Raw genomic sequence first — 143747 nt, 5'->3', positions numbered from 1 at the left:
ACCATAAAACAGAACATACTGAAGTGGTATCTTCCCTCTTCAATGCTGATCTACAATTGAGGCCTTAATAATTGAAAAATGTATTCACACACAACAGAGCAAACTGATGAAAACTTTATGTTGGATGTACTGGCATATTTACCATAAAGCACCAAACGGAAATGTGAACTCTAAAATAATTAGAAATGTTAAAAATGCTTGAGTGTTGGAGATACATTTGTTGAGTTAGTGACCTTCATGACATTATATGCTGTACACTAAAAGCACTTTACAATCACGTGGGGGGGGGGGGGGGGCTGCGAATATGAAAAAAAAAAATCAGCAGAATGAAACAAAAAAAAGGAAAGAAACTCAGATTAAAAACCCTTTCTGTTCATATATTCATACAATTCTGTAAAAGTATCGATAAATTAAATGGAATAAAGTGCATATCTTTTCTCTGAAGCAAGGCTAAACATTTCAGTCATCACTCAAAAACACACATTGCATGTAACAATAAACAACTGACAGCATGACATATGACAGAAAATGAATGCACTGTGAATATGACTTACAATGAAATAAAAAAATAATATTTATAGATTAATCAATACATCAATAAACCACAGATGATTATTAAAGTGATTCAAAACAATAAAAAGTTGGGAATTGTAAAGTAAACCCACCCCTTCACTTTGTGTATGAAAAAATATATAATGTACAAAAATATTTATTTATATATTTTAATAAATGTGTGTGTGTGGTAGTGTGTGTGTGTGTGTGTGTGTGTGTATATATATATATATATATATACATAGTCTACAAGATTTAATTCTTCAGTATTTAGATTCTGATAAAATCACCAAAAATAGTTCAATGCTCAGAGGTAAATTCACAAGAGATTGTCTGTGGTTTTTCCTCAGAACCTGGGACTTCCTCACTAACATCAAATATATATATGGCAGCAGTCAAAGGATAGTTAAGCACTCTTTCTAAATGTTAAAGGATTTATTTAGGTATTTGGATTGGTATAGCCCCAGTAGAGTGTGTCTGTGTCAGATCAAAGGAAGTCTGCTGCATTCTTACAAGCCTTCAAAACCAGCCCGCAAGTGGAGAAATTGCAACATGCAAATGGTCTCTAGTTCTTTTTTGGGGTTGCGTTTTAACACATGCAAATTTATTCTCAGTGAATTGTTGCTTGAGTTTCTTTAAGCCATTTCTCTGAGCCTAAATAAATTAGAATATATATTTATATATTTATATATATATTTGCTGAAAATGTACTCACTCTCAGGCCACCCTCCTGCAAGTTTAAAACAGCTCTAAACAAATATGACAGTGAATCTGATGTGGAAAGACAACAAAGGATGGATTTTTTTCACTAGAGGACGCATCTATGAATTACAAACTCTTATTTTTCAAGATTTAAATGCCTTAATGATGGATTTAATGTCTTATAAGCACATAGCTTTTCACTTCAAAAGAAGTTAACTGATGGACTGGAGTTATGTGAATTATTTGTATATTGTGATATGTTTATCAGCTTTTTGAACTCTCATTCTGACTGCCCCCATTTACTGAAGTGGATCCATTGGTGTAATGTATATGCCAAATTTCTCCAAATTTGTTTGGATGAAGAAACAAACTCATTTACATATTGGATAGCCTGAAGATCAATACATCTTAATCTAATTTGTTATTTTCTTTTTTGAACTATTAATTCATAACTTTTGCTCAAATGCCATTCAAACCCTAAAACTAAGGATTGCACTTCGTGCTGACTGAATCACACAAATATACATACATTCAAAACAAGTGAATTTTCAAAGTAAGTTATAAAAATCCTGAAAAATATGTCCTTCTCACTGCAATTTTGGCCTTAGTTGTTTTTCTGAAAGAATCTCTTCTAAACATTCTGTAAGAACAGGATCCACTTTTGGATCGATTTTGTTAGCAAACCAGTGGCCGTAGTTTAGCAGCCATCTGAGCTCAGCTGCACCATAAATACATACAGAACGTATACTGACTCCAGTGCATGGTGGATAAAGAATCCTTTCTAGATATGACCACTTCACCAGGCGGGTTTTACTGATCAGTTCTGAGACCTCAGGATCAGATCTTGGTACTTCCCCTGGTACTCCAGGCACACGAATCAGAGTTGCCCAGAAATGTTCATCAGGTGAGTATGTATCCTCACACCAAGTCAAGAAATCCCTGGCTAGCAAACTCTGGTAAACAATAACCACAAATTCTCTTGAAAGTGTGAAGTATGCGCTGCCCACAAACATTTCTATGTTGTGAGGAGGTGGAGATTTCATCTCAGGGGTGCTTACAGGAGACTCATAATACTGTGAGTTATTATCTTTTAGTAAATAATGAACACTCCAGCGACCTGTCTTTCCGCCAGGCCTCTTGCTCTCCACCATGTTCCTGCCTTTCAGCTCTTTTAGATCTGTCACCAGCTCAGCATTTGTCCGCAGTGGAAAGTCCTGACCACAGAGGTTGATGACATACTTCCATTTGACCTCAGAATATAGGAGGTCAGACAAACAATTAAGATCCGCTTTGAGTCGTGAGATTCCTGCGTACTGCACCCTCTCCAATTTTGAGGCAATGAAGATGTTGGGGATGCAGCGGGCCAGACCTTTCATTGCTGAAATAAAGTCATCTGAGGACTTCAGATCATAATGTATGCAGTATATATTATGCGGCATATAAATGGCCCTTAGCAACCTCTCCACAAGAGCCGCATCCTGGTGAACAACCAAAGAAAAAGCAAGGGGAAATTCAAGCTCAAAGTCAGAGCCTTGAATCCTATCATAGCCCCGTGACATAACAAACCGATCACAGTCAGAGGTGGCATTCACAACAGCCTCATCGGTTGGCCCTACGTAACTTTTTTGCTTGCGAATTTCTAAAGTTTTGCCCAATTCCACTGGTTCCATTTCATATATTGCTGTGCAATTAATGTTATATCGTACTGTCAGCCGTGGCCTCTCAGACTGTCCTGTTTCCTGTTCTCCTTCATTTACTATTGAAATTGTGATTCTGAAACAACATATAAGAAGTGCCAGCATTAAAACGATAAATATCATATGTCTCAGTTTGAGGCGATTCCACAATCTTCTCATTCTGTAGGGAGAAATTAAAGTTCATATTAGTAATGTAATGACTGTAATGTCCACTTTAATATATTAATGAATGACTTTGACTCTGAGCACACCATTCAGGAAGTGCAACCATACCTTTGCAATGCTTTGAGGCCTTAAGATGAAACTTTTTCAGTAGCATTGGCACTATCCTCTGAACGACACCAGCATGCACTGTAAAAAATAAGTGTAATTTTAACTGTACGGAAAAAAACTGTAAATAGGTTAACGCTCCTGTTACCGTACTGTATACAGGGAAAAACTGTAAAATATCTAACCAGACATTTCATGTAATTTTACAGTAAAATGATGTTAATTTTTAGAAGTAAAGGAAAAAATCAGTGTATAATTTACAGTCGAAAACTGTAAACTTATTAGCAGTGTGCATTGAGGAATTTACTGGTTGACATTCAAATTTTCTTGTTTGTAAATTACAGCTTATACAGTAAAATTAACATTTTTTGACTGTTTACAGTTCTGTATTTTTTACAAAATTATTCTGGCAACCACTGCTGCTAAAATTATTTTGTAAAAACTACAGATATTTTTTTTTTTTTTACCGTGTGAGTTTGGTTAGCATTAGCATCACCTATTGTTATAAAAAAAGACAAAATGTTAAAACTTTGGTCTAAGCTGAAGCTTCAGAACGACTGAAGAATGTTATGAATATCCCAATTATATGGATTCACATATATGTTGTTCTAGACTGGCTTTTAGTCTGTGCAAAAACGTACTAACTGTATTTATTTTTCTTAGAACTTCCATTTTTTCGTGTGTGTCATCGGATTCCACACCAACATTGAAACCACTGGTTTATATAGTTTACTATATTGTTTTAATCATAAGGAAATGATTGCGTTAAGAACAAAAACAAGAGATTAACAATAGCAATTTGTTACTGTAAATATAATATGTTATAAATATGTTAGCCTACTATAAGCACAGATATCACATGTACATCTGCAAGATGTCTGTTAAAGTTCACTTCATCAGGAACACTTCTGCTTTGTACAAACATGTCTGTAAGATATCAGTTACATTCTAAATCATAAACATCATGGAGACATTTCTAAATGTCTATTTGACATATAATGGTAGGGGAAGTCGTGGCCTAATGGTTAGAGAGTCGGACTCCCAATCGAAAGTTTGTGAGTTCGAGTCCCGGGCCGGCAGGAATAAAGTTCACTTCATCAGGAACACTTCTGCTTTGTACAAACATGTCTGTAAGATATCAGTTACATTCTAAATCATAAACATCATGGAGACATTTCTAAATGTCTATTTGACATATAATGGTAGGGGAAGTCGTGGCCTAATGGTTAGAGAGTCGGACTCCCAATCGAAAGGTTGTGAGTTCGAGTCCCGGGCCGGCAGGAATTGTGGGTGGGGGGAGTGCATGTACAGTTCTCTCTCCACCTTCAATACCACGACTTAGGTGCCCTTGAGCAAGGCATCGAACCCCCAACTGCTCCCTGGGCGCCGCAGCATAAATGGCTGCCCACTGCTCCGGGTGTGTGCTCACAGTGTGTGTGTGTGTTCACTGCTCTGTGTGTGTGCATTTCGGATGGGTTAAATGCAGAGCACAAATTCTGAGTATGGGTCACCGTACTTGGCTGAATGTCACTTCACACTTTTCACTTTCACTAAACGTAGCTACTATAGACGTCTTGCAGATGTAAATACAGATGTCAAATAATAGAGGTCTCTGTGATGTAAGTGTGCTAACACGTAGGAAGAGCCCTAATTTATTTATAACAAGTTTTTCATGATTTAATGATAGCCTACTTTAAGTCGTTTTTAATGTAGGCCTACCACAAATTCTTTCATCATTGTGTCAGCCTGTGAGAATCCATGCATTTTGTCCAAGTCCGTTTTTGGAATTTGACAGTAAAATCCAGAGTGGGTTAGCTTGGTCACGTTGCATAGTCCAGAAATGAAACTTGTCATATCATCGTTTTTCAAACCCTGTTTGACTTTATTTCTTCCGTCGAACCAAAAGCAGATGTTTATTCAATCCGTCGTAATAAACAAGTTGAATGTCATTCCTCAAAATTCAGCCTTTTTTTGTTGAAGAAAGAAACTTGGAACGACCCGAGGGTTTGAACATGCTCCTTTCTGGGTTAATTCTCACCTAACAAGTGACTCGTTATGTCTCGTGTGTTTCATGTGGTGTAGTCACCTCGTGGACGCAATATCGATCAATGATCTACAATGACAACCCCAAACCCATTTGAAAATCAAAGCGCTTCAAAGAAACCGCTAACTTTTTGTAATCATGCGATCGAACTTGAGTAGCCTAACATTTAAAAATGCATTCGAAAGAATAGTAAGAAAACAATGGATATATAGCCTAACTAAACTAAACACTAAGTGAAACTTACCAAGTTGTGCAGTTACATCGACGTCATCCGCGCGAACAAAGGAAGCGAAATCGGGATATTTTATAAAACTGATTAAATGTTCATTCCGCTGCGAAAGATGACAAACTTAACAAAGGAAGGACATAAATCCAAGAAAGATACAGTACAGCCCAGGGAAAAGTTTCCAAACTCAAATGTGCAGTGCTGACATCTCATACGCTTACAAATCTATTTAAAACACAGCTTCTAAATGCAGAAACAAATTCTCCAACGATGACATACACTTCGTTCAGAATAGCTCTGCGATATGGAAATAGGCCAATTATTGCTGTAAGGCAACAGCAATTATTTGTTTTCCCCAAAGGTACACATTTAGAAGTTATACTATTTTCTTTTTATCTCTAAGAAGACAGAAGAAAATCTCTGGCCACAACTCACCTCTTTCGCAAAAGCTATAGCAAGAATGCAGACTATCAAATGACAACTAGTCTATTCAACATCTGTTTTGCTTATGATGGTGTAATAGCATGTAGAACAATAAGAGAAAGAAGAGTTCAAGCAGTTAGTTCATGCCATGTTACATTGTTTTAGGTCCCTCCTACTTACTTTACTTGATGAGCCACATATGGTGTCTGACGTTAATGCTGGGAAATACACCAGAATCTTACAACCCGAATTCCGGAAAAGTTGGGACGTTTTTAAAATTTTAATAAAATGAAAACTAAAAGACTTTCAAATCACATGAGCCAATATTTTATTCACAATAGAACATAGATAACATAGCAAATGTTTAAACTGAGAAAGTTTACAATTTTATGCACAAAATGAGCTAATTTCAATTTTGATTTCTGCTACAGGTCTCAAAATAGTTGGGACGGGGCATGTTTACCATGGTGTAGCATCTCCTTTTCTTTTCAAAACAGTTTGAAGACGTCTGGGCATTGAGGCTATGAGTTGCTGGAGTTTTGCTGTTGGAATTTGGTCCCATTCTTGCCTTATATAGATTTCCAGCTGCTGAAGAGTTCGTGGTCGTCTTTGACGTATTTTTCGTTTAATGATGCACCAAATGTTCTCTATAGGTGAAAGATCTGGACTGCAGGCAGGCCAGGTTAGCACCCGGACTCTTCTACGACGAAGCCATGCTGTTGTTTTAGCTGCAGTATGTGGTTTTGCATTGTCCTGCTGAAATAAACAAGGCCTTCCCTGAAATAGACGTTGTTTGGAGGGAAGCATATGTTGCTCTAAAACCTTTATATACCTTTCAGCATTCACAGAGCCTTCCAAAACATGCAAGCTGCCCATACCGTATGCACTTATGCACCCCCACACCATCAGAGATGCTGGCTTTTGAACTGAACGCTGATAACATGCTGGAAGGTCTCCCTCCTCTTTAGCCCGGAGGACACGGCGTCCGTGATTTCCAACAAGAATGTCAAATTTGGACTCGTCTGACCATAAAGCACTATTCCACTTTGAAATAGTCCATTTTAAATGAGCCTTGGCCCACAGGACACGACGGCGCTTCTGGACCATGTTCACATATGGCTTCCTTTTTGCATGATAGAGCTTTAGTTGGCATCTGCTGATGGCACGGTGGATTGTGTTTACCGACAGTGGTTTCTGAAAGTATTCCTGGGCCCATTTAGTAATGTCATTGACACAATCATGCCGATGAGTGATGCAGTGTCGTCTGAGAGCCCGAAGACCACGGGCATCCAATAAAGGTCTCCGGCCTTATCCCTTACGCACAGAGATTTCTCCAGTTTCTCTGAATCTTTTGATGATGTTATGCACTGTAGATGATGAGATTTGCAAAGCCTTTGCAATTTGACGTTGAGGAACATTGTTTTTAAAGTTTTCCACAATTTTTTTACGCAGTCTTTCACAGATTGGAGAGCTTCTGCCCATCTTTACTTCTGAGAGACTCTGCTTCTCTAAGACAAAGCTTTTATAGCTTATCATGTTACAGACCTGATATCAGTTAACTTAATTAATCACTAGATGTTCTCCCAGCTGAATCTTTTCAAAACTGCTTGCTTTTTTAGCCATTTGTTGCCCCCGTGCCAACTTTTTTGAGACCTGTAGCAGGCATTAAATTTTAAATGAGCTAATTAAGTGGATAAAAGTGTAAAATTTCTCAGTTTAAACATTTGCTACATATCTATGTTCTATTGTGAATAAAATATTGGCTCATGTGATTTGAAATTCCTTTAGTTTTCATTTTATTAAAATTTAAAAAACGTCCCAACTTTTCCGGAATTCGGGTTGTATCTATATATTTTTTTGATCGTTCTTGATTGTATTATTTTACATCTGATAGCTATGGGAAAATGTTTTTGGATTTGTTAAGGATGTATTCAACCATAACAAAATGTGTTGTGGCTCAAGAGGTGGAACTTATATATGAATAAACACACTGGGAATTAATAATAATAAATCAAATAAAAAAAATCTTTAAATGAATAATTCAACCAAAAATGAAAATGTGCTGAAAATGTACCTGCCCTCAGGCCAACCAAGACTTAGATTAGTTTGCTTCTTCATCAGAACAGATTTGTAGAAATTGTAGCATTCCAGCAAGTAGGCCTAATACATTTATTTAAACTTCAAACCATTACTTCAAGCTAAAATACGGGATCTGTTTTTATTTTATTTTTTATTTTTTGGCTGAGCTATTTCTGTAATTGTCCCATAGTGAAACCAAAATGCCTACAACACACGAGAAAACAGAAAAGTCATCTGTGTTATCATGGGCGTGGTAGTTGGGGGAAAAGTGGACCTGACTACCCAGGGCCCCGTCTAGGGAGAGGGCCCTTTGAAATCCCATCAATATTTTTTATTTTTTTTTTGTACATTTTTTTATTTTTTTTGTAGCCTAATTCGAATTAATTGGGCCCTCCAATTGATGTCATTATTCATTTCAAAATATATTGATAACACCAACTGAGAGAATGAACTCAGTGCCAGACCCCCCCCCCCCCCCCCCCCCCCCAAAAAAAAGGTTTAGTCCGGCAAGCGGCCTTGTCTTGAGCGGTCTTCCTGTCTTTCTTTCAAAAAAAAGAAAGACTTGAAGGAAAAAGAAAGGAGGCAGAATGAGGGGAAGCAGCTGATGACTGCTTTCTTTCCAAAAGGTGAACTGAGTTTGCTTGTTATGCACCTACATCCAATTAAAATTAACGTAGTCAACTCCAGACAGCTGCTGCTAATGTATGTATGCTAATGTTAAATCTTTAGCTTAGTTTGTCAACCAGGCTGCTTGTTGCTGTAAGTAAATTATGGGCCAGGCCTAACGTCAGGTTGCCAACATTAACCAGTTTCAGAAACAAACAGTGCTGTGCTTAAAAGCTATAGTCAATGCTCAATAAATTCATGATGTTATCAAAGCCAAAATTTCCATGGGATTTAACAGGAATATAAGGGAATTAATGGGATTTACAAAACTGAAAGGTTATTCCTTTATAGTTGACTTTTTTTTCATTATGGCAGGCTTAGCTTATTTGATTGGTTTCTGAGAGTACAGTTGTCTCGTGTTCTCCTGTTCAAAAATAAATGTTTCTAATTTAAAACTTGCATCAGTATAGGGATCAAAATGTTAGTACACAAACGAACCCGATGTAGCCTAAGGTTTAAAGGTATTTGAGCACAAGTAGACCAAATGCATCCATTCAGGTGGTGAATGAAAGAACCAGTGATTACTATAATCTGATTTGATTATAGATTTAAACACTATTTATACTTGTTTATATTCAAATAATTAAAAAAAAAATTTTCATTCAAAATTTAATTTTCATTTTGCTAACACGCATCATACAATGGCATGTGTAGGGGGCCCACTGACATTGAGAGTATACAGGGCCCAGAATTTGGTGCTACGCCTCTGTGTGTTATTGCAATGAATATTCTAGTTACCAGTATAGTGAACAAAATGCTCTTTCATTTTTCAAGGTCTGTGCTTGTAGTCAGCAGAAATGAAACTTGGGTGCTTGCCAACTTTAAAGTAAACTCCTTATTTCCTTTCCCATCCTGTCACATAAGAGTTAAATTTGTATTACAAAAATAATGATTGTGAGTGTTCAGTTATTTGATGAATAAGAAAATGTGCACATTTTGAATTTTGTGCATGTCTTTCTTCCGCATGATCTTTTTTCCTTTGGAATGTCTTCAGTTGCTGGAATCATTGACTGGAGAACTGCCTAAACAGACAAAAAATGCATGTAGGCCTACTCTTAATATGAAAAAATCGTTAGTTGTAGCCTTATACACGCAGTTGACAACAGATATTTTTTATGTTTAAATTGACAGTGTAATTTAGAAACAATTTTCTCCTTTTGTCTTTTGCAAAATCTGTGTACCTAGAGCTAATTAAAGAAGACACTGAACAATTAAAACAAAATACCAAAATAAAGCCTTTATTGTAGGAACTGCTGCAAATGCTTACATAGTGCTGGCAGTATAGACTAACTCAAAATGGCTATGAGAAGCGAACAAAAATACGGAACATATACAAAAAATGAAGAAATCAATAAAATATCACAGGATAACTTGGATGCAAATGCAGGCCTAATGTGTTTGCTGGAAATTATGGTTCTCTGGACATGGGCTGATGCGTCATCTCGGTGTCACTTTCTCTTTTGGAAATCCCGTATGAGGGCGTCCAGCTGTTAAAGCCATTAAGTTAGTCAAGTTTTTAGAGAAATATTCACAATATCCCCATCATGATTATTTACCTATGAGGCTATAAGCCAAAACACCTGTACCCACCAGTATTGTCTTCAGAATGTTTCTTCCCTGGGGTCTCAGGAAGCTGCATTTCCCTGCATTACAGAGTTTGATTTCTTCTGAAACCTGATTTGAATATAAAATAGAAAGCAACATGATGGCTTAGCACAACAAAATACACCTTTCAATAAACAAAAGACAGTCATTTTCTAACAGTATTGTTCTTTCTGCCAGAATTATATTTTTGAAATATTCACAAACCTCTGAAGGATCGTAAACGTCTATCTCTCTCTTTCCTCCAGGGTACCAGCCATGAGACCAATGCTGAGAGCTGGCAAACTGGGCACTTAGAAACATCAGCATCCCCATCACCACAAACAGCCTGCAGATGTGCACCATAACTGAGAAAGAGAACAGAGACTGATGAGACAAATGGAGAGTAAGTGAGGGGCCAGTAACTACACCTTCATGTCTAGGTTTAACCAGCATAACAATTTCAGGAAAAATGTTTGACAGAAAAGTATGATGGTGATGATGTTTAAGAGACAATAAAGCACAATGGAAACCATAATGTCTAAAGAATTCTCTCTGATTTACTGTCACTTAATAACAACAAAATCAAATTTTCAAAGACAATCTAAAAGCAAAACTAAACATTGTTATTACCTTGTATCTGAAGGGTCTTCTGTAGTAGTTCCTCGACTGTGAAGTCTTGGTAATCCTGATATGATCTTGTTTCCCTCAAGTGAACAGTTCAGCGAGCTTCTGAGCTCATTCTCTGGGATTTTCCTCCTCCTCTTCCTCAAAGTTTATATTTCACACCAGATCTCCCTCCCTGTCTAAATACACACACACACACACACACACACACACACTGACCTCCTCAGTCCTCAAACACTTTGCTTGGTCATTTCGGTTCCTTTGGGAGGAGAGCATGCGGAAGATGAGCTCAATTCCAATTATCATCTCCAAACATTGTTGACCCCCACGGGACAGTGTCCTCTTTCTCCAACAAAACACTCATGTAAATGTACACATCCCAAGTTGCACCCATACACATTTTTCAACTACGTCACAAACGCGTACATTTGATGCTATTCATATTTTCAGCTTCAAAACAATGGCCAAGAATGAGCCAAAGTGCAATTTAAAGCAAAGAGAAAAAAATGAATATAAGTGATTCTATTTATTTATTTAATCATTATATAATTGTATATCTAGAATTTTATTTAGACAGCAATTTAATTTAAAAGAAACTAATCAAAATATGTATATATATATATATATATATATATATATATATATATATATATATATATATACATATACACACACACACACACACACACACACACACATATTTCATTATTAAATTTAATCTTTTTCAATAGTAAACATTTAAAAACCAGGCAAAGAAAGAAAAGAGAATATACACTAACTCGACTGTTGAAAAGTTAGACTTTTGATTAAGACTTAAAAAAATAAAAGAAAAGAAAAGAAGTCTTTTATGCTCATCAATGCTGCATTTAGCTAATTAAAAATACAGTAAAAACTGTAATATTGTGAAATATTATTAAGATTCAAAATTCACAAAAAGTATTTTCTACATATTTGAATATATTTTAAAACGTAACTGATTTGTGTGACGGCAAAGCTGAATTATCACTAGCCATAACTGCAGTCTTTAGTATCTTATCAATCAATCAAATCAATCTAATATGCTGATTTCCTGCTTAAGATTAATTTAAAAAAAATGTTTTTATAAATTAATACTCAGTGTTTAAAAAATTGTGCTGCTGAATATTTTTGTGGAAATTATGATGTCATCTTTCAGGACGTTTTAATGAACAGAAACTTCATCAGCAGAAAGATCAGCATTATATTTATTTATTTATATATTAATGAACAGTTAAGTGTAGGCTTTTAAGAAATTCTACATTTTTCTACATTTATTGTGCCACCAGCCATCTAAACTGGAACATTGTCGATATTTATCGTACATATATAGAATATTCTCTCTCTCTTTTTTTTTCAAACTTGGCAACTCCAGTGACCCCAATATCTCACGTTCTTGATGAGCATGTCCTATTACGAAAGAAAATGTCTAGCTCATTTCCTCTAAGCTGTAAAAAGTGGCCAGTGTGACCTCACATCCATCAGTTGTGACCCCCGACCCGCATGAAACGCACGGTGGCCCAGAGAGAAAAACACTGTGCAAACACTCCAGCCTGACTTTGGTCTTAATTACACAGAAGTCTTCCCTCGGGGATCAGAGCAAAGAGTGTGACGGACGGTGTACGACTGACTCATCACAGAGTTTCAAGATCTGATTGAACTCTTGTCAAATGGCATTTAAACACGCAGCGGGGTCTCCAGTGATAATCCGTTCACATCTCAGGTCAGACACCAGGTTTAAAGGGCCAGGAAGGATGGGAGACAAGGTGACGTGACTCTCTCCTGGAATGTCCCCTCAGGGATCAAGCCTCACCGAGAAAACACTCACCAAAACTGCATTTGTTTAAAACACAGTCAAAACAGTAATATTGTCAAATATTATTTCAATAGTTTTTTTATTTTAACATTTTAAAATGTAATTTATTTCTGTGATGGCAGTTGAATTTTCAGCATCATTACTCCAGTCTTCAGTGTCACGTGCAGGGGCGTAGATTACGCGGTGGACGTGTCCCCCCCACTTTTAGTATCACGGAAATTCGTCCCCCGCACTTTTTCGGGCAAGTGTGTTCATATAGAGGTTTTCAAGAGCTGGTGTGAATAAATATAGATTTAAACTCAAAGAGACAGGATAGTCTGCGCATGACCTGATGTTTTTTCGGACCGAAAAGGCGAGATGAACATAACGGAGTGATAAACTCTCGTGCAGTGTGTGTTTCATTCATACTCGAAGCCGGAGGGCGCTCTCGCGCAGAAAGTCATAACAGGAAATTCCTAATATGGGCAAAAGCGTCTGTATGAAAACAGTTGATTTCGGATTTGTTTTTTTTTTTCAAGTCCAAAAAAATCTCCAGCAGGTGATAAATAAAGTGTAAGAGCAATGCAGTGCTAATTGACAATGCATATATTACAGTATAGAAACTATTTTATCTTATTGTGTGATAACAAGTGTTTGTAGTATATAAACAAATCATTATTATTTGTTATTGTCCAGCAGTTATAGATTTCTAAGCCAAAAAAAGAAAAGCTAGAAATGAGAGAAAATTTAGTTGCCTTTAGTATCCACTACCAGTCAAAAGTTTTTGAACAGTAAGCTTGTTAATGTTTTTTAATTCTCTTCTGTTCTCCAACCCTACATTTATTTGATCCAAGTACTGCAAATCAGTGAAATTTTGCAATATATTTACTAGCCTATTAAAAATAGCTGTTTTCTATTTGAATATATTTCAAAATGTAATTTATTGAGATTTCAAAGCTGAATTTTTTTTGCATCATTACTCCAGTCACACGATCCTTCAGAAATAATTCTGATATACTGATTTGCTGCTAAAAAAAAGAAAGAAAAAAAAACTCTTATTATGATAATGTTGAAAACAGCTGAGCAGAATTTTTTCAGGTTTCTTTGATGAACAGACAGTTCAGAAGAGCAGCATTTATCTGAAATAGAAATCTCTTGTGAAAAAATGTCTTTATCATCACTTTTGATCAATTTAAAGAATCCTTGCTAAATAAAAGTATTAATTTTTATAATTTATAAAAAAAATATATACTAAAATATACTAAGATAGAAAACTGTTATTTTAAATAATATATTTCGCTGTACTTTGGATCAAATAAAGGCAGACTTGGTGAGCAGAAGAGACTTCTTTCAAAACATTAAAAAATCTTACTGTTAAAAAAACTGTTGACTATTAGGTTATATAGATTATAGAAATGTTATATTGTAATGAAATCGCACATTTATATATATGTGTGTGTGTGTGATTTCTGTCCCCCTCAGTTGTGAAAAGATGGCTACGCCCCTGGTCACATAATCCTTCAGAAATCTTTATAATGTGCTGCTTTGATATTTTTAATGTTCAATGTATATTTAATGTAGGCTATATTTGTTTTACTGTCACTATAGATCAATTTAATACATCTTCACCAAATAAAAGTAAAAAAAAAAAACACTTTTGAATGGTATAGAGTAATTATTACATATGTATACATGTATTTCTAATGTTTTAGAGATTTTACACAAAGTAAAATGACTGCAGATAAAATCTCAAGCACTTTTATTAGGTTTGAACAGTATCTTGTTTAGAAAGGCCATTTGGCATTCTATAATTATATATAATTTGCATCATATATATAATTATATATACATATATATTCAAATTTGAATAACAAAACACTAGAAAAAAAACAGATGTAAATTAAAAAATTAAGATTTTAAGACAATAATACCGAATTTAAAATGGGGAAAAAATCTAATATGTTTCAAAATGGTCCCAGTACAGTTTAATATACAAGTATCTAAAAAAAATAACCTAGTAAAATAAAAAAATAAAACAAAACCAAGGCAACAGATAGGAATGTAATATAAATAACCTTACATTATGTACAGAAGGGTACATAAACGGGGACGTTTTTAGGATTTATGGAATGTAAAACAGGCTGTAAATTGAGATTTAGAAACGATCCGATCAAAGAGATAGAATTCAGACAAAATCCTCAATTTCCATGGGATTTTTGGAGAGCAGAATCCTTTATTTTTCCGTCTTGTTGTCATCTTTTGCTTATCCAAGCAGGCCATTTCAATGTCACATTCGACAGAAGAATGAAGTGAGCTACCAGACATGTGGCTTCCCTTCTTGACCAGAAGAACTAGATTGCTCTCCGCACATTAAGAGCTTAGATTTTGAGGAACTTGACCTAAAGTCTGGTGCTTCCTCCAGAATGGTTTTATATAGTATGTAAGCAAAGAAGAAGAAAAAAAAGCTTCAAAAACAGCAACCAACCAAGTAACTATTTGGGTTCCATTACAGATTATCATACGCCATACGGGCCACAATGTCCCAATGGATTGGGAGAACATGGGCTACAAACGAGCAGGCGGCAATAAGCTTGAAGAGGCACTTTCCCACCTCTGAAGAAGGTTCCTGCTGCTATTGGCACAGTGTCTCATGTGGAAAGGGTCGACTCACACAATATTCAAGCAAATCCATTAGAAATTCATGGAATATCTTAAGATGAAGCCCACGGAAAGCTGTAATAGAAATCCGTAATTCATAATTCAGAACATCATGGATCTGTAATAATATAAAAAAAAAAACAGTCTCCATTGAGAACCCTTTTAACATGGAATGTGACAGATGGGTGACTGTCAATACATTAACCTACAGGTTAATAGGGCTTAACCTACCGGTACATAAAAAGTCGCTTGAAAATAACTTGCTTTAGATGTTTTCACTAGTTAAAACGACAATACACATCCTCATTCATACCATCGACCTGCTCTTTTTGCTTGGAGAACCGCTGACGGCTGAAAGTATAATTTATCAATCTATCTGGCTCAGTGGAGCTGGAAAGGGCTCGTTGACTTCGGCACGACGGCTGAAGTCCTTTACATGGGCAGGAACAGATGATCAGGCCATCATGGGTCATATCTACTAGAACTTTCTGGATCAACTTTGCACCAGTACCTTGCAAGTAGGTGGGCCGATGGGATCATTTATCTTCAAATGAAGGAAAAGTAAATGCCTGTAACACCGAAACCTTATTGTCAAGCACAATTGTTAAGGCCAATTATCAGACATCTGGACATGTAAACATCACTTTCTTGGTTACATTTGCATATACAGGAAGTGATTTAGAGTGATCTTGACAAGAAAAGATGTTTGTGTAAAAAAAGCATGGAATGAAACTTGACGCAAACCCCCGTGAGATTCAAAAAGGGAACAGAACATCAAAAGAAAAAATGAATTTCTCTGGGTTTCCTCTTTTTTTGTCTTTTTAATCTTATCTTCCTCTACCATTGTCTAGTTTGGACCAAGGCAGAACAAGTCGGGTCTGGCACACTATCTAACAAAACTGACACTTCACATTTTCAAATCTAAGTGATGCTTAGTCACACCGCAAAAAACGGTCCCAGCAAAAAAAAAAAAAAAAAATGGACTCGGTGAGTGTGTCAAAACACTCAAAATGATATCTGTCACTACAGCAAACAATGGAAAAGCACAGTGAAGGGTTTTCTGCGAATGCACGCATTTACAATCGCTCAAGCACCACGATTGGTTGATTTTACCACGTTGTGTGCTATGTAGCTACAGGCAAGTGGGATTAAGCTGCCATTCAAATAGGTTTCAGTCACTCAACTGCAGAGATAGAAGGAAGTTCTTGTTGAAACACCCAGTGAAAAGCACCCTAATCTTGCTACCTCTCTTTCACGCCCGTCTCTATAGCGCTATTCATATATGCATTTATATACCAGTAAACTATATTAAGGTCACACTAAAAACGGCTTCTAAAACCAAACAAACGAAACGAAACAAAAATACAAGAGCATATTTACACTGAGAGAAATGGGTAAGGGCCTTATTAACAAGAGCAATATTACAAAATATTCAAGAAGGCATCTCTAATGGTGTTTTCTTTGCATCTTCAGCACCAACGTGTTCTCGTGCTTGCCAGCCAAAGGATTCTCATTCCCTTTTGCTTTGCGCTGGCAGTCTGTCTCATTTAGCGGAGTTTTTGTGAACGTGTGGACGTGAGTGCATGACTGGGAAAGTCTGTCCAATCTTCTGCAGGTGGGCGGGGCTTTACTTGAAGTTGGCGTAGTCAGAGAAAGCATCAATGTATTCCTGGACCACTTTGTAGCAGAACTCGTACTGCTCCTGTGGGGAAAAGCAAGATGTAATGAATCTGAATGACTGAAAAGAGAAGCTTTAAGGGTTTTATGTGGATTCTGCCACAAAAACAAAAGTTAGTAAATATAGCCATAAAAATGTATATTGTAATTTAACAAATGTACTATGAAATTATCATCATAGATAGTTGTCTGTTTTTATTTTACAGTGAATGTTACAACTGTAATAGTAAATTACAATATTAATACTTCTTATTTTGTTTAATTACTAGTAGTAATAATAATGATGATTTATTATTATTATTATAGTCAACACTCATATTGATATATAACAACAACATTTTGGCCAAATTGTGCAGTAATATAAACAAGAAAAGCAAACCTGAAACTTTTTTATTTTTTCACTCACATTTTTTAATCACAATTTTCTTTAGTTTTAAGTCTCTGGCAAAAACAACAGTTGTTCAAAAACAATTAAACTGCACTTTGTTAAATTCAGTAGATCAACAGTGCAGGGGTGAATGACGTGTTTGCTCACCAGTGTCTGCACCATGTGCGGTCTCTGTAGTCTTAGACTCTTCACCGTCTGAAAAACGTCCAGGATGCCCTCTGCCTTCACCCGCTCCAGGACCGTGCTCAGAGCACAGAATGTCCCCGTGCGCCCTGCTCCGGCACTGTTAACACACAAACATCAATTACCCACCACTCTGTGGATTTCAATGAGTCTGTTTCTACCTTCCTTGACTGGCTGACCCCGAAATCCCACTGGACACAGCAACTCTATCCGTTTCATCATTACCGAGTGCTTTGGAGATGTATTTATGGACAGGTTTTGTTTAATTCATACCAAGCACTCACAGATGCCTTCCAGAATTACAAAACCACTAAACCTTACTTAAGCTGCCAAACCAGTAAGACCTATTAAAGTTGCCATTCCTGTCTAACCAAAATATCCTGTATCCAGACTAGAAGGTTGGTGGTAAGGTTGAATAACTCTTTATGTAATAATCAGAGTAGTACACTGCTGTAACAACCATAAAATAAATAAATAACATTTAATTTCTAGATTTGTTTTATGGGATTCCTTTTGAGCACAAAGAGACAAGCCAAAGCCTTTTCAAGCTAAAAAATACATTACTCTTCAAAAGGGTCAGTAAGATTTAAGAAATTATCATAATAAATCAATACTTTTCACTATTCAACAAGGGCACATTGAATTGATCGAAGTGCAAGTAGAGACATTTGTGTTTCCATTTCGAATGAATGCCATTCTACCGAACTTTTTCCAAAATATTTCACATTATTACTGTTTTTACTGTATTCATGATCAAATAAAAGCAGCCTTGGTGAGCATAATAGACTTATTTCGAAAACATTTAAAATGTGTACCAACCCCGAACTTTCAAATTGCAATTAATTTAATTTTGGATAGCAATTTAGCATTATGAAATAAAATAATAAAAAAAAATTTTTTTAAAAAATTTGTCATAAGAACAAAAATACATCACTATATATATATATATATATATATATATATATATATATATATATATATATATATATATATTTATATTTATATATAGTACAGACCAAAAGTTTGGACACACCTTCTCATTCAAAGAGTTTTCTTTATTTTCATGACTATAAAAATTGTAGATTCACACTGAAGGCATCACAACTATGAATTAACACATGTGGAATTATATATGGAATTATATACATGACAAAAAAGTGTGAAAAAACAGAAAATATGTCATATTCTAGGTTCTTCAAAGTAGCCACTTTTTGCTTTGATTACTGCTTTGCACACTCTTGGCATTCTCTTGATGAGCTTCAAGAGGTAGTCACCTGAAATGGTTATATTAATACAAATTATGCTAAATGAAGGGCTCCTGATTGGCTAGAGGAGCAGGTGTGGCTTACCTGCAGTGCACAGTGATTGGGTGGTTTCCAGACTGCTGCTGCTGTTTCTGAACTGCAGCTATGATGTTGATCATACCCTTCCCGTCAGACGGGATGCCCACCTCTGGCCAGCCGTGGAAATGAAACTGCCTCACAGCGCGGGACTTATTTTCCTGCAGAGAGAAAGTGAAATGAGAATGGGAATTACAGCAATGGCAAACATTAAAATACAGGTATAAAAGACGCATAAATCTCTTTCAGTAGATCCTCTGACGTGGACTCACTCTGTTATTGGTGACGAGGAGGTCCCTAACAGTGTAGCTTTCACTTTCCTCCTCCCTCTTCAACTCAATAGAGATGTCCCCGCAAACCATCACACCATCACTAGACCAATACTGCGCACACTTCTCCTGCAGATAGTGGGGAACAGACAGATTTTAATTTATTTTTTTCAGGTCACAACAGGTGAGATGACATTTTTCTGTTACTGTCCCAGATCTTGAACTATAAGTGAGTGAGTGAAGTGACGTCACTTCCCCACACCTGAGACTCAAACCCGCAACCTTTGGGTTATAAGTCTGACTCTCTAGCCATTTGGTCACAACTGCTCCACATGAAGGGTACACAACAAACTGACAACTCTAAAAATAGAGTTAGCATGATCATATATGCTACAAAAGAGAGAAAGCATGTGAACTTGCCTGTCCTCTCTCCTCCAGCTCGGTCAGCATAACAATAGAGCAGCTTCTCCACTCCCAGATCATTCTCCAGAAGTCCTCAATAGTGTGCTGTAACGGCCCCTGACATGCCATGTAGGAGTCCTTTTGCCTATAACCCTGCACACACACACAAAGAATGTCTACTTTATACCTTTGAATAAAATGGGCAGCAGTAATTGTGGATATACACTACCATTCAAAAGTTTAGGGTCAGAAAAGATTATAATGTTTTTGAAATAAAGTCTTATTCTCAGCAAGGCTGCATTTATTGAACATTATGTTTATTAGGTTTTACTGAAATTAAACACAACATATAATCAACATATAATTCCTGTATACACTGCCTTATAACATGCCCCAAATAAGCTGTAAATAAAATGAAACGAGAAAGCATAGAAAGTTAGATGATATCTAAGCATTCTGTCCTATTATGCCCAAATAAGAAAGACGCTTTTTCAAAGGAAATGCAATTATTTCCAAAGGTACATAAGATGACACTTCTTTCTATACATAGAAGTAGGTGGTGGTTTAAAATCCTTCCAATTCATAGTAATACATCTAGTAGAGCGAGCCTGTCAAATCTCAGATTAACCCTTTGTTGATCGAGTAGTGAGGTGTCCCCTAAAAGGATAGGCTGCATTTATTTGATCTATAATACAGTAAAAACTGTAATATGGTGGAATGTTAAGATATTTTCAAATGCAATTTATTCCTGTGATGCTATGTAGTAATATTAACATTTATTATTATCAATGTTGAAAACGGTTGCAACTCTGAAACATTGTTTTCGAAACTGATAAATGTAATGATTTTTGATTAATAGAAATGAAAAGCAAAAGGAACAGCATTTAAAAAATATATATTTCAAATGTCTTTGATGTCACTTTTGATCAATTTAATGAATATTTGCAAAATAAAAGTAATCCCTTCTCTTTCCAAAAAAAATACTGACCCCATACTTTTGAACAGCAATGTACGTGATGACTATATTAACAGTTTATTAAAAGCAATCATAGTCCACACTGCTGCATGTTTTAGATTTCTAGCACTCTTTGGGCAGTCCCAAGTGGATTTATTTGTGCCAGTGGGCACGTACACTATAAAGGCACAAAATTAAGACAAAACTGGCTTTTGTTCGTCAGTATAGTTATCTTCCAGATTGCAAAGCGACTTTGGTTTCCATTATAGCAGCACCGAAGAAGTTTTTTTTTCTCTGTTTGATTACCTTTTGATGAAGTGCTTCAGCCACACAAAATAGAATTGAAAGTGAAAGGGCATTTATCCAAAAAAGCTACCCCACTCTCACTGATCTGCATGAACCCATGAGGTCTGTCCCAAAAACCTAGTGAGCTGCCTCAATGCCTACTGCTTACTTAGACAGCTGTCTTCTAAGGCAAACATGCTTATCATCATGCAACATCCTAAATGACTGATCTGAACTTTAGACACTCAGCATCAGCTGATTTTAAAAGAGTTTGTAATTCTAACACTTTGGTACAGAATAACTAAATATATGTATATGACAACGCCCACCGTCCCAGGCTCCTTATCTCAGCATGGGCGTCCATATAACTACATGACAGAAAAATGTGTTTAAACCACTCCTAAAAGAAAAGAAAAGCTCAGTTGTGTGGTCTCTCGACAGAGCGTGGAATACGGTTGCATAGCCTTCAGGCTCCATTGAGCAATATCACAGTTAGTTGGGAGTAAATGTTGGCTTGAGGTCAGACCGGTTGCACTCACATCTATAAAAGAGGCGTTGATGTAGTCAGTGTTCTCCTCCCCTCGTTTTACAGGGATGATCACTCTGTTAAACTCATCTGAAAGAGACAGGGAAGAGACAGAAAAAAAACACAGGAATGCACTTGCTGATAAAAGTCACTTTTGGAAAAAGCAGCTGCCAAATAACTTGTAAAAGGATAAAGTATACCATAAAGTTACAATTCTTCTATTTGAATATATTTTAAAACGTAATTTATTTCTGTGATAGCAAAGCTGAATATTCAGCATCATTGCTGCAGTCTTCAGTGTCCCACAATCTTTCCAAAAAAAAGAAAGTTGGAAACATCTATCTATACTGACCTATTTTTATTCAAAATATATTCTCACAATCTGATTACTAAACATTGATACACAACTCACATGGAATGATTTGCAAAACACGATTTTTCTTCATGTTGGCAGGCAAGTTCCCTGTTCTCATCTTGTCATTTTGGATTTTAATGGAGGTAAGTTTCTAAAAGACAGAAAAAGATAATAATTCAAATAGAACATGAGAAAAACAACATGGACCCAGAACAATATACTTTCCAAAAATCCAAAAAGCAAGAAAAAAAGAAAATAAATAAATGAAATAAAAAAAAGCTGTTTGTGCTACCTTAAACTCTGCCTCCAGGCCTCCACAGCCAGCTCCAGGTAAAGGAGCATACAGCTTATTCAGGTGAGACTCCAGAGACGTCACTTCTAACTCTGTGTCTCCGTACAGGTAGTGCTCTAGCAAAGCTTGGAATATAAACACATACTGCATCTGTAGGGAGAGAGGGAGGGTGGGAGAGGAGTATTTTGAGACAGAATACATAATACAGTTGTATTATGACTTTAATGAGAGGTTTTCTATAAACTCACATCGGTTTGGACCATTTGACAGCGCTGGGCTCTGATCCGTGTGACGAATCCGAAGACGTCGACCTTTCTCTCTGCCCCCATCATGTCCAGCATAGCATCTATCACGATGAAGGTCCCTGTCCTGCCGACACCCGCACTGAGATAAACAGATGAAAATCACAAACCTTCAGAAAAACTGCTCACACATTCTACTATTAAAAAGTTTTGGGTCTTTACTTTTTTTGTATATATTTTTTAATGTTTTAGCATTATCTTATGCTCAGCAAGGCTGCATTTATTTGATCTAAAATATTGTAAAACAGTAAAATAGTGAAATATTATTACAATTCAAAATTTCTGTTTCTATTTTAGTATATTTTAAAAATGAAATTTATTTCAGTGACGCAAAAGCTGCCTATTTTTTAGCGGCCTATACTCTATTATTCTGTGTCAGAAATCATTTTAATATGCTGATTTGTTGCTCATGAAACATGTTGAGAACATTTGCGCTGTTTGAAATTTTTGTAGAAATCTTGATTTCCCCCTAGGACTATTTGATGAATAGAAGGTTTAAAAGAACAGCATTTATTGTAACATTATAAATGTCTTTTGATTAATTGAATGCAACCTTGCTGAAAAAGTAAAACATCTAAATTTCTGAATGGCTGTTGTGCACATACACAGAAGATAATAAAGCTCTTTACCTGCAGTGAACCACTATGGGTCCAGCATACTGTGGATTGCAGGTCTTGACCTTCTTAAGGAACTTCAGCATGCCAATGGGAGTGAAAGGAACCCCGAAATCAGGCCAGCTGGTGAAGTGAAACTGTGTGACCAGCCTCTGAGGCTTCTTACCAGACACATCACCCACCTAAATACACCCAACAGAGATTGTCATCATTCACTAAACAAGAGGTCAACAGTACTTCTTGTAATAACAGCCTTTTCTGACTTTTTTTTTTTTTTTTTTTTACTGGAACTAATCAAAGAATCACCCAAAAACCCACATTATCAATGATTAAGACTACTGGTATATTTTAACACAAGAGGGCGCTAGCACTTCTTTTATTAGGCCAAATGAGTACATTTATCATCCAGTTCCAATCATTTCAAAATGCCAAAAAACAACCATATAATCAACCTGTCAAATATATTGGTCAACCACTAATGATTGTTGTCTGCACTTCTTACCTGCTGAATGCAGAACTTGCGGATGGTGTAGTCAACCAGAACCATCATGTCCTCCACTGACACGCGGATATTTCCATAGGTCCAGCATCCCTGGTCGGGCCAGTACTGAGCACATTTACACTGCAGAAATGAAACACAATCTATCATAATCAGCATCACTGCAGTGATCATACATCTTTATAAACGGCCATCTTCCTCAAAGTTGCACTCCATTATGTTGACCGCGATAAGAGCCGAGGCTGTAAAATCAAAGATCAGCTTACTTCTCCTTTGACACTAGCCTACATTAAATAGATTTCTTGTGGCATTTACCTCTTTTCTCTCTTTCAGATTGGTTACCATGACTATGGTTGCAGTGTTCTGTTCCCAGATCATCCTCCAGAAGTCATTGACCGTTTCCTCCTTTGGACCTACAATGAAAAATCTTGAGTTTATCTTTTATTTTGTTGTTGGTTAATAAATGCAATAGTATTTATATATTTCTAAAAATCATTCTTTAAAGCCATGTTTACCTTGTGCAGCAATAAATTTGTTTTTCTCCTGGTAACCCTGAAGAAAAAGATTTTTTTTTTAATCTTTAAAAACAGAAATAAGTTAATTGTAATCTTCAACAAATCTGTGTGTGTTGTTATTAACTAAACTAAAACTAAAATTATCAAAATAATTTAGTAATTTAAATTAAGCTGCAATAAAATAAAAATATACATAATAGATTAAAAACTTTCAACTTTAATGAAAATTAAAAAGGTTGCCTCGACATCTAACTGAAATAGTTTAAGCTGAAGCATCAAAATTACTAAAACTCATTTAAAAATGTCAACTAAAATTAAATAGCAAAAAACTGAATGGCGAAAAACAAAATTCAATTTAAAAATATGAATAAATACTTTAACAGATTATGTAATAATACAAAAGTAACACAATTAAAAAATGTACTTTTAGCATAAAAAAAAACTAATTTTATATTTTAGGGATTTATTTTTTAATTCATTTAAACAAAATTGTATCAAATTTTAAAATAAGAATGATCAGCCAGAATTTTAGTAACAGTGCAGACATACGTCTTATGACTAACTTTGAGGTCTTACGTTTATGTATGAAGCGTTGATGTAGTCTGAGTCTGGAACACCCTCTAAAGACGTCAGATGCACCCTAGAATGATCATCTGAGAAAAGATGTGAAAAATAAAACAAAAAGGGATAAAAAGGGCAGTTTGACAGATAAACTATAAAAAAAGATGATAAGGCTCACAGCATTATTGTTATATTTATTAAAGCCATTTTCACATAATGAACTCTTTTGTAGGCCTTGTAGCTCTGGTAAAAGCATGCGTTATCAGCTCTGGTTTGGAGATAAGTTGTGGGAAAGCCTTACAGGGCAGGATGTTGACATATCTGTTCTTCTCCTTATTCTCCTCCTTCGAGGCAGCATCACATGAGGCCTGAATAGGACATACAGGCAACGCCTGCAAAGCAAAGAAACAGTCAATCCTACAAGTTCACATGGGCCGAGAGCATGACGAGGAGATACACACCAACACCACAGATGTATCTGCCTAAATCCACTCTATTTGGGAAATTTTATGTAGTTCAGATGGCAGATTTTTTGGGGGTCATTCTAAATATGGTGAAATTTCGAGTAAGGACTCTGATCTGTCCATTCATGATTTAGAGCACCATGTTTATGTGTTTGTTCGTGGACCTACGTTGAATTCTTCCCGGAAGAGTTTATTGTCATCAGCCATTCGGCGGTTCATATCCTCTTCCAGCTTGTCGACGAGAAGGGGCGGGTACTTCCTGTTGGTACTAGGAGAGCGAGCCAATAGCGGCACACTCTGAAGCTCTATTAAATAGTGTAAGGAAAGGACATGTAAGGAACAGGGAAGAAACAGAGTGAATAAAAATAAATATATATGTTAAAGGCAAACCTTTTTTTTTTTTTTTTGTAAATTAAATATTTTAAAAATGACTTGCAATTTGTCCTTTATCCATGTTGTGTTCAGGATGGCCAGTAGGGGGCAAAACAATACAATTCAAGGAAAAAGCTAAAAAGCTCTCATGTGTTTCAAAAAATGATGCAATCAACAGCTGACACTAGTATTGCATCCATCAATGTCTTTTAATTGTAACTTTTATATATTCGCTACTTTTAAGGACAAAAATTCCCAAGAGCGGTGACAGAAAGACATACACTCTGATCCCTAGAAAGCCATACACTCTAAGACATACACTATCTCTAATTCCTACCTGTGTCATCAGCTCTGCCATTGGTCAGGCGGAAGGAATTGGAGTGGCTCCCTGCCTGCTTGTACTTCTTAAACCTGCGACAAAAGAGCGGAACAAAAAGCCAATCATTACCATAGTAACTGGACAATTCAGCCTCATGACTCCCTGCTGCCGTTGTAGGTTTCCTGATGAATGGAGCTTTCTGAACTCTTATCTGTTCTATTAGACTGTGCATGTGTATGTTGGTTCTTCTATGCTTTGCTTGTAACTTATAACTCTTTATGTGGTTTTTTGAGCTGGAATCTATGCACGGGGCACTTTTTGTACTGAATGAACAGCTGAAAGTTTCTGAAAACTGGGACTCACCTGAGCATATACAGGACAATGATGATGAAGACAATGACCAGCAGAGAGGACAGGGCAACCATCACCGCCATGATCGCAGTGTCATCTGAGTTGAGGACAAAAAGAGTTTTAAAAACATTAAAAAACACTTATAATATAAATATAAAATATATAAATATATTTAAGTGTAATATAAAATACACTTATAATACAAATGTTTCTTGAGCACAAAATCAGCATATTACAATGATTTTCTGTGTTAATAAAGCCTGGAGTAGTGACTGCTGAAGATTCAGCTTTGCCATCGCAGGAATGAATTATATTTTTAAGCATATTAAAATAGAAAAGTTATTTTGAATTATAATATTTTTTCACAATATTACAGCTTTTACTGTATTTTTTTTAATCAAATAAATGTAAACAAATTCATTCTGCATGAGAATTTTAGTGAAAAGGGTAACTGAAACTCACCTTGCCCATCATCATCTGCATTACATGAGAAAAACAGAAAGACACAACAGCAATAGAAAGTGTAAGCAGCTCTTTACAAATAGTTGGAAAAGACTAGGATGAAAGAACGGTTCAGTCGGTTTCAACAAAAACACTAATGGTACCTGGAGGCTTGCTGATGTCAGCTGTGGTGGCATCTGTAGGGGCCGATGGAGTGTCTGTCTCAGGCTCTGAAGTGGGCTGAGTGGGTGTTGGCTCAGGTGTAGGGGGCTCTGATGTAGCTAAAAATGTAGTCTTGACAGTGGTGAGGGACGGGGACACGGCAGATGGGTTTGGGGGGACAGGTGGTGCCTCGGTAGAGACAGGCACAGTTGAAGGGACAACAACAGGAGGTGCAATGGGAGCCTCTGGGGTCCCCACGCCCGTGGAGTCATTGAGTCCTTTTGTTGCAAGTTCAGGAGACAGAGCCGCAGATGGGGTGGATGATAGGGGATCCTGGATGGATGTAGCGGGTGATGTGGAAGGAGGGTGTGAAGGTTTGGTGGTCAGGACTGGACCTGAGAGAGAGAGAGATTTTAAAGCTTTCATCCAAGAATCCTAAAAATAAAAATCATGGTTTCCCCAAAAATATTTTTCAACATTGACAATAGTAAGAAATGTCTCTTGAGCAGCAAATCAGCACATAGGAATGATTTCTAAAGGATCTCCTGACACTGAAGACTGCTGAAAATTCCTTTTTGCCATCACAGGAATAAATACATTTTTACTATATTAAAATAGAAAACATTTCTTTTAAATTTGTAAAAATATTTCAAAATGTTACTTTTTTACTGTATGTGTAACTTCTTTCAACAAATATTTTAAAATTCTTATCAACCTCAATCTTTTAAAAGGCATTGTATGTTTAAAGGAAGTTTGGGATCTCAACGCTAACAGGTGAACGTTGAGTATCTCACAAAACAAAATCAGGTGTGTGAGGAAGTGCCATTTCCTCCAGGCAATTCCTGGGAAATTTTCTGGGCCTCAAAATATTTGACATTTTTAGTGGGAGAAGGCGGATTACAACGGTACACTTTAAAGTAGGCTTGCCTTTGACCTCCTGTATAGGAATCTTCCATCTTCCAAAAAATGACTAGAGAGTAATTATATCTGTTTTTTCTAATGGAGGAAAAGTGACTGTGTTAACCAAAGGTTTTGGGTTCCATTAAGTGCCTTACCTGAAGGGCCAGGGAGTGTCTGGGCCGTGCTGAGGGCCACAAAGGCTACGAGTAGCAGGAGCAGGGGACACACACCCATACTGCCCTGAAACAGAGTAAACAAGACATGACCCAAAATCAATCTTTGACACGTTTCAGTCTTCAGTCTTATCATTTCACAGCACTATTTAATTGTAAAGTGTGTACGATTTTTTTTGCATCAAATTACATTGTCTTAACCTGGTGTAAGCAGGATGTGATTTGTGAAAAAAAACAGGGGGGGGGGGGTGTTTTGAAACATTTTATTTCATAAAAATAAATCATGAGAACATGAACTTTATGACGTCATACGCTAATTAGCATATTTGTGACGTAAGTGCGTCGTATTGTATTGCCTCCCTATGCTCACATACTGCCATTTAATTTAGCCATTTAATTTAGTTCTCAATAAAACTGTTTTTATTACTATATTTTAATGTTTATGTAGACAATGGAATTAATATTACAATGACTGAAACGCGGTCCATTAAGACTACATAACCAGCTCTCAAACATTAATCTGCTCTAATGAAATCAAATACACATACGACAAAGTCAGTGGTTGTGCTGTGACTGATGACTGATGAGAAGAAGTTGTTTTTTTTTTTAACAGAAAGTGCTGTTCCTCTCTGCGTTCGCCGAACACCGCAGAAGCAGAGAGAGAGGCTCGCGCTGGGAAAGAGAGACCTCGCACCGGGATAAAAATAATTAAGCAGAGGCAGGGATACATTGACCAGAAAGGGGGAAATCCCACACATACCCCCCGGCAAATCACACCCTGACTATAAGTATGCCATTCATGGGTTTATCTCCCCCAATGTAAATAGAGCATCCCAGGCTCCATCAAAACATTTAGCGCTCTGCCAAACATCTAGCGATCCATCTAACTCTTCCCAAGTCAACCTATAGAGAGAGTACTGTAACAGACACAGACTGATAGTTTCACTTTATAAGACCGCAATATATCATCAGGAGCCATGCATGGGTATTTATTTTTTTGGACTTAAGTAACAGTAGCCATTGACCTGCATTTTATGAATCACTAAGAACCATTTCACAAGATAAATTTTAATTTTGGGGTGAACTGTTCCGTTAACTATTTACCAGCACTACCAAAATCCAAACCTTTTCTTAGAAAGGATTGTCGCTACATGAACTTCTGCGCTTGTCAAGGATCAAATTAGACTTACCTGGAGAAACGAAACTTGCATCACTCACTCATCCGCACAATGATCTCCTGTAGATGAAAGAAATAAAAGAAGAATTTATCGTTAAAACTCAGCAACATTAACTTTTAAATCTACAACACCCTACATTTATGATGTTGTTCACACAGGATAGGAATGTCAAACATGATATCATTCATTCTTTACTACTGATAGTTTACTTGAAGATGATGCAGTTGGACCTTAATATAAAGTGTGACCAAACTAATATTTATTTTGGATGATAATTTTGCAGTATAAAAAATGATACTGAATAGTGAAATTTGAATGGTACTGGTATCAACTAATTTTAATATCGTGACAACCCAACTGTCAGTCCATTCATAAATTAGCGCATTATAGGCCATTCATAATTGTGTGCACAACCTCTAAATTGAGTCAGAAAATGAGTCACATCAAGCAGAGAAGTGAAGCTCATGCAGTCAATGTGATACATTCTGATTAGATTGGGTATTAAATTCATGAAAACAAGCACTCTATTTAAAAAAAAAAACCTGCAAAGATTATACAGAGCAATATGAAAAATATATACAAGGCAATACCCTCTCTTTTACAACTCTACACGATTCAGACATACACGGCCACGTATCTAAACAAGAGCAATCGACAATAAACAGGCAACGTCCAAGTGTCTTTAATCATCCAACTGCCTGAGGATTTGGTCTGAGGGAATTAAGCTCTTAGTTGTGAGATGGTTTGATGTGAGGAGTGAAAATATAATCACAGCATCTGAAGCCAAGTTCCAGAGGGTAGCAGGTTGACCGCTAACCCGTGCTGTAATCTCGACGGTGGCTCGCTAACTAAACCATGATAATCCTTGTGCCAATCTGAAGGGTCAGATCCTGAAATAATCCAGCCTGTCTGGCACTCATCAAGCTAGAGCATCCGTGGTACTGCTGCTCTTCAAACAGGCCGAACAGCTTCCAATCGCATCAAAGCCATGAACCCCTGTCATTTAAACATCAGCAGACCATGCCCAATAACCTCCCAGGAACTTTTGGTGGATCATCAAGAGCTGCTTACACAAGAATTTCAATAATTACACCACAATTCGAAAAATGAAATTGCAATGACTTATATAAAGAGACCTTTCATATGGGTATAGCTCATCCAAAATATGATAATTGTGTTTTTCGTTCATACTCATGTTGTTCAAAGGGCTCAACAATAAGAGTTTTGTCTGCGAGCCCACTGGGGTCAATAGTTCAGATTTATGCTTACCCTGCCAACATCGTCACTGGCCCTAGCACAAAAAATGATTAATTATATTTTTATAATATCTATTTTAAATTATCATAATATTATGGTATATTTCTAGGGCACAAGCCATGTAAACCAACCAACTTAATTGGCTGTAATGGTTAATTGTGTGATGCCGAATTTCATGTTTGATCCTTACCATGATATTTTTCCAGCTCATTTGTGGTGCTTGCTAAACTATTAGTATCATTCTTAATTGGTGTCAGGGATTTGAACAAATGGCAAAAAAATGGGGCAAAAGAAGTCCATAAACTTCAACTACTGCCATATGTTTGGGATTAGTAAGATTTTTTAATGTTTGGAAGAAAGTCTCAGTACATTTACATTACATTTATTCATTTAGCTGACACGTTTATCGAGAGCGACTTACAATTGCTATATATGTCAGAGGTCGCACGCCTCTGGAGCAGCTAGGGGTTGTGACTTGCTCAGGGACACATTGGTGTCTCACAGTGGATTCGAACCCAGGTCTCTCACACCAAAGGCATGTGTCTTATCCACTTTAAAAGAACTGATTTCTATTTAATACCTTTTAAAATGCAATTTATTCTCTGATGACAAATATGAATTTTCAGCAGCCATTATTCCAATCCTGAGAATTGTCACATGAGAAATCATTCTAATGCTGATATGCTCATTACTCATTTTCAAAATTGAAAACAGTTGTGCTGCTTAATATTAATTTTTAAAGGCAGCCTATATTGAAAGAAGAACCTGAGCCCTTAAGAAATAATCTAGCAACCACTGAACAGCCGCAAAAACCACTCAGAACACCTGTAATAAAACTCAGAACCACAAATCGTGTGATAGCATCATTTTTGCCAATGTCTTCATTCATTTCAGTTCGTCATGCTGCCTTAGCTCATTTTGAGCTATGAATGGCTATATGTAAATCTGTTTCCCTCGACTCTTCCCGCGATAATTCGGATGGAAATCCGCAGTTAGGTAATGCAAACAGCTGACCATTTGCATACAAAGAAGTTACGTTCATCTCTGACAATTTAATCAAATCAGCCTCGCCGCAGCGTCCATTCACAGGCCCGTTATTCTACTGCCAACCACATGAATTTTAAAAGCTTGTTGTCAAAAAGAATTTGTTTAAAGGCTGAGTGTGCACATGGCTGAGCATTCTTCAGGTGGAGGGCAAATCTGAAACGATTTGAGTCGTTTTTGGCTGAGCCTGCAGGAATCCTTCAGATAAGAGGGACAGATGGACTCACCTCTCCTCTCCCGCTCCATACATTCATCGTCGATCTCTATCTGTCCCCATCTCCCTTTCTGGAGTTGGCAGGAAAGCCGTAAACCCAAGAGAGCACATTACTTCCTTCCTTCCTTCGCCGCCTGTTTGATTGCCTGCCAGATCCATCATTCAGCCCAAAAGCCACCACACCCTTACCTAACTAACACATCACGGAAAGCAAAACAGTGTTTTGGAAAAGTGCCAGGATGTTGCATAATTTAACTTTTTGTTGAATCAGTCAAATATGCATATGCAAACTGCCCCGTCTATTTGTTTTGAGACTGTTGAGTCGGGCCTGGCTATTATCTTAGCGAGTCGTGAGGAAATGGCGCACCTCTAATAGATGACACCAATAATAGGGGCTTTCCTCTTAGATCTGACATCATTTATTTTTAAGTGCACAAATGGCCTGTCTCCAGCTCCACCAAGAGGCTTATTCCTAAAGGACAACAAATCAAAACACAGACTTGGGCGTGTGCAGAATATCTGCATCCAATAGGGAGAGTTAAGTCTCAATTGCATTAGATTTCGCACCTTGGCGTGAAAGAAAGTTTTCATACTTTGAAAATGCACTACAGCAGAGGTTGCACGTTCCTCTCTATTGCACAAACGGTTCCTGTTAACTGTTGCAACAGATTTGAATCCAGGATCTTTACAGTTCTTGTTGTTAAAGAAACAGTTCACACAAAAATGTAAATGGTAATCATTCTCATAGCATAATGATGTGTCTTGCATGAGGAACAGAGCAGACTCAGAGCAGTCACACTGGTTTGGAACAACACTGCTTTAAAATAACAGCTCAATAATGGTGATTCATGCATAGGTCACGTGTTCAGAAGTAGCAACTTACACTCCCATTGAAAAGTTTGTTAAAACGTTTTTGTATGGTATTACTTTTCTAACCAATCAGGATTCTAAAAACATGCCATAAAGTCGAATGAATGAGGGACCAGAGGTACATCTTGAGACAAGAAAAAACATTCTTCTACTTGGGCTAATAATAACTACTTGACGGGATCGTTCAACCAAAAATTTAACTTCTGTCATTAATTTCCACGACGCATGCGTCGTTGTACTCTCTATATTGGTGCGGTGAGGTGAGGTTGGAGAAGAATTGTAGAATAAAGTCATTATTTTTGTTTTTATTTGCGCACAAAAATTATTCTTAAATTACGGTTGAACCACTGATGGTTCTATTTTACATGGTCTATTTTAAAGATGATGTCCTTACTACGTTCCTTACTATGTGCCTTGACCATGGTAGGACCCTTGCTGTCTATGGAGGGTCAGAGAGCTCTCGGATTTAAATTTTTTTTTAAATTGTGTTCCAAATATGAATAATGGTCTTACAGGTTTGAAATTGCATATGTAATGGCAGAATTTCCTTTTTTGGGTGATTTATGCCTTTAAGCTATACCTTTACACTATTAATAACCACACAGCAACTGGATAGCGATCCATTATTGTTCAGTCCCTAACACATAAACACATACCAGAGGAGTCGTGCTTTTATAAATGGCTCACTTGTGCTCTCTTTATCTGTCTAGCTCTCAAGCCTGAGAAAATAAACCAGCCATTTTCCTATTTTCTACATCCTTTACAGTACGGCAAAACCTCAATCAAGAGTACAGCTATTATATGAACTACAAACCTGTTAGGTATAGCGAACAGATGTATTGTACTTTCTGTATGCCTTCAGAAACCAATGTTTTTGGAAAATAAAGAGTTGCAAACTAAGTAAAAACACACTTTAGGCCTATACACTATTGATTTTCAGAAGTTAAAATTACTGGAGTATGTTTCAAAAGAATCTCAGTGTTTCTACTAGTGTTGGGCGATATGGTCATTTTTCAAATCGTCATATCGTCAGCCAGTGAGATCGACGATACACAATCTTTTCGTGCATGGGTGGAGCAAGAGAGAGACTCTTTGTTCTTGTGTTTTAAACCGTGCAGGTGCGTGAGAGAGCCTATGGAATCACCAATTATTGAAAAAATATACTTTAAAACATACTGATAAACTAATGATAAATATAAAAATACTGTATTTAAAACAGCTACGTTCATATATATAGTCGGACACAACTGTCATATCGTGCGTCCTGTGACAATTTGCCGCATCTGTGTGCGGAAGTTATCAGTCTAAATGTTCTGCATAATCAGTCAATGGTGAAAATCAATATTAGATTTCATTTTAAGCCCAACAGTTTAACACTAATATTGGGCATAAACGAACAAGTTAAATATAAAGTATTTAAAACAGGTAAGTTCATATATTTGTAGTAAAGTTGAATTGAACTTATATAGGCCGTTCAGATTACTTGTTAAAGTGCAATGAAACACCTTATATCTGCAGACGATGTACGTTTGTTTGTGGATGGATGGTGACTTAGTAACGGCCAAAACTCTGTATTTTGCATGCATCACATTATAGTGCGGTGTGCATGAAAATAATAACAAGGCTGCAGATCAAACTTATCATCCATAGTGGTTCTCACGTAGTCCTTCTACGTCATCACCACATAGTGTGTGTTATAAGTGATAAGTCTAATAGAAGGTCTATGTGAGAACTACTATGGACGATAAGTTCGCTCTGCCGCCTTGTTAATATTTTGTCTTTACTTTATTTGTAACGCCAAGAAAGAGTTAATCTGTCATGTATGAGAAGAGCGTGTTGTCGTGTAGCAGCCATTAAATGTGTGGGACACCAACTCCTCTTTCATTTCATGGATTTAACGAGTTATCAGAGTCAAGGCGGACAGTTTCAGTGACTACAGGATCTAATCCTCCTGCGCTCGCACGCGCTGTGTATGTGTGTGTGAAATGCGATGCTGAAATGAAATAGCTGGGCAGTTTTATTTTAATAAGCAGCCTAATAAAAATAATAATATTATTTTTATAATTAATACATTAATAGGAAAATGAGCCTAATATCGTCTTGATTATCGACATAAATCTGCTTATGTCGATATCTCTGACTATCGTTGATACACGATACTATCGTCTATCGGCACAACCCTACTTTCTACTTGTGAAATTTCCTAGATATTTCTGAGTGGATTATTTTTATTTATTTTTTTCACAGTGTACACTGCAGTTGAGTTTGGGTCAGGGAAACTGGTCCTATATAAATGCAATGGAGGCTCTTTCTGTAGCCGGAGAGCATTTCCTAAGGAGAGATAATGGGTATCTGTCTGTCCCCATTCACAGTTTATTAATATGCTGTTCTGCACCCTGGAGGAGTGTGCAGTGTGACAGGAATAATCTCAATGGCCCTCTTCATCTCCCTGAAACTGGGACAGCCCAGTGGACACGCAGGATGACACTGCATCTGCCGCCATCACAAGAAGAACCCTGATGGTGTTTCACAACACACACAACCCACCATTCCTGCAAGACTTCCCGTGCACGGCTTCCAGCCACTCATTCAGAAGAGGGATTGAATGATTTCTCAAGTTACCCGATTACAAAATAGCTAAGGGAGGATTTTCATTCTCTAGTAAATTCACAACAACAACAAAAATGCTGATCTTATGAAACAAAACCAACAAACACAATTTACCATGTTTACTTTTAAATCACACATTTCCTGCCAAAATTAGCACAGAAAGTGAAGTGACATTCAGCCAAGTATGGTGACCCATACTCAGAATTCATGCTCTGCATTTAACTCATCCAAAGTGCACACACACACACACACACCCACAGCAGTGAACACACACATACACACACACTGTGAACAGACACCCGGAGCAGTGGGCAGCCATTTATGCTGCAGCGCCTGGGGAGCAGTTGCGGGTTCGATGCCTTGCTCAAGGGCACCTAAGACGTGGTATTGCCAGCCCGAGATTCGAACCCACAACCCTAGGGTTAGGAGACAAACTCTCTAACCAATAGGCCACGACTTCCCACTTCCCACTTCCCACTTTTTATACAGTAAGATAAGATGGCATAGGTCATTAAGAAAGTATATAATGCTAATGCTAAATAAAAGCTTTTCTTCTAAACATATATTACTGTTCAAAAGTTAACAGTTACACGATATTACTGTTTTAACTTATTTTGATCAAATAAATGCAGTCTTTGGGAGCATATTAGACTTCTTTCAAAAACATTAAAAAATCTTTCTGATCCCAACATTTTGAACAGAAGTGTACAGTTTCTGTATCACTGAAGATTTTATTAGCGCTCAGAATTGATCCACATCTGTTTACCAACAAAGCCATAAGAAATTATGCAAAATAGAAAAGGCAGGCTTAAATAAGAAAAATCAGCCAAAAAAAAAAAAACCTGGAATGTTGGTTAACCTGAGAATCACAAACAATAGTTAGAGATAGAAATCTTTGACCACTCCCACAGTATGACTTGAGAAATGATGTGCAAAGTACTGAAATCTCAGTAAACGGATAACCCATCTAGTGTATTGCTGGCAGCCTTGTGTCAGGGTTTCCCAGAGAATGCTCTGGTCTAGCCATATCACACACACAGAGGGCAGGAAGTGGCAAGATGAGGTCAGTATTTAGCACACAGTCAGACTGAGCCACACAGTGAGTGCACACATACAGTGGACATCCGAAAGAGCGCTTTCTTACAACTCGTGTTTCTCTCTCAGATTTGACACAGAATCTGAGGGGGAAAAAACGTGTGTGAAAAAAACAACAACATAAAAATAATTCTGCCATGATTTACTCCCCTTTGTGTCACTTTAAACCTGTATGACATTCTTTCTTAAACAAAAGGTACTGTGGGACAACGGGTCTTCACAGGCCCGCTGTCAGGCGAAACTGGGTTTGCCCAAAAAAAAAAAAAAAAAAGATATATGGCAATACTCGCAGAGATGTAAGGTGTAAAGTGATGTTTATTTACAGTGCTCGAGAGGTGAAACAGTCCCAGTACACCAACGACCAAAAGCTATATACAAAAGTAACAAAGAAAAACTGGAACAATAAACACTATACAAAAGGAAAAAAAAACAAAAAATATGTATAAATATATATATATATATACGCAAACTCCTCCAATGATAGATTGCTCACGGCACCACACTTGCACGCTCGCTCGCCAGGTTAACTGACAGCCAAAAGTTCTTTGGGGCTCCTCTTTATAGTCCAAGCCCCGCCCCTTTTGTTAAAACCATTGCCTAAATTAGTGGGTAAGTATTTCAGGGGAGTATGTACAATTTTCACAACATCACAAATATATACACACCAAAAATAGCAAAATATTTACAGGAACAAACTCCAAACCAAAAATAACAAAAACAAATGTAGACACATAAAAATTAGCATAATATTAATAATAACAAATTACCATTATTCCCCCTAACGAAACAGGACAATGGATGGGCCGACTTCCGGTTGCTTCGCGCCGTCGCAGCCACACACAGCGGTCCTGGCACTATTTATCCAGGCCGCTGGGTGGCGCTCGGGTTCGGTCGATCGATGGCGGAGAAGCAACTCGAAAGACCGGCAACCCAGACGCTGACAAACACAGGTATGTATTAACATAACGTGACGAAACATAAAACATGGAAACAGAAACAAACAACTCAGGTATGTATGCATGTTTTTATGCGCAGCAGGGATTCTGACGGGGATGGAAATGGAGTGGCTATGTTTGCGTGTATGATGACCAGCGTGCTAATGGCGTGCGTGTGCACCCACAACGCCCCAGCAGGGAACGGAGGATGAGGTAAGAGGGGGTGTGTGTGTGTGTGTGTGCTGCGCTAACCAACAGGGACAGGTCACTCTGTCACATCACCTCTCCCCTCTCCAGGCCCGCGAACTGACCGGATTTCGGGACAGGTAGTCGGCTATTTTATTTTGGGGTCCTGGTCGATGTCTGACCTTAAACTGGTAGGGTTGCAGGGAAAGGTACCACCTAGTTACCCGAGAGTTGTGGTCCTTCATGGTGTGGATCCATGTCAGGGCTCGGTGATCCGTTTCTAAGGTAAACTCCCTCCCTAGCAGGTAGTACCTTAGGCTCTCCAAGGCCCACTTGATCGCCAAACATTCCTTCTCCACGGTAGAGTATCGTTTTTCTCTTAGAAGAAGTTTCCTGCTCAGGAATGCTATGGGCCTCTCCTTGTCCATATCACCTTGGGCCAGGACTGCTCCAATTCCAACAGCTGAAGCATCTACCTGGACAACAAACATCTTGGTGAAGTCAGGACTTATAAGGACTGGGTCAGAACACATCTGCCTCTTAAGGGTGTTGAAGGCCCTTTCACATTCCTCAGTCCAAACAACCGGGTTCTTCACGTTCTTACAGAGCAAGTTAGTCAACGGAACAGCAGTGGTAGAAAAGTTGGGGATGAACCGTCGATACCACCCCACCAGTCCTAGGAAGGATCTGACTTCCTTCTTTGTCTTTGGCCTTTGGTCTACGTCGCACTGCTTCTACCTTGTCCACTTGAGGCTTTAGCTCTCCGTTTCCCAGGTGGTACCCAAGGTAGTTGGTCTCGGACTTTGCCCACTCACACTTTGCCACATTTAGTGACAGGCCCGCCTCCTGGATCTTGTTCAGGGTTTCTCTGAGGTGTAGAAGATGGTCCTCCCACGTTGCACTGTAGATAACCACATCATCCAAATATGCAGCCGACCATTCTTCACCGCCTCTGAGGACCTGGTCCATTAGTCGCTGGAATGTTGCAGGTGCTCCATGCAGCCCGAATGGTAGGACGGTAAACTGGTATAGTCCCAGCGGGGTCCGGAACGCCGTGTAGGGTCGGGATGCCTCCTCAAGGGGGACTTGCCAGTAACCTTTACATAAGTCCAAAGTTATAATGTACCTGGCTTGGCCGATACACTCTAGGAGGTCATCGATGTGCGGCATTGGATATGCATCAAACCTCGATTGAGCATTCAGCTTCCAAAAGTCAATGCAGATACGCAAGGTATCATCCTTCTTTGGGACGATAACAATTGGGCTACTCCACTCACTCTTAGAGGGCTCAATAACTCCCAACTCCAGCATCGTCCCAATCTCTGCTTTCAGAGGTGCCACCAGCCTCTCAGGAACACGATACGGTCTCTGTCGTGAAGGGTTCTGATCGAGCAGATGGATCTGATGTTGTACCAAGCTGGTCCACCCAGGCCTCTGGCGGAACAACGAGGGATATCGACCCAGAAGGTGGTGCAGTTCAGCCTGTTTATCTTCTCCGAGATGACGGAGTTCAACCTCTGCTGGCTGTGCTGACTCTCTCACTTTCGGCTCTGGCTGGTCTTCATCCTGATCATCCTCCACCTCACGAATCAGCAGTGATGTTTCGGTCTTCCTGGGTGGTTCTTTCCACTCCTTCAGGAGGTTGATATGATAAGTTTGTACCGTCTTGCCCTTGTCAGAATAACAAATAACAAAACCTTTTGTCCAGGTTGCAGCTCTCGGGATCTAGCGTGCTGGTCGTACCACGTCTTCTGTGTTTTTTGTGCCTGTCGGAGGTTTTCTCGGGCTTTCTCCCTGTAGCTCTCTAGGCGGTCTCTCATCTCAAGGACGTACTGGACAATGCCCTTCTCCGACTGCTTTACGTCTCCTGATGAAGTGGCCTCCCAACTTTTCCGTAGAAGATCCAGCGGCCCTTGAACCTGCCATCCATACAGGAGCTCGAATGGAGAGAAGCCTGTTGATGCCTGTGGTACCTCCCTGTAGGCGAACAGCAAGAATGGTAGCCATTTGTCCCAGTCCCTTCCAGTGTCTGACACAAACTTGCGAAGCATTTTCTTTAGTGTCTGATTAAAACGCTCCACCAACCCGTCGGTCTGTGGATGGTATGGCGTAGTCTTTATGGCAGTGATGCCCAGCTGCCGGTGCAGTAACTTCATCAGCCTCGACGTGAAGTTGGTCCCTTGATCTGTGAGGATCTCCTCAGGTATCACCACTCGGGAGAACAGCTGGACGAGAGCATTGATGACCTTTGGTGTAGTGATGGAACGGAGAGGGAAAGCCTCGGGATACCTTGTCGCATAGTCACTTATGACCAGGATATACTGGTGCCCTGCACTGCTTTTCTCCAGCGGCCCCACAATGTCCATGGCGATGCGCTGAAAGGGGACAGATATCACAGGGAGAGGATGTAATGGTACCCTGTCTCGTTGGCGCACAGCTCTGGTCTTTTGACATATATGGCATGTGGTGCAGTATGTTTGAACATCAGCGTACATGGAGGGCCAAATGAATCGTAAGCTAATGCGTGCATAGGTCTTTTGGAGTGCCATGTGCCCTGCCCATGGAACACTGTGTGCTAAGTGTAACACAAGGGGACGACAACATGTAGGGACAACCAAACGGGTAGACTCGGGGGTTTGCATGTACAATACATCATTAACAATAACATATTTCTCCCAACACAAGTCAGCTTGTTTTCCCTACAACACCTTAGTAGACAAGGGTTTCAAAGACTCGTCAGCTTTTTGCAGTTCTGCAATATTCTCTGGGACCTGCCAGTCATGAACTCCCAGACCCTCTGGCTGAATCTTAGGGTCTGGTGTACCTAGGCCCTTTTCCAGTCGCCGTTGGCGATGTGTTTTCCTGGGGCCCTTGGTCCTGCCTTGCAGCAGGCTATGATGAAAGTCTGGCAATGGCTGCAGACCTGCTTTCACCTGGGCTCGTGTCATTACCGTACAAGCAACATTAACAGCATTAGAGGTATACACACAAGTTTTAACAGAATGCAGTAATTCAGTGAGTACTGGTAAGTCCCTTCCCAAAATCATATCAGCAGGTAGGCCATCTACAATTGCCACATTCAATAGGTAAGTTTGGTCTTGCACACATACATTAACTTCTGTTTGGGGGTACTGCTTGACATCACCATGAACACATTGTACACTGACCAAATTATCAGACAGAACATGTGACAAATGACTCTTTTTTTAACAGTGATATGGAGCTTCCAGTGTCCAACAAAGCATTCATACATTGCCCATTAACAGTCACATGCACATTCTGTGTTTTGCATACATTGTTCACACTGTCCTCTTCCCTTGGGACGTAACAAAAGCCAGTCAGTTTTGCCTTACGCACTGGACACACTGTTGCTTTGTGACCCAATTGTTGACAGTAAAAGCAAATAAGTTTTTTCTCAGGAGCTGCTTTCTGTGCCTGAGTGACAGAGTCAGTGTTAAGTTCCCCAGAATTAATGGGAGGGGTTTTAAAGTTACCTTTCATAGGTTGAGAGCGCTGACTGCCACGGTGAGTATTGAGGTACTGCTGAGCCAGTTTAGCAGCATCCAGTCCAGTTGTCGGCTCATGCTCCTTGACCCAGACTCGAATATCATAGGGTAGAACACGCAGAAACTGTCCCAGGACTATTGTCTCACCAATCTCCTCCGTCGTGTGCAGCTCAGGCCTCACCCAACGTCGGTACAAGTTCCGCCGTCGATTGTACGTTTCCGTCGGTGATTCTCCAGCTGGAGTATTAGTGGCCCGGAACCGTTGGCGGTAAGTCTCTGGCGAAATGTTGAACTTTTCCAACAGCGCCTCCTTCAGGTCCTCGTAAACCTCCGCTCGGTCCTCGTCCATGGCCAGGTAGGCTTACAGCGCTTGCCCAGACAGCAGTGGAACCAGATGATAACTCCATTCATCCTCTGGCCATTTCCAGGTTCTGGCAAGACGCTCGAAACGACGCAAGAAGTTCTCAACGTCCTCCCCCGGCTGGAGGACTGGCAACCTCGGCTCCGTTCGTGGTGTCGGCTGGCGGTAGTTCCCCATGTCGATTGATGAGTCTCGATCTCTCGGACCAGCTGTGCTTCTACGCCGCGCTGGAGTTGGAAGCTCCATCCGTGGACTTTCAGCCTCACTCGACACCTCTGCTGGCCTGACAGCTTGCAAAATCGACTCCCGCAGATTCCGTAGCTCCATTACGTACCGTTGCTCCCTCTGCTCCTGTGCGCTCAGGAAGTCGCGCATCACTGCAAACATCCCACCACTAGATGTTGGAGCAGAAGAAACGGACTCTCGGGGTGATGTGGACTTGGGACGAGCTGATGGGAGATTCTCCTCTTTCTCCTCCTCTCTAGACTCAGCAGTGTGCCAGGCCACATCCGACTCAGTAACAGGTTTGGTCTGGGACCGAAGCCCCACCCTAGGCTTCCTGCCTCTCGATGCAGTTTTGCGAGTAGCCATCCCACTTCTGACACCATATGTGGGACAACGGGTCTTCACAGGCCCGCTGTCAGGCGAAACTGGGTTTGCCCAAAAAAAAAAAAAAAAAAGATATGGCAATACTCGCAGAGATGTAAGGTGTAAAGTGATATTTATTTACAGTGCTCGAGAGGTGAAACAGTCCCAGTACACCAACGACCAAAAGCTATATACAAAAGTAACAAAGAAAAACTTAAACAATAAACACTATACAAAAGGAAAAAAATATATATATATGTATAAATATATATATATATATATACGCAAACTCCTCCAATGATAGATTGCTCACGGCACCACACTTGCACGCTCGCTCGCCAGGTTAACTGACAGCCAAAAGTTCTTTGGGGCTCCTCTTTATAGTCCAAGCCCCGCCCCTTTTGTTAAAACCATTGCCTAAATTAGTGGGTAAGTATTTCAGGGGAGTATGTACAATTTTCACAACATCACAAAAATATATACACACCAAAAATAGCAAAATATTTACTGTAACAAACTCCAAACCAAAAATAACAAAAACAAATGTAGACACATAAAAATTAGCATAATATTAATAATAAAAAATTTCCATTATTCCCCCTAACGAACCAAACAATGGATGAGCCGACTTCCGGTTGCTTCGCGCCGTCGCAGCCACACACAGCAGTCCTGGCACTATTTATCCAGGCCGCTGGGTGGCGCTCGGGTTCGGTCGAACGATGGTGGAGAAGCAACGCGAAAGACCGGCAACCCAGACGCTGACAAACACAGGTATGTATTAACATAACATGACAAACATAAAACATGGAAACAGAAACAAACAACTCAGGTATGTATGCATGTTGTTATGCGCAGCAGGGATTCTGACGGGGATGGAAATGGAGTGGCTATGTTTGCGTGTATGATTACCAGCGTGCTAATGGCGTGCGTGTGCACCCACAACGCCCCAGCAGGGAACGGAGGATGAGGTAAGAGGGGGTGTGTGTGTGTGTGTGTGCTGCGCTAACCAACAGGGACAGGTCACTCTGTCACAGGTACAATATCCTGGCTCAGTTTTCAACAGTTAAAGTGAATGAGAACAAGAGCTGTCAAGGACACATACATGATATACATATCATAAAAGTGGTTCCCAGGACTTATATTTAAAGTTTTCTGATGCCTGAAACAACAGTTTTTTTGTGACAAACAGAACAGTCATTCATTGCTATACTTCACTTCCAGTGATCTGTTAAAATTTCTGTCTGATTTATGAATTTTGTTTTTCGGCGAAGCTTCGTAAAATAGATCATCTGATTTAAACTCATTCATTTCATTCTTCAAAAATGTAAAAACTTTTTGTTACACAAAATAAAGTCATTCATACAGGTTTAAAATGTCATGACATTTTTGTTTGTTTGTTTGTTTTTAAGTTGAACTGCCCCTTTAAGAAGACAAACTTCAGAATGCACTTCCTATTAAGTCATCAAACCCGATGAGACTCAGTGAGATGTCTTGCAAAAACTCTCAGGATCTCTAATATAAACGTGCATGCATTCTGCCAGGACCCTTGCGCTTACTAAAGATTAGGAGGAAAACAATGCCCAAGACACCACCCTCTCCACTGATCCAATGGCTTATCCTCTCTGTCATCTGTGCTTCTGAGTAAAGGACTTCAGAATTATTACTTCAAAAAGTCAATAAACAGATGAAAGATTTCTAATCATAGAAACTGGATCAGAAGTTCATCATAAAATGTTTATTTTGCTAAATACATTTCAAAATTATTATTAAAGAAACAGTTCACCCAAAAATGCAAATTTTGCTAAATTCACTCACCCTCAGGTCATCCAAGATATAGATGAGTATATTTCTTCATCATTACAGATTTGGATATATTTTGCATTACATCACTTGCTCCCCAATGCATCCTCTGCTGCAGTGAATGGGTGCCGTCCAGAGTCCAAAATCACCACAATAATTCACAAGTAATCCACACAACTCCAGTCCATCAATTAACATGTGAAGTGAAAAGCTAAATTTCTCCAAATCTGTAATGATGAGGAAACAAACTGATGGTGAGTAAATCTTTAACAAATTTTCCTTTTTGAGCAAACTATTCCTTTAAGACTCTGTGACCGGATTATTACACAACACAAATCTTTGCAATCAGTGCAATCAAAACACAACGCACGTGTATTCATGTCTATTTTGCCTTGCTTGACAGTGCATGTTAAATGGACATATGATTGGAAATGATAATGACGCACACACAGTATAAATACCAAAAATGGTCATGTTCATACTACTTCTACAGAATAATCTCTCTGGAATTAACACAACATGTCTATTTTGTCTGGCTTTGATTTTTAAAAGCCCTCAGAAATACACTTTGTTGAAATTGTCAGAAAGTAGCCTACTCAAAATATTACCTAATGCCTGTGCTAATTACAATGCAAAACCCCACACAGATATTGCAGATGCTGTAATGCCATCTCTCTACTCACTTAGATGGTTGGATCATTGCAAAAGTTAAGCTGCAGGAGAAATGCAGGGCGTCATCTTGCCAAAGGTGCAGGTCTTTTTCATAACCTCATTGCTTGCAGGGAGAAGTAATAACAGGTCTAAACAGGACGAGTCAATAGAGAAACCCAAGCAGAGTGAGACTAGACCGATGACATCAAATATACACCAGCTGAATGGTTAAGAATGCAGATTTTAAAAAAAAAATTTACAAAATATATTTTTCCTGATTTGGAGCGAATCGAGAACTGCAGGATTTCAGATGGGATTTTTACATCTGCATGTCCAAGCACTGCATGCTACATTTTATGTTTACATAGTTAACTGATTGAGTTTTGGTTCTTTGCACTGTCGCCTTTGGCTTACTCAACTGAGGCTTAAAAGACAAATATATTAATTATCTGACTGTACTGACACTATCGAATGAGAAAACAAAAACTTAAACTTAACTGAGCTGGATAATGTCAGATCTGCCTTTGTAAAGCTGCTTAAAGTCACTTCATAATTTAACACAAATTCAACCCTGCGATAATGTGATTGAACTGAATTGAATCAACCCCGAATTTGAACAGACCTGAGTAATGACACTACTGTCTTCAGTAAAGCTACTTCACAGCTAAATTTCTGTTTCTGTAAATGTCAAACTGATTAATTCTGCTACACTAGTTATTTTTTTCTCTTTATAAAGCTGCTGCTATAAAGCACTATATAAATAAATGTGATTTGATTTGACTTGTGTCAACATTAAAGCATCTTTTAATGAACAATTCATTCTCCATGGTTCAACAATAACCAACAAATACCCCTTATGTACAATAAAATATGAGAAGCATTGCATCAGCTAACTAAACGTTCCTTGTAACACCTTTAAAATTTTAATATAGAGAATCTAAGACATTCAATTCCTTAATTTATTTGACATGTGACCATTCATTCAAGGGACATATCCAGAAGAGACTAGAACTAGTGCAGTGTGTGATTAGATTTTTAATCCAGTATTCTCTAGGCATGCTAGCACTGCAGTGGCGGGCAAACTACGACCGAGTGGAAGCAAAACTCCGATTTATAAAGCAGAAAGCGGGCAGATTAGCACGGCAACTTTCACCTAAGTGCAGACAATGGATAGCGCACTTGACTGGACATCTGAGCGACATAATTCCTGTGTTTGTGCCCACATCCACAAATGCTCCCTATTTGCCAGCTCGCTCGCGTGCCCCCTCCCCTTCACACACAAACACAGACCACCCTTTAAAAACATGTAGCGACAAAGCGCTGATCAATATGTTTACTTTCTGCGCCCACAGCGCGTGACGCGAACACACTGGACTCCCATTGTTTTCCCATCCGTTATTGTTGCAATGTTTATAATGTATCCAGCCTGGGATGATTAATAGTGCTACAACGTATCCAGACAGAAAGAATATACATAGCTACAGTGTATCTAGTTTGGAACTATTAATAGTTACAATTTATCCAGTCAGAAAAATCATTCATACTGTTACAATACAAACAGTCAGATACTCACTCTTAACATTACAATGCATCCAGTTAGATAGCATTGACATAGCTTACGAGCCTGGAATCCATAACAGTTGCAATTTATCCAGTCAGAAAACACATTTTTACTAGTAAGAAATTATTCACATTGCTACAATATATCTTATCTGAGACCATTATATTATTAGGATATATCCAGTAAAACGATTAATATTGCAACAATATGTCCCCTTCAGAACCATTCAAATGCTACAATATAACCCCTCAGAAATTATTCATATTGCTAGAATGTATCCATTAGAATACATCAAAACAATATGTCCAGTCAGAAAACAAGAACATAGCTACAGCGTATCCAGTCTGGAACAATTAATAGTTACAATTTATGCAGCCAAAAAAATAAACAGTCAGAATTTATTTCGGAAACAATTTAAATTGCTAAAGTGTTCCAGTTTGAGAAAATGAGCATTATTAGAATTTATCCAATAAAAACGATTAAAATGTAAACAATGTATCCAGCCAGAAATATTTATATTGCTACAATATATTCAGTCTGTGAACACTGATATTGCTAGGTGTCCAGAAATTATTGATATAGCTAGAAAAAAAATATCCCGTCAGAAATAAATATTGATACAATATTCAGTCTAGAACCATTCAATATTGAGTGCAAAATTTACCCTCCAACACTGTAATCAGTTAAAAAAAAATCAAAAATGTCAGTCATCCATCAATTATAATTTAACAATGTATCCAGTCTGGGACACTAACGCTGACTCGATGTGTCAAGTGAAGTATCTTTCATAAGGTCTCATTGTATCAAGTCAGAAATCAAGCCTGCGTTCTGGCGCACAATCTGCCTGACTTCCACTAAAAGCTATGCGTGTCTCTCTTCCTCTCCCCTCCCTTCTTTTCTCGGCAGACCCCCCACCCCCTCATTTTCCCTCCTTGCCTCCCAGCTAGTTCGGCAAATGTTCGCGTTGCTTCAAACATTATTGGATGCGCTCCCAGGACACCCTTGCGCGGTGCGTAAACGTTACATAAATCTGCGCCTGAGTCTCGGATGTGCCACAAAAGGCTTCGCTTTCTTTGGCTAGACGAACCACTAACGTGACAAAACCTTAGTTACACAAGGGATAGATATCAGACAAACTGTGGCGATAAACAGAAGTTTGCGCTTTTGATATATTCAGAGAAGCAGCGATGTAACTCACCTTGACAGTACTGTCCCGCGCCACGGAACCTGATGTTCCAGATAAAAGTGCGATTTTTTTTTCACTTCCCCGGCCCCTGTCTCCACACCCCAGGAACCGAGAGTGTGTTCGGGGTGGGGGGCCTGGGTGATAGGAATGATCTCGGACAGACAGCCAATTTGGAGTGTGGCAAAGCAAATAATGCGCTTACTGGTATCCAAAATGCATGTCTCGGGAAGTCTTAAAGGTGTGCGCTAGCTTTCCGAAAAGCCTATATTCCTGCCTTCTCCGCGACACGGGGAATCAGTATCCCACGATTTGTTGGTTGTATCCGGGCTCGTCGCTCGCCTCCTAATCCGCCATGTTGTACCCCTGCGCCTGGAATGGGAAGCAGCGGATTCCCAGGCCAGGCCCCTCCTCTCCTCTTCCCACGCAAACACGCCGCGCGACATCTGGCGGAAGGCTTGCTTCCAGGGAAGAGGAATTATAGTAGGCGCTTAGGTAGAATGCGCCACCCTGCGGTCGGTTGCGGTATTTCGTGTTGCAGAGCAGTCTGATAGGAGTTCTACCGAAGCATGAATGTAGATTTACTGCAGGGATTTCCTCCAGGTCTTCTTCAGTGTTCGGGGATTTGGCGTGAATTTTGAACAGCTGATAAATTATGCCAAGTCAATGTCTTTTTCAGTTAAAATAATTTTATGTCATTTATCCCATAAAATGTAGTGGATCATTCTTGAAAATGAGAAACTCATCTTAATCAAGTCTAAGATGTTTTGTTGGTTTAGCAGGTTTAATTTGCTTTCCCAACCTAAATATAATACAGTTCTATCATAATTACAATAATTTGCTTTAATTTTTTAATTCTATAAAATGAACAATGCCATTTGTTAACTAAATGAGTTAACATGAACTTAAAAAAACGTTTATTTTCAACATATACTAATACAATATTAAAATCAAAAGTTGTCTGTTAACATTATTTAATGGACCTAAGCTGTCATAAACAATAAACAATTTTTATGTTTTATATATATATATATATATATATATATATATTCGCTTATTGTTAATTTTAGGGTGGGAAACTTTTAATTAAAAACAATGAGGACATTCAGCATTAAAAAAAAAATAGCCAGACTCCAAACTATTTTTATATTGCATTAAGATTTTATGAATAAGGGATATTCTCATTCTTTTATTTCTATTATATTCTGGCATACTATTTTTTTTCCTTTACAATACCTGTCATTATTTAAATAATATTTATAACATTTCAACCATGTAAATGGTCATTGAAGATGACTAATGGAACATTTCTGTTGTTGCAAGGCCATCACTTTGTATAGCACATACGGTTTTCATATTACTAAATATTATTACTATTTATAATTAGAGCCCGACCGATATATCGGCCGGCCGATATTATCGGCCGATATAAGCTAATTGCATTTAAATCGGCATCGGCATTTATAACGACCGATGAAACATGAGAAACAGAAGTCGCGTCCGAAATCGCATACTTCCATACTATATAGTAGGCGAAAAACAGTATGCGAAGCCAGTAGAATGTCCGAATTCTTAGTATTCGAAAAACAGTAGGTGAAATGTACCCGGATGGCCTACTACTTCCGCCCGAATTCCGTAGTATGCATAGGATGGGCACTACTCTATCCCATGAGGCCACGGGAGAGGACTCGTCATACTCATATTCGAAAATAACGGAAAATCGTGACGCCGCTGTTTTGAAGTGTAAGTACCTTATGGATAAACGCTGTTCATTGTGGTTAAAGTGTAACGTTACTTGTTTAACATAATCCAAGTAAACGACTGACTTGTTAAAGTTTTACACATTGTAAACTGATGAGACTATTTTGTAAATTGAGTTTAAAAACATGTTTAATAATCATTATCGATCAGAGGCTGTGCCTCAGCTTGTTAATGCTGCTTTCTACAGACGGCTCGTTAAGTAATTTAATGAGATAAAGTTAATTTACATTTTACTAGTGTTGATAAAAATTGTTGGATACCTTAACTTAACTTAATAGGTGCCTCAGTTTGATCATAAATCATCAGTAATGTGTAAATCCTGTTCTGATGTTACAGAGACTGATCAAACCCTACTCACTGGAAAGCATAATTCAGTAAGTATATAAATTAAATTTAATCTTAACTACACACACTCTTTACATGTATTTATGTTAGGATCATCAATGATTTATGCTGTTTTTTTTATTATAATATGAATTTCCAGGTATTTCCAGTTGCTATTTTGTCAGTTGCAAAGTGCTTAATAGCAAATAACTTTTGTAGCAGTTGTGTGCACACTGATTTTGCAACAGTTTCCAGTTTTTTAAACAAGCAACATCTTAACATCTGAAGAATGTTGTCTTGAGAATGGGTGCCACACTTTAGAGAAATACCCATACACCAAGTCACATTTAACATTATTCTCTCTATTTATTTATTTTTCATTTCTACATGGATAAGAGCACAAAGCTTCAGACAAAACCACATTAACATTTTCATAAAGTAGTATAATAGAGCTTAAAGCAACACCAAAAGGGAATTTCTTAAGACGTTTCTATAATAATGTCAGGAAAATAAACTTCAGCAGCTTCAGTTCAGTAACTGTATGTGTACAAGATGAGGACTTTAAATTTGGGTATCAAAAATGAGTGAAAAACAGTGGAAATCTAAAATTTACCCCAGGGATACAGTAATACATTTGTAAAATTAAACTTGTAAATATGTTGGTATGATATGTTATGTGATATGTTGCTAGATTTTCAAATAACTGTAATATTAATTCCCAGTTATGAGTGTAATATATTTATGTCTATATATAAATACACACACGTTTAAATTTAACTATTTACATATGTATTTATACATATTTATGTGATTTTATAGTATATATATATATATATATATATATATATATATATATATATATATATATATATATATATGTATATTTCTTAAATAACTAATATATGAATATCTCGATTTGACAGTCTTAAAATTACCTTCATAACTTACAGAAGCTTAAACAATAGCACTATGAGAACGTGAACTGATTTGCAGAGTCTTAACCTGTTCAACTGTCCTACAGGTAATCCTGCTCTTGAAGAGCTGCACACAGTCGTCTGGTGTGACACAGCTGTGCTCAGATTGTCCCACACATGCTCTCCTGTGCTGGCTTCTGTGTATTGAGGTTCCAGTGTATCATCGTCATGATCCTCTACAATTTGTGGATCCGCAATGTCCTCATTCAGAAGACGGAGGTTGTGGAGCACTACACAGCATGCAACAACATCTGGCACAAAGACAGGACTCACTTCCAGGGCCTTGAAGAAGAAGAAGATGGAGCACAGCTTGTCTCCATCATCCTGAAGGCTCTCTCAACAATGTTCTGTGCACGAGCATCATTGGTGTTGAATCAAAGCTGTGCAGGATTCTGTTCAGGCTCTCTGTATGGAGTGATGAGGCAGATGAACACTCAAACAAGGACACACACACCATCTCCCAGGATGTGTTTTCCTGCAGGTGGATACAGGCCTCCAGTGTAAATAGGGCTGTTCTTCAGCAACCTGGCATTATACACAGACCCGGGACACTCAACAAACATATCAAGGTACTTCCCCTGGTGGTGACCTGCAACTGAACAGAATGAAACCGCTTCCTGTTGAAATAACATTGGGCTTCACTTGCTGGAGGTTCAATTTGTATGTGACAGCCATCTATTGTGCCAGCTACCAGAAGAAAAGCTGCTTCCACTGCCTGTGATCTGTGGTGGAGAAGGCAATCAGCCTCTTCAAAATCCCCATGAGTGACCTGCTCATTCTGTGCACAATGTTATGCAGCTCTTGGATGTCAAAGGCCATTGACAGCAGCCTGTATGATGCTGTTCGCAGTCTGTAAATATGTAGTTTTATGTGTATATTGTCTATAATGCATATATTATGTATGTATTTATGTATATATTGTGATGTGTGTATATATGTGTGTGTGTGTTTCTGTGTATATTTCTATAATGTATTTATGTGTATATATGTGTGTGTGTGTGTGTGTATTTGTCTAAGCATTCTTTCAAGTTTATTAATTAATTTATGTTCCTTTTGTTTCTTTTGTGTAATTTTATTTGTATTTATTTATTACAATAAACTACTTTATATCCTTACATAAAATCAGGCTGTCATTCTGTTCACAGATGTAGCTGCTGTTATTCTGAGGTAGAAAATTAAAAGCTAAATTTATATTTATTTATATTTAAGGATTTACAAACTGTCAACGAAGGCATGATGTGAATTGTTAATTCAAACGACGTAAAAACGCAGACGAAAGCGGTAAGAATAACGAAAAACATCACCGATTTTATATCATGTTCGCTCAGTAGATTGGGCTCTTTAAATTTACGCGCTGTTGTGACGACATATGTCACGTGACAATGTCAACATGGCGGATGTAGTACGTCCGAATTCCATTCATACTACCCACATTCATACTATATAGAACGTACTTTTCTAACGGTCGAGTAGTACGTTTAAATTCAAATGTAGTACCCAGTACGCAGTATGCGATTTCGGACGCAGCTAGAGTCTCATGCTTCACTCATGTTATGAGTGTTGCATAGTGTGCCCACCAGAGGGAGCTCTATAGCTCCAGAGTTAACAACAGCGCCAGAAGTCCACTACAGAAGAAAGCGATCAGCCAAGCCACGGAGAAGTAACAAGCCAGACGGTGATTCTGTCGTTCGTCATGTGAAATGATTGTAGATTTAGTTCATACCCTGTATATAAAAACTGTGTGGTAGTTCTAGCTAACGGTCCTATCATTATCACTTCTAAATATTCTGTAACATCACTTACAGCCGCTAATGCATTGCTATATTAGATTAGCCACAAAGCTAATACCATGTTTATCAGTGGAAGAGCGCGAATGTTAATAGGAGGTCAAACTATAACGTTAGCGTTTAACTTATTCTTATTCTATTGCGGTGTGTTTCCCACATAATGACCGCGTAATGGGCCTTTCACACAGGACGCGGTATGCACGGCGCTTGCCGCTGGGTTCAGCGTTGCCCTTCAGATACAACGCGATTTGCGCTGCGCTATGGCGTAGGCGGAGTTTTAAAAACGTTTAAAAACTCTTTCATATTCTGTTGTTCCTCCTTTTCGGTCAGCAGCAAACATGTATCTGTCCCGTTGTAAGAAGCAAGCGATAGCGCTAGTCCTGCTGATGAGAATTAAGAGAGAAGCAAGGAAGAAGAGGCTACCCTCAGGTCCAGAGAACAATTTGGTGAATTCAGGCTGGTTACGTTACTGTAACGCTAATAGCTTCTTTTTTAGCAGGCCCCTTAAATGCTTACTATTAACTTGTTTGAAGGTGGTTCTTCTCAAAATTGACAGCGGTGTGTTCATGACACTAACGTTAACCATTCAACTTCGAATTGATTCCGTAATCTTCCGGTAATAGTAGGCAAGACGATGTTCTGTGAGAGCAAATATAGTGTAGTTACAGTAACTACAGTAGGTGCGTCAGAAATGATTAAACCAGAGGGGACATGTAAATAAATGTGAGCTGAACAAGCGTTTTTTTTTTTTTTTTTTTTTTTTACATATTGTTTCAAAGCAGCTTTACAGACATAACAGGAAAATGTTGAAATAATATTGTTAAATATAAGTAAGTAATACCTATTGCTTGACAAATAAAAATAATATATATATTTCTCATTTTTAACTATGTAGGAGATCCCAGTTTATTATTATTATAATTCTAATGATGACATGAGTAATGATACATGGTGATATTATTAATACACATGCTTATTCTTTCTCTGTCTCTTTTTCTGCCTACAGATGGCTGGAAAAGGTGAATGCTGTAGCAGCAAAGTGTGGGACTACTTCTGCAAATACTTTAACTTTAGTATTATAATTTATTTACAGTACACACACAGACTGTTAAAACCAGCTTCAACTGGAAGAAAGTAAAAGTGTTAAATGTTTAAAACCAGACTGTTTTTTGGTCATTAAAAAATATATACTTTTGATGTGCAATTGTTTAGTCATTGAGACTGTAATCTAAGGCTTTTTTTTTAACATAGTCCATTCTGGAAAATGGTTTATACAGCCCACATACATAGAACAGGCAGATATTTTGCTATTGAATGTTGTGTAAGTGCAGTTTATAGGAAATGGGTCTAATATCCAGATTATTTTTAAAATCAAAATATCGGCTTATAAATCGTCTCTTTTCGAGTTAATATCGGCATCGGCCCCCAAAAATCCATATCGGTCGGGCTCTATTTATAATATTTAGTAAAAAAGACAACTTACTAATAAAAAACACAACATACTTGCTAGAATATTATATAATATTTTAATAATGGTAATGATTAAACGTAGCAATTGCAAGTAATAAATAGCTGAATAAATACATCTTTTTTAAGCAGCATCATAAAGCAGTACAGTCTGGTACATCAGTGGTTCTGGATAGAGACAACATATTCATTTTGTGCGCTATAGTACACGGTGTAATAATCCAAAAATTGGGCCAATAAGCAAGGCTTGAAAAGTGAAATGTTGGACCAAAGTGTTCACACTGGACAACCAGTGCTGCAGATTGTGCTTAAAATGATATTCGTAGAGCGCTGAGATTGGTTTAGATAGCCAGATTAGAGATGACAGCCCTGGTGAACTCCTCGCTTGACGCATAGCCTCCCAGGTCCGAGGTGCGAACCTACACCAAAAAGAGCAATAAAATATTATACATTTTATGGTGCAGCTTAAAAAAAAAAACTAAATCTGTAACTAACCGTTTGTCCTCACACACACACTTCTTGAACATTCACCACATTTACAATATGATGTTTATTTTGTGAATGTTAAATGTGGATGAAGGTCTTCAAACAATGCAAGCAATCCACATACAACCAGTCACTACAAACTGACACTTTTCAATACTTTTGTTTTTACATATTTATTTTTTGGCATTAAAAAAATACAAATAAAATAAAAAAATCACATTTGAGAAAACATTGGTCAGTTCATCTAAAGCATGAATAAACCTTGAAATTATTTTAACCTGAAATGTGTGGTTTCCACCTTCCCAAACAAGGTAAGAGTTGAAATATTAACACTGAAGGTGCTGAGCTTAGAAAAATATAAAGACAACATGTCAGATCAGTACCGCCATGACTGAGGTAAGTTTACAAATGCCTGAGAGGCAGTGATATCATTTGCCTTTGATATCAATCTGTCATCATTTGCACTGCTGGTCATCAATGGCACGAAGCAGACTTCCTGCTCAGAACATTTGCAAATTTGGATCATCAGATCAATCCAATAATTGCCCATCTGACTTATGACAGCAGCAGATTTGATGAGTGAGGATTACATTAGTAACAATAAACGGGCAAAAACATCAAGTATCACTGCTGGCACTTAAGTCTCAATGTGCCCAATAGCTTTTGAAAACTGGCTGAGAATCAAATTCACAGAGGTCCTGGAATCACAAAGGCAATTTGACAAAGACCAGCCCCAAACAGAGATTATATGGAAGCAGGAATAAGAAGTCATGCAGAAACTAAAGTTAGCTATCCAACTAAAACTTACATTTTAACTTAAATCTGGAGTGAACAAAGTAGCTCAGTAAAGCAATATCGGACATATATTACCATTCAAAAGTTTGGGGTGACTTTTTCAAATAACTGAACTTTGCTCTTTTGAACTTTCTTTTCATCAAAGAATCACAGTTTCCACAACAAATAAGCAGCACAACAGTTTTTTTAACATTGATAATAATTGTTTCTTAAGCCCCAAATAAGCATATTAGAATGATTTCTAAAAGATCACAACTTGCCATCACAGAAATACATTTCTTTCAAAATAGAAAAGTTATTTTAACTGTAATAGTATTTCACAATTTTACTGTATTATTGATCAAATAAATACAGCCTTGGTGAGTATAATAATTTTTTTTTTTTTTTTTAATCTTACCGACCCCAAACGTTTAAACAGAAGTGTAAATCAGGTTAAAGATGCATACTGTGGAAAACAGAAATGAAAATAAATGTACATGGATGCATTAAAAGAAAGAAAAAAAAAAAAAAAAACAGAAATCAGTAACCAGTCAGAAAAAGGAGAGAAAAAGAAAGCAATAAATGGGAAACAAAATATAATATGACAGGGCTGCTTTAAAATAGTTTTTAAACATAGTCAGATTAGAAGTGGCATGTATGGGGTGATCAGGCATAGACATTGGCAAGGATCTTCAAACAGTCCGATGGCGCAGGTTGGCTACAACCGCACGGACAAAGTCACCAGTGGTGCTGTAACCCCCGAGGTCTCGCGTCCTCACCTGGGACAGACAGGCAAATACACACAGACAGTCAAGCACACCCAGAACGGGATGAGACGGCAGAGGAGGAAAGGTCTTCACACCACATCAGAATTCATGGGCAAGCACAAACTCGAAGCCTAGAGTCTGACTGCATGACAGAGTTTCCATTAGGAGCACATTTTCTAGAAATGCCAAAGCTGAAGTTAAACGTATACACTGAGGGACATCCGTGTCAGTAAACTGAATGTATGATAATAATGGATTCAAGACCCCACGAAATCAGATTTGGTATTTTGTGGCTTAAAAATACCACGTGCTTTCGACTGGCAATGGCAAACCATAAATGTCTTCAGTTGTGCTAATGTTTAAATGTTAGTTTTTTAGTAACAGTTTACAAAAAGGTTACATTAATTCATGAACTTACAAGCAATAAATACTTTTACAGCGTTTATTTCTCTTTGCTGTTAACAAAAATAATTGTTCTTTGCTTGTTCATGCATTAACTAATATCAATATGAATGAAGCATTTATGTAGCACTTCAATGTGTATTGCTGTACACACAAAGCACTTAACAATCATGAGGGGTCTCTCCTCAACCACCACCAGTGAGCAGCATCCACCTGGATGACGCATAAACGTCCATCAATACTAAACTTGGCATCTTGAACCCATAGAAAAACATTGAAACACACTTGCACGTACACTCGTGTTCTCTACATGGTATGTACAATGCATATAGTTCTATCAGCCACACAATACACATTTCCCTCCCATTCAGACATGATCACACAAACACACACAATCATCTCTTACCTTGCCCTGCTTGATGACTTTCTTGACAGCCTCAGACACCATGTTTGAATGATACTCAAGACTAAAAGAAGAAACCCACTTACATCAAAACAATTACCAAAACTGGTCAAAAGTTTAGAATAAGGGACACAGTTTTAAACATCTTTGAAAGAAGTCCTTTATGTTCACTTAGTTGCATTTATTTGATCAAAAATACAGTAATATTGTAAAATATTCTCACTTGAGGTGTCTCAACATGTTGGATGCAGTGAGAAGCATAGCAGTAGGGTTTGCGATATTCCTGCCGACAGCCTGAGCGAAGGGATGTCTGGCTCCCTGATTGTAAATACAAGTTGTCATACACACTGCAAAGCAGTTTATTCTTAGTCTGAAACTGTTACAGTGGATGTACAATGAATAAAGGAATGAAAAACAAGATTTAGTCACCAACCGTTTCAAATACAGCATATTCGGCACTGTAACTCTCGCCTGGAACTACACCAGCTCCGCCCACCAGCCCTGCTGCCAAGTTATCAATGATGTTGCCGTAGAGATTTGGCATCACTAGCACATCAAACTGATAAGGATTCTGGACCAGCTGTGGGCCACAGAAGAATATACCAATTATATATTTATATATACAGTACAGACCAAAAGTTTGGACACACCTTCTCATTCAAAGAGTTTTCTTTATTTTCATGACTATGAAAATTGTAGGGTCACACTGAAGGCATCAAAACTATGAATTAACATGTGGAATTATATATGGAATTATATAAAAAAAGTGTGAAACAACTGAAAATATGTCATATTGTAGGTTCTTCAAAGTAGCCACTTTTTGCTTTGATTACTGCTTTGCACACTCTTGGCATTCTCTTGATGAGCTTCAAGAGGTAGCCACCTGAAATGGTTTTCACTTCACAGGTGTGCCCTGTCAGGTTTAATAAGTGTGATTTCTTGCCTTATAAATGGGGTTGGGACCATCAGTTGTGTTTTGCAGAAGTCAAGTGGATACACAGCTGATAGTCCTACTGAATAGACTGTTAGAATTTGTATTATGGCAAGAAAAAAGCAGCTAAGTACAGGAAAACGAGTGGCCATCATTACTTTAAGAAACACAAAGAAACTAGCTCACATGCGGACCGCCCCAGGAAAGGAAGACCAAGAGTCACCTCTGCTGCGGAGGATAAGTTCATCCGAGTCACCAGCCTCAGAAATCGCAGGTTAACAGCAGCTCAGACTAGAGACCAGGTCAATGGCACATGGAGTTCTAGCAGCAGACACATCTCTAGAACAACTGTTAAGAGGAGACCGTGTGAATCAGGCCTTCATGGTAGAATATCTGCTGGGAAACCACTGCTAAAGAAAGGCAACAAGCAGAAGAGACTTGTTTGGGCTAAAGAACACAAGGAATGGACATTAGACCAGTGGAAATCTGTGCTTTGGTCTGATCAGTCCAAATTTGAGATCTTTGGTTCCAACCACTGTGTCTTAGTGTGACGCAGAAAAGGTGAACGGATGGACTCTACATGCCTGGTTCCCACCGTGAAGCATGGAGGAGGAGGTGTGATGGTGTGGGGGTGCTTTGCTGGTGACACTGTTGGGGATTTATTCAAAATTGAAGGCATACTGAACCAGCATGGCTACCACAGCATCTTGCAGCGGCATGCTATTCCATCCAGTTTGCGTTTAGTTGGACCATTTATTTTTCAACAGGACAATGACCCCAAACACACCTCCAGGCTGTGTAAGGGCTATTTGACCAAGAAGGAGAGTGATGGGGTGCTGCGCCAGATGACCTGGCCTCCACAGTCACCGGACCTGAACCCAATCAAAATGGTTTGGGGTGAGCTGGACCGCAGAGTGAAGGCAAAAGGGCCAACAAGTGCTAAGCATCTCTCGGGAACTCCTTCAAGACTGTTGGAAGACCATTTCAGGTGACTACCTCTTGAAGCTCATCAAGAGAATGCCAAGAGTGTGCAAAGCAGTAATCAAAGCAAAAGGTGGCTACTTTGAAGAACCTAGAATAACATTTTCAGTTGTTTCTCACTTTTTTTTGTTATGTATATAATTCCACATGTGTTAATTCATAGTTTTGATGCCTTCAGTGTGAATCTACAATTTTCATAGTCATGAAAATAAAGAAAACTCTTTGAATGAGAAGGTGTGTCCAAACTTTTGGTCTGTACTGTATATATACACACATCTAGGCCATTCTCATTGCTGGTCATTCATTATAAATAAAAGACAAGACACTATACCTGCATGCAGCAGTTATCAATGATGATGTTTTCATATTTAATCTTGGGGTAAAGTTCAGCCACTTCCGCACAGCTCTGCAGGAAGAGACCATCCGCGAGTTTCCTGCAAAGATGATCCGAGGTGAGCATGTCTATGTGTTTAGCTTTAAAACTGCATGGCAGAAAAATCCTGGCCCACTTACATAATGTTTGCTTTGTGGACAGCAGTCACTTTGCTGCGGCCTTTCTTGGTGGCATAGTCGAAAGCAAATTTTGCGATGCGGCGAGATTTCTCCCTGGTGATGATCTTCAGGCACTCAACCACTCCTGAAACACTCTACAAACACAGAGGTGCTCATAATGCAAATGTACACTAGTTGTTTTTAATACAATTTTCTTAATGCAATTTAAAAGTTGATCAAAAGGGTCCAATTTCAAATAAATGTTGTTCTTTCTATTCATCAAACATCCTGAAAAAATAGATCAGTTTCCGCAAAACTATTAAGCAGCTCAACTGTTTTTGACATTGACAATAATAAGAAATATTTCTTGAGCACCTAATCAGCTTATCAGATTGATTTCGGGAGGATCATGTGACACTGAAGACTGGTGTAATTTCCATCAAAGGAATAACTTTCATTTTCAAATATATTAAAATATATATATAAAAAAGTTATTTTGAATTGTAATAAAATTTCACAGTTGTACTGTTTTTATTGTGCTTTGATTAAATAAATGCAGCCTTGGTGAACATAAGATATGTCTTTTAAAAAAACTTTTGCCTGGTAATGTAGGGGACAATCTAAATGACATCAGATTTTTCAGTCTATGTTTACAGTGGTATAGAAAAGAATCATCCTCTTTAAAATAATCACATTTTGTTACTTTGTAGCCTGAAATGAAGACTATGCTATGTAAGCAACATGTAAGCTTTGCATGTGAATTAGACCTCGATTTAAATCACTGGCAATGTTCTCTTCCAGATCTGTTGGATCTTTCAGCCCAAAATGTGAATCTGATCAATTAGCTCAAAATAAAGTTTAATTCAAGAATTGACACTGGTTCTCGAGTTCAAATGTGTCTCAAATATCTGGTCAACAGCCCATGGGAGGGGAAGATTATCAAAACCGCAAAACATCTGTACCTCACACAGAAATAAATGATTTGAACACGACGAATACCTCATGCTCCAGAGAGCTGTATTCTCCCTCCGTCTGCTCCCGTATGATAACCAGATCCAGGTTATTGTGGCGGGTGCTATATCCAGGCAGGCTGTTCACATGAACCACATTGGCAAACAGGTCCAGCTTTCTCCTGCACATCAGAAAACAAGAAATAATCAATCAATCAAAAACTAGCAGTACCATGAGGAGTAAAAGGCAGCAATGGCAAAATGTTAAAGTAGTACCTCAGTCTCATCTCATATGATGCCAGTTCACCCTTGTACTCCATTGGAGTGTGAATCTTTCCTAAGCACAAAAAAATAAGTGAATCAACATTTCTTTTAAATGCCAAATTAGCTTTTGTCAGCACATCAGAATATAAATAAGCTTGCACTAATTGTAAATTGCCAGCCAAAATATTTCGACATGATCAGCCGTTAGAAATGTTACCCTTGATGGCGACTCTGTTGTTCTTCATAGAGGTCAACACCTCTTCCAGTTTCTCCTCGCTGGCCATGTTCTGCACCTCACTCAAATGAAACTCCTCAAACTCCACAGGAACATCAGCTGCCTAGAGGATGAGGCAAAAAAGGCATTAGGAACAAGTGAGAGGATTAGAGAGGGCCAAGTTGGAACACAGGATGAATGTGGGAAGATGTTTAACCCAATACACTAAAGCCTATTATATCATAATCAGTGTTAATGTTTACTTGTGTCTGAAAAAACTAAAATATGACTGAGAAAGTGCATCAGTACCTTGAAAACCTCTTTGACAGCGGTCATCAGCTCAGGTCCAACTCCATCTCCAGGGACCATGGTGACCTTAAAGGTGCTGTCGGCCCGCGCCGGGGGAGTCTCCGAAACATTCTGACTGGAGGTCAAACTCAGAGAACGAGCACACAACGGTTGCAACCGGGCACCACTCAGACCCTGAGGGGTCAAAAATGTCACAGGTCAAGTACTGTTACAGCGGGCATCACAGAGATGACCAACAAACTCTTATTTCTGGAGCGTCAATGACGCGTTTGACGCATTTAACACACATGACAGTTTAAGGACCATACAGTCATTGGAAATAAGTTTGTGTGAATCACCTGTATACCTTTGAAAATGCATTTCACATATGTATTATGTGGCCAGGCCAATTAATCAGGCTCTATTTTTTACATTTTAAGTTTACTAATAGAGAGAAAATTCACAAAATTATTGACAGCCCTGACAATAGATATCTATTTATTTTAAGTGAATTTTGAATAAGCGTTATGTAAAATAAGCATTCATTCAAACAATTTTGCATACATGTTATTATTCCCGTTCAGCCTATAATGTAATTAATTTTCTCTATTTCATTAAATGATTGTATAGTATACATAAAAGCTTCATGTCATTAAAACATAAAAATGGAGTCTAAATTAACATATTACCATATACCATCAATTTACAATAGTACTACCGCTGTGTAAACGGATGTAATGGAGTTTCAAGTAAATTGGTTTAAGTCTCCACATCCAGACAATTTCTAAGGGACCTCTCCTGTGAGCTGTCATCTGATATTTCATGTTTTTACTATGTATTAAATGTTGCACCCAATGTGTTCCAGTCCAGACTTCGTTTCCTAGTTATTTTTTGTATTTTCCGTGTGACACAGACAAACAAATGAGGCATATTTCATTGTGAACTGACAGCCCCGGTTTTCAAGACTCACCTTGGCCAATGTTACGAGCCTCCCTCTCAACGCGGCCGCCATCATGCATTAACGGGAGGAAAAACAGGAAAGGTCGCGGTGATCTTCCTTCTGAAGTAGGAATCGTGAGGAAAACGTTTCTCTACTGCCCCCTGCTGGATGCAAGCGTTACCGCAGTGCTTCGCCACTAGGGGTCCTCTGTAAACTTCCGAAGGTGACCAAACGTCGTAATATTAAATAACATAATATAGGCTTAATGATAGGACTTTTTTTATTTGTCCCTTCAACAACTCACAGACAAGGGATCTAAATCATGTTTATTTTTTCCTATAAATAAATCACAGTTATAATTTTATCCAAATATTTTTTTTTTATTTAGTGAATTACCCTGACTGTTCATTTGGAACAACATTTGTAAACCTGAGAAATGCATTAGCTTCATGATAAAATTAGCCTTGAATTAGTTTAGAATCAGTTGCCTGAAGATCTTCTATGTTTCTTCATTGGATAGCTAATAGAAATAAATATCTCATGTTAGTTTCCTATGAGACACAAGAACGACTTGCTTTAAGCAATTACAGAAAGTTAACTAAGATGATGTTAAAACACCAAATACATTTATTAAGAAGTGTAGCAAGCATTTGTATGTTCAATGACGGCATAAATACTCATACTACATAAGTCCAAAGTCATCAACATGTGTATACTTCAGCTCTTTGTAATGTTGCTTTCTTTTCATAAATGTCAAGATAATCCAATCACAGATATCCACAGGTCTGTTATATTCACCAAAGCTGCATCTATTCTATCAAGAATACAGTAAAAACTGTAAAATTGTGAAATATTATTAGAATTTAAAATAAATCTTTTCTATTTTAATATACTTTACAATGTAATATATTTCTGATGGCAAAGTTGAATTTTCAGTATAGTCAATACTCCAGGTTTCAGTGTCACATGACTCTTCAAAAATCATTGTAATATGCAATATTGTTTAAAATGACACTGAAAAATGCACCAAAAAGTCGTTACAGTGTTTTTTCATTAGCTGTTGTTTCCCATGTTTGTTGAAATTATTGTATTCAAATGTGTAAAAAAACATACGTTCAATTATGTGTTAAACAGCTACGTTGATGCTAGCTTGCATAACATATAACATTAGAAAGGTTAAAGTCTCTGACCTGGCCAAATACCAAGACATCAAAGCGTCCTGGTCTCTGTGCCGTCACTGTCCTTGTAATATTTAGCAAATCTATAGATTAAATCAAACGACACTCATTTAATGCAACCTCACTTCCTATCAGGAAAGAAGGGAAAAAGTGAACAAAATGCTATTAAAAACATTTACTAATGTTAGTGTTAAGACCATTTTAATCCAGCAATGTCAGATAAACATAAATTAAGTCTCTGACATGGACTCCCATAGTCGGAAAATCCTATTCAACAATATCTTTGAGTCTTAATATTGGGCAGTCAGGATCTGTCTCACAGTTGAACACAAACAGCGTCAAGTAGGAGTTATTTATATTTGGTAGGATATGCCTTCTGTAAGGACATAAGGAACATGTTTCATTCAGTTAAAACATCAACATACAATTCACTGACTTTTTTCAGCCATCTAACAAAAATAAAACTGCATTTAAAAAGCTTACTTGTTGAAATTAAATTTGGGATAACAAATGTTATTGTTTATGTACTGTATAGTGAATTTTTCAGCATATGCCAGAAGTGGTGGACTGATTACCAACATAACATAGTTTCAAATCTAAAGAAACACACACACACACACACACACACACACACACACACACACACACACACAATCACAATTTATATATAAAATTTATGAGACAAAGAGATTAGGATTTTACTTTGGGGGTTCAACAATCTTCGCTAAAGGACAGAACTTTACAGATCTCCCCCGTGTTATTGTAATTGACACATCTGCCTGTCCGGATACCTGTGAAATTAAAATATTTTATGTTTGCTGTCAAATAGATGGGACTGCCAAGATGACAAGTCACAGTTAGTGTCGTCTTGCATTTAATGTTTATACTGAGCCATACCATTTCCATGAGCATCACAGACGCTCCTTTTGCAGTCCTTGTGAGAAGTGCATATGGATGGCAGGGTCAGATTCTAAATTACACAAGTTAAAATGAGATGAGATACAAGATACTGACATGGACAAATTCAAGCAATATTTTCTTATTCTGCTTGGTTCAGCTTTTTTTCTCTATTATTTCAAATAGTTTAATTTTACAATGACATTGATTTCAGTGAGTAATGTTTGTTTTAATCACACACTTTTTATTAAGTGACAAAAGAGCACTAAATCTCCCATAATGACCTCAGCACATTTGGACTGTTTTGGGGGATTTGGGGTGATGATCATGTTGGTCAGCACAAAGAATAATCCATCCTCCTGAAACATTTAAAAGCATATGATTTCAAGCAATACCTAAATAGCTATACTTCCTCATAACTGAATAATGCCAAAGGCATGAACACTTTAAATTTCCTTAAAGACAGTGTGAGCTGCTAAATCATATTTACTGCTGTTAGTAATCAGCATGGTCAAATGTTTATTGTATAGTTATATAAATAAATAGTGTAAAAGACATTTCTCGAACAAATGTCTTAACACTATTTCAAATTAGAAAATTTAAATGAGATTTTTCAAATAATTCAGTAATTTAAAGGCTAAATCTCCTAAAAACCTGGAGAAACAGCGACAATGAGTTCTCACTTTACATTAATGCAGCATTCAACTTTTAGCAAATTTGTATATGCAAATTTTGTGGTTTCTATATTAGAGGGGGCCCTTGAAAAAAAAAAATGAAACAGCAAGTAAATACATCATGTACTAAGACCATGTGATACTACATTGTGTGAAAATAGGTGCTGCGTAATATATTGCGCCTGCTGCTTCCATGGTACAGCAGCACAGTTCCTTGATTACAGCGGAATGAGAGTATAGTTCCTAGCCATATCGGCCTAGAAAATCGCAACTTTCAGACTTCTAGCTTCTCTAGAAGTCTGACAGAAATAAAGTCAATCTGGCTAATAATGAGAAGCTGGTTAAGCTGTTTTAGGGGTTATTTAATCACATCTTGAGAGATTTAATGTCTTTATTTCAGTTGATTTCATCTTTGTCTGTGGCTGAAGTCAGTTGTAGTTCTTGTGTTTCTCTTCCTTATTAGGTGATTCTGCTTGTTAACAGCAGCTGTTCATCATTAATGGTCGATCATCACATCATTTTCTTCTCAAGTCCAACACTGCTTCCATGCTACTTTAACACTCTGTAGTCTGGAAACACATGAACACTGAACAGTGTTTTTGCTTTGCTGTGAACTATTACATAAAACTTACCTATTTCATTTACGTATGACTGATGCATGTAAATCACATGTTTCTAAATGGATGGAAATTGTTATGCAATTGACTTACATAAAATGTAAATTTAGACTGAAACATTTTTTTTGAAGTGTAAGCATGCGAATCAAATTTTCCTGACTCAATGAACCTGGATGGAATTAGTGAGATTGCATGAACTTAAAGGGTTAGTTCACCTAAAAAAGAAGTGTTTTACTCACCCCCGAGGCATCCCAGGTGTATATGACTTTCTTCTTTCAGACGAATCCAGTCGGAGTTATATTAAAAATGGTCTTTGATCTTTTAAGCTGTTTCATGTCAGTCAGTGGGTGTTGCATTCCTTCAGTCCAAAAGACATGAAATAAAAAGGTCAAAATGCCCTTCCATAAAAAAAAATAAAAAAAACTGTCATGGCTCTGGAGGGTGAACAAAGGCCTCCTGTAACGAATCGATGCATTTTTGTAAGAAAAACTCAAAACGTAATAATCACTTTAATCTAGCTTGCGCTCACTGTTGTAAATGAAGCAGTTCCGGGGGAATGCCGTATGAGGTCAGCCTTGCGCATAAAGAAGATCTATAAAGTTGCGAAGACTAAAGTGTCAAATACAAAAGAGATATTCTTCATAAAAGTTAAGTCAACCACTCCAACCTAAAATGGCTCATTATAACACACCCCACATGTCTACATTACGATATGGGAATATTTGCAAAATGCCGCCCAAATGTTCAAGCTAAGAAAGAAGGTGTAAGGACAGTCTGGTGCTTCTGACACACAGTCTGTAAGTACGTTTTCATATGTAAAGGACTCACCACTGATGATTCAACTGATGATTCTTGGCGACGAGAGCGGGAAGAGCGGAGTGTAGCTCTGCACACGCTGCAAAGGAAAGACAACGTGGCGGGTTAAGCGACAGCTGTGGTGTGAATGAAGAGAATGAAGGGGTTAGTTTAGATGAAGAAGATAAGTCTAATAGCATGAATTTTGGTGACTGGTTCCAGGCTGAACAGATGTCTCAGAAACGTAAAGACAGAGGCTCAGATTCTGAGGAGTTCGCCGGAGGAGGAGAAGGAAGGAGTAAAACGATGAGGAAAGAGGATGAGTACAAAGTTATCTTGACGTTTGAGACAATGGGTGAAATGAGTAATCCAATGCGATTAACAAAGGTACTTAGGAAAAACATTGGGGAAATTAAATCAGCCAGATACTTAACCAACAATCGGGTAATTGTTATATGCATGAACAAAAAACAACATGATGTGGTGACTAAAATGAAGGAGTTAGGAGGACAAGGAGTTAAATGTCATGTGCCTGGCGAGGTGAATGGCATTAAAGGGGTGATTACTGGAGTTCCAATATCTTTAACAGACGAGATATTAAGAAACCAGTTAATGAGCGAAAAAGTAATTGATGTTAAGAAATTGATGTCTAACAGAAACGGGAAAAGAGAACTAAGTACAACGGTGATGATAACAGTGAATGGGAAATTGCTTCCAGAAAATGTTAAGATGGGATATGTGTGCTACCCAATTAGGCCTTTTATAAAACCTGCATTGAGATGTTTCAATTGTCAAAGATTAGGCCATGTAGCAGAAGTATGCAAGGGAAAGAAACGCTGTTGTAAATGTGGGGGCGAACATGGTTATGGAGAATGTGGGGAGCTAGTAGAGCCTAAATGTTGCAACTGTGGAGGTCCACACAGTGCAGCATATTTAGGATGTGTAGCGCAAAAACAAGCTGTGGAAGCAATGAAGTACAAATCAGAGCACAATGTTTCCTATGCACAAGCAGTAAAGAAGGTTCAAAATGAACAAGGAAATAGAAGTTGTGAGATACCTCAGGCAAAGGAAACTCCAAACAAGGGTACAGAAAGGTATAAAACAAATGCTGATGCAAGTATGCTTATGATTAGCAAAGTAAGTTTCATTGCATTTATTGCTGAAGTCATCAACTGTACAGCACAAACAAACAAACGAACAGAGAAATTGAAAATCATCATATCTGCAGCAGCTCGTCAGCTGGGAATAACAGAAGTAACAGTTGAGAAAATTCAATATCTATTAGGACAAGCTGAGAATAATGCAAGCTCTCAGGAAACCCCAGATAGACAAAGACTTAATATATGACATTTAAGATAGTACAATGGAATGCTAGGAGTCTGACTGCGAATGGGCAAGAATTTAAGAAGGTTGTACATGAAATGACAGACCTTCCTGATTTAATATGCATTCAGGAGACATGGCTTAAATCGCACTTAGACTTCGTTATTCCAGGGTACTTATCTATTAGGAAAGACAGATCAAGAACAACAGGTGGAGGGTGTGCTATATTTATTAAAAATGGGGTGGCATATAGGGAAGTAAAGGTAGAAACACAATATGAATGTATTAAGGTGGAATTGTGGACATCATTAGGAAAAGTAACAGTAATAAATTATTATAACCCATGTGAACAAATAGCTTTAGTGGAGCTGAATAACATCTGGAGTAAAGAAGAAGGGATAGGGATATGGTGTGGGGATTTTAATGCACATAGTGTGGTATGGGGAAGTTTAAACTCAGATAAAAATGGCACAGTGGTAGAAGAATATATGGAAGATAATTTGTTGGTTTGTTTAAATAATGGAAGTGGGACAAGGTTTGACATCAGGAAACAAATAAAATCATGCGTAGATTTAACAATGGTTTCAGCATCAATAGCAGTAAAATGTCAATGGGAGGTGTTAGAGAAGACATCAATCGGGAGTGACCACTTCCCAATAATTTGCACGGTGGGTTTGGAAATGCAAAGGAGTATGATGATAAAACAATATAGATGGAAATTTGAGAAAGCGGACTGGGAAAAGTATAATAGAATATGTGAGTCAGAACTAAGGAGCTAAAGTACAGAGGATGATATTGATAAGGGTACAAAAAAGTTAAGTTTGATTTTAGTCAAAGCAGCAGAAGGAAGTATACTTAAGGTTGAAGGAAATGGGAAGAAAAAAGCTGTTCCATGATGGAACGAGGAATGTAGTAAATCAATTAAAAGCAGAAATAAAGCATTTAAAGTGCTGAAAAGGACACTGACACCAGAAGCAGTAATAGAATATCAAAGGGAAAGAGCAAAGGCAAGGAAAACAATTAAACAGGTAAAAAAAGAAATACTGGAGAGATTATTGTAGTTCTATAGGGAAGGAAACTGAATTAGGAGAGGTATGGAATATGGTGAAAGTAGTGAATCCCTGTAAAAAAAAAACAATCTCTTTGTTACTGCCGTTACTATATATTTGAAACCGGTAACAAATGCAAACATGGTTTTATGTTTATGCAGCGCGATACGCAATGCATACAAAGCTAGTATAAGTCATTATAATCAGTAAGTATGTCCCCACTGGATGCAACAAATGCCTGGTTTTATTGGTTTTGTCTCATCGCACCAGTGTCCTTGCATTTTATCCTACCCACCAGGCACACACAGCATCACAGTGTCACAGGGGCATAACTTTTCCTCAGCCAATCACAACACACTGGATAGCTGGCCAATCAGAGAACACCTCGCTTTTCAGAACGAAGAGCTTTGTAAAAATTGACGCATTTCAGAAAGGCGGGGCATAAAGGAGAAACAATAATGTGCATTGTGGAAAATAATGTGTTTTTTGAACCACACAAAAACATTGCGTTACACCAAATACACAAATTAATGTTCTTTTTAGCAATGTCATATGACCCCTTTAAATATAACAAAATATGTATTATTTTTAAAAAACAATTTAATACAATTGTGCATATTAAATAAAATCTATATTCACAATATATTCACAACTATATTCACGCTTTATTTTTTTATGTTATATTGTTGCAATGACATTTCATGTTACCTCTAAGGTATGGCGGGAATATGCATATTTTGTTACAAATGCAATCTCTCAAACTCAATTAAATATGTATATTTAAACAAAAATTTAACAGTACACAAATTGTGTTTACCCTACATAATACAAACATGCAAACATTTTATGATTGATTGGTATTTAAAGTTTATTTCATCTGTTGTAAAGTATAGCCACTTGCCACCACAAATTAAGAATGACTCCTCTACTTCCAGCTAAGGCTGTTTTTTTTTTTTTTTAAGCAAGGTTGGCCCTCCAGGAATAAAGTTTAACACCCCTGGTCTACCCTGTAACTTTTCTTCGTCAAATCGACAGAATACCTGAGGTGGGTGATATACAGGTGCATCTCAATAAATTAGAATGTCGTGGAAAAGTTAGTTTATTTCAGTAATTCAACTCAAATTGTGAAACTTGTGTATTAAATAAATTCAGTGCACACAGACTGATGTAGTTTAAGTCTTTGGTTATTTTAATTGTGATGATTTTGGCTCACATTTAATAATAGCCCACCAATTCACTATCTCAACAAATTAGAATATGGTGACATGCCAATCAGCTAATCAACTCACAACACCTGCAAAGTTTTCCTGAGCCTTCAAAATGGTCTTTCAGTTTGGTTCACTAAGCTACACAACCATGGGGAAGACTGCTGATCTGACAGTTGTCCAGAAGATAATCATTGACACCCTTCACAAGGAGATTAAGTCACAAACATGCATTGCCGAAGAAGCTGGCTGTTCACTGAGTGCTGTATCCAAGCATGTTAACAGAGTTGAGTGGAAGGAAAAAGATGCACAACCAACCCAGAGAACCGCAGCATTATGAGGATTGTCAAACAAAATCGATTCAAGAATTTTAATAAACTTCACAAGGAATGGACTGAAGCTGGGGTCAAGGCATCAGGAGCCACCACACACAGACGTGTCAAGGAATTTGCTGAACCACAGACAACGTCAGAGGCGTCTTACCTGGGCTAAGGAGAAGAAAAAATGGACTGTTGCCCAATGGTCCAAAGTCCTTTTTTCAGATAAACAATTTTTGTATTTCATTTGGAAACCAAGGTCCTAGAGTCTGGAGGAAGGGTGGAGAAGCTCATAGCCCAAGTTGTTTGAAGTCCAGTGTTATGCAATGTCATCTGCTGGTGTTGGTCCATTGTATTTTTTGAAAACAAATGTCACTGCACCCGTTTACCAAGAACTTTTGGAGCACTTCATGCTTCCTTCTGCTGACCAGCTTTTTGAAGATGCTGATTGTCCACACTGCCAAAAAGCACCAAAAGTTGGTTATGTGACCATGGTGTTGGTGTGCTTGACTGGCCAAACTCACCAGACCTGAACCCCAGAAAGAATCATTGGGGTATTATCAAGAGGAAAATGAGAAACAGGAGACCAAAAAATTGCAGATGAGCTGAAGGTCACTGTCAAAGAAACCTGGGCTTCTGTACCACCTCAGCAGTGCCACCAACTCATCACCTCCATGCCATGCCGAATTGAGGCAGTAAAGCAAAAGGAGCCCCTACCAAGTATTGAGTACATGTACAGTAAATGAACCTACTTTCCAGAAGGCCAACAATTCACAAAAAAAAAATATTTTTATTGGTCTTATGAATTATTCTAATTTGTTGAAATTTTGAGAATTGGTGGGTTTTTGTTAAATGTGAGCCAAAATCATCACAATTAAAAGAACCAAAGACATAAAATACTTCAGTCTGTGTGCATTGAATTTATTTAATACATGAGTTTCACAATTTGAGTTGAATTACTGAAATAAATTAACTTTTTCACAGCATTCTAATTTATTGAGTTGCACCTGTACTTTCTGAGATTGGAGATCATGTACTACTCAAAAACAGATTAAAAGGAATAGTAGACTCCCAAATAACGATTAAGCATGATAGTTTTGTATGAGAAATTGAGTTCATTTTTAGTTATTGTTGCAGTTTTTGCTATCTGTTCCTTTTAATAGAAAACCACAAAGACCAACCAGAGTTAATTTTAAAGCAGTACTGTAAACACAGAAGAATAAAATACGAATAAATAAGATAAACCAACAACAACACAAAAATTAATCTTGTAGAGATGACGGTAAAGTAAATACACCACTGAGACTGATGACAAAAGATACATTTTTTGACAATATTAGAGAGATTTAATGGAAATGCTGCTGACAGAATGTAACCCTTTTCTCTACAAGAAATTAACAAAACATGCTATTCCTTATCATACAGAGTATTCTGCAGGAAACAATAAAATATCTGATTACATTCCATAAACACAAAGGGAGCAAACATTTCTCCCAGCTCCTTCCCATTGGTGTTAAGTGATTTTCTAAAACAATGCTGTATTGAGTGTCTGTGTGTTATTGCCTAGGTCACAGTGAATACAGCAATTCAGAACTTGAGAGCTACACAGCTGGAAACATGTTATTTCACAGTTTGCTTCTTTTTATGAGGTCAATTTAACACAGAAACATTGATTATTGCATTCAATCTCAGAAATATGACAAAAATCATATTCAATTTCAGCTGATTTTATTCTTAGTGATTACAGAAAATGTAAAGCGTATTTAGATATTTTTTAACCAACAATATCTACCAGTTTGTTTATGAGAGGAAATATCTCACAATTATGGGTTTAAAGTGCTCCATCCTTTTAGGGTCCATGGTTTTCACTGACTCCTGGGCATAGAGGATTGCCTGGTGGGCCTCATCAAACAGCTCAACCCCAATTTCTGCTCTGACTCTGTCCTTCCATGCCTTGAGATTGGGTCTGTTCTCAAATACATCCATACCAGCACCTACAGGCTGAAAAAAAGGCCTTATCAAGTATAAATCGAGTGTCAGACATTATCTGCCTTAAATTCACAGGTTATAATACTGCTTGATCTGAAACCGAATAATCTGCATTCATACCTGCATGATTTCCACAATAGCAACCAGGTCGGCCAATGAAATCTGATCCCCAACAATGAATGGTCTGTCTTGCAGAAACTTCTCCTCAAAAAGGTTCAGTGATGCATTAAGATCCTCTACTGCATTGTCTATCTTTTCCTTAGGGATCTCAACTCCTAAAGCTTTTGGAATCAAGAGCTACAGCAATAATAGAAACTATTTAATTCCATTTATAAATAATTACACTAAAAAAAAAGTTAGCAGTTAACTGTGTAGCAATTCTAAAGACTAGGCAGGCTTCATTCCCAAGGTCACAAATCAAGAGGAGTGAACAACTTTGAATGAAAATGTATAAACTTCACTCACCTTGAACCAGAGCATCTTGGATCCATGTATCCGTATGGCAGAGTGTTGCCATGATAGATATTCATTTACTCTAGCACGCTTCTGCAAGTCAGCTGGGTACCAGTGGTCTGGAGTGTGGAACTTCTCAGCCAGGTAGAGCATAATCGCAACACTACAGGAAATAACAGTTCCACAGTTTCACAAGAGGCACGAAACAAACAGGTTTCTCTGAAACTCGACTCTTACATTCATATTTATCTAGAACAGTAGGTTTTCAACCAGGGGCTTCAGCGGATTTCCAAGGGGCCTCAATATGACTCCAAATGACTTAAAAGCAAAAAATATGCTAAAATAACTTAAGAAAAAAAAACACTAAAATACGATTTAATTAAAAATATATACATTTTTAAGTAACCAATATAAATCAAATAATTATTTTAGTTATTTTTTGTCTTTTTTTGTTGTTGTTGTGGACAATCTGATGGCCTTGAAGATGGCCTTGAAGTAAAAGGAAAATACTATTAAAACTACTTTGCATTTATTCGAAAACAAGGAACAACTTGCTATCCATAGACCACATACCTTTCAGCCAAGCAAAAGTCTCCATCTTTGATTGCTGGTGCTTTTCTTAGGAGGTTGATTTTCCCATACTCTTCACTATATTGATAACCTGAAGGACAGATCTCATATGAACTTTTCGTAAAAAAAAATACTCATGTAATAATATTAGGGTGATCTTTTATGCATACAACCAGTGTTGTGCATGAACGCGTTCAATGAACGACGTTCACTGAACGCGTTCATATTTTCGCTGAACGCTGAACTGAACGAATCACTTTTCATACAATGAACGTGAACGAGAGCGGCGCTCACTCTGGCAGGAATGAACAGCACACACAGTTCACGTTCACGCTCATTTGAAAAGTCAGGTTTTACCAGGGCTTAATTTGAGCCGGAATATGTTCTGTCACCTCCGACATTGGATCCGGCACCTCCTGTGTCACTAAAATTAATTGCCTAAATGAAAAAAAAAATTACTGTTTGTGTAGTGTTCAATGTTTGTGACACATGACTTGCGCGCTTGTTGTACTAGTTGAGATTGCTGTTAGCCTCGATCGTTTCACGCAGGGGGGAAATGTCAAAAAGACAGGAAAGTTTGCTTAACTTTTTCAAATACGCTGGACAGTCAGATCCCAAACAAGCAAAAATCGTTTCCACTGATCAAAAAGGAGACCACGGTGGACACAGTAGTAGTATCGATATCTCGTTATTTCGACATAATAAGGGGACATTCTAATCTGCATTAAGCCACATTAAGCGTTCTTATAATGGTTTTCTATGGGAGGAAAATGCTTAACCGTTCATATTATGAGGATGCTAGAATGTGTTGGTCCAGTATTTCACATTGAGCAGGGTAAGGTCATCTTAAGTTAAGTTGTTCAGCTGCTAGCTGTTCACTTTAGACAAATATAATCAGGAAGATTGTTTTATTATAAATGAATGTAAATGGCATTTTCATTGTTTACTCACTGTTTACTTCCTTTTGAAGGTGTGAAAATGTGTTGGTTGAGTATTGCACATTGAGCAGGGTAAGCCCAAGCTAATTTGACATGACTACTTTGGTCTGGTTTACATAGTTACTGCCATTCAGAATATGCTGGATTTTTGTCAGTAGACTGATCTTTTCCCTATTAACCTGAATATACTTTTTTTTTTTAAGTCCTGGGTAATTGGGTTCATGCTGGCTAAATAAAAGTTTCACTGAACATACAGTATACCTTGACTGCACCTTGTATTTTCCAATTTCTACATATCATGATTACACATTATTTAAGGGGTAAATATATTCTCTATCTCAACATTATTTTTCTCCTGGCTATAATAATTGTCTCTTGTTTATTGGTACAATAATTTTGATTAGTTTTGGAGTGGCAGTGATTTGCAGCTGGTAATGGATGGTAAAGAGGTTCTATTGAGTAAGATAGTGGCTTATCTTAAAAAGAATTTAACAAATGAACGTGAACTAGTTCGTTTTTAGATATGTGAACTTAGTTCATTAAAAAAAAAAATAAACTATGAACATGAACTAGTTCATTATCATCTGTGTGAACTGAACTTTGAGCTAGTTCTTTTTAAGTATGAACTGGCACACCACTGCATACAACTGGCAAAATGTAAAAACTCAAAAGACGTGCAGAAATGAAATAACTTAAATGTATGCCAGATTAGCATGACATAGCATTAAATCCTGTAATACATGAAGCCACATCTGCGTAACAGTAACGTTATATCAATAAAAAAAGTCTAACTTCTTCACGCGTTAACAGAAAGTTAGAAGAAAAAAAAGCTGCATTTCATTAAAAAACGAAGAACTTTCTATATAAAGTCAGTAAGCTTGTCTTTCCTGTGAAGAAGGTGTGATGAATGCTGCAAATTCAACGTAATTTAGTGTTATTTGCACTTTAAAAAACAACAACAACCGTTGTAGATAACACGATACTGTACCTTCAAAAAGCGAAATCTTTTTGTAATCGAACTGGATGTCGTTTTTCTTGGCAAATATGTAAACAGAGCGACATGGCTGCGAAAACAAATCCAAGTACATTTCCAAAGACATTTTCTGAAGTAACTTCGATAACCGTGTCTGTGCCTCACACGCAACCTTCCGCTCTCTCTCCTGAGGCCAATAAGGAAGTGACTAAAACGTCTCCGGTTACTATCGTAACCTCGGTTCCCTTAAAAGTTGATGACCTCATGATTTCTTAAAGCCAGACGGGGAAAACGCTCAGTTAAAGTCGTACCTGTTTTCTGGAACAAAACTAAAAGGCGGACGCCTAAAACACTGACTGAACAAAACGGACTGAATCATAGATTTTGGTTAAAACATCTGATTTATTAAAGTCATGTTTAGAAACGCGTACAAAGAAAATAGTGTTTCCACACCATCTTTAACTTTAAGTGTTTTAAATGTACAGAGAAATAGTAAGTTTGAGGCCTTGTGTCTCTCAGCATTTTTGTAGACACACCGGAAATGAAAACAGTGTTATTTCAATTGATAACGTGTTAACAAATAGTGGTTATTTGTGTGATTTCATAATAAAATCATCTAAATTGTAAACAAATTATTATCTTTTATATTAAAACTTAATGAAAAATTGTTTAGTAACACACAGTTGTGTAAGACACGAACCAAAACATCTCATCAATGTGATATCAGTCCTGTTGCACCTATGTTGTGTACTATCAATTTTAAGAGTGTACGGCCCACACAGCCGTGGTTTGCGGACCTGATCAGTCTGTTAGCGGGCTCTCCATGGGAGATTCCCCTCAGATAGGATCTGCTATTGCAAGCGCAGGGAATGATTTGGCACCCAAGGCCAGATCTATGGAAGCTGTGGGCGTGGCCTCTGAGCGGGGTGAGTTAGTATGTCCCGGTCTTTCTGTTGAAACCACAGAGACTATACTGAATTCTAGAGCAGCTTCTACGAGATGCTTATATGCTTTCAAATGGAAACTGTTTACGACCTGGTGTGGAATTCGTAATATGGATCCAGTTTACTGCCCAGTGGCTTCAGTACTGGAGTTCCTTCAGGAACGTTTCTCTGATGGAGTAACGCCAGCCACTCTGAAAGTTTACGTGGCAGCCATTTCAGCTAACCACGTATATATAGATGGTGCCTCAGTGGGCCGTCATCCGCTGGTTTCTCGTTTTATACAGGGTGCGCGACGACTGAGGCCTTTCCGCCATGTGCGAGTTCCTTCATGGGATTTATCTATTGTGTTGCAAGGTTTATCAGGGCATCCGTTTGAGCCCCTGGAAACTATACCGGATAAAATCCTGACTCTGAAGACAGTTCTTCTTGTGGCTTTATCCTCCCTCAAGAGAGTTGGGGATTTATAGGCTCTTTCTGTTTCACCCTCGTGCATGGAATTTGCACCGGGCTCTGTGAAGGTATTGCTGCGACCGAGGCCTAATTATGTCCCTAAGGTTGCTTCTAACCCTTTCCGTTTTCAACAAGTGGTCTTGGAGGCTTTCTAAGTCTAAGTCTTTGCCCTGTCAGAGCGCTAAAGACTTATGTTGATCGTACAGCCCCATGGCGTGAGTCTGACCTGCTGTTTGTCTGTTTCGGAAATAAGAAAAAAGGCCATGCTGTCACAAAACAACGTATGTCCCATTGGCTGGTGGAGGCAATATCTTTAGCCTATGAGGCGCGCGGACCTGCTTCCCCCTTAGGAATTAGAGCTCATTCCATGAGAGTAGTGGCTTCTTCACAAGCTTTTCTCAGTGGGTCTTCTTTGGATGATATCTGTGCTGCGGCAGGGTGGTCCTCTCCGAGAACTTTTATCAAGTTTTACAGTCTGGATGTGAGGATGGCTCCTGGCTCCCGGGTTCTCTCTGCTTGAGCAGATGCTTCCTTGGATCCCAGCTATCAGGTACGTCAGGCGTTATGGTATAGGGTTCCCATACGGTGACGTCACCACAGCATCGAAGTGACCTATGAAAGGGAACATCTCGGTTACGTATGTAACCATGGTTCCCTGAATAGGGAACGAGATGCTGCGGTCCCGGCTGTTCCATACCTTGATAGCATTCTTCTTCTTCAGTTCATGAAATCTGAGCGAAATAGCGCGCGGCACCCAGGTATACGATGCGTGCGCATGCATGGGGTGGTGCCAAGCGCTATTTGGCCAATAGGATTGGCGGGATGGTATAGGGCTTCAGACATTCGTCACACCGAGGGGTGTTCCCATACGGTGACGTCACCGCAGCATCTCGTTCCCTATTCAGGGAACCATGGTTACATATGTAACCGAGATGATTTCTCTATGCACGCTCTCTTGCATCGGCATAGAATGTAACATCTAGTTACTACTAACTAACTGATCATAAATTTGCACTATAATTTAACTATAAACTAGAACTTTGTTTAGCTACAAACTTGTTAATAATTTTATTTTCTTAATTCTTCTCTCTTGCAATTAGCGCTCTCTGTCGGAAGTCGATGGTATTTTAATCGTTTTTTGAACATTCATCTCTTCAAAGACCATATTTTAATTTGAAGAATTGCAATCAAATCATAGTTTTTTTTTCTTTCTCTAAAACTAAGATGTGAAAGGTACATAAGCTTAAACTGTATACTAATAAACTACTTTATGACTAAAAACTTGCTTGGCAGTAAAATTGTCTATAAAATTGTGTAGGATTTTCAGAATTGATAGTAAATTTCACAAATAATTACAAAGTAACAGACTGAATTAAATAGAAATTTTAAGTAGAAATACTGAAATTGTATTAGCTTGTAAAACATAATCCAGTAATCTTTGAAGAATCAGTTTTTACAGTATACACTAATGAATTGTACACACAATTACAATATATTACGTTTATTTATGTGCAAAAAAACAACAACCTTGAAACTTCGATCTAAACTGTTTGACTACTGCCTCCAGAAGTAAATTCTACCCACATCATCCCAAAACCCCTGAAAGAATTACACAGATGATTTATTTAAAAAAAAAAAAATTCCATTTTAATTTTCTGAATCAATGTATTTGACAAACACAGATGATGATAAAGAGAATTAATGAGAAAAGACATTTTGTCTGTGTGCACTTATGCTCTGGTGCTATGCAACTGACATCCGTGCAAATCAAAACTCACTCTGAATACATGGTTATGGACATTTTCTTTGGCTTTTATAAGTCGGCTATTATGGTCTGATTTGACCCGAAGATGTGGATGACATAAATTGATTGATGTGTGCTATCTTAATACAAAATTAAATTCATACAATTAACTCCCTTACAAGTTTATCCACTTATTTTCCTTATTGGCTAAAAATAGACACAGCCAACCCATCATATGATTTGCTTTCAAAATGCTAATTGCATTTTATATTTATTTTAGTAAAGTGATTATTTTCAAATCACAGGCTACTATTCAAGAAAATTAGGAAATATTCTTAATCTCATAAGAACAAATGGTCCCATCACCCAGGAGCACTGCATGTCCAGTTGAATCCCGAACAGGAATCACATAAGAAGAATTCACTTTAAAAAAAAAAAAAAGAATGTGAAGTTTCATAAGAAGCTCATCACTGTTCCTTTTTTTCCAATCTGCTGTGGCTCCAGAGGGTAGAACAGTATCAAAATACTGCAAAAGAAGACAGAAGTGAAAGAAAATCAGGACATTATATTTTATAACACATTTGGCTTCATTATAGGATCTTGTTTGAACAAACTAGACAATTCTGAGGCAATGTCCCTATGAAAAATGAATGTGATTTGCTATAATGACAGGTGGGATTTATAATTAAGGAGGAGGGACATTATAATTCCAGGAAGCATTTTATTGGACAAAAATAGACACACCCATTAAATGCAATGTCAATTAACAATATTTTGGTTTATCTTTCTGAAAGACTAACTTTTTAAAGTTTTATTTAAAAGTCAAATTATTAGAATAATTAGATTTTAAGCACTACTATTACTATTAATCTCCAAATATTGAGGACAGTAAGTAACCAGTATATTCAGTATGTTTTAACCATGTGTCTTTTTTTTTTAATTAATTTACCGGTCATCGCTAAGCCCAAGCTCTCCCTTCAGAAACTGGAATATTTTAGCGCTGTGCTCTTTGTTTTTCTCCGCAGTATCAGTCACTCCGATGGCGGACAAGGACATCAACAAACACGGGGAGCAAGACCCCGCGATCATCATCGGCAGGTCGGTCTTCACCACCAGATTCATCCTCTGAAAACATGAACCACTGCATTACATGACGGTGGAACTTAAAGATCTATCATCTAACTTCACGTGGAGAGAGAACCATTGCATTGCTAATGCTACAATACTCACGTCTTCCGGTTTCCCCAAAGCTGCAGCCAGTGTTGTACATAGTCTTTTCAGTAAGTCTTCTGGAAACTTGCTTGCAGGTAAATTGGTTTCTACATTAATGAACGGCATTATTTCACGTTTACTGCCGCTGCTGACTATTGGACTAGTGTGAGAATGACCCTTTGTGACTCTGCTATCCTTGTGATAAACCGCTTTCTCTGATTGGTTGAAAGACAGAGACGCCTGTTCACCGAGTTCTGTGATTGGTCAGCGTCATTTCACGCCTCTTGAGCTGACATGATTGTTTATAAAAAATAATTTTTACTTTAATTGCAGTTTTAGAAAATATTGTTTCTATGATACACATTGCTTCAAACCCTCTGTTCTTTCTTGTTTGTGTAATATATATATTTTTTTTATTTTTGTTGTCTTCAGACAAACGCAGGGACATTGTGTTATCAAGACCTGCTGTGCAAATTTAGTTTAGAAAGAGTGTGATATAACTAGTTATCAGGCTTTTGTTTTGTAACTCTAAACTCTAATCTTTAGTAACTTTTGTAATTCTGCTTTTGTTTTGCTCTTTTGTTGTTTTTGATTGCTTCCACTGTCCTCATTTGTAAGTCACTTTGGATAGTGTCTGCTAAATGACTAAATGTAATGTAAATTTAAACTCTATTACATACTTGTTAGTCATAAACAAAACTTTAACAAAATGGACACACCGTTCCACATAAAACAGTGTAATGTGCCTATAAGATACATGACAACAGAGTAGGATGAAGACATATGACATGAATAACAAAAAAAAAGACAAATAGTAGCTCTTTAATTGTACAACTTCATTTCCATTATCAGACATTTCAATGTGTATTTAACAGCTATAAACAGAAGTAATTAACATTAATTGCTGGAAATACTGAGAATCTGAACCAACAAATTATTTGACTACATTTAGTGTTTAGCTCTTCCACGTTCTCCATTACACCAGAGACGTTACACCTAAAGGGACAAAATATCAGAAGGTCATTCTAAGAACAGGTTTTTATTAGCAATAGTACATAAATGAATGTGTATCTCCCACTTCATTCATAAGTATTTCTTTTTTTTGGCAATTTCAAGGAATTTGAAACAAAATTACTAGGTACTCAATTTGTAATTTCTTTGTGTTTTCTGTGAGATTAAAGGGGTGGTTCGGGATTTTTGACATCGGACCTCATTTTTAGGTCAGCCTGGTTGTTATTCATCAGTGGAGACATTTTTTAAAAAAAATTATCAAGTCCTTATATTTGGATAGTTGGCCGATGCTAGGCTAGCGCGAGTCAATGGGTATATGTTAGCCAGCCATTAAAAACCGTTTTACCCACTCCACAGTGCACCAAACGCAAATCAATTATAACACTAGACTATCGATGCAAATGTCCGTTGAGAGAATAATGTTAGAAATCAAACTTACCTTTCATCTCAATGATCCTAAAGGAACTAGTTTCTCTGTCGCTGCGGAATTTTACTTTGCTCCGGCTCTACTTTGCTCTGCTTATGTGATGTTAGTGATAATCAGTGTGCCAGCGGCAGGTAAATACACTTGCGTCATGTGTGGACCGGCTCACTCGGTTGCCTAGGTAATCAATATCACTCCGCTGCTGCTGTCGACAAGGCTTATGATTACAGGGAACAAATTATAACTAATGCAATGTGATGAAAGGTAAGTTTGATTTCTAACATTATTCTATCAACGGACATTTGCATCGATAGTCTAGTGTTATAATTGATTTGCGTTTGGTGCACTGTGGAGCGGGTAAAACGGTTTTTAATGGCTGGCTAACATATACCCATTGACTCGCGCTAGCCTAGCATCGGCTATCTAACCAAATATAAAGACTGGATAATTTAAAAAAAAAAAAAATGTCTCCACTAATGAATAACAACCAGGCTGACTTAGAAATGAAGTCCGATGTCAAAAATCCCGAACCACCCCTTTAACATAACCGGTTGCAGGTTAGTACAGTCCTAGATGAGGATAATTTCTAATGTCTGTGTTGACGGGAGCTTACCATGTGAGAGTTTGCACTGCTTAAGAGCTTCATTGAAGCCTTCGCACAAGCTCAGATCAGCCTGAGTCGTTGCACAGTCCAGAAACTGCCTCACCTCAAACAGACATGGGCCAGCCTGAGAGGGTGAAAGTCGTGAGGGCTCCTGCAAGCCATTAATAAACAGATAAATACCAGATGAATGGATGTAACCTGTCACGCTTATTAGTTTGTCATATTCTTCATGAATATTAAAAAAAGTACATAAATATTAATCTTATCACCACCACATATATGCATGCTAGAGTTATTTATTATGTGGTTACTATGATTTTTAAATGGCAATGGCTGCAGAAAAAGTGGGCAACTGTAAAAAAAAAAAAAAAAAAGTTGAGTGTGATGATTTGTCAAAAATATTTTTCACAGAGAAAAATGGCATTTTTCAGGTATTACCTGATATGTGGGTGCTGGTTTTGGTGCCTCTGAGCTGCTGCTGCTGCCTCCACTGAAAGCACCTGTGATGGCACTGCCCATCACGTGTCCTACAGCCGAACCCACTGCCACTCCGGCAGCTGTGGTGGCCATCTGGGCCATAAGACCTGGCTGCTTGGGCTGGGCCATGGCAGGGGCCACTGCCATCGGAGGAGGTGGTGGTGCAGGGGCTGGAGCATAAGATTGGGCAGGAGCACTGAGAAGAAAAAAGGTGAAATATGTAAGAATAACCAAGTATAAAACCACTCATGTCACTACAAAATCTAATAAAAGTAGCACAACTTATCTTAGCATATACCTTGTAAAGGATATACATATGAAAAAAGATATAAAGAATAAACACTTTACATTAACCAGAATCAGGATCATGCGATGCAGACAAGTCTTTGAGCTTGTTTTGGCAACTTAAGATGGAAAGAAGGTAGTCTTAAACCTGGTTTTGCGTCTTAGGCTACCAAATGACAGATATTATGCATAAATAAATACATTTAAATAAATACTAAGCAGATATTAAGGGTTTTCCAAACCTGGTCAGTAAGAATAACATGCTTTTGGTTTGACCTTTCACCTACTGCTCTGGATGTATTTGGGATAAGCAAAAGGAACAAACAAACAAACAAACAAAACATTCAGTATAATGTTTTTATGAGCAGTCTGGTGTTTTTCTAGAATGCTGCTCTTCTAACTTTACCCCCACATTTAGTCAAAGTTAGCTTGAAGCTCGCAAACGCAGTGTGCGTTACAAAACCCTCAGCTGAAGTGTCTGAGATACGTTACCTTGCTGGTGCTGTTGAAGGACGACTGCGACTTCCTCTTGCCATTCCTAAAGTAGATTGTAACCGCAATCAATGCCCAATTATTATTATAAGGTCGCAAACAAGCGCTAAGGTAGTTAAATCAACTCTATTCGTGGACAGACTACTGAATGACAGCCGGTAGACGCACGTGCTTTTGACCTTGTGGTTATACATTCGCGGCGCATGCGCGCGGCAGTGTTCTAGAAAAGATCATCGATTAAGTAGTTCATTTTTTGACGTATGCGATTAGTTATGTTTATGTAAATGTATTATGTGTAACCATTCCATTTACCCTTAAGCGTTTGTTAAATTTCTAAACCTCCATGGTAGAATTGTGGAAAATTATCTTTATAAGATGCGTGAGGTGATTGATTGATTTAATGGTATAATTAATTTTTCGTTTTCTAAATTCATCTGTTCGCAAATCCCAAAACATTTATTAGCCTATATGTTAATAAACAAAATTTTGGTCACACTTTAGGGACCAATTCTCACTATAACAAGTTGCACACTGGTGGTATTTGTGGAGAGACCCCTCGTGATTGTAAAGCGCTTTGGGTGTAAAGCAATACACAATAAAGCGCTATATAAATGCCCCATTCATTCATTCATTCATTCATTCATTCATTCATTCATTCATTCATTCATTCATTCATTCATTCATTCATATTGGCCCTTTATTACAAGCCTACTTATAAAGCATATATTCTGGACGACCATATTCTACATCTCTAGTCCTTCCCAAATAACTAAACTTAAAAGCTATATTTTAAATTTATAGTTAATTTGCTATTAACTATTTAATAGCAGCAAATTAGGAGTTTATTGAGGGAAAACAACTAAAAATAAACCGATTTGAAGGCGTAATGTCACAAGCATCCCCACTAGATGGCAATCAAATATTGGTATTGGAAGGAGGCTGTTTTAAATCTGTTATGTTTTATTACAACATCTGCTTTTATAGAGATTTTATATGAGATTCTTTTATTGTTTCTTTAAAAATATGGTGCATTTTTTTCAAAGAGAATAGGCCTACAAGCTATTTGTCCTTTTTAGAAAACAGAAGTTTTCTTATAGATTTAACTATTCTGTCGTCATTTAGGATATGTCATGCTATTTCAAACCTGTATGACATTGCTTTTTGTTGCAGCAAAATGTCGAAGCTCTAATTTTTGTATTCCCCCAACACCACCATTACTTTTTTTGTATTTTTAAAGTCTTTGAAAAAAAAACAGTACATTTTTCCACGCAGTATTTTGTATTCCATTTAAATAGGCTACATCTTCATGTATTTGTGCCCATCTCTGCTGATAGATAACTTCTTCAAAGCAAGAAAATCTAAGGTTTTTGAATAACATAAGGGTGAGTAAATGATGACAGAATTGTAATTTTTAGGTGAACTATCCCTTTAAATTCCTTAATCACACATGGCATCTTCTATTATCTTGTTTTTATCTGAGAAGAAATTGTAATCTAAAATGGAAATGTGTAATTTGACTAAATGCTTTGCAGGCACATAAATATGTTGATAAAACCTGCACTAATAATTCTCAAAAATGTGCAGTAGTTACAGCTGGTCTGATATTTCTGTTTAGTGTGTGGTGTGGGGGAGCTCATATTTACTTAAATTGGCATGATTCTCATCCCAGTCGCAAATGGCAGGCAGTGATTCACCATGCATTAGTCTTTGTAAGGTTCTGCTTTATTTCACCATGATAGGTGGTCTGTTGCATCTCTGTATTAGTGAATTTATATGAGATTGAACTTAAACGACCATTAGGGCTCATTAGGAATACTGTGTCCATATGGTCTGTGATGAGACTGTGTGCATCTGATCTCCACAGGTATCCCTGGGGGATTCCGGAATGATTCACAAGGTCTAAAAAGCAGTTAAAATTAAAAGATCCCAGACCTGAGAAATCAAAGAGAACTGAGAATTACCTGGCCACAGTTATTTTTGATCTTGTCCGTATTTATTCTTTGTTAATAGTGCAATGTAATTTGTTTGGACAGAAGTTTTAAATACTTTGAAATACTCTAATAGAAGCTAATTCTAATATAAGCTTAAATTGCTTAACTAAATCTGAACTGAATTTAAAACACTATAGGCATCACACACTTGCCAACTTTTAAGATGGTTACAGAGGAATAAACGGGGTAGCATACATTAAACAAAAGAGGGTCACACACTATCAAGCTTTTAAGTCGTCCTGAAACAAAAAAAATTCACTCAGTAACATATCCGATAACTTTTAAGAGATGCTTGCCAAATGAAAAACGTTCAAATAACAAATGTTGTCGAAATGATCCCCGTTTACACAGATCTGGGAAAATGACTTGTACTGTATTATGCATACCAGGCTAGTAGTTGGCAATATCACTTTATAAAGAAACACTATGTGAATATGCAATATATATGTACATGACGTGACCGTTTTCACACATTCGTTTTTTTTTTTTTTTTGTTTATACAGAGATGATAATGGTAATGGTTTCAAAAACGTGCACTTTGAAACCTGAAAAAAAAAATGGAATTTTCAGGCCCCCCAAAAACCTTTGTCTTGTAAATGAATGGCTAAAATGGATAGTTTATTTTTGTAAATTTTATTTTTAGTTAAAAATGCCTCTTATATCCTTTATATTATAGTCTATGCCCATTTTCATGATTTTCTGTAAAATTTGTCAACTTAAATTTGATGACCGTCTCTGACATTCAACAAAAAGGGTTGACTCAAAATCAGTGCAGAAGTCTTGTGTATTTGCAGCCTTAAGATAAATCAGTTTGACACACTCTGGAATACTTAATTCTGATTATTTCCAACGCAACATTCAGTGGTTCGATATTCTTCATCATCCTAGCAGTATTTGCAACGCTTTCTCATTTTATTCAAACAAATCTGGTGAATACTGCTTCACAGTTATCAGTTACAGTGAAAATGACCTTATATGAGTTCAGTATTAATATTACTGTAATACTGAATTGTTGCTAGTACAAATGTTTAGTATGTTGTTGTGGACTTCATTTTTTATTCGTTTCATGGTAGTTAATTGCAAAATAGCGACTATTGTCAGCAGTCATAATATACATGCATAATGTCTTTATTGACAAAGCTTTTACTAAAGAGGATTATTTTATGCATCTGAAACGCAAAGTTCCAAATACGAAGACTGATGTATTCACAATTTGTATTACACAGAGATATTATTGTGCCAACATTTGCATCTTGCATCACTGCTAAATAACAAGCTGCACGAAGCGTGTGTTTTATAACCTCCACTCCTCCACCACACTCTTTCTTGTGGTCACGGGTGCATGGGATGGAGGGATCAGGGTGAGGAGGGGTAGAGGCTATGATTCATTTCCATGGGGCTTTCTTTCATGTGTCCACTGAGTGACGTTTAATAGAGGCTCAGGGGTCTGGTTGAAGCTGCTTCCATGGTGGAGTGTTTGAGGAGTCTGGCTTGCATTTTATCAGACTGAGGGGGCCCCGCACCCGAGAAAGAGGCTGACAACAGCACAAAAGAAGTTTGTTTTGAACCTCCTTATCCTCGTGATTGGAATCTTTGCTTTTGCTTTGTTCTTAATCAACATAGTTTTCACAAATAAACACACAGTTAACGGCTGCATGCTGCAATGGACCTCTGTAGTTCAGCTGGTAAAAAATGGCACACATTCTGATCAAATACATACCTTGAAGAGTCTTTAAGTTGAATGCATAAATGTAAAGCAACATTTTAGGTGATAAGCATAAAGGGCACTACATTATTATTTGCTGACATGCACAACAAATATGAACTAATACACACACTTATGCATTCACTAGGAGAGTCTTTTGTTGTTCATTAGGCTTCTGAATGACATCCTTTCCCCAAAGGTTCATGAGCCTGCTGGGATGTGAGGGTTCCAGCATTGTAATTTCTTCACATGATTTCTTATTATAGAGAAGTCCCATGGTGCACGGAGGAAGAAAAGGGAGGCTGGTGGTTGTATGATCTTTTACCACTGTTAACTTTCTCTCTGTAAGCGTCGTTAGCGATACCCAACTGATACAAACCATTGAATCTAAAGAGCTGCACTCCTAATATATAAATGCTTTAAAAACATTTGGCGCTGAAGCAAAGAACTTGTCTCAATCAGTAACACACGTTTAACCCACCTTTAACCGTAGACAGAAGTTCTTACTCTGTAATCAAATTTCACAATGCTGTGGGTGTTTTTTATTGCTTTTTTTTGGAGATAAAATACTAATTTAGCAGAAAAACTATGAGTCACTGAGGAAGACAGATCTTTCTGCTTTGAACCTTGTCTAAGGCATAAGTACTTAAGTAAGCTCAAACTCTCTACAGATTGCACCCGAGGATCAAAGGTGAGGATCACAAATCAATCAAAGATGATTTTTCAGCAGCCATTACTCCAGTCTTCAGATTCACATGATCCTTCAGAAATCATTGTAATATGCTGATTTGCTGCTCAAGAAACATTTGTGTCGTCAGTGTTAAAAACAGTTGTTCTGCTTAATAATTTTTTTTTCAAACTTTGATATTTTATTTATTTATTTGTAGTCTGATGAATAGAGAGTTCAATAGCACAGCATTTATTTGAAATAGATTCTGTATCAAAGTAAACATGTTTCCTGACACTTTTGATCAGGTTAGTGAATTCTTGCTGAATGAAAGCAATCATTTAGTTCAAAACATTACTCTTATACTGAACCTAAACTTTTGAGCAGCAGTGCAACTGCATAAATCAAATTCCCATATGTTTAATATTTGCTGTGTCATTTCAGGTCTTGTATGAACACACGATAATCACTTGTGGAGGAGAACCAGCTGGAGAAGGTACGAATTCAGATCATGTGCTTTGCGATACATGAATCGTTTGCAGGACACAGCAGATTTCACATGCATCAGACCTCTTCAAATCTGTCTTTTACCACACAAAAAAACCTGCATTTCCCTCCTGGCAAGATCCCAACGCTGTCTTAATTCATTCATTTTGACTCGACTCAACTATTTTGGGAAGAATAAAAAAAAAAAGGACTATAATTCATGGTAGGGCGAAACAATAAGTGTTACCAGACACCTTGTAAAATGGAGTGTAAGTGTTGTATGTCAAAAGGCACATTTGAATTCAATTTACTTCTAAACATTGCAGTCTAGGGTTGCATTATGAGCTGGTGGTTGAAATGGTATTGGTAATGTCCTTGGTACGTTTAAATGTTTATGACTTTGGGAATGCTGTGAGAGTGTGCATACAATGGCATGATTTGTATCATTAGACATTCACTCTCTTAAATGGATCAATGTGGCTGGGTGTCAGTGATTATGTGATTCAGCCAGCTTATTTCAGTGATGGGAAGCCTGAAGATCTCCTGCCTAATTACCCCTTGCAGATGCTGACTTTGATTTTTCGAGGTGTGCAGATGAGAGAGAGAGAGTAGATGTACACATGTTACAACTCTTAGTATTACAGTTAAGCTTACAAAAAGGCCGTCAGAGCAAAGTTTGAGTAATCTGATAAATGTGTTTTCGCCTCCTGCCCCCATTTACTGGGGCTTTACAAATAACCCTGTTATTTGAGATGAGTCCGCCTCATTGTGGTTCTCTCTACTATTGTGATTGATGGTTTTGGATTGATGGACCAACAGCTATCTGAAGACATAACTGATTATACATGTGCCTCATTGGCTTTGTTGTGGTTGGTTCCTCTGGTGGTGTCAAAGGGTTAACAAGCCCTGGTGTTTATTTTGAGGTGGCTAAACTCAAAAAAGAGGAATAGATATTTCAAAAGGGCAGCGATGCCATATAGAACCATTTGGTGAAAAGTTCTTAAAGATACTGTATATCTCAGGTTCTTCAAAGTAATAATGTGAAAATCAACTTTACAGGATAATACAAAGTTTTTCCTAAGGTCAATACTTGGCACTGCATGGCATATCAGATGCAGTGTTTAAAAAATAATAATAGTTAGCCATTAATTTTACAGACATTTCCATTAATGTTAAAACACAACACAATGCAGTGCAAAATTCAAAATACAAGTAAAATAAAACTATTAAATCAAAATCAAAATGGGAAACAATCACAGTACATTGACCCTGGTTTTTACAGTTTTATTATTATTATTATTTTATTATTATTATTATTATTTTTATACAGTGTGTAGATCTTGGATGTAGGGTACTGTAAGACCTCTCCTCATAACTGCAACTTCCTTAGTTGACACCCCAGTCTGAACAGATCAGCAAAGGCCCTTTAATTTACAGATGCTTCCAGAGCAGGTAATTTCCTCAACAATGGACTCAACACTAATGACACTGTTCATGCGCTTTAACCAGGGGCATCTGAGAAATGTGTCTTCTCATTGTCAGGTGCTTTTAGGTCAGGTGGATAAATCAAGCATGCCACTTGAACGGTGCCAAATCCAGAACACACCCTTTGTTTTAACCTTATTAAAAAGTCAGTCTGATTTTTTTTTTTTTTCGGGAAAACCTTGTATGGTGCATCTCCAGCAGTGTTTGATGCAACTGATGCATTTAACCCTTATGTTCTGTTGAGACAGACATTAAAGCTTTATGTTTTAATATTAGTAGTTTAAAAATTAACCTATATAGATCACCCAAAAATAAAAATTTGCTGAGAATTTACTCTCCCTCAGGCCATCCAGAGTTTGTTTCTTAATTGAAAAAGGTTTGGAAAAATTTAGCATTACATCAGTTGCTAACCAGTGGATTCTCTGCAGTGAATGGGTGCCGTCAGAATAAGAATAAGAGTTCCCAGAATAACCCTCACAATAATCCACAATTAATTCATACTCCAGTCCATTAATAAACATATTGTGAAGCTAAAAGATGTGTGTTTGTAACAAACAAATTCATCATTAAGTCTTGAAACTGTTGCATTGTGGCTAAGTTGATGAGTTAATTAGTTCTCCATTGCTTTCTCCAGTGAAAAAGTTGTCTCTTCTGAATCAGGAGGGAAATAAGTACAGAACAAGCACCATTTACATGCAAAAACATTCCAAAACAGTTCTAAACAAATATTTTGGAAGATTTTGATGTGAGAGGACAACAGTGGGTGTACTTTTTTCTTTTTTACTGGAGGAGATGTTATTATGTATATTATGGACTCGTATTTTGGCCAGAAGAGGCGTTTTGAGTTAAAACACCTGACACTTGGATGGATTTGTTTATTTCATTATTTCATGCGGATTATTATGATGTAAATTAATTAGAAGCTTATTTATTTTTACTTAGCTATATTAACATAATATGCAAACGAAAAAACTGCATTTCAAAAACTGGCATAAAATCACGAACACATTTTAACACTAGCAGGTTGTCAATATAGCGACTGACAAAATGTTAACAGCATATTATTACTTATCTAAATGTTAGAGAGGACAGTCACTATCTAAACCTCTCTCACTAAGCCACATCAATGAAAACCAATCCTGCTCTCTACCCACCGTCGACCCTCTCGCGACGGAGAGCCCCAGAGGACTGGAGGCCTGGATCACGTGATTGCCGGTGAACTTGCCACTCCAGCCTCCGAAAGAAAAGTGTAATTTGAAGAAAAGAGAACGAAGAAATCAGAGAGTATAAAATCCCTCGGCTAGTCTGTACTTGGTCATTAAACAACTCGACAGACAGGCGCGCGCTCTCTCCCCGCCTTCCCTCGCGCTTGTATAGAAAAGTGTTCCGCGCGCAGGTGGTGCGTGCCGCTCCGAATCCGATCAGGATGATGCGATCTGCACAGCTTCTTTCTGCAGTCCTATACTGCTTAGGGTGCATTCATTCTCTACCGGTACCAGACGGAAACAGCCACAGGTACAAACCTGCAGCGGTAAGTGCATTTAAAAATATTTTAAGTAAGTAGAAAATAACAAACGTTTTGAATTATAACTAAAGATTTGAAATATATTAGGCTTGTTTTGTTAAGCAAATACATATACAAATAATGTATACTAATTTTAAAACATAATTTAAATGGAAATATATGCATGCAAATATAAGGCTCCATATTAAGGACTATAAATATTAAAACATTAAAAGGTGATGAATTTACAATTTGCATGAAACTTGCATGATTTATTGCCAATTTTTTGCCATTCACCTGTTACTAGAATTAACTAAACTTATGTATATGAAGAAGGCAATACCTGCAGAGGGCTCTTTTACATATTTGCATCACTGAAATGTGGCAGCTAGATTTAAAACACAGACAGCGTATTATCTAAAATTTTTGTTCTGAAAGACCAAAACTGCTTAGTGCAGTTGATGTTCAATATGTTTGCAGCTGTTCAAGGGGAAGAAAGTTGGATTTTTTTTCTTATTATTTTTTTCAGGTATGGGTCAGTGAGTCATTAGTGGTCTCTGAAAAGGCAACTAACTGCATTGTTGCCTAGTAAGTGAATGGCAGCATTTTGTGTATGATGGTGCTGAAACTGTTTTAAATATAGTATATAGCAAAAATATAGTTACAAACTTTCTTATGGTCTAAAACAAACTCTATAGTCAACTTCAGTGATGACCAAGCAAATATTTAATGCATATTTTTGTATATAAATGGAATAACAGTTGAGAAAAAAATTAAGAACATTAAAATTGAAATGTATAAATTAACATTCTCATAATTTAATCTCCAACACAATGTTTTTAATGGAAAATCTAGCATATATTAATGTTGCCTTCAAAAACAACCAGATAAAGGTATCTTGATATACAGGATGAGGCGCAAATGTTTAAAACCTTTTGCTTATGTGTGCTCTTTATGTTGAATTGGTTTCAGAAAAAATATATAATTGTGATGTACTCTTTATGGTTTAAACTTACTGCTGATCATCGAAGGACTAAAATCTGACTGTAAGAACTTTGTTCTGCACAAAGAAAGAGAGGGCTTGTAAGGCTGAGAGGAAGTGGACAAAAAAGAACTACAGATGGCTGTTGTAACCCAGTTGGCAAAGATCCATAAAGAGATTTTGCAAGGGAAAATATGAGGCTAAAAACACGTATCTGTGAATAAAAGAGCTGTAATGGGTAGTTGTTATAGGGTAGAGAAAAACCGAACACTGTCTTTGTCTACCTTTTAGAATGCTGAATAGCCACAGACACGCAAGGCATTACCACAAAATGACAATAAAACATAACATGTTGTCAAAGCATCTGGCTATAAAGAGCAGCTTAATTTTGTTGTATGTTTGCCTTGATCCACTTTGCCAGTCAAACAGGAATGGCACCTACAATCAAGCAGCTCCAGACATTTTAAAGACAAACTGTGTACATGTTTGAATGTAGAGAGGCAGCTCTTATGCAGAGCTTGTGCTGTCAATTTGTCCTTGAATGTTGACAAAGCCAGAGCAGGAGATTATGCAGGCAGGGACAAGTCATCTGGCACTCTGAGCAGGATAACAAACCCTGTGGGGAAAATGGAAGGATCCAGAATGCTATGACTGCATTTGTTGACCCCCCTGAGAAAAGAAAATCTGATGTCCTTCTTTACGACATTGTCTGTCACGATCGGCGTTACAGGAAACACAGGAGAGGGAACCAATTACAGGTAAGTCATTTATTTAAAGGGTAATCCAAAGGGGTAAACAGTCCAGGCAGGGTCAAAACCAGAATATCCAAATCCAACATAAACAAGACATGAAGACACGAAGACAAGGTAAGGCAAGGCAAGGCAAGGCAAGGCAAGGCAAGGCAAGAAGCGACGGACATGAATAATCATAGGACATTAAACAAGGACTCCGTACCACAGACTCAAGACAGACCGGGTATAAATACACAGAAGGATAATGAGGGAACAGGTGGGGAACAATCAATTACTAACAAGGAGGAAGGTGACCAAATAAGGGAACCGGAAGTGATAAGGTGACAGACACCGTGAGAAAGGGGGACATCTAGTGGAAACCCAGGGACACAACCCAGACACTGTGACAGTACCCCCCCTCTACGGAGCGGCTCCCAGACGCTCCACGACAGACACAAAACAGAGACCAGGAGGGAGGCGGACAGGTGGAGGCTCAGGGGGAGGGACGGAGGGCCAGACTCACTGAGGGGAACAGACAGAAACATAACAGAAACCAAGAAACACAAAACAGAAATCCATAAGGACATCATGTGGCGCCCCCCAGGGCGGAGCAGAAGACCACCACAGCCGTGTGGTCAAGGCGGAAGCCCCCCAGGGCGGAGCAGAAGACCACCACAACCGTGTGGTCAGGACGGAAGCCCCCCAGGGCGGAGCAGAAGACCACCACGTCCTAGTGGACAAAGCCAGAGTCCTCCAGGGCGGAGCGGAAGACCCCCACAGCCGTGTGGTCAGGGCAGAAGGCCCCCAGGGCAGAGCAGAATACCACCACAGCCATGTGGTCAGGACCAGAGCCCCCCAAGGCGGAGCAGACCTCCGTGTGGCTGGACCAACGGGACGACGAAACTCTGGTAATTCCCTGGTGTCCTTACTGGACTCCAGAAGATTGGTGCTGGCCTGACACTGCTCATGAAGATCATTGGTGACTTGTATTTGCTCATGAAGATCAATGGTGACTTGCCTTTGTTCATGAAGATCAATGGTGACTTGCCTTTGTTCATGAAGATCAGAGGTGACTTGCCTTTGTTCATGAAGATCAGAGGTGACTTGCCTTTGTTCATGAAGATCAGAGGTGACTTGACTCAGTCCTTGAAGATCACCGGTGACTTGACTCAGTCCTTGAAGATCACCGGTGACTTGACTCAGTCCTTGAAGATCACCGGTGACTTGACTCAGTCCTTGAAGATCACCGGTGACTTGACTCAGTCCTTGAAGATCACCGGTGACTTGCCTCAGTCCTTGAAGATCACCGGGGACTTGCCTCAGTCCTTGAAGATCACCGGGGACTTGACCGGACTCTGGAGGATCACCGGGGACTTGACCGGACTCTGGAGGATCACCGGGGACTTGACCGGACTCTGGAGGATCACCGGGGACTTGACCGGACTCTGGAGGATCACCGGGGACTTGACCGGACTCTGGAGGATCACCGGGGACTTGACCGGACTCTGGAGGATCACCGGGGACTTGACCGGACTCTGGAGGATCACCGGGGACTTGACCGGACTCTGGAGGATCAGCGGTGACTAGCCCTGACTCTGGAGGATCAGCGGTGACTAGCCCTGACTCTGGAGGATCAGCGGTGACTAGCCCTGACTCTGGAGGATCAGCGGTGACTAGCCCTGACTCTGGAGGATCAGCGGTGACTAGCCCTGACTCTGGAGGATCAGCGGTGACTAGCCCTGGCTCTGGAGGATCAGCGGTGACTAGCCCTGACTCTGGAGGATCAGCGGTGACTAGCCCTGACTCTGGAGGATCAGCGGTGACTAGCCCTGACTCTGGAGAGTTCACTGGCACCTGACTCGACTCTGGAGAGTTCACTGGCACCTGACTCGACTCTGGAGAGTTCACTGGCACCTGACTCGACTCTGGAGAGTTCACTGGCACCTGACTCGACTCTGGAGAGTTCACTGGCACCTGACTCGACTCTGGAGAGTTCACTGGCACCTGACTCGACTCTGGAGGGTCAGCTGAGACTCTCATCCTGTGCAGCGGCGCTGGGCAAGCAGCCATCTTGGGCCATGACTCTGGACAGGTGGCCATCTTGTACTGTGGTGCTGGGCTGGCGGCCATCTGGGGTTGTGGCGCTGGATTGGCGGCCATCTTGTACTGTGGCGCTGGACCGGTGGCCAATTTGGGCATTGGCGCTGGGTTAGCGGCCATCTTGTGCAGTGGCGCTGGACTGACGGCCATCTTGTGCTGTGGCGCTGGACTGACGGCCATCTGGTGCTGTTGCGCTAGGCTGACGGCCATCTTGGGTTGTGGAGCTGAACCGGTGGCCAATTTGGGCATTGGCGCTGGGCTGGCGGCCATCTTGGGCTGTGGCGCTGGAACGGTGGCCAATTTGGGCATTGGCGCTGGGTTAGCGGCCATCTTTTGCTGTGGCGCTTGGCTGGTAGCCATCCTGGGCAGTGGTGCTGGACTGGCGGCCATCTTGGGTTGTGGCGCTTGGCTGGTTGCCATCCTGGGCAGTGGTGCTGGGCTGACGACCACCCCGCCGGAAGAGACAGAAGTGGCTGGGGCATCCCACCGAAGCCGATGCTGCAGGTAGCACACAAATTCCCAGAATTCCAGTGTCTCTAACTGCGCCATCTCCTCCTGAGACACTGGATCATCCAGCCCGCCATTAAAATAGTCCCTGAGGGCCGCATCGTTGTAGCCCATGCCCTCGGCCAGGGACCAGAACACCTGAGCCAGGGCCCCCACTTCATTGCTCTATTGGCGGAGGTCGATCAACCGAAGGTACTTGGTTCGCCGCTCCGCCATCTTGGCTGGGGAACGGAAAAACGACATACCGCTGGTTCCCTGTGTGACGGAGTCCTTCTGTCACAAGGTAAGGTAAGGCAAGGCAAGAAGCAACGGACATGAATAATCATAGGACATTAAACAAGGACTCTGTACCACAGACTCAGACAGACCGGGTATAAATACACAGAAGGATAATGAGGGAACAGGAGACAGGTGGGGAACAATCAATTACTAACAAGGAGGAAGGTGACCAAATAAGGGAACATGAAGTGATAAGGTGACAGACACCGTGAGAAAGGGGGACATCTAGTGAAAACCCAGGGACACAACCCAGACACTGTGACATTGTCAGGCATCACAAGCTCCATGAAGACTTGCCAAAACATCATACCACTGGGCAATCCACTGGTTTGGGCAAAATTGGAAAATCTCTATCTATATATTACCACTCTATGTGTCTATCTTTCCATCCATTCATCCATTTTCTTACCTATTCTAGTCATCATTGTTAATCAACACCAATGATTTAGTTTGGGTTATCCTTATGACCCAGTCTCAACATATGAAAGATAAGGACATACAAGCTTAGTGACGTAACATACAGCCAAGTATGGTGACCCATACTCAGAATTCGTGCTCTGCATTTAACCCATCCAAAGTGCAATCACACAGCAGTGAACACACACACACACACACACACACACAGGCCACATTTGATAGGCCACGACTTCCCCACATGTGAAGCAGTTTGGTTTAGGTTTCTTGCCCATAGGCCAGTGGCGGATGCAGAACGTGACAGATGGGTGGGCCTAGATTAAGTCGAGGTGGGCCTGAATTTATGGGTGTTCCGAAATCAAGGCTGGGTTTCCCGATAACGGTTGTTTCTTAGCGCGAAGACTCTAAAGGGGGCCACACACCGGACGCGCAGCTCAGCGCCGCGCCGCGCCACGTCTAGGACAATGCTCACCTGAAAATCCGATAACATCAGCAATTTTCTGATTTCTGTAAATAAATATAAAACTAAATGTATATTGCAGCACATGGTAAAGTCCGTATATACATTAACTACGATTTGAGACACATAAATGTAAACACGGTCCTGAGCCGTTGCTGGGCATTATATTATATATTTATTTACAGAAATCAGAAAATTGCTGATGTTATCGGATTTTCAGGTGAGCGTTGTCCTAGACGTGGCGCGGCGCAGCGCTGAGCTGCGCGTCCGGTGTGTGGCCCTCTTTAGGAAGCTGATATATCTTCTTATGTGCGATGTTACCGGGTGCTGTCCGTGGCGATGGTGCTGAATTGGTTGATATCGATGGCTCGAGAATCAATTATTCTCTCGTGCAGGGGCTTTTTATGTAAGAAAGCGGTGTTCTTTATAAAAGAAGCGCTTCAGAAATAGTTGAAATTTCATTTATTAGGACTCATGGGATATTATAAAAAATAATCCAAACTATAATAGCCTAGCCTACATATTTTTAAATTGTATCATATATTGCTGCCATAATAACCCATAATAACCCAATAAACCCAATTTGTATGTGCTTTCGTCTCTTTCCCATTTTTGTTCGCTGAGGTGGAGCTGCGATTAAATTTTGTTCTTGTAAATACTTTACAGCATTTCAATAATAATAAAAGTGTACATCTTACGTATGGTGCTCGGCAGTGATCAAAAAGGATTTTAACAGTGTATTTTGAATTTCTTCTTGTAAACTCAGAGATGTGGATTCAGACGGCAATTAAATCACCACACGACCTGTTTGTCAAAAAACAGTAGGTACTAATTTGGACAGGGATTTTTATTGCGGGTTGGGTGAGAAAAGACACTGATATTATGGATTCGGACGGCACTAAAATCACCGACTTACTGCTGTAAATGTTTAAAATACCGTATGAGCCCATGAGAAACAATATTAGCGTCTGAATAGGACTTGACTGACAGTAGCCTATGCTTTCACTGACCTTTAAAAGCGCTTTTTAATTAAATTAAATTAATTAAATGTTAATTAAATTTGTTTTTATTAATTAATTAATAATTCCCATTTTTTTTTGTTGTGGTGAAGCTGCAATGAAATATTGTTCTTGTAAATACTTTCCAGCATTTCAGTAAAAAAAAAAAAAAGTGTAGCCTAAATAAGAAGGTTTCGGGAAACGCTGAAACCTTGAGTCCTCTGACGTTACAAGGTGCTGTAGCCATTAAAGAAAACGTATTTAGGTTAATATATATGTTCAATATTATAATATACGTTTTTATTTATTTAATCTATGGTTATGAAAAGTGAACACTGAACAGCATTATAAGAGGCGCAATATGACATGGTCAGACATGATTATGACCACTTCATAGGTTTGTTTTGTAGAAAGACTTTCTTTAAAGTGAATTTCGTTTTGTATAAATTGTATCTTAATTTTAATCAATTTTTCATCAACCAATTGCAGATATAAAAACAAGCAAATATAACAGACAATAATCATGGAGGCGCCTGCGCGGTCACTTGCATTGCACGTTAACTGGAGCGCATCTCATCCTAACTTAACGAAACTCAGTGTATGCCTCACACAGACATGAGAAATACATCAAATGCACAAAGCTTGAAATGTCTTTAAACGAAATAATTCAAAACGAAAAAAAAAATTAAGGTTATAACATGGTGTTATTCAAAAAACGTTTTCCACTTGTCTAGTTCAGGGTGCTTGCAAGAAAAGTTCTCAAAGTGATTATAGCTGAAAGCTGCTCGGGAATTCTTTTCTCATTAGAATCATACTGTAACGCAATGAAACATTCAAACTGCTTTATAATGGTAAAAAAAAATGTTTATTAGCCTACTTATTTTGTAATTTAAATTTAATCTACTGTCAAAACTGAGCTAAATACATAAGCCTATATAACATAGGCTATGGCTACCGAGCCAGGAACATATAATTCACAAAAAGGCAACATTGTGATAGTGCATAGGGAAGATCAATTAGAGAGCACGTAGCTCTAACAAAATAACAAAAAAACAACCACAACATAACACTCTATTCATTGAACATTTAAAGTAATGACATGTTAACTGAACGAATATTTAGGCCCTGAACAAGAGGCTGAGGTCAACCCCCACTACACGTTTAGCTTTCTAAAAAAGCAACATTATTTGAGCTCAGAGGCTCAAAGTAGCCTACTTAATAGTCTCATCCTGCTATCAAGCCACGGCCTACATGTAAAGAAAACCATGGCCTATACCTTACCCGGCTACACAAGGCGGAGTCGCCTGGGTTTTGAATTAAAGATGCTTATGATCTCGTCATAATCCAGTGTTTCTGTCAGTTCTCTTTCAAAGGATAACAGGGTCAAATTGTTCAAGCGTTCAGTCACCATTGATGCTCTCAAGCGAGTGTTGATCCTGTGAGTAGCGGAGAAAAGTCTTTCAACACTGCAGGACGTCATGGGTAGTGTGATGATGGCCCTTAACAGACGGTTCATTCCGGGGAAAATATCAGCAGCGCAGGCATCCAACAATTCAATTAGTGAGGGCATTTTGTCTTTGTCAGCTTTGCCCTTGATGAATTGGGTAAAAAAGGCAAATTCCGCATCACAGACTGTTATCCCATACAAGCTGCAAGGAGATTTGATCAGTTCTTGTGTGCCAAAAGTGGTGGATCCTGGGATGAGGGCAGCTGAAGCTCGCATTATTCCGTAGGTGTCGTCTTTAAATCGGCTGTTCAATTCAGCCATCTCGTTATCCAGAATACAGTTCCAGAGTGCTCTCAGATCACCATTATTTTTGATAGCGGATGTTTTTCCCAATGTTGTGGTGACAATAGACTGACTAAACTTTGCAGGCAGCTTTCGCTCACGAGACATTATCAGATCCCAGCATGCTATCTCGTATTTATCCATCAACTCCTCTGTCAATCTGAGAACTTTGTCAAAGTCACCATCTGAATCATCTCGAAAAGTGGCAAGGGTGGCTTTCAATGTTTCAATTAAGGAGATGCAGTCTGTCACGCAGATTGCTGGACTTTGCAGCCCCTTTGTGGCAAAATCGCTGCACTGAAACAACTTGCAAAACACAACAAGCATGAAAATGAACTTTTTTGTTTGCATCTGTTGTAATAGGTTATCTGCATCTAGTTTTGTCTGTCCACTTGTCTCAGAATACTCAGCAAGAGTCTCAAGTAACACGTCTAGCATTTCTAAAACTTTATGAACAGATCCTGATTTAGAGCTCCACCTGGTGTCACATGACCTTTCCAGTTCCTTACATGGGCGTTCTGGATGCATTTCCTTCTGAAGTTCCACAAACCGAGCATGCCTCTGGGCCCCAGTGAAGAAGTTGTGTATCTGATTGATGACAGTGAAAAAAGTACTGACGTGTCCAGATGATTCCGCAGCAGCACAAAGCACTAAATTCAGTCTGTGGGAATTACAGTGTACATACACAGCTTTGGGAAATGTCTCTTTCAAGATAGATTGAACGCCTCCTCTGTGCCCAGACATGACCGATGCCCCATCAAAACAGAACCCGACACAGAGAGAAGGGTCCAAACCAAGTGGTTCTAGAATTTCAAGGATCCTCTGCGATATTCCTTGAGCAGACAGGTCAGCTGTTTTGACAAAGCCCAGCGCTCGTTCTTTGATTGTCCCACTATGGATAAATCGAACACAGACAGCAACTAGCTCGCGTTTCGAAACATCTTTAAACTCATCTGCAAGTATGGCAAAATATGTGGGCCTAGGCTGTTCTTGCATCTCCGTTTTTATCTTCCTGAGTAGAAGTGAAGCGGCAGCCTCAAGCAGCTCGTCCTGAATGTGGTGGGACATGAGTGTAGCATTTCGTGGCAGTTCAACAAGTTTTTTTTTTATTTCTGGGTCGTACTTCGATATAAACTCGAATAGCTCCAAAAAATTCCCCTTGTTTAACGCTTCCTGAGTTTCCCGGTGCCCTCTCAGGGGTATCTCCATTTTGGCACACTGCATGACAACATCCAGCACAACTTTGACGTGCTGTCGATTACGTTCAATGAACGAAATGGAATCTCCGTGCATCTGATTTAATACAGTACCGCTGCCTTGTTGCGCATGACTTTGTTTGTAGGAGAGTAATTTTACAAGTGCAGAAGCATGTAGCTTGCTAGACTGATGCTTCTCACAGACCTGGCCGATACGTTTCCAATTTTTGAAACCCTCTTTAGTAAAAGTCCCCTCAGTGTGCTGTTCAGGAAAATGCCGACAGGCTTTACAAAAAATCAGGTCTTTCGACTGGCTATATTCAATCCAGTTGAACCTTTCATACCACTTGGCGTTGAAGCTTCGATATTTCCCATCAATTATGGTACTCGGGAATGCCTGTAGATGAGGTTGGGTAGCAGGTTCCCCCAGAGCTGACAGATCCGACGGTGCAATTAAGTGTAGCAGTGATCGTCGATTAGCCATAGGCAGATCTGCTTGCCGGTTAGCATCAGTGGAGGTCGTCGGTTCGGAGTTAATCTCCGCTCCATTCTCAGAGCCAGTGGTTGTTCCATTACGATCCACAGATTGGTCCTCCAAATAATTATTAATCTCAATACGAGGTTTTTTAAAAAAATGAGTGAGAGTAACTTGTTTGGCCATACTAAGAAAAATCAAGATACCGTACACTTCTAGCGAACGTTATAACCGTTGGTTGTTCGCGTCATAGATGGTTCGCGCCAGATTACAATAGAGCGCGCTACGATGTTGCATTGACCAATGAAAACAAGTCACCAACACACTTAAATATTAAATAGTTATCAGGCTTACTTATAATTTTACTGTTTTAACATAACATGTTATAGATGAAATACACCACATAAAGTAGTATCCATATTTAACAATACAGAGTAGTATTTTATTTATTTTTTTATTTCTGATTGGGCGGGCCAGCTGTCAATGTGGGCGGGCCCAGGCCCGTCCAGGCCCGCCCACAGCTCCGCGCCTGCCATAGGCACAAACAAGAGCATTACTTACACCAGAAACCCTGATGTACCTGGTTCTGAATAAAACCACCGTTTTTCCAGTCACCTGACCTAACTGATATAGAACCTCTCGACAGCTGTTTCTTATCTCTAGAGAAATTACAATACAAGAGAACTTATGCCCTTGAAATAGCTTTATTTGAAGTTCATAGTTGTTTCTGGCAATGCATCAAATGATACAGTGCAGTTGACTTTCACATTGAAATTAGCTTGTTGTCATCGCTTCCCTTTCAGGTGGAGCAAGTAGGAACTATTAAAAGATTCAAAAGCAGTAGTATTTTGCCTCCCAACTTAGATTAAGATACTAATGGTCTACCTTGGACTCTAACCGTCTTCCATCAACATAATTTTCCACTAAACATTTTTCTTTTCAGTGTAATAACTTGTGTATACAACCCCAAAGCATGCAGATCTTTGGAGGCTTTTGCGGGTAAATATTTACACTAGTCTGGTTTCCTTTGGCATGTTCATACATTATCTCTAGTTGGGCCTATTTTAATGTACCAGAAAATGTCCCTGTAACAGATTAGAATTTCTTGTTGGTATTTCTCCTCTCTACAAAGGCATACTTCAGAGACACAATGAGACCCATGCAGCCAAGATGTTTGGATTGTAGTTGCACTGGAAATAAAAAGCCAAGCCAGAAAAGCAGGATGGTAGGAAGTGCTCTTGGCTGTATTTCTATGGCTTGCTGAGTCAGTAGAAAACAGTCATTTTTGGTGTATTTTGGAAACGCATAATACTTTGCTCTTGATGCCGGCTGTGCTAAATAATGTAAGGCATCTGACATCATCCGGATGTCCTAGAGAGAAAGAGTTGTCTTGGAACAAAGAGGTTATCCTCAGAAACCCTATGGAGATGGCATGATGCCAGGATACTCTCTCTCCAAACCATCTTCTTGCACTGACATGTCGGCTCTTTTTTCTTGGATTTCCCCCAAAGGCTTCTCGTTGGCTCTGGGTTTATGTGTATTTTTTCAGCATAACATACTTTATCATGTTTTCACCCAATGACATATTGACCTACAGACGCACATGCTGTGAAAATAGTATGTTTTTTGTTTATGTTATTTCTTCCATTTGCATTTCTTCCTTTTTTATTTCCAAATGTTCGATATTCGATATTATTAATGTAGGCATTACAACTTACAGTTCGTCTTTATTTTTTTAGAACATGGCAGATCTTCCCACAAGCACAAACGTCTGATGTTTGAATGCACGAGACTGCTGCCTTAGGTAAAATTATTCCCAGTTGTTTTTGTTTTCAGCTGATGAGAGGCATATATCTCTCATATGAAATATGTTGAGGTTTGGAAAGAGACACCTTTGTTTTATATGGAACATGTGTCCCTAAAGAGGTAATTCTGAAGACATTCCAATGGGTCTCCATTTTCACATGTTTCAATACATGCAGGTAGATGCTGTAAAATACGCCTAGGCATGAGGAATATCTGGTTAAGAAAAGGTTCTTTGATTTGGCCTTTTGTTAAAATGAGATGCGTGTGTGGATGTATTACAAGCAAAGATTTGTTAGCACAGTCTTCAGTAGTGCAGTCACATTAGATCTTTTTTTGAATAGGTCTTAAAGGAACAGTTCACCCAATATTTTCCCCCATCAAAACTCTTCTTATGTACTATTACATCAGCAATCTGAGCCATCTTGTTTGCACTTAGCACCTCCACCTCTTATAAAATACTGACTGTATATGGTTACAAAAGTGGGTCATGAGTTCATAGTATTTCTATGATTTAAAAAAATAAAATATATTTTATGTACACTTTGTGAAAAGTTTGGGGCAGTACGTTTTTTAAAGCAAACATTAAATGTATTAAAATTGACAGTAAAGATGTCTATAATGCTAAAATAATCTTGAAAAAAAAAATCACTGTTTCCACAAAAATATTAAGCATTCACCTGTTTTCTCAACTTTAATAATAATAATAAGGAATGTTTCTTGAGCACCTAATCAGCATATTATAATAATTTCTGAAAGATCATGTGACACTGAAGACTGGAGTAATTATGCTCAAAATTCAGCCATCACGTTAAAATATTAAAATGGAATAATGTAATATTTCAGAACACTCCTGTTTTAACTGAATTTTTTATTAAATAAATGTAGCCTTCGTAAGAATAAGAGACTTCTTTCAAAAAACATTAACAAATTAAGCAAACCCAAGACTTTAGATTGATTTGTGTGGGATTTGTTTGTTGGTTATACAGAATATATCTATTATATGAAGATAAAATTCAAAAAATTCATTTTGGTTTGAAATTGGGATATGTGTGTGTTTACTTTGGCCCAAGGGGTCTGTTTTGTTGATTTAGGCTTTAACCTTCCACCCTTGACTCCTGTTGAACCTGAGACACCCGGGTGTTTTTCTTCCACCTCTGTCACCCCCTAAGTACACTTGAGGTCAGTTTGTCATCGCTGAGAGGTTCCACTGCTCTACAGTAAACAATCTTGACTGTTGTACAAAAAACACTTGCCTGTCTCCAGGTTGAGACTGCTTTAATTACATGCTTTCAACATGTATGACCATTTAATGATGGTTAAGTCCATGCACACTCAGTAAATTTGAGAGAAACAAATTAAGAACCAATAAAGCACAGTGAATTCTTTACTTCTATCTGTGGAATTTGTGCGGTTCCTCATTGCCGGGGGTGTGGGGTCATGTTTTAGCAATGCTATCAAGTTCACATGTCAGTGGATTTTTACTAAGGTTCTTTGTTTCGACTTGCCCACAAATATTTGGTTGTTTTTCCTTTTATTTGTGAGAATTTGTCTTCTAACCAGATGTTATGCAACAAATTTCCAGCAATAAGCAATCTGTTTGCCTGCACTGAATGTGAAAACTGTTTGTTTGAAGCCAGTCAGAGGATATTTGATGTTTGATGCATTATAGAGTTCTGCAGGATTACATATTTGTAGGCCAAAACCTGGAAACAAGTTAGCATTTTAGCACTTAGCCTACTTTTAGCTTTTTACTTCTGGCGACTGTATTTAAGCTTGTGAAGATTATCATGATGTACCCTACAGAACATGTAAGAATCATATACTTTTGTTGGTCACTGCCGAGTTTTTTTTTTCGGCAGTAATCCAAAAGCCACTGGACCAATTGTTTTGGGTTTTTTATCAAGGGAACCAGGGTGATGCTAACTTCCAGGTTACTCTACAGCAATATTTATAATATTTATAGCGCAATATTTGAACCTTGATTTTGAATCAATGAGATTTTAAAGTGTAGAGATTGACAAAATCCTTTGTTGTGGTCACAAGAATTGCTATTTGTCAAAAAAAAAAGAGTAAATATCTGAAGAAAATGGCAACTCAATTTTAATTACTCAAAAGCCACTCGCTTTATTCTGTTATACATCTACATCATAGTTGGTCCTACCTGCTTTCAGTGATAAAGTAACACTTATACAAGTGACTTTTTCTTTTCTTTTCAGACGTGTGCTTAAATGGTAGCTTTTAAAAGACTCCCAATGGCTATGAGTGGCGGAAGGATTTTTAAAAGCATTTAAAAGAAATAGTTCACCCCATACCACCCCTGGCCTTTTAACCAAGCACAAATTAGAGAGAAAGAATGGGGTATAGAGAAGGAAAGAGAGTGAGAAAGAGTTTTCTAAACCTGCACAGCTGGAGTACATGGTTTGGGGAAGGAGAGAAATTGGGACAATCTGACTTTTCCCTCCAGGCAGCTAACCTCTGAGCCCATTAACATAACCATTTCCTTGAAATTCGGGTGAGGAAATTGACTGTGATAAAACTTCTTTCAAATTATAAATGATGTAAGACCAATTGTTGCAAAACTATAATTTCACTAATTTTGCTCCCAGCAAGGCCTTATTTGCACCTTCACCTCACTCTTTGTCCAGCCAAGAACACCCTAGCAACCAATTAGCATTGCCCTAGAAACCATATAGAATCCACTGTAATTTAAGAATTTTTTTATAATACTGTATATTAAATAGCATTATTGAATACTATTATAGCATTTATTCATATTTCAAATTACCATATACTTTTCAAGTTTGTAGTTAGTTAGCTTTTCATTTTAGTTTGCGATTTTTTAATTTTGTTTAATCCTTATATATTTTTTCGTAATATTTCTATTTAACTTTAATTTATGTTTAATTCTATAATCTTTTTTGTAGTACTTTAACCTAAACTCATTTTATTTCTGTAAGTTGCCGGGCAACATTTCAAATTTTCTTTTACATTTATGTTTTTCAAAACACAATTTGTAATACTTTTAGTTAATAAAAACACTGCTAGCATTGCCTTATAAATCCTAGCATCCTGTGTTATTTTAATATTTTCTATATACTATTATAGCATTTATTAATATTTTGAATTAGCTATTGTTTTTGTATAGTTCAAGTTTGTATTGTAGTTTAAGTTTTAGTAATTGTGTTTTGTGATTTTGTTATTTGATTCGTTTTTTTAGATTTCTATTTAGCTTTAATGTATTTGTTAATTTAAATGAGAATTTTAGTAATTTACTTAAACTTAGTTTATTTCACTTAGTTGAGTTGCAGTTAGTTGACAAGGCAGCGTTCCTAATTTTGTTTATAAAAAAAGTTTTTCATCTATTTACATTTTATTCTATATTTCATAACATTCATTTGTTCATTTTGATATTTATTACATTAGATTTTTAATCGTTTTGGTTTTAATGAACAATAACAATACTGCTATCATCACCTTAAAACCATCCAGAACATCTTAGCAATGAACTAGCAACGCCTTGGGAACCAGCCAGAATACCCTAGCAACCGAAAAACAATACGCTAAAACACAACAACACTTTAGCCACCAAATACGCCCTTTTTTTTGGTGTAGCATCTATAAATGAAGGTCAAATATGCATTTGATTGACAGTTTATGTGTATGTCAACAGGATTGGCCTCAAAAAACCCGTTACCATAGCCTGAAGAAGAGGGGCCGATTTCATCATGTTCAGGATACACTGAGTGAAGACTCTGGCAATAAAAGAGTGCATCCACACTCAACTCTTCCCAGGAATGACATAGAGTTCTGGAACAGACCTCGCTGTGGAGTCCCAGACTACCCCTCACAGAAGGAAGGGAGCGTCCTAAATTACTTAACCCACCGAGGAGGCTTGCTTGGAGGCCATAATCGCAGAAAACGCTTTGATTTGTTCGGAGTACGTTGGGACAAAACAGACCTCACATACAAGTAAGGCTTGCATGGATAGCGGTTGCGGTTGTATCTGGTTGCTGTGTTTTGGAATGAAAGACATAAAGTTAATTAAACATAAAAGCATAAATGGGAATAGATGACTTTGATGTATTGCCAAAGAACTATTTTGAGTCTTACACAAAAAAGGCCACACTGAGGCAATGGTATAGCTTATTTTTGGTATCCTAGCTCCTAGTCAACACACATTTGACTATACATTAAGTTTTTTTTTTTTCATATTAAAGACTGAAAAATGAAACGTTCAGTTCCTCTTCCTCCTTTTACCTAAGAAATAAACCAATTCCCAGCCCACACAGGAAATACTAGTTTCTAATGTTTAATTCTTTATCTTCTCAAATTTCTTAAAGCTGTTATCGGTTCTAAGGAAGACCACCCATTCTTTCCGCTATTACACCCACTTAATTAGAAGCAGTAAACTGTCTCAGACCCGGGACTGCATGGCTCCAAAACACAGATAAAAATATGTATCAAGCCCGCTTTGATTTGACACAGTAAATCATTTTCTTGAACACACATACAGTTGCTACTTCAAGCTGACCTGAATTTCATTGGTTTGTAGGGATAATTCACCCAAAATGAAATTATGCCATCATATACCCACCCCTGTTGTTCCAAACTGTACATTTTCCTTTCTTTGGCAGTAAAGAAAATGTTTTGAAAATGTCTCAGGGTTTTTTTTTATTTTTTTAAACAATGAATATCAATTACTTTTTTCAAAAAAAAAAAACTGTGAAAGTGAGTAAATGATGCAGAATTTTCATTTTTGGGTGACCTATCCTTTTAAGAAGCTTTTTGCTTGACATTTTGGCCATACTATTGTTGTTGTCTGGTCACCTCTTCATATTTTGACTGATTTGCCTCATACATCTTTGTCAAAGATGCTTCCCACCGGACATATGACTCTCTGTAATCTGAAGTCAGTGAGGTCACGACCCGACCAGGAGATGTTACAATTCTGAGCACTCATGTGTGTAATGGGCGCAGAGCCCAAATGGTTCTTGTTTTCTCTTCAGTGCTCAGCGGGTGGTGAGATGAGGATCCAGAGAAAGAAAACCAGCTGTACAACCACTGATTAAAACTGTCCCTTGATTTATAGCCCTTCCCATAAAATATCACAGCCTATAAATCTCCCAACGGTTCTCCATCTGAATCAAGCCACATTGCTGTAGGGCAGACTTGACTTTGATTGTCTGCATACTGTTAAGACAGAAGTCAAAACAGAAATGTTTTTTTTCTTTTGCAAGTCATGGGAAATTTAGTGGGTTCTGAAACCTTAATATCCCAATAAATTATCATATTTATATATCTCATCAGAATCTGATGGCAATAGAGCAACACATGCACACACTTCTTTCCCCAGCAAACCACAGTCAGCAGCATTCTAATGCTGTGCCACTGAGAGCTGTCATGACTCACGTCTCTGAAGGCTATAGCACCTCGCTGTCCTCTGTAAGGTGTCCCCTCACTTAATGATGGACTACACATGTGCAAAATTCTTTGCTTGAAATAAACTTACTACTACTACTAAAACTCAAAACACCAAACCCCCCATCCAACCGCTACTGTCCTGTCAATTTAGTTACTTCAGTAAATTTATCCAGAGTATGTGTTTTTTGTTACATGTGCAGTGGATTGAGGTCCGGAGTAATTTTGCATGCTTAAAGTCAAGTGTGAGTGCACCTTCAGTGAAACATGATGAATGGCACCTGTGCCCCCAAGTTACTGCTGAAAAAAAAAACATTTTGAGAAAAGAAGCACTTGCTAGGACCCCCAAATATATTTACATTTTTACCTTCACGTGTTTGTGGTTGTAAACGTTTTTTATTGTTTGAAAGAGGCCTCTCATGCTGCTCACCAAGGCTGCATTTATTAGATAAAAAATACAGTAAAAAGAGCAATACCGTGAAATTATAAAAATTAGTTAGTTGTAATTTAAATGAACTGTTTTCTATTTTATATAATAAAAAATTAATTTTATTCCTGTGTTGGAAAAGCAGATTTTTTAAATAATTTTTTTTGTCATTACTGCAGTCTTCCGTGTCACATGATCCTTCAGAAATCATTTCTAATATTTTGATTTGGTGCTTAATATCTTTGTGGAAACCCTGATCCATTTTTTTCACAATTCTTTGACAAACACAAAGTTCAGAATGACAGTATTTGAAAGAGTCTTTTAGAACATTACAAATGTCTTTACTGTCACTTTTTTTATAAATTTAATACATACTTGCCAAATAAAAGTATTCATTTCTTTCTAATAAAAAAAATCTCAAAATCCTACTGGGTGCAAACCTTTAAAGCTTCCTCTGGTAAAAAAAAACAAAAAGTATAACCTGCACTGTAAATCGCTTTGGATAAAAGTGTCTGCCAAATGCATTAATGTAAATGTAAATGGTAGTGTATATTATCATGTATAAAGGCTTATAGAGTGTGAATAAAAAGTGTGATGCTTTTGTCATTTTTAATGATGTATTTATTTTTTTATTTTATAATTTTTCCACAAACCCCAAAGATGCCTCTTGTGGTCTACTGGGAGTCCCTAGACCCTAATTTGGAAACCCCTGACCTTTAACTGTCTAAAACCTTTTTGGAGCTGTTGTATTAGCACTTTAAAAGTAACTAATCTAAACCTGGCTTACGTTTGATCTATTCTTTTGTGATAGTAGCCATAGTCCTAGATCAGCAAATAGGAAGGAATTCTCTAATTGGAGCAGCGAATAAGGACAATGTTTAAAGACACAGAGTGCAACACTGGGCTCTCCTGCTGTCATAGCTCCTGTCTGGGCTTGCAGACTGCAGAGGCCCCTCAATCTCAGACGGTCTGTGGCTCCAACATTCAGCCCCAAAGCGATCCCCTTCCCACAGAGCCAATAATGACCAAAGAATGAAGGTGTTCAAGCATGAAAACAACACAGAGGTACCAGTAACTATAGCTGTATGTTGGGAGCTTTCAGTGCTTTAAGACATTTTATTAGTATTTTTTTTTTTTTTTTGGAACATGATACAGATTTGTGGTCCACCAGTATAAATGTGCTTTTATTTTTGGGTGGACTATCACTTTAAAGCTTCTAAAGTGGTCACTACTACAGTGTATTGTGAAGTGTTTCGGATTAAGATCATGCTAAATGACAAAACACAAAAGACTTATGCATTTAAAGGAACCCAGATAGGGGTGCCATCACTGTCACAATATCAAGTATCACATGTTCAGTTATTATAGTCAGAAAGCATAGAAGTGTTGAGTACCGTACCTAATCCATAATTAGGCAAACATTCAGACTTTGCTTGTCTTTCACAACAGTCAGATTCTGATCCAGTCTCTTGGTAAACCACCAAGAAGGGTATCAAACATGTTCAAATAAAGGAGAATATTGGGTTAACGCACTAGAGACCAATAGAAAATCACATGGGTGGTCTGTAATGAGTGTTTATGAGTGTTTGTGCTCATGTTACAGGATCTTGCGGGGTCCTTGGCAGATTAATTTAGAAAAAGTTAAACATGTGCTGAAAGAGGCACTGCGGGTCTGGAGCGACGTTACCCCTCTCACCTTTACTGAGGTCACCAGTGGCCGGACGGATATCATGTTTGACTTTAACAGGTAAAAAGATATTTTCACTGTTTGCTGTGTCAGAGTCCATGATGATCTTTCAGTGTTTATGTTTGAAAAGGGTCATAGCATACATTTTATCATTTTATGTTTTTCACTCCAGTTGAGGTCCAGTTATAATGTTAGTCAAGGTTTCTTCCATCAAAAATTCATGCATGACCATTTATCACCCTATATGATGATTTTTCTATGGAACCTTTAGGACTATGTAAACATACTCTTTTCTGATTGGCTAACATCTTTGCATATGTAATGTCTTTTTTAGGTTTGCAGTGTTGTGACATCATAAACGCAAAACGCAAAGATTTATGAATGAGTTGTATTTTCAAATTAATTTCAATAATAGTCTTAGTCTATATGATCTTTTTGGATTTGGAAGAAAACTGTTCTAAAGTAACAGTATGTTTTAAAGGTCTTTGACTTTTATATTCTATATATTATCGATGAAATACTTTTTTCTCGCCTCTCATTTGACTGAGTTTGGAACAGCATATCATCAGCTGAGAGATTCGTGTTCATTGACACAAAGAGGAAAAGTTCCTACTTACTAGTCAAACACAGATGCTTTTCATCTCCTTTAGAAGCTGGAGATTAGAGAAAGTGTCGGTTTAGGATTATAGGTTGAAAATTTACACTGCACGTCCATTCATGCACGTGTCTCACTTCTTAAATTCCCATAGTAAGAAAGGTCAAAACTCAGAACACTTGTGTGGTTTAGTACTACATATGGACATGCAACACAGTGGCTCGAAATCCCTTTCTTTTTGAAAAATGAATCTTAAAGTTGAAAAGCATGACTTTTGTGCAGTGTTGGGAAGGTTACTTTGGAAATGTAATAGGTTACAGATTACAAGTTACCCTGTTTAAAATGTAATAGTAGTGTAACTTTTTCAATTACTTTATTAAAGTAATGTAACTAATTACTTTTGAGTACTTTTTGATTACTTTCTAAATTTGTGAAAATTAAAGAATAATGAATAAAAGCATATACATCAACTCAAATACAGTTATCTAATAAGCATGTGACGTATTCTGTGTAATAAACTCCTGAAACATTGGTGTTTTTTTTAAACTGCTGTCTGATATGATGATAGTTTTCTCAAAATAAGTAAAATGCACATGAAGTGACACAGAGCAGTTCTAGAAATTGTTTATGTGCTCGTGTACTCCTATATTGAGGCGGCAGAGGTTGAAAACACTGCGAGCTTCAGTAGGCCTATGTGTAGTAAATGAAACCATGTCTTTGCCATTCATTTACAGCAGGGGCGGACTGGGAAAATAATTCAGACTGGAAAATTCAAACTCATACAAACAAATTCACGGACAAAACTATTTTTTGTATGGACCTGACATAAAAAAGGTTTAAATCTTTAATTTGGGGACATGCTAAATAATTAAAAGTTCTCTCCTGAACTGCACCTTCACTTCCATTTTTCTCTTCAGTCTCTTTATTTTGCCCTGTTATCCATCTCTCTCATGACATTAATACTCAAGATTGAACAAAACTATACTTTACAATACAATACTCTACAATACTACAATATCTTTATAGAAAAATCCTAATACTGTACACGAGTCATGTTTTCCTTACAAAAATTGACCATGCTTTTTTTAGCCTATATACAATAACCTTTTTTTTTTGTTTTGTTTTTTGCAAATGGATTTGTATTTATTTTTAAATAACTCAATTTGTAAAATCATTTTAAATTTTTGGTTACCACAGTTAAACAATATTAACTTTTTTCTCTGGATTTATAGAAATATATTAAAACGTTAATTTTCGTAAGGGTTGTGTTGTTGTCTGTCCGTAGCTCCCCCTAAACCTATAAAAAAAATCTGATTGGTTTTCAGCTAAATTACTACTGTAACATTACAACTGATAATAATGATGTCCTTTATAGTATTTTGAGTGATGACTGATGAGCAACGTGCTGCTGCTTGATTAATTAAATTAAAAAACAAAGAAAAAAAAGCATCTTTACAGATGAAACTGACCTGAAACCCTGAACAGTAGTTCTGCTTCTCTGCTCCAGCTGTGCGCTTCCAAAGTCCTCTCTCTCTCTCTCTCTCTCTCTCTCTCTCTCTCTCGCATTGATTACTCTGAGTCTGATCCAAACCATTTGGCGGAGGCGCGGAGAGCGCGCGAGTCATGACTAACACTTCCTGATTTATTCGAGATTTAATTATCAAACGGCGGATTCGCAAATGATCGCTTTAGTACATTCGGAAGGCAATTATACAATAATGATATTAAAATAGCGGGCAAAATCCGGGAATTGTCCCGGTTCTCCCGGTGTCCAGTCCGCGCCTGATTTCCACAGACACGCAGAATGTGCGGGTCATATATTGCATTTTTGGGGCTTAATATTCACAGACACTAGTCGATGTCATGTTTTGATTCAAGTGAACTGACCTACTTTTGATTTAGTCATCCAAAATGTGGCATATTCCGTCCGCGTTAGGCATTTCGTTTTTATGACTGGATTCTACGAACCAGACTGTATTTCCGCATCCCGGAAATTATTAGGGCGGTATGTCTCAGAAAAGTCAGTGCAATTTGGGAAAGAAATCAGTTAAATCTGTATGTGGATGTGTGTAAATATTCAAATGTAATCCCCTTTGTAATCGTTAAAAATTTCATAAGTAACTGTAATTTAATTACTCATTTTTTCTTAGTAACTGTAACTAATTACAGTTACATTAATTTTGTAATTAAATTACGTAACGCCGTTACATGTAACTAGTTACTCCCCAACACTGCTTTTGTGGTAGCACATTATTACTACAAAATGTTGTTGATTTTCTCCCCCCACACTGAACACAAGTCGCGCTCTATCACATTGCATTATTTATTGAGGAGGAAAAATGTTTAAAATGTTTTAAAATGTTTAGAGGCCGACATTTTGCTCGAACCAGTGTTTTGTTCCTCTTAATTTTTTTGAAAATGTAAGGCCTTCTTAAAACTTGGCTTCCTGATAAAGCGCTATTGTGTTTTTGCGATATGTATGTATGAAGCTCAAATAAGGGACACGGCTTTTCTTCAAAGCAGAGGGAAATGTCTAGATCAGGGGTGTCAAACTCATTTAAGGTTGAGGGCCGGATCGGAGAAAGTGTCCCCTTGTGCGGGCCGAATTACCTTTTTGTTAAACTCTAGTTTGCTTACAATTACATTAATATTAACCATACACACTATATTTAGGGCTGTGCAAAAAATCGAATGCGATTTTCATGCACATCTCATCAGTAAAGACGCTCCTGTAATTAGAAGTATATCTCCAGCATGTGCGTTCGGATCAGGAAATCAACAAATCCTGCCCAGTTGCTTCTCAAAACTAGTCCAATCGCACTTCCAGGAGGTTCCCCTCTCATTCTTTGTCGATTTTGAAAACGATTTTGTGTTAGTTGTCGGTAGACTACGGCTTTGTGTAGTAACTGCCGCTCCACCTGAACCAGTGTTGCCAAGTCTGCGTTTGTTTTTCATGTCCGCGGTTTGAAGCAACCCCAATACAAATAACGTGATATTTAGCCCCTAAAATGCGAATTTTACCAAGGCAACCCTTCCAAAAAATGTATATTTTAACCCCGGGAAGCAATTCCTATCGGGGAACATCCTGGAAACGCGATTGGGCTAGTTTTGGACTAGGTTTAAGAAGCAACTGGGCAGGATTTGTTGTGAAAACCTGGCAACCCTGATCTGAACGCACATGCTGAAGATATTCTTCTAACATACATTTTATACATAATACTAGCATCTTTTTAGTTGAGCTATTGTATAAAAGCGATCGCGCTGACATTCGGGAAAGCAACACTCTTGATATAGTTAGACATTAGGCTACTTAACGATCATGACATAAATAGTAAAAACAATACAGGGCATTTTTGCCTCATATCTTGAATTATATTGTAACCTGATAGCCTTCATCCGACAGTGAAAAACTCTCACAATGTTTTTTTTCTTTTTTGCAAAGTTACAAAATGTCAGTTAACACATCATTAAAACAACAGGATATTAGTACACGATAAATATTGCACACTCCGTGCTCATTTACTTTCTCCATATTAAGCTGTCCAGTGCGTCACAGTGTAATTTAATGTTAGCCACGAGTTGTGATTTAACCTACATGTTGTTGAGATAATAATACCTTTTTTCCATCTCTCCTTAAATAACCTGTCCGTCGTTCCAGGCCAAATGTCTACTTTTGGACGTTTAAAATCACAAGAAAATTGCCACACAGTTACAACGCAGCTATCATCATATCCTCATGCTGCTCGAGATTCTGGCACTGCTTTAAAATGCGCATGTTAAGTGTCCAGACTCCCGAGGCGTGATATCAAGGTAAATAAATTAGTAATTTGTTCCTCTTTAAATTAAAAATAAAATGTTGTAGCGAACACACTTTATTTAATTTAACTGATGTTTATTTTATTATTTTATATTATTGTTAAAAACCTCCTGCGGGCCGGTTTGGACACCTCTGTGGGCCGTATGTTTGACACCCCTGGTCTAGATCAATCTGGCATAAAGGGAAACATCTGGGGGTCAGTTCAGTGAAGTGTGGGGCTCTAGGCATGTCATTCGTTCTGACTCAATCAGAGATTCCATCAATGAGATATCAGTGGACAGACATTTATGGGTTTGACTTAACCAGAATAGTGGACAGGCTTAAAGATCTATAATCCTGAGAGCTTTATGTGTAATTTAATCTCTCAACATTTCACAATGGAAAATTTGGGGTTCAGTTTATTCAGTGCCATTCAGCCAGGGTGGAATTTGGCATTCCATTAAAGACAAGAGAATAAGGAAAGTTACTGAGGTGTGACAGTTACAGTAGGCGATAATGCTTTACGGTTGCATTTATTCATTTAGCAGACGCTTTTATCCAAAGCGATTTACAAATGAGGACAGTGGTTGCATGACAGTAACAGTGATGTCTCTGTTTAGATACTTATTCTCAACCTCGTTTAATCATTCTATGTAATGAAGTGTGCTTATAAAATTCTTTCCATCATCAGTTCATCAGGCATGTTGATGAAATAAGAGAACGGGAATCATTGGTTTTGTGCCGTCGTCTGAGAGACTGTTTCACATACAGGTACTGGCATGGAGACAGTCTTCCTTTTGACGGCCCAGGAGGAATTCTGGCTCATGCCTTCTTTCCACGAACTTACCGGGAGGGAGAAATTCACTTTGATTACGATGAATCTTGGACTTTGGGCAACAGTATGGGTAAGTAAGGACCTGGTGTGACTTTTTTTTAGTTACCATCCAGATTCTTTTTTTTTTTCTTGTACTCACAATTGCAAGTTTATATCTCAGTTTTTATATCCTGCAGAAGTAATCACAATTGAAATGAAATTTTCAGTTTACATCGCACAATTGTCCTCTACAAAAAAAAAAAAAAACACAATTAAAAAGGTAATTGTTACCTTATATCTCTCAATTTTGACTTTTCTTTCTCAAAGATCTCATGATTTGATGAGTTCATACCTCACAGCAGCAAGAAAAAGTGATATAAGAGATATAACCATTGCAATATAAATTGCTTCTAAAATAGTTGGTCAAAATTGAGTTTAAAAACTAGTACTTATAAATAAGCAATATCACAAAACAGCTGTTGTTCAGATTATGCTTATATTCAAACACATCTGCAAGTAATATACAGTATTGCTATAGACGGCTGTTCAACAAAAGGAAGACTGAATTATTTTGCATTTGAATTATTGCCAGCTACTTTGTCTATTTTTTTGCTGTGCCAACTAAAATACTTGCAAATTAAGTTAAAGCAAAATCAGCATTTGTAAATCTCCAAGCAACATACTGCAGTGGTCTTTTATCCCTGAATGGATCATTTTTTTAATGAAATGTGTGCTTGAATTATTCAAAACTGAAACATAAAGCCAGTCCCTTGTTTTTTACCTGAATGAATCAGTGCTTTAATGAAATGGTTGAGAGAATGGTTGGTGTATCCTTGCAACTTGCAGAATTTATTACGTACAAATGGATTTCCAACTAAATATACGATGCATGGACTGCATACCACACTGTTAGGTTTTATATTTAACTTTAAAACCCCTTTGTTTAATTCTCTTGCTTTCTACTAGGTATTGACCTCCTTCTGGTGGCTGCTCATGAGATTGGTCATGCATTAGGATTGCAGCACTCCATGACAAGAGGCGCAGTGATGGCGCCTTACTACACTTTCTCCTACTCGCTCAAACTGAGTGAAGATGACAAGCGAAGGATACAGTCTTTGTATGGCTCCAAATACACTGTTGATAAAATAAAGATGGAGGAGAGGACTCCCAAAATCACAGAAACCAATGAGATAGAAACCACAGTGGTGAGATACTGTAAATGGCTGATGCTATCTGATCTTGCAAATCTGATTCTTCTTTATCCGTCTTATTCCCTTTATTCTTACTATTTCCTATCTTTCCAGCCTGATGCTTGCCAAACTGACTTTGATGCTGTATCTATGATCCGAGGTGAGCTGTTTTTCTTCAAGTCGGGTTATGTATGGCGGATCCGTGATGGTAGACTCCAGACTGGATATCCTGCATTGGCATCCAGGCACTGGAGTGGAATCCCAGGAGACATTGATGCTGCTTTTGAGGACAAATCTGGAAATATCTGGTTCTTCCAAGGTAAACAGTCTCAAAATAATTAGGATGTACACTACCGATCAAATGATTTGGATCTGCAGGATTTTTACTATTGTTACTGTTTTTCACCAAGGCTGCATTTATTTGATAAACAACAATAAACAATTAATAACAATAATATTTTCAGATATTATTACAAATGTATTTTTATTTTTTTCTATATTTATTTATTTAAGAATGTATTTTAATCCTATGATGGCAAAAATAATTTTTTTAGAGACATAACTTTGGTCTTTAGTTTCACATGAATGGTCAGAAATCATGATTTGGTGCCCAAGGAATATTTATTATCATAAATGTTAAAAACAGAAAACAGTACACACATACATACTTATTTTTTACATTATTTTAGCTTATTTTTTATGTCATAGATGCTGTCACGTACCCATCACATTTCTTTAATGTTTCTTAAATATCCTAAATACAGAAATCCTGCAACTCCAAAAGCACATTTCAGCTATCATTAGAAAGTGTATATATTTCGAATGCAGATATCGTTTGGTGGCCCAATTATCCAGTAAACTGAATAACCTTAGACTAGTTAACTAAAACAGGGGTTCATGATGAATGGAAAATTCATAAACCCTGATTTAATATAACCTCTCACCCACCATAGGCCAGAGTTACTGGGTTTTTGATGCAGAGCGGCAAATCACAGGGCCAGACTCTGTACGGCAACTGGGTCTAAGAGTGAATGACATTCAGGCAGCTCTCATGTGGGGAGAAGACAAGGCTCAGAAGATCTACTTCTTCAAAAAAGGAAGCTACTGGCGATTTAACCTGAAGGAAAACCATGTAGACTCAGTCCATCCTCGGAGCATGAGGGACTGGAGGGGCATACCGGATGACATTGACGCTGCTTTCCTGGACCAATTCGGTACAGTTGTCACTGAGATATTATTTATCGCATGTTTTTGAAACTACACAGGTTATTCTTGATGGAGGGAGTTTAAAAAGTCATTGAATGTTTCTTTCTACCTTTCTTTGTTTCTCCACAGGCTTCGCCCATTTCTTGAGAGGAAGGCAGTACTGGAAGTTCGACCCAGTGGAAGTGAGGGTGCTGGAGGGATACCCACGATATATTGGCATGGATTTCTTCGGTTGTTCTGCAGCCCTGTATCGATGAGTCATGGGTTCAACTAGACGTAATTTATCTCAAATGCATTGCTGATCCCACAGGCAGTTCACACATGTTTAACTTTGAACCAGTCTAGTTCTGGTATTTTTGTTTATATCAGGTAAAGTGTCAGATGTACAGTTTCTGTACCATCTAACCACTGGATTAAACATTTTTCTGTGGTTTCAAGTAGATACTGTTTATCTACTCAGTGACTCAAAATGCTACATCTGTGCCACTTAATCATATGGATCTTCTCATCTGCAAAACAATGACTCTCATTTCTCAGGAAAAGCAGGAAATTCTGGCCTTAAAATATTTTGTGTAACTGATTATTTATTATTTGTATATTTTTTGGCAGTATTGATAGTGTTAGGAAAATACAACAGCCATTTTTTTAAAGAAACACCATATTGTCCTATGCTGTTGAATACCACAGAAGCAAAAATTGCATTAACCATAATGCACTTACAATGGAAGTCTATGAGGCAAGTTATTTAAAGTGGGAATACTTTTCTAGTTGAAAGAACTGGTATTTGACAGTGTTTCACAGATGCTGTTGTTGAGTTTTTATTGAATCTGGGACATTCCTTTAATGTCCAAAAAATATTGAAAGCCTATATTTCAAAATAAAAGTGTTCAAATCTACTTACATGAGCAGTTTTGGTTCAAAGGCATTTTTAGTACAAATGTAGGCGAAAAAAAATTGAGGTATACATTTAGATCAAATATCAAAGCATCCTAGAAATGAACAACGATTCATTCTCAGAGCAAGATTAACTTATTTTTTTTAACCTTTTTTTTTTTTTTTTTACTTAACTTTGTAGAGATAGCTGAACTTTTTTTTTTAAGTTTTGAAGGGCCTGAACTATAAAGTGTAGAACCATGATGCTGTACTTTCAGCATCTAGGGCTGGTCACACTGACTTTGATCCATAGTTAATAAGTAACAGCAATTTAACTTGACACAATTTACCTTTGGCAATGGTTGTCAATGTGAACATCCATTTAGGCTGAGCTTAAGCCTGTAAAGGACTTATCAAGACCTGTTTTTCAATAGTGATAATGTATATTTTACAGTGCAGGTCACTGATGCTGTTCACATGCTATCTAATTAAACTTTTTTCATATTGTGGATATTGAGGAATATAATCCTTACAGCATGATAATCATGGCTTTTGTTTAAAGGAAACAGCACACTTCTCATTCATTGTTATAATGTTTGTCATAATCAACTCTTTCTCATTATTGTTTTTAATGATCAATTTACGGTGTAAATATTTTGTAAAAAGAATTGTATTATATTTTCAGCTCCAATAAAAGTCTTTGTTTATTGTATTCTGTCTAATTATCTAATTACAGTATCTCACAAAAGTGAGTACACCCCTCACATTTTAGCAACCATATTAGTATATCTTCTCAAGGGACATTCTATAGAAATTAAACCTGGATATATTTTAGAGTAGTCGATGTTCTGCTTGTATAGCAGTATAGATTTACAATCCTCTGAAAATAACTTAACATACAGCCATTATTGTCAATATAGCTGGCAACAAAAGTGAGTACACCCCTAAGTGACAACAAAGCTGCATTTCCTATTCATCTTGTTCATGTTTTTGTCTGCTTGACGGGACCATACACATTTGTGTATCTTGTATTAGAGCAGTTAAGATTTGGTGCTTTGAGTACAATTTTGCTTTGTAAGAAATAATATTTCTATAAAAATATTATTGCACTACTGATATTTTGCATAAAATGCATTAACAATACTATTGTACACTCAACCAACTGTATTTATTAACACTGTTCTTTTTTTTTCTTGTGTTACTGCTGTAAATATTGTACATATAATCCTACACTACATTCCTATTTATATTCTGTACATACTCTGCTTAATACTATTGTAATGATAAAAACCTTCCTAATCATCGGGAAGAAGGAGGCGGGAACCGGCGGACAATCACAATGCACATTTTAATAATACAAAATAAACACAAAACAGCGCACCAGCCCCTCACGGACGACTGATGCGCACAAAATAAAAACCAAAACACAACTAAAAGCCCAGGCCTGGTCCTCTCTCGTCCTTCACTGTCGTCGCTCCAGTTTTATATCCTTCCATCTCCTACGTGGGACTCGAGACCGGCGGTGGGCCGCAGGTGCCACTGATTTGCCCAATCGTTGCCTGCCTCCCTCCTTGTTCCCACGTCCCTCGGCCCCGCCCCACTCGCCACAACTATATATAGCAACTCCACTGTACATTCTGTAAATCATAACTTTACTTACTTTGCACTTATATGTATATAAAACACTATATTCTTGCACTTCCGGTTAGATGCTTGCTAACTGCATTTCATTAGCTCTGTACTTGTACTCTGCATATTGATAATAAAATACAATATAATCTAAAAAAAAAAAGTAGAATTAATTAAAAGAATTGTTGGATTGTATTAAGGGAGTGCTAGATAACAATCATGGTGCTCACAGAAAATATTGACACTTTGGACAGAGTTTTGACATGTTCACTTAGGGCGTACTCACTTTTGTTGCCAGCTATATTGACAATAATGGCTGTATGTTAAGTTATTTTCAGAGGATAGTAAATCTATACTGCTATACAAGCAGCACATTGACTACTCTAAAGTATATCCAAGTTTCATTTCTATAGTATTGTCCCTTGAGAAGATATACTAATATGGTTGCTGAAATGTGAGGGGTGTACTTACTTTTGTGAGTTGCTGTATCTAAATTACTACAGCTGGTTGGTAATATTTGCTTGTGTGTTTCTTTATCTATGGCCACTTTTATGTCTGAAAAGATAATTTTTTATGAAAACTAAAAAGACTTTATTTCTCTCTCTTTCTTTTTTTAATATTAGGATCACAATAAAGCTGTACTGGAAATTATTTACCATGGTTCCATAATGTATTTATTATTATTATTATTATTATTTAATCTTTGTCCTTATTTAAATAATATTTAATTAGAACATTGTATTTCAATTTTTTTTTCAAAAAAAGAAAATAAATTAAAATAAAATAAAATATTGGATTTTTATTATTTTTTTTACACAAATTATGACTCCTACAGTTAGTATAATTGCTCACCTAGGACACAGCAATATCAGTGAAGTACCTGAGATGAAATAAACAAAAAACAAGATAATTATAATTATGAATAGTTCCAAATAAAACTGTAATTTCTTTTTTTAAACTATGGAAAATGTGTGGAAATATGATTTATTTCTGTGTATTTAAGATTGACACAATGCTAGTTATGAAATAAGCCTTAGTAAGACTCCATGAAGTTGTTAATTTTATAAAATAAAAAAACATATTTTATATTTCATTTCCACCTAAGAATGTTATTAGATGCAATACATAATATGAGATGTGATGGGAATGGCATTAGTTGGAGAAATACTCTCATACGAGAGAGGTGTGCACAACCCATCCTTAACCAGTCTGGTTGTAATATGTTCTATCTGAGGTTTTGGGGGAAATGGAAGACGTCTGTTCTGGAGGCCCCCCTGCTGGGACAATTCCAGAGTTCTGCTGTCTTGGCTTGTTTACAGACTGTAATTCCACTCTTCTTCCCCGCTTCTATCACATGGAGCAAATTTGTAACACAATGACATTGTACCATGATGTCATCATCATTTCAGTTCCATTTTATGTGAAGCATCTGTTGGCACCATCCTTCGCCAACAGATTTTGTAGGGTTTCGCTTTTGTAACTACAGATGTTGAGCTGCTTTGGAAGAAACGCAAACACTGATCTTTTTGTTATCAGGATTCGAAACAGAAACATAATCATGTGCTTACTGAATTGGGTTACCAGGGTCATACGAGCTTTGTTTGTGTGTGTGTGTGTGTTTTCAGCTGTAGAAAGCAACTTTTTTGACCTTTTATAGAATGTTTTACTCTAAATATGATTACCAGACTCTCTGGGAGTCAAAACATTTCTAAACATCTCAGCAGCATTTTTGTGAATATATACAGAATATACAGTATGTCTATAGTACAATCTCCAAAAATGAAACAATTTTCAAGGTTTTCTAAGTTTACAAAGTTTGGAACTGAATTGCATGTCCTTACTTTTCCTGTTACAAATGTCATTGAAATAATGGAGCAGATGCAATCACATAACACCCACCCAAAATACTCCAGAAACTACTTAGCAATACCCTAGTGACCACATAGCAATGTCAACCAAACTGGCAGCCACCTAGATAGAATGCCCAGGGAGAGCTCAGAAATACCAAACAAAATACCCTAGAAACCATCCAGAATACACTGGCAACTGCTTAACATCCGCTCACATTTTCTTGAGTTTAGAGTACCTCTGGCATGATTAATGAAGTGTCATTGTTTTCTTGTTCAGTAGTCACTGAGAACATCATCACACTGAGTACAGGAGCACCACAAGGATGTGTTTTGAGCCCGCTGCTTTACTACCTCTACACATATGACTGTGTGTCCTCTCACACCTGATACAGTGGTGATGGGCCTCATCTCCAACAACAGTGAGGCTGCCTGCCTGCCTTGATGAGGCAGAAAGTCTGACATCATGGTGCCAAACAAACTGTCTCTTTCTGAATGTCAGCAAAACCAAGAAGCTGGTCGTGGACTTCAGGAGGAGGCCGCAGCGCACCTACACCCCACTCATCATTAACGGGACCCCAGTGGAGAGAGTGAGCAGCTTCAAATTCCTTGGTGCACACATCTCCGAGGACCTGAACTGGACTAATCACATTTAAGCTCAAGTTAAAAAGCCAGATGACTGTACCATCTGAGACTCCAGAGAAAATCCAAGGTTTACCCTGGAATCCTGAAAACTTTCTATATCTGAAGAAAATATATTGACTCTGCATTTCAACGTGGTATGGAAACTGCTCAGCCCAGGATCATAAAGCCCTGCAAAGAGTAGTGCGCTCATCTGAGGGCATCTCCTGAACTGATCTCCCCTCTCTGCAAGACATCCACACCAGGAGATGTAAATCTAGGGCTGTTAAGATCTTCAAAGAATCCACATAACCTGGAAATCCACTGTATAATCTGCTACTGTCAGGCGGACACATCCGCAGTCTGATGGCAAAAACAGAGAGGCTCAGGAGGAGTTTCTTCCCTCACGCTATCAGACTACTAAACATGGGCATTAACACACTGCACTTTAGAGACTCTGGAAGTGTAGAGTTACCCACTAACTCTCTGCACACTGCACTTTTTTGAGATAAGCTAACTATGCAACTCATCCTTACTGCACTTTGTTTACATCTCTGCACATCATCTGTGTAGTTGTTTAATATATTGTGTATTTCATTATTTGTATTTAATCTTCTCTGATTTTTGCACAGTCTAAAAAGAGTATGCCAGACCTACATTTCAAAGCTTGTGGTATGTCATAGGCTGTAAGTTGTATGTGACAAATAAAATCTTGAATCTTGCTGTATCAAGATGACGTCATAAAGTGCTGTTGTTACACATACACTTCTAAGAGTATGTTGTAAAACACATGTCTATATTTTGAACTTGAAGAAGGACATTTGCCTCCAGGGTAAAGCAAGTCTGCACTGGTTTTAACCAGAAGCATGCACACACTGACCCCATCAACCCCCACAATATTTCTCTCGTTAAATTAAAAAGCAGTTTGTTTGTGTGTTGACACATTTCCTATAAATCACAGAGAACTGTACAACTAAAAACACAAGGCTTCTAAGGGTTGAGCAGAATAAAACCTGTCATTCTTCAAAATCATGACTGATCCTGAACAGTTTGAATCATGATATGATTAAAAGTCAAGAGAGTTAGACTTCCAGTTTATTCATGCACTGACAGTAATGTCCCTTAGGCTGATATCTGATCTTCATAAGACTGGAATGTTCAAATTGTTTGTCTCAGCGATGGTAAACAAACAATGAAAGATTGGACACTAATTTCATGTTTCTTTGTAAAACTATTAAGATGTAAATCAGATTTCATATATGTCAAACATTATTTGGGCACTGACGAAAGTGCTTCAGCTGTGGTAGAAGAGTTTGTTTTTCCCTTGTACAAAGCCATACATACATCTGCAGTGCTGTAGATTTAAAGGTATAGTTCACCCAAAAATGAAAATTGTTTGTGAAAAATGTTTACCTGCTTAACCCCAGGGCATCCAAGATGTAGGTGACTTTGTTTATTCAGTAGAACACAAATTATTATTTTTAGCTTCAGTCATTGCAGTCTCAGCCGTACAATGCATGGCAAATGGTAACACAATCTATGAGAGTAAAATAAAACATGCACAGACAAATCCATATTAAACCCTGCAGCTCGTGACGATAGACTGATGTGTAGACACAAAATGATTGGTCTGTGCAAGAAACTGAACAGTATTTATATAATTTTTTGACACTCCTAATTGAGATTGTAGATAGTGTAAATGGTCCATTTGAGAGATACCTGTAGGTGGTGGTAATGCACTTATAAGTCTGCGATCTGCCATAATACAAGAAGAAGAATGCCTCACACGCTTGCTACTATGAAGTGCATTCACAAGATTTCTAACAGTTCAGACATTGTGTGAATCAGAGGCAAACAAAAACGTCATAAATACTGTTCAGTTTCTTGCACAGACCGATCGTTTTGTGTCTTTACACATCAGTGTATCGTCACGCGCTGCAGGGTTTAATTTGGATTTGTCTGTGCATGTTATTTTTACTCTCATAGACTATGTTACCATTTGCCATGCATTGTACGACTGAGAGACTGCAACAACTGAAGCTAAAAATCATAATTTGTGTTGTACTGAAGATACAAAGTCACCTACATCCTGGATGCCCTGGGGGTAAGAAGATAAACATAAAATTTTCATTTTTGGTTGAACTATCCATTTAATAATAGATCACAGGTGTGTTCAAAAGTTAGATTTCTGACACTTTCTGGGCAAATTCCATTTAAAGTGAACACCACTGTGCCCTACTCACTCCAAAGTGCACTTGACGTAAAGGGTGTAGGGAATTACTTTCTCACATGTATTTAATATGAATCTTATCTTGATGACGTAACAGCAAAAGCATACATAACAAAAAAATCAGCTGTTAAGATATAACGAAATATAAAAATCACGCCAGTTATAGATTATTTTTCTCATAAAATCACATTTTAACTGTTGTTTAACATTTTAACTCTAGCACATGTGGTAATATGTAAATGATATTTCGTGGTCAGCTTGTATTGTATTCATATTCAGATACTAGGTAACTCCTCAGAATGATTACCTCAGGGTTTCACAATTTTTATTTGTTTGTTTACTGATAGAACTTTCAGTGAGCTGCTATTAATTGTGACAAATGCAGAAATGCTGTGTAATCCTTTTCATTGTGGTTTCTACTAAATTACTTCAGGAGCACATTACAATAGTGTTTCCTTCTTTCATCATGTACTGTTATTGTAGTCCCAGGATGTCCTTTTAGCAAACAATAGTCTGTACATCAAATGTCAAGGGGTTGGAACTCTACTGTATTTCCATTACTTTTTATAGAACCACCAATTGCATGTGCTCTGATAGATTGGCACAGGATTATGGGAATGCATAATCTATCACAGGCATCGGCTAATGAGGGCTTTCTAGGTTTTGATTGAACTCCTTCCAGTTTCTATACACATTAAAGACACATCATCTAACATTTATAAAGAATGCTTTGGAAACTGAAGCAAGAGGTTCACTGTGCATGGCGTATGTGGTTCGGAGAACAGATTTTAGGCCCAGCTGATTATCTAATGCACAGAACAAGACCGCAAATTAATGTTCAGACATATGACTTCTGAAACAGATACAAAAAAAAAAACAATAAAAAATTGTGCATACAAGTATAAACCTATTTAAATTTATAGTTCACAGCTTTTAAGCAAGGAATTGCCCAGACTCAACGTGTAATATCTAAGTGCAGGGAAGAATAGTCACACAGAAACAGAACCATCGACATACAATTTGCCATTGTCTTTATTTTAAAAAAGCAAGTCAAGGTCATAGTTCATATTAGCACCTTTAACGAAAAACACAATACTCAATCAAACGTTCTCAACATCCTGTTCTTACAACAAGATTACACAGATGTCTCTATAACTGGAGACCCGAGAAACGGCATTCTAATAAGACGTCCAAACAGTCCCTGTGAGCACTGTAAAGGCTGGCTGATGCCAGATAAGAGTTTAAAGGCCTGGTATTAAGAAAGTGTGTAATGCTGTGTGGGTTGAGGAGGTCAGAAGGCTGGAGGAATGTTATCTAGAGCTGTGTGGATCTGTGCAAAGGCTTCCAGCAACCCTGAGGCCCTTAATGAGACTGTGAGCTTATTGAGTGGCAGCATCAACAACGTCCTGTTTTTACCAGGCAGGGGCGGTGTTGGCAAGTCGTCGCATACGCCTGCAGAAAAAAAAAAGCAGTATTATTCATGTATAATACTAATAATAATAATACATATTTTATTTGTAAATATTATGCCTGGCAAGCAACTCAGAATAAAATATAATGTACTAATTGCAAAAAATAAATTAAAAGAAAATATAGGATAAAAATATCTAAAATAAAATGGTGTGTAATAGGTGAGGCCTAATTTGAGCATCTTTCTTACCTCGTATTTCTGTCCTGATCTCTGATTTTCTTTTCCATCTCTGCATCTGTCAGGGTCTCCAGGAGAGGGCACCACTGATCGGCATCACCTGAGTTCCGAATGGCAATCTCCACAGTTGGTAATGGGTTCTCACTACAGGAAATGAGCCATATGGAGTCAGAAGTGGACAGCATAAATTAAACATTATGGAATCCCAGCGATGCTTTACTGATGACCACTGAGGCATAGAGGTGATGAATGATCTTTTAAATATCTTTGAAATTTTTGTTAAGAAAAACTATTTCTATATTCATACAATTTACTTGTTCTAACTATCATACAAAATAAAAATGCAATGCTGTGCGCATGCAGGGATCAAACAGAACAGACACATGTCTGTTCTGCTATCACTACGTTCATGCTATTTCTATAATTTCTAAAAAAAATAATTAAAAAAAAACCTGCATTATACATTCGCAACATGTCCACATACATGGACAAGTGCTGCAAAGATATAAAAAAATAAGAAGAGATGAAAGTACTCAGCTTCCCAGGGAATGAAACGTGGGGGGTAAGAGGGAGAGGAGATGAAGAAATTTTGAAGTATATTGACCTGAAATCAGACCTATTGGAACAGACAGTGGGAGAAGCAAACAATTAGAAGGTTATAGCAAAGCAAAAATAAGAAGCAATGAAGTTAATCACAAAGAATGAAACAAAATCTTGATCTTGTAACATTCTAACAGTTCTAACTGAACCACAAAGCAAACAACGTGCCATTTTCACCTATGATCTACTGACATTATACTGGTTATCCCCCACAAATCCCAACCCTTAAAAGGCAAAAGTAGGGTTGCAAGCCATGCATGAGAAAAGCAACTGAATTACGAAACATTATGAAAAAAAAAAATGTGGTCTGTACTGCAGGGAGAAAAATAACTCTATAGAGTTATTTTATAACCAACTGAGGAAGAAAGACACACATAAAACTACTTCAAGGCACAATAAATGCTTGAACGGTTTTCTGCTTGTTGTTGGACAAATAAATGAGATTATAAAGAACCAGTGTACAGTATGGGCCAGACCGCATTAAAGATGGTCTCAAAGTGGTGGCATAAACAAGACATGCTGTGTGTGTTTGTGTATATATGACCACATAATAAAGAGTAATGGAAATCCCACTGGATTCGACCTAAGAACACATTAAATCATTCATTTAAATGGAATCAGGCCGCTGACATCTATACAGACACAGGCTATAGATACAGGACAAACGCAGCACAAACAAACATATATCAACATAAATATCACATGCAAGAACACTAACATATACATATGAGACTGTTAAAAAAATGAAAAAATCGAAAGAAATCCATTTTCATAAGTCTCAGAAACGCAGTAAAGTCATTTGCATGATTGAATATACATTAACCTAAATCTGAAATCGATCATTATTATCATTTAATATTATTACTTTTGTTATGGATTTTATCATAGTAGTTCCTAGCTTGACAGTGATTAGAAATCCATCCTCAATACATAACCCATGAACATCTTTTTCACTGGTCAGAAAGTTTTTGCAGTAAGCAGAAAAAAAAAATCAGCCTTCACTCAAAGTACAGTAGTTGGATAACTGTAACGGAATTTATAGTTTCATATGGTTTTTCAGTCGGTTTACAATATACCTACTGATTATTGGGTAAATTCCAAGGCAATATTACAGGCTAGGGAAATAATTCATTCTCTGGCTTATGACAGTGAGGTGGTGGAATAAATAAATACTAAAGAACAAATCATGTCAACAGTTAGCCACAGAGAGATAAACCACAGCGAGTCTTCTTTTACGCCCACTGTACTGTTTACAAATGAGTCTGGAGATCATGTCAGCAAGTATAAATCATGGCAAGCAGTGCTTTCGAAAAACACACAACTGTCCTAAAATGACTCTACAGGGAATCCAGTGTTTTTAGAGGGGATTGTGCATCAAAAACCAAGCAACTACTTCATTTATGGACTACCATATTAACATAGAGCATCCTTAAACTAAAAGCCAAAAGCACATGGATTTTGTAGCAATAGTTTTGCCCTAAAGCACACGCTGTGAACAAGAATAAACATCTTGTGCTTTGTGTATACGAGAAAGCAAGCTGAACTTGAACTCAAACTGATGTTTGAGCATTAACCCACTGGCCATTATTGGAAGTGCATGCATGTTGCCCACCTGAAGGCGTACGTCCTCTGATGCCAGCTGAGCTGTCCGCGGATGCTGTAGGCAATGGTGGTGACAAACTCTCCTCCAAGGCCCAGCTCAGAGCAGAGCTTCAAAGCAAACGTTTCTGGCGAGTTCTCCTTCTCTGACATGTCCCATTCGAATTGGTCCACTAGAGAGATGTTCCCCACGTGAATGTTTAGCTGAAAGCACAATAAAAGTTGGCAACAGAATTACCACATTCATTATGATTGGTCAGTGTTAAACCAAGACCATTTTACAGACACACATTAATCAGGCCTTGACAGATGAACTAATTAAGCCCAAATTATTCAAATTAACCTCTCTTTGTATTAGGATGCCATTGTAAAACATACCTTAATGATGACCCTCTGGTCTGTCTGCTCATCCAGAATGCTGTCGGTAGGATAGGACTCGATCTGCTGTCTAATGGCTGAGGCGATAGCAGGGACGAAGGTGAGAGGATTCAAGTCCAGGTCATCACACAGGATCTCAGCAAACATCTCTGGCGTCATAAGTTTCTCTGGAGATGCAAAAGCAGACAGTGTTACACTTCTGTGCTTGAATGTGTTTAGCACAAATTGATCTTTGCTTTTCTTATGCATTACTGTTGCAAAGCAATGCAAAACAAAAGTAAAGCAACCAATGTTCTATTTTTTTTCACCTTACCATTCATGTTCCAGGTGAAGGCATCTCTGAGCTTTTGCCCATCAATCTCCATGTCCAGGCGGATAGGCACCAGGACCTCTGCCTGAGAAGCATTTTCGTGGATGACTGCAGGGTCGTGGTCATCGAAACTATGCATTGATGAGAAGCAGAGACCCATAAACATACTCTATCGTTAAAAGCACCATGTGCTCAACATGTGCTGTTAAACTCCACGTTCTGAACAACAGCCTATATTTTTCCTTCATGTCCTGCCCTTTTCAGTCACAACAAATGCCCCAATATTTAACAACCTACATATGTGATTAAGTGAGGGATTAAAAACGCTGGTCTTGTAAGTAATTACAGCAGAATACATTTGTTTTGAACACACTGGAGCAATGCATGAAACCAACAGCTGGCTGGCTGCATTCAAGTCTGAAGTGTCTCACTAAAGCCAATCACTGACATTTACCAAAGCCTTCATAAGGAAGTGTTGACAGTATTGCCGGGAGCATTACATCTAGCTAAATATCCTAGGAGGAAGTCCGCTTGGCATAAGATGATGTAGGGCCTAAAACCACAAAACCATCTGGCTAACTTTTGTTTTTCAGGAAAATGGGGACTTTCTGAGTGTTTGGACCGTCATCAGGTTATCTTCTCATGTGGAAGGTCAGCAAGTCCAAAGAAAACATAGCCTATCAAGAGTATTTGCTTTTCATAATTTAACCGGAAAAGATTTGGTCAGCGATAAACAACATACTTGGAAAAAAAAATCTCTTGGCAAAATCAAGCCGGTGTTTTGGTCTATTGCTTCAGCTGCTGACCCAAAACAACCCAGTAATGGGAAGTACGTAGCGGAAATGTGATTTTGTTCCTTAGAAAACATCCTCTGGTTAGATATTGCCCTGATAACAATCAACCATAGTAATCAACCGTGGCTTATGATGAGCTTTGTAAAAATCAACACGTTTCAGAAAGGCGGGGCATAGAGGAGCAACAAAATGTACAGTATGTGGAAAATAATGTGTTTTTTGAACCACAAACCACATTGCATTACACCAAATAATGTTATTTTTAGCCACGTCATATGTCCCCTTTACATTTAGTCATTTTACATTCAGTCATATATCCTTCGATATATTTTTAATTTTTAATAAAATTATTACAGTCATGCCAGGGTCTAATTTCCAGCAGCCATTATACCAGTCTTCAATGTCCAAGATTCTTCAGAAATCATTCTAATGTGCTGATTTGGTGCTCAAGAAACATTTCTTATTATTGTCAATGTTGAAATCAGTTGCGTGGTTTAATATTAATATACAGCAACAACTTGAAATACATATTTTGATCAATTTAATGTGGCCTTGCTGAATACTCTTAACTTTTGAATGGTAGTTTTTGTTTTTAAAGCTAATAGCCCTGGATGAAAATCCAGAAAACAGAGGGAGAACTTGTCAAACTCTCATTACACATCTCACCATAATGGAAAGGTCCTTTTCTTGTCACGTCCCATTCTGTTTCTGTTGATAGTGGTGGAACAAGGCACTGCATCCAGGTGGTGGGAGCTGTTGGGCAGGGTGGGCACCCACTGACTGCTCCTCTTCGCTTTTTGCTCCCTAAGTCCCAGACACAGAGTCACAACAACATAAACTCCAAAAGAACAAATACTGGCAAATTAAAAAAAAAAAAAAAAAAAAGCTAGAAAAATATTGTCCTTGAATTAAAAAAATAAAATAAAAATTAAATTAAGAAATTATCTTTATATAAATAATTTTATATAGAATACATAGATCAGGGGTTGGCAACCTACGGCACGCGTGCCAACAGTGGCACGCAGAGGGATAATCGCTGGCACGCAAGCAATAAGGAAAACTGTATAATGACGTACAGTTTGATGTAATAACTTCTCATAGTCACACAGCCTGTTAGGAGCTACAAATACTATTAAAGTGTGAGAATTAACTTGCATGGATGCACGTGCAAACACTGCACATACTAAGTGCTTCAGATCAAAGCCTCGGTCTAACAGCACTCGTCAATGTCAAAATGACTGAGATGGCCAATCAGATCAAAGTAGGCGGGGTTTACTGTTCACAGAAGCAGAGCGCGAAGTGTCAGTTTAACGTTAAAGAGAGTGAGGTAAGATGAAGCTGCAAATCAATTAACATTAGTCAACTTTTAATAATACGTTTTACCATAGAAATGTTAAATGACCTAAAGCTATATCCAGTGATGAAAAATTTTCTGAAATATGGCCATTTTGAGAGAAAGAAAGTGGGGGGGGGGGGGGGGGGGGTTAATTGTCTCTCTCTGCAGACAATGAAGCGATTTTGCCCCTTTGTTGTTGAGAAATATAATGTAGCGATTCAGTATCGATTAATAAAAGTAGCGTGACAACACTCATAGGTTTATGAGCTTCTGAATGCTACTTTTTGCACAGCACGATCTCAGATCTCTGTGTGCGAGTGGTGTGTGTTGTGTGTGTGTGTCTGTGTGTGCACGTTCATCAATTAAAGCAGTGCATTAACGTTGATTAAACGTGAAAAAAAACTTTTTTTTATCGTATAATAAAAAATTGTGTATGTACCATTTAAATACAGAATTATATCGGGGTGTGTGTGTGTGGGGGGGGGGTTTGTGTTGGCACAGTGGTTAACCATAAAAATAAAAAATGGCACGTCATGCCGAAAAGGTTGCTGATCCCTGACATAGATCAAGAGAGTATATAGAATACATCACTCAAAAATGTATATTTAAAATTTGCTATTTTCCATTCACAAAACTGCCTGGAAGTGTCCATATATGTAATCAAAACAACCCCAGAACTGCATTTATTATATTTTTTTCCTTCTTCCTTATTTTGCGTTTAGACCTGTATGTCACATAAACGGAGACCCCCGGACTCCTTACCTGAGATATGCCGGAGGCTCTGTGCTAATGGACACAGCCTTGTACTTCTCATCATTCCCCTCGAAGATCTCCTCACATTCAGACGCCTTCAGCAGGGTAACACTGGTGGCTAAATTTGTGTAACCATGATCTAACACAAAAAGAACACTGCACAAACTGCTGTCCAGAAGCAGGACTAGGAGACTATGAGGTAGGTGTCGCTTACGGTGCTTTCTGGATTTAAGACCATTTAAAGGGAAAGGAATCACTTACCATGTGATGATGCTACAATTTTCTTCCTCTCCTCCATGGATGCGAGACGTCTCCATAGTGATGGGTAGCGCTTATACAGAGAGCCTCTGAACATACGCAGGTAGTTTCCAACCTAAAGAAGAAGATTAAGCCCCCAAAAAACTTAGATAAAATATTTTCTTTCCTTTTTTATGCACTGGACACTTTTGAGTCTTTGGGCTTTTTTGCTTCCATAACATATCTTTTAGTCAGACCAGTGGAAAGGAAACATTAAAAATACACATTCAAGTTTTTATTTTATTTGTGTATTTGAATCTATATGCATCAATTTCTCAAAATGAGTTTTTTTCTCCCACATTAAGCCACACATCTTTACCTCGATAGCACTTTCATACAGTAAAACGTACAGTTTCATTCCTGTCTTTATTCTGGAGGTTTTTACAGAGAGGTTTCATATATTATTTAATTGGTTTATATGAGATTTTTTTTTCTAAAAACATGGGAAATTTGGATAGTATTTTCTGATTTGTGGCATGATAAAAGGAGACAACAAAACCCCCTTGTAAAAACTGTTAACGCTAATGAGACAGCAAAATGAAACATGAAAAGTTGTGCAAATTAGTGCATACTTAACCAGATTTAAATACCATTTCAGAAAACTTGTAATACAAACAACAACAACAATTTAGGCTTAATGTATTGTGATTATTTATGAATACTCATCAAGGAATTTATCGTGATATCTAGTTACAATTAAAAGGAAGTGACCGTGTATAATGTTTAATTCAAAAGAGTTTTTTTTTCCTTCTCTTTTTCGTGTTGTTCCAAACTAGTATGACTTTACTTTTTTTTTTCTGGGGAACACAACAGATGTTAGTCATAATGTTCTCAGTCACCATTCACTTTCACTGTGAAACCAGAAGTAATGAAAGTGGATGGAGACTGAAACTGTCAGACCTCAGCATTGTTAACATCTCCTTTTGTGCTCCAATGAAGAAGAAAAAGAAGAAGAAGAAAAAAAAGGATTATCATAAAACAACAAGAGAACGGGTAAATTATGAAAGAAGGGCGATTTTCTGTGTGAACTATCCAATTTACAATGTTTATGGTGCATTTAAATGACAAACTGCTATATGTATAATGTCGTCTACCAACTTGTTTGGCCCAAATAAAATTCGCAAAAAACCCCCCAGAAAAACCGACTTCAAAGATCGGACAAGAGCTTCACTTTACACAGGAGCGGGCATGACTCTATTGATTATTTTATCATTCATCTATTACGTCGATATGGAGATAACAGCATCTTGGCCACAACCAACAAAGCGAAGTCGAAGATAAGGTTTAAGTGTTAATATCAGGTGTAAACATACGCGTAATTCTCTGTTATACAGACGTACCTCTGAGCCTATCATGTAAAAATCCCCATCTTCTTCGAGTTGAAATTTTATTGGTTTTTGTCCGAATGTTTTACTCAACGCCATCTTTGCGAACACAATGAGCGAGTGAGCGACAGCGCGCAATCGCGCATGCGCCTGAAGGAAGCGGCGAAGTGGGAAAGGCTCGTGCACTGGGGCGCCGTGCTGCAGCTGCAGGCGTGCAGTAATGCCCTCGGCTGGAGGGCGTGGGCGTCTGAGTTGATATCTTACAATATGCGCAAGAAATCCCTTCAAAAAGCAGCTGTAATAACTGTATATATTTGCTGTATATTTTACGTAAAATTTACATTTAGCCTACTCACAATTTGTTTGCCGTTACTAGCGCCGTATGCTCTAAGCAATAATATAAACAAATGCAATAAAAGCATATATATATATATATATATATATATATATATATATATATATATATATATATATATATATATATATATATATATATATATATATATATATATATATTAGTAATTACAGTACAGTTTAATCTAAATATAAATATCTAAATATCTAAGTATGGACATAAATTAATACAAAAAATACAAAATATTTTGATCCAAGATTTGCAGATGGGAGAAGTTTCTTATGGACAATATGAACTAGTTATAAACACGCAACAACTTTACTTAAACTTTACCTAAAATTAAATTAAATAAAAATAAAAACTAATTCAAAATATTAATAAAAACTATCCTAGTATCTCAATGATAAAACAACACTGGTCTCAGTGTAAAACGTTACCTTGATGAGTTAGACCTTGACAATGATCTTGTTACATAAGGGACACTATACTGCTGTCAAGTGAAACAAGCCCCAAGTGTTATGTGACCCCATTTCATAGTCAATCTGTAAAGTCAATTAACAAAGGAGATCATCATTTTACAAGAGTGCTCCTCTTAGATAGTTCCACTAGAGATTCAAACATAATGGATGATAATAGAAAAGACAGAACTAAGCCCCAGAGGAACAGGAAACCTAAATCTCATTATATGCGTTTCTTTACTCAGCTGGTCTTTGGAATTGCAAGCAATTTACCCTCGTACTGGTCTGTAATCCTAATGAATGATGGGATAATCCCATAGATCTAAAGCATTTTTAACACTTCATTGCCTGTTTGAATAGCAGGTACCTTTATCCGCAGTGGCTTAGTCAAAGCTGATGAATGATACATCTTTGCTTTTCTATATTTAGGAGTGTTAAACACTAAACTGCTAAATGCAAATGAGACTTTGGTAATAAGCTTCATTAGAATCTTTATTAAGTACATCTTGTCCGGTTGCTGCCGTCTATTTCCTTCTATGAACACTAGATGGCAATCTTGCATAAATGTTCCTCAACCCAAACTCTTGTATTAGCTTTCATAACAATGAGATGGTTTTAGTGAGACTGTGCAGGAGTCTGTAAGTTAAGGAAATAAAATGCAGGCACATTACATATTTCTTACATACAGGTGACCTTAGGTTGTTATAATTTATAATAATGTGTTTTGCTGCATTTTTTAAATGCATTTTGCCTAATAACGTTATATTTATATTTTCTGTTTCTAAGTGCATATTGACCTGAAGGATTTTTATTTCATTTTCAATGTCTGATCATAACCCAGCACTTGCAAAGGTCATAAACTTAACAATGAATGCAGGACTTCCACTTCATTCAATATTGCAGGCATAAAAACCTGTCTTCCTGAAAGGAATTATTATGATGGATTCCTGACATAATAATTTAGTGCACACATGGACATATGGTACTTGGACCAGGCTCCATGCACATTGGAATGATTGTTTCTGACCGTACAGAAAGCTTTTATTATTTATTAGAGACATGTATTAGAGTGTGAGGAAGCACTTAATAATAAATAAATAAATAAATAAAAGGAAAAAATACCAGGACCAAGAATCTCCAAACAGTGCGACATACACGTCTGAGAACATATACAAATTCTGGCATTCAAAATAAATTAAAATAAACCTGAGGGAAAACAGAAAGTTTGAACACCATTTGAAATGAACACCAGAGTAGAGTTATGTATATTCTAAGTTCAATTATAACAGTGACATTTTGCTTTTTTGGCATATGCATGGAAGTTATTAAAACTAAAATTATGCATGCATGGCTTTTTATGCTTTTCCTGAAATGTCAGTTGCTTTTTATGAAAGGGATTACAGCTTTGGTGTAGTTCAGTGTAGGTGCAAACATCAATTCCCACAAACTTCCATGAAGAGAAAAATCAATAATGTTTCTGCCCCCTTCCCGTGAATATATCTGTGAATATTTAATTCTGATCTTGCTGACACTCTGCAAATGGACTTGGAAAACCGCCAGAAGTCTCCACTCCTCTTTCCTCTGTTCCTTTTTTTAATTTTTTTTTTATTCCATTACTGTCAATGTTTTGGCTAACTACACCGTTCACTTCTCAGCTCGACCCTTTAGCATTTTAGACAGCTGTGAGCTGCTATCCTTTTCACTGCTGATTCTCGGTAATCGATTTTCTGTGCTACAGTTTGTGTTTCTCTATTGGATATCTGAGTAGATGAGAACTGTTGAGCAGAATTTTCTATTTAGAATTAAATGTACTGGATAATTAGTAATAAAAGAGATTTAATTTAGGTATAGTTTATTCTATATCCCAGAATTGGAATGTTTGGGTTAGATTTGAACATCCCAATGTAACTGCTACTCAGGAACCCATCCAGGAGATTATATGATTATGTTTTATGTAACTGCCAGTGATTGATGCATTGTTGTTGTGAGTGCAGCTAAGCAAACAAGGCATGAATTTTAAGAGAGTGCGAGAGCGTGATAAAAACAAAGAGAAGCGAGAGAGGCAGGCAGTTTAATAAGTCATTTGGGATGGTTCAAATTCAAGTGACTCCTTAGTAGTGAAGAAAATGAATCCCTGACTTATCCTGATGATGCCGCTATGGACTATCAATCTAAATATCATTGTAATTCCACCAAAGATGTGTTCAACCTCTCACTGATGAGAATGAGACAAAATTGCATGAGCTGTTAGACATTAAGAGGATAGATACCCCCCCCCCCCCCTATTAAAGGTATAGTTCACTTAAAATTAAAATGTTCTTATTTGTTTACTCTCAAACTGTTCCTAACATGTATGACTTTCTTTCTCCAATGGTATGCATTAGAAGATGCTTTGCAGAATGCTCACTCTGCTCTTTTTTCATATAATGAAAGTAAATGGTGAGGTATTTATTTATTTAGGCTTCTTAGTGGTCCATGGACAAAAGTTAAATGTGTTTGGAACAATTTGACAGTGAGTAAACCAAAACCAAAACTGGATTTTTGGGGAAACATATGATGAGCATGTGTGCATTAAAACAAATGTGTTCCATGCTGAGTCAGGAACTGTTTACAAATATGAGAGCAGAACAGAAGTGATAAACCAACACAACTGCCCGTGGCAATGGAGAGTTTATGCTAATTACTTCAAGCAAAACAACTTTTCCATTGTTTATTTAGTAGCATGCAAAATAATCATGTTGAACCATGCTTGTTTTTCTTTATCATTAATCTATTTATGCAATTACTATCAGATAATGATTGTATTCATAGGCTTGACAGTTGCCCTGAGGTTTCACATGAAAAAGCACAGCTGGTGCCCTCCAGATATTGTGTAATAATGCTAGATCCAGTTGAATGCATTTGCATTTTTCATGTTTTTTTTCTTTCTTAGATCAGCACACATATGCTTGCAGATACATATCATGCAAATGCACAAGACTATGCAGTACTTATTGTATTTATGTATCATAACTGTATGCTAAATCTTCAGACTATACATTAATTATCAGCACACACACAGGCTTTGTGAATGTCTCACTTGGCAAAATACTCGCACTGCTGTCATGTTTCTGACAATCCTGTCTTTCCACTGCTCTACTGAGCACAATCCACAGGATGAGGACAGGACTTTCATTAAATGTTTCTGTCTAACTCGAATAGACAAGAATGTGCTCAATGTCTGATCCTTCTATATACAATTCAAATCACAACTTTAAACGCTTCAATTCAATTTCAGATAGATGTCCCTGAAAGTGTAAAAAGGGATTTAAACCATTCGATCCCTCTGAGGAGTGAAGCTAAGAATCAAACAAACAATGAGCTTTGCAGTTAGAAGTCATCAGGGAAAATGACTGCACCATCATATTTGCTTTCGTTCTTACGTGTATGGTTGATGTTTGGATGAACAACAAGAGTGAAGGTTGCAAAGAGCTTTGCCAAAAGCATCTAAAATGAATGCATTTAGTGAAATGTCAGCTTGGGACGGTGGAAACAAATTAAAAATGAATTCAAAACTTGCCCAATACCGCTCCACACTGGCCTGATTCTGCTTAAAGGTTTTTAATACTTATATTTACACATGGTAGACACTTTTATCCAAAGAAACTTACATTGCATTCAAGGTACACATTTGCAATTTAAAAGTTCTTGTTTTTACTGGGAATCGAACCCATGACTGTTTGAGCCAAATGTGAAAAATACCTGGAGAAATTTAGAAAATATCTACTTTAATATAGTATTGCTATAAATTATGTTGCATGGAAAAATGGATTTCATCAGAATACATGGATATAATTTGTTAATTTGCAATATGCATTCTGAAATGCATAATTGTGCAAATCCGGAATGTACCAGCAGTAGGCACTGATGTTAATCAGCTGAACCTTGACCTAAAGTGACATCTTCACTGGGCGACCTTATCAGCTGCTTCTAAAAAAATAGCTATTTATTTATTTGCAGAATCTCTGGCTTCTGCCTTACAACCCACACCTTTCATTTTAAATCCTAAAAGGGAAATGATGGGGTCTGTACAGTGGAAGGCGGTCAGAGGTGGGCTCCATTTTGACTATTTGCTACCCTTAGTATACTTCCAATGTATCACACTCTGGTGAGATAAAATCTGCCTGAGGTTTGAACAGCGAGTGGGTCTGTTTACCTGAGTTGATTGGCACCATGAAAATGAAATGTTAATCTAGGCAGTGCTCGTCAGCCTGTCGTGTCTAAAAGCATGAAGCCATGCCAGAGGTCGCACCGACTCTGCTGTGGACTTGGAAACCATTAGCATGATTACTTTGAAAAAAAAAATCATTCATTTCCCCAAAGAACCTCTGCCCAATGGCATGAAACTCGAATTATACACTTCACACTACAATGAACAAAAGATACTAGAGGGCTTGTGTAGCTATAGCATAGGTACATTGCTATGCATAAGCACACTGTGCTACTAAATCAGAAAAAAAAAAAAAAAAAAACGCTCATTAAAACAACATAGCTCTGCTTACATTTTTGCTAAACTTAAATGTACCTATCATAAAAAAAATTCACACAGATGATGATTACAATGGCAGAAAATTCATTATTAAATGATTTATTTCCACACAGCTACTTGCACAATACTATTATGATCTTAAAACACTTTTACCATAGTGCAATTAATACATTTTCATGTTTAAATCACATATCAGGTTCCATGAGTATGCCTTTTCAGACATAGCACACTTGCTCAGTTGATGCTAGCCATTGACTTCCATGGTATGGGAAAAATACTAAAATATATACTTTTCATTTTTGGGTATAAAATATATAATTTTCATTTTGCCAAATGTAAAAAAAAAAAAAAAAAATAAAAAAGTAATATTTTATTGAAATATCAGCATAGCCATGTTTTGTTTTTTGTTTTCCAAAAAGCTGCTTGACTTCCATGGGCATCCTCAAAAACACCTATTTACATGCTATGATGGCACCCAGGTCAGCCAGACTGATGCTGTTTTTCCTGCTATCACCTCCCAGAATGCAATGCAGGATACTGTCTCACTCGTCCACCTGCAACAATCTATCGTCAAACCAGAGTGGTAAGCCCACCATTTCCAATGGAAATTTTACCTCTGATTCATGCTGCAACTGTGACAGAAAAAACAAAACAAAAACAAAATAATGTGTAGCTCTCATGCAATCCAAAATAAGCCAATATTTGGCATGACATTTCAAAATGTCTCACTTTCAACATTTATGTTATCTATATTCTATTGTGAATGAAATATAAGTTTATGAGATTTGTAAATTCTTCCATTCCTTTTTTACTCACAATTTGTACAGTGTCCCAACTTTTTTGGAATTTGGTTTGTATTCTGCCAACTGATTCTTATTGGGGTCGAGAGGTTTTGACAATAAATTATATTTTATTAACAAGGTTTGGGAGGAGCGCGTCAGATACTTAGCCTAATGAGCATAGGAGGAACGCACTCAAGTTAAAAAAACACTATGCTATAAATACAGCTGACTTACTTCTATCCATTGATCGTTTATCAGCATCTTGGTTTGCTCATCTACCAACATTTCTCAAAGCCAAAACTCCTCATCCGAAGACCCATCCAGCACTCCTCTGGTCCCATCGGCGCAACCAGCCGGCTTTAAGAATATTCCTCCTTGGCTTGGCACTCCAGTCGGTGAGAATTACCCGTGCAATGCCGTAAGTATTGAGCTCCCATTGGATGTCGGCGAGAGTCTTCCGGCCACCTAACTTTACCTTCCTGTTTGACGGTTGGCGAGGCTCAGCCGTCCGACACCAAGAGTCTCAACCTCCTGCCAAACGCTGTCCAAGCTCTCGCAGCTAATAGCCACGCAGTGGGGTTTTCTTTTTCCCGCTCCCCGTCCAGCGAGGCTTACCCATCTGATCCAGTGAGTATTGATCTCCTGTCAGATGTCGGCGAGAGTACTCACGGTTGGGTTTCTTTACTTGCCGCCCACAAGCAGGTCTTATCCATCTGATGCCGTGAGTATTGATCTCCAGTCGGATGTCGCAAGAGTCCTCTTTGTTGGCAGCCCAAAGCCTGTTTATCTGCTCAACCGAGAGGACCCACACGTCCATCGTCCTGAGTCTTGATCTCCAGTCGGAGGCTCCATGGGGCCTCTCGGTCAGTCAGCTGCCCTTTGCCCACTGATTATAAGGGGATCATCAGCTAGTAGGGCCTGTATGCCAACACCGTGACCTATTCCAGTCGAGGCTCGGGCCCTCCAGGTCGGGCTATTCAATCACATTGCTCCTCCCCCATCGGCCAGTAGGGCTCTCCAGTTCCAACGTTGTGAGCTGCTCCCGTTGGGCATCGGCTCGAGCCCTCCCGACCGGGCGCCCCAAACCACATATTCCAATACTAGCAGCTGGTAGGGCATACCCTTCCAACACATAAGTCTTTCCCACCAGAGTACGTAGGCTCTTATGGCCTGCCAACTAGCTGACTTCCCAAATATCACTCTCTAGGCTCGGCACATTCCTGCGCTCGGAGCCCTTCCCCAGACAGCACGCCAAATATGCATTACAATACTTCAGCTAATTATATGTAAGTGTAAACTCGTGAAATTATGTTTTATTAACAAGGTTTGGGAGGAGTGAGTCAGATACTTAACCTAATTAGCACAGGTGGAACACACAAGTTAATCAACACTATGGTATAAATACAGCTGGCTTATCCATTGACGGTTTATTAGCATCCCCCCTCCACCCCATCTCCTCACTTAGAGGGGGGTACTCTAGGTTCGGGCCATTCCTGAGCTTGGAGCCCTTCCCCGGACAGCACGCCAAATATGCATTACAATACTTCAGCTAATTATATGCAAGTGTGAACTTGTGAATGCTGATTCGTACGATCGAGACAAAAGTACAGCACTTTTATGAAATAAAAGGTTCCTGATAAGCTAATGAGGCTTATAAAAGGTAAAAGAGGGCCGATACTTGGCATTTGGATCATTAGGAGCAGATTAAAAACAGACACTGCTGTGGTCAGCTTTTCTTACTTTCATTTCACACATAGCGAGGTGGCTTGGTTATTATTATAAGCCCTCGTGGGAATATATATTTTATAATAATTTTTGTGGATGCCGATGGCCCCTTTTTATTCTTTAGGTTTAGTCTGGGTCTTATTACACTGTAAATCATAAGCTCTGCATATCGTATGCGAGTGTAATGCTCCAGGCTGTTGTTTTATAGTAATATGAGATTATGTGGACCATTGACTTCAGTGATAAAAATAACCTCAGAGGTGTGAGATTTATGTCTTTTATTTTTATTTTTTTCTCTTCATATCAGTAAGCAAAATGAATGAGGATGAAAAAATGAACGAGAATGAATAATGAAGTAGATATGCGATAGAATTGTCCCCCCACAACCATTGCTTTTGTATGCATGAGACACCCAGATGACATAAACAATCTATGGGTTCCCATTTCAGGCTTTCAGAGATGTTCTAGGACTTGTTCACACATTTAAAAGTGCAACATGCTGTAATTTACTGTGAAATGTGAAAAGCAACTAGAGCGGACAAGGGCACTCTGTTCAGAAAGTGTGTGTAATAGGCAGGTGAGATGCATGGATAATGCACAGTGCAAAGGTTTTCGAAAGCTAGATCACGTTTTAACACCCCCCCCCCCCCCAAAAAAAACAAAAAACATAGGGCTGCCGTGTTTCATATGTCACTTTGATCAAGACTAGCAGGCCCTTTAAACATGCGGCATGTCGTGGAAACTGATTGTAACTGACAAGACAATGAAACATAACGTGAAGGGAAGTGTGTGTGTGTTGTACTCGTGCCAGAGCTGGTTATTGAGATGATTGGCTTGATGGAAAACACCACTAGGGCTTAACTTAACCATTCAGGTAAAAGGATGAATCTTTGGGATGAGAAAATTGGGCTGCCTGCAGATGGTGTGGGTCATGGGGTCAGGATCGTGATGCTGGCTCAACACCGTGATGTCTGTCAGATGGCATATAGTCTATCGGCCCCACCCTAATACACATCTCCAAGTTAGATGTTTTTTATATATAAAACTAAGCTAATGACTTTTGCTAAAGTCCAAAACCACCCCTTAACCTACCTAACACTCAAATCTATTGGCATTAGTAAATTTAAACATGATTTAACCCATTTATGTTTCTAATGTAATTCTTGTTTGTGTAACTACTGTATAGCAATAATCTCTCTCACAATGTCATTAAACTGCTTAATTAGATGAACAATTAATACTTTTTATAACAATATAATCATATAGGCTACAGAGAATTTAAATAGAGATCACCTTTCATTCTGATGAATGAACCACGAATCATAAAGATATGACATAACTCCGTTCAGATATTAAAAGTATAAGTCCAATTTAAAAAATAAAATAAAATAAAACAATAAAATGGAATACAATAAAATGAAATGAAATATCAACCTAACACCATTGTGTCATTCCAGTGATAAGATTCTGGCTTTCAGTGCAAATGGTAGGGGTTCAAAGCCTATTTTTGATTTCAGCCATTGACTTATTCAGAGAGGAAATGAGATATCTTTTTAAACCGTAGTTAGCTCATTAGGTCTTGAGACGCTGTATACAAAACCTACATCTAATATCTTTTTAACTGACACCTTTCACAAGCCTTCGATAGTTGGACATTTATGCAGAAATTAGTGTTAAAGAAATGAATGCAGTCTGAAATTTCACCTGCACATTGTACAATAGTATAACTGCATAAATGGCCTTTTGCCTATACCTTTACTCAGCTCTGGATGTATTTTGATGTATTATTTCAGAATTGAATAACCTTGTTTATCTCAAAGATAAGCACAGCCACCTTTATGTTTCACCTTGCACCCATATTCATTCACAGCTGCTTTTTCTTTTTTCCAAGTCACATCAGTCCGCTGCATGCTAATTGAATTTCTGATTAAATCTTTACATTGCTTGACTCCTGACCCCTGAGCCGACAGGGAAAATCAGGTGTGCTCAAAGCATCCTAATGTGCAGTTTTTCCTCATTATTCTGTGCCGATGTGTGAAAGTGCAAACTTCACTCACATGGCTCCCTGTGTGAAAAAATAACAGCATGCTGCCATGAGCCATTACAGTAATTACTGACATTCAGTACACTGGTACACTGTGTCATGCTATGCACTGAATCTGTGCTCAAATGGTGATGTGCCACTTATCATGCTGTGGAATGTACCTGCTCTTTCAAATGACTGGTATCATGATGGGGGAAATGGGAGCAATTGCATCTACATCCAACTGTTTTCTTGTGATGTATGACAGAATGGAAGAGTCAAGCTGTTGTTCCAATCTGCTCCACCTCTTTATACTAATACTGGACATAAATCTACTACAGTTTTTTTTCTTTTTTTTATGAAAATTGTTAGTTCCAACAGGAGAAGGCAGGAGAAGTTAGGCTGTACCCATCAAGTATGACATTCAGTCTATGTTCTAAAACTTTCTTTATGTACTCACACTACCCATAGTCTTTAAAGAAACTTTGAAGAGAAAGGAGCAGGGAGGGGAGAAAGAGGTGAAGTGAGGTAAGATGAAATGAGGAGAGATGGGTAGGCAGATGGCGAGAGACAGATCCTATCTGGTACAAGTGATGTTGTTTACAGCAAACAGAATGCAGATTATTTACAGCTCAAACTTTCATACTTGTATTGTTTCATCAATGGTAGGAGCTCACTAAAAATACATTTCCTTTTACTCTCTGAAGGATAAAATTAACTACTGTTTAAAGAGAAATGACAAAATCTGTTCAAGTAAATGCCTGGTTTCCTCTACAGTAAGTTTCCAATCAAATAAAGATTAAAGAAAGTAATAAAGCCCCAAGCATTAAGTTTAACTGTGAATCTAAAACTAGAATTAAAGTAATGACTGTGTAGTTACAACAATTAATGCAACACTGTAAAACAGGGATAGGCAACTCCGGTCCTGGAGGGCCACTGTCCTGCAGGACAGGACAGGAGTTGCCTATCCCTATGGCGTCACCTCAAGCCAGTGATGCCACTCTCCGAGGGCTAGACGGATCGCCAATAATTCGCGATTACAGACATCATAATTGCGTTCGGCGGGAGTAAGGCGATGTGAAAAATAAGCACAGGGGTGAAGCTTCTCATCAGAAGATGAGCGTTGGGAGAGGATGGCTCCCACGCCCACCTCTGATGCATCTACCTCTACAATGAATTGTCTGGAAATGTCAGGAGTTCTTAAGATAGGCGCGGAAGTAAAAAGGGATTTGAGACGATCGAAAGCTGCTTGGGCCTCCCTAGTCCAAAAAAAGCGGACTTTGGCAGAGGTGAGAGCTGAAAGAGGGGCGACGATCAGGCTAAAGTTACGGATAAACCGACGGTAAAAATTCGCAAAGCCCAAGAAAACGTTGAAACGCGACG

At 37.9% G+C, this 143747-nt stretch overlaps 9 protein-coding genes across 18 annotated transcripts; 1 reads left to right on the top strand and 8 right to left on the bottom strand.

The window, feature by feature from the left end:
• Positions 1-1149: 1149 nt before the first annotated feature.
• On the bottom strand, positions 1150-6061 carry LOC132130805 (beta-1,3-galactosyl-O-glycosyl-glycoprotein beta-1,6-N-acetylglucosaminyltransferase 4-like). 3 transcript variants are annotated; one of them, XM_059542622.1, is made up of 3 exons: positions 5927-6061; positions 3225-3302; positions 1150-3111 (listed from the first exon to the last, which is right to left on the bottom strand). In XM_059542622.1, the coding sequence occupies exon 3, from the start codon at positions 3108-3110 to the stop codon at positions 1842-1844; it is 1269 nt and encodes a 422-aa protein (XP_059398605.1). In that variant the 5' UTR covers position 3111; positions 3225-3302; positions 5927-6061; the 3' UTR covers positions 1150-1841. The 3 variants fall into 3 exon arrangements, with proteins under 3 accessions (XP_059398605.1, XP_059398607.1, XP_059398606.1); XM_059542624.1 differs by lacking the exon at positions 5927-6061 and adding an exon at positions 5510-5917; XM_059542623.1 differs by lacking the exon at positions 5927-6061 and adding an exon at positions 4941-5234.
• A 3860-nt stretch (positions 6062-9921) lies between these two features.
• On the bottom strand, positions 9922-11007 carry LOC132130802 (progonadoliberin IIB). Of its 2 annotated transcripts, XM_059542617.1 has the most exons (4): positions 10874-11007; positions 10469-10608; positions 10250-10333; positions 9922-10146 (listed from the first exon to the last, which is right to left on the bottom strand). In XM_059542617.1, the coding sequence occupies exons 2-4, from the start codon at positions 10604-10606 to the stop codon at positions 10108-10110; spliced, it is 261 nt and encodes an 86-aa protein (XP_059398600.1). In that variant the 5' UTR covers positions 10607-10608; positions 10874-11007; the 3' UTR covers positions 9922-10107. The 2 variants fall into 2 exon arrangements, with proteins under 2 accessions (XP_059398600.1, XP_059398599.1); XM_059542616.1 differs by lacking the exon at positions 10874-11007 and having other exon boundaries at positions 10469-10754.
• A 5895-nt stretch (positions 11008-16902) lies between these two features.
• Positions 16903-47162, bottom strand: LOC132130800 (receptor-type tyrosine-protein phosphatase alpha-like). 2 transcript variants are annotated; one of them, XM_059542614.1, is made up of 23 exons: positions 46735-47162; positions 28871-28917; positions 27663-27747; positions 26610-27002; positions 26467-26481; positions 26017-26101; positions 25672-25745; positions 25131-25267; positions 24800-24890; positions 24514-24590; positions 23938-23974; positions 23738-23835; positions 23426-23545; positions 22939-23105; positions 22256-22391; positions 22008-22157; positions 21773-21866; positions 21374-21450; positions 19613-19747; positions 19196-19321; positions 18933-19084; positions 17548-17683; positions 16903-17037 (listed from the first exon to the last, which is right to left on the bottom strand). In XM_059542614.1, exons 2-23 carry the CDS (start codon positions 28889-28891, stop codon positions 16963-16965), a joined length of 2481 nt encoding a protein of 826 aa, XP_059398597.1. In that variant the 5' UTR covers positions 28892-28917; positions 46735-47162; the 3' UTR covers positions 16903-16962. The 2 variants fall into 2 exon arrangements, with proteins under 2 accessions (XP_059398597.1, XP_059398598.1); XM_059542615.1 differs by lacking the exon at positions 26467-26481.
• A 5914-nt stretch (positions 47163-53076) lies between these two features.
• Positions 53077-61079, bottom strand: LOC132130193 (isocitrate dehydrogenase [NAD] subunit beta, mitochondrial-like). Of its 2 annotated transcripts, none has more exons than XM_059541882.1 (11): positions 60955-61079; positions 60006-60179; positions 59700-59820; positions 59495-59555; positions 59268-59400; positions 58290-58423; positions 58108-58210; positions 56298-56444; positions 56088-56182; positions 55868-55928; positions 53077-53451 (listed from the first exon to the last, which is right to left on the bottom strand). In XM_059541882.1, the coding sequence occupies exons 1-11, from the start codon at positions 60997-60999 to the stop codon at positions 53374-53376; spliced, it is 1152 nt and encodes a 383-aa protein (XP_059397865.1). In that variant the 5' UTR covers positions 61000-61079; the 3' UTR covers positions 53077-53373. The 2 variants fall into 2 exon arrangements, with proteins under 2 accessions (XP_059397865.1, XP_059397864.1); XM_059541881.1 differs by lacking the exon at positions 53077-53451 and adding an exon at positions 54815-55071.
• Positions 61080-70690: 9611 nt separating this feature from the next.
• On the bottom strand, positions 70691-74064 carry gstt1b (glutathione S-transferase theta 1b). The gene is made up of 5 exons (XM_059542470.1): positions 73918-74064; positions 71995-72082; positions 71434-71584; positions 71089-71265; positions 70691-70980 (listed from the first exon to the last, which is right to left on the bottom strand). Exons 1-5 carry the CDS (start codon positions 74027-74029, stop codon positions 70780-70782), a joined length of 729 nt encoding a protein of 242 aa, XP_059398453.1. The 5' UTR covers positions 74030-74064; the 3' UTR covers positions 70691-70779.
• A 2862-nt stretch (positions 74065-76926) lies between these two features.
• On the bottom strand, positions 76927-78453 carry LOC132130321 (D-dopachrome decarboxylase-A-like). Its single transcript, XM_059542007.1, has 3 exons — positions 78271-78453; positions 77990-78165; positions 76927-77566 (listed from the first exon to the last, which is right to left on the bottom strand). The coding sequence occupies exons 1-3, from the start codon at positions 78376-78378 to the stop codon at positions 77494-77496; spliced, it is 357 nt and encodes a 118-aa protein (XP_059397990.1). The 5' UTR covers positions 78379-78453; the 3' UTR covers positions 76927-77493.
• A 605-nt stretch (positions 78454-79058) lies between these two features.
• Positions 79059-81753, bottom strand: LOC132130320 (coiled-coil-helix-coiled-coil-helix domain-containing protein 10, mitochondrial-like). 2 transcript variants are annotated; one of them, XM_059542005.1, is made up of 4 exons: positions 81546-81753; positions 80730-80964; positions 80301-80442; positions 79059-79248 (listed from the first exon to the last, which is right to left on the bottom strand). In XM_059542005.1, exons 1-4 carry the CDS (start codon positions 81587-81589, stop codon positions 79229-79231), a joined length of 441 nt encoding a protein of 146 aa, XP_059397988.1. In that variant the 5' UTR covers positions 81590-81753; the 3' UTR covers positions 79059-79228. The 2 variants fall into 2 exon arrangements, with proteins under 2 accessions (XP_059397988.1, XP_059397989.1); XM_059542006.1 differs by lacking the exon at positions 81546-81753 and adding an exon at positions 81296-81366.
• Positions 81754-89133: 7380 nt separating this feature from the next.
• LOC132130796 (stromelysin-3-like) lies at positions 89134-117820 on the top strand. Its single transcript, XM_059542610.1, has 8 exons — positions 89134-89410; positions 104791-105089; positions 108569-108712; positions 113815-113948; positions 114824-115062; positions 115162-115366; positions 116001-116261; positions 116383-117820. The coding sequence occupies exons 1-8, from the start codon at positions 89306-89308 to the stop codon at positions 116508-116510; spliced, it is 1515 nt and encodes a 504-aa protein (XP_059398593.1). The 5' UTR covers positions 89134-89305; the 3' UTR covers positions 116511-117820.
• A 6647-nt stretch (positions 117821-124467) lies between these two features.
• LOC132130161 (SWI/SNF-related matrix-associated actin-dependent regulator of chromatin subfamily B member 1-A-like) lies at positions 124468-132680 on the bottom strand. 4 transcript variants are annotated; one of them, XM_059541833.1, is made up of 9 exons: positions 132509-132670; positions 131133-131244; positions 130881-131010; positions 129449-129586; positions 127992-128119; positions 127679-127845; positions 127314-127504; positions 125114-125245; positions 124468-124905 (listed from the first exon to the last, which is right to left on the bottom strand). In XM_059541833.1, the coding sequence occupies exons 1-9, from the start codon at positions 132590-132592 to the stop codon at positions 124866-124868; spliced, it is 1122 nt and encodes a 373-aa protein (XP_059397816.1). In that variant the 5' UTR covers positions 132593-132670; the 3' UTR covers positions 124468-124865. The 4 variants fall into 4 exon arrangements, with proteins under 4 accessions (XP_059397816.1, XP_059397818.1, XP_059397817.1 ...); XM_059541835.1 differs by having other exon boundaries at positions 130881-130989; positions 132509-132669; XM_059541834.1 differs by lacking the exons at positions 124468-124905; positions 125114-125245 and adding an exon at positions 125252-125717 and having other exon boundaries at positions 132509-132680.
• Positions 132681-143747: the final 11067 nt, after the last annotated feature.

Source organism: Carassius carassius, chromosome 47 (genome assembly GCF_963082965.1).
Source record: "Carassius carassius chromosome 47, fCarCar2.1, whole genome shotgun sequence".
NCBI lineage: Eukaryota > Metazoa > Chordata > Actinopteri > Cypriniformes > Cyprinidae > Carassius > Carassius carassius.
The sequence above is the reverse complement of the archived record's forward strand: the minus strand, read 5'-3'. Positions and strand labels throughout refer to the sequence as shown.

What these genes read in the sequence shown, in the direction of transcription:
- LOC132130805 (XM_059542622.1), bottom strand. Translation starts at nt 3,110, where the DNA reads ATGAGAAGATTGTGGAATCGCCTCAAACTGAGACATATGATATTTATC.
- LOC132130802 (XM_059542616.1), bottom strand. Translation starts at nt 10,696, where the DNA reads ATGCTGGTTAAACCTAGACATGAAGGTGTAGTTACTGGCCCCTCACTT. An exon ending in ACGTTTACGATCCTTCAGAG is followed by an intron (nt 10,334 to 10,468) that starts GTTTGTGAATAT and finishes TATTCAAATCAG; the next exon opens with GTTTCAGAAGAAATCAAACT. An exon ending in ACATTCTGAAGACAATACTG is followed by an intron (nt 10,147 to 10,249) that starts GTGGGTACAGGT and finishes TGGCTTTAACAG; the next exon opens with CTGGACGCCCTCATACGGGA.
- LOC132130800 (XM_059542614.1), bottom strand. Translation starts at nt 28,891, where the DNA reads ATGCAAGTTTCGTTTCTCCAG. An exon ending in TGGCAGAGCTGATGACACAG is followed by an intron (nt 25,268 to 25,671) that starts GTAGGAATTAGA and finishes ACTATTTAATAG; the next exon opens with AGCTTCAGAGTGTGCCGCTA. An exon ending in ATCTGAAAGAGAGAAAAGAG is followed by an intron (nt 23,546 to 23,737) that starts GTAAATGCCACA and finishes TCATTTCTGCAG; the next exon opens with TGTAAATGTGCTCAGTACTG.
- LOC132130193 (XM_059541881.1), bottom strand. Translation starts at nt 60,999, where the DNA reads ATGATGGCGGCCGCGTTGAGAGGGAGGCTCGTAACATTGGCCAAG. An exon ending in TCATATGAGATGAGACTGAG is followed by an intron (nt 59,401 to 59,494) that starts GTACTACTTTAA and finishes TCTGATGTGCAG; the next exon opens with GAGAAAGCTGGACCTGTTTG. An exon ending in GTCCACAAAGCAAACATTAT is followed by an intron (nt 58,211 to 58,289) that starts GTAAGTGGGCCA and finishes TCATCTTTGCAG; the next exon opens with GAAACTCGCGGATGGTCTCT.
- gstt1b (XM_059542470.1), bottom strand. Translation starts at nt 74,029, where the DNA reads ATGTCTTTGGAAATGTACTTGGATTTGTTTTCGCAGCCATGTCGCTCT. An exon ending in CCAAGATGCTCTGGTTCAAG is followed by an intron (nt 71,266 to 71,433) that starts GTGAGTGAAGTT and finishes TTATTGCTGTAG; the next exon opens with CTCTTGATTCCAAAAGCTTT. An exon ending in CTATTGTGGAAATCATGCAG is followed by an intron (nt 70,981 to 71,088) that starts GTATGAATGCAG and finishes CCTTTTTTTCAG; the next exon opens with CCTGTAGGTGCTGGTATGGA.
- LOC132130321 (XM_059542007.1), bottom strand. Translation starts at nt 78,378, where the DNA reads ATGCCGTTCATTAATGTAGAAACCAATTTACCTGCAAGCAAGTTTCCA. An exon ending in CTTTGGGGAAACCGGAAGAC is followed by an intron (nt 78,166 to 78,270) that starts GTGAGTATTGTA and finishes TCATGTTTTCAG; the next exon opens with AGGATGAATCTGGTGGTGAA. An exon ending in CTTGGGCTTAGCGATGACCG is followed by an intron (nt 77,567 to 77,989) that starts GTAAATTAATTA and finishes CTTCTTTTGCAG; the next exon opens with TATTTTGATACTGTTCTACC.
- LOC132130320 (XM_059542005.1), bottom strand. Translation starts at nt 81,589, where the DNA reads ATGGCAAGAGGAAGTCGCAGTCGTCCTTCAACAGCACCAGCAAG. An exon ending in AACCAGCACCCACATATCAG is followed by an intron (nt 80,443 to 80,729) that starts GTAATACCTGAA and finishes AATGGCTTGCAG; the next exon opens with GAGCCCTCACGACTTTCACC. An exon ending in GCAGTGCAAACTCTCACATG is followed by an intron (nt 79,249 to 80,300) that starts GTAAGCTCCCGT and finishes TTGTCCCTTTAG; the next exon opens with GTGTAACGTCTCTGGTGTAA.
- LOC132130796 (XM_059542610.1), top strand. Translation starts at nt 89,306, where the DNA reads ATGATGCGATCTGCACAGCTTCTTTCTGCAGTCCTATACTGCTTAGGG. An exon ending in ATCATGTTTGACTTTAACAG is followed by an intron (nt 108,713 to 113,814) that starts GTAAAAAGATAT and finishes TTTCACATACAG; the next exon opens with GTACTGGCATGGAGACAGTC. An exon ending in AAATATCTGGTTCTTCCAAG is followed by an intron (nt 115,367 to 116,000) that starts GTAAACAGTCTC and finishes CACCCACCATAG; the next exon opens with GCCAGAGTTACTGGGTTTTT.
- LOC132130161 (XM_059541834.1), bottom strand. Translation starts at nt 132,592, where the DNA reads ATGGCGTTGAGTAAAACATTCGGACAAAAACCAATAAAATTTCAACTC. An exon ending in TTTACATGATAGGCTCAGAG is followed by an intron (nt 131,245 to 132,508) that starts GTACGTCTGTAT and finishes CTTCTTCTTTAG; the next exon opens with GTTGGAAACTACCTGCGTAT. An exon ending in CTTCACCTGGAACATGAATG is followed by an intron (nt 127,846 to 127,991) that starts GTAAGGTGAAAA and finishes TTGCATCTCCAG; the next exon opens with AGAAACTTATGACGCCAGAG.